At 35.4% G+C, this 138,107-nt stretch overlaps 2 protein-coding genes across 6 annotated transcripts; one reads left to right on the top strand and one right to left on the bottom strand.

The window, feature by feature from the left end:
• Nucleotides 1–71: 71 nt before the first annotated feature.
• LOC114461972 (gamma-interferon-inducible lysosomal thiol reductase-like) lies at nucleotides 72–4,464 on the top strand. The gene is made up of 7 exons (XM_028444505.1): nucleotides 72–1,577; nucleotides 2,402–2,590; nucleotides 2,698–2,745; nucleotides 2,827–2,919; nucleotides 3,569–3,721; nucleotides 4,202–4,270; nucleotides 4,423–4,464. Exons 1-7 carry the CDS (start codon nucleotides 1,368–1,370, stop codon nucleotides 4,462–4,464), a joined length of 804 nt encoding a protein of 267 aa, XP_028300306.1. The 5' UTR covers nucleotides 72–1,367.
• A 26,382-nt stretch (nucleotides 4,465–30,846) lies between these two features.
• Nucleotides 30,847–137,407, bottom strand: LOC114461593 (cAMP-specific 3',5'-cyclic phosphodiesterase 4C-like). Of its 5 annotated transcripts, XM_028443805.1 has the most exons (17): nucleotides 137,290–137,407; nucleotides 128,883–128,917; nucleotides 115,400–115,551; nucleotides 48,760–48,945; nucleotides 48,052–48,091; nucleotides 47,665–47,738; nucleotides 47,555–47,598; nucleotides 47,303–47,424; nucleotides 44,061–44,154; nucleotides 39,814–39,977; nucleotides 39,606–39,704; nucleotides 37,853–38,017; nucleotides 37,644–37,743; nucleotides 36,605–36,759; nucleotides 36,391–36,513; nucleotides 35,050–35,232; nucleotides 30,847–34,091 (listed from the first exon to the last, which is right to left on the bottom strand). In XM_028443805.1, the coding sequence occupies exons 2-17, from the start codon at nucleotides 128,886–128,888 to the stop codon at nucleotides 33,603–33,605; spliced, it is 2,196 nt and encodes a 731-aa protein (XP_028299606.1). In that variant the 5' UTR covers nucleotides 128,889–128,917; nucleotides 137,290–137,407; the 3' UTR covers nucleotides 30,847–33,602. The 5 variants fall into 5 exon arrangements, with proteins under 5 accessions (XP_028299606.1, XP_028299605.1, XP_028299609.1 ...); XM_028443804.1 differs by lacking the exons at nucleotides 115,400–115,551; nucleotides 128,883–128,917; nucleotides 137,290–137,407 and adding an exon at nucleotides 111,458–111,787; XM_028443808.1 differs by lacking the exons at nucleotides 115,400–115,551; nucleotides 128,883–128,917; nucleotides 137,290–137,407 and adding an exon at nucleotides 89,421–89,651.
• Nucleotides 137,408–138,107: the final 700 nt, after the last annotated feature.

Here is a 138,107-nt window from a genome sequence, read left to right as displayed (position 1 = left end):
TAGTTTTATCTATTGGTACTAGTAAGGTGTAGCAATGTGGAAAATGTAGGAGATCCCTGAGGCAACAACACATTCAAAATCCACTGCTTCGTTTAGAAACAAGTGCAGTAAAAACGCTATATTATATGATCTCTTTAGTTTTATGGATTAGATAAGCCTTTGTGTTAAAAAAAAAATAATGTTTGCAGTGCAATAATTTAGCCTGTTAACTTTACTTATTTGCTGTTAAACGTTTCCTGTTAAATCTGATATTTGTTCTGTCAGACATTAGTTTTACTTTGGAAGATTGAAAAAAAATACAAAAAATATATATATATATATATATATATATATATATACATATATATATATATCAGATTTCTTCAGAAAGAAATGATTCTCCAGCTTTATGTTTAAATTTTTGTGTTTGATTGCACTGTGTATTTGTTTTTAGTGATAGTCTGGCCATCCATGTTGTCCTTTAGATGGACTGGCGCCCTCTCCAGGGTGTACGCGCCTACCTAGCGGGTCAGCAGTGTTCATTTTGTTGACTAAATATTTTGGTCATAGTTTTCATCAACTGCATTTTTTTTTTTTTCGGCAACATAAAACTAAACTATGACTAATGTGAAAAATATGTGGATGAAAACTCTACCAAATTATATTTATATTTTTGTCGACTAAAAAAAACGAAACTATAATGTGACGAAGTCCTATCAAGACGTCTGTGATCTTACGCATTGATCACATGAAATCTGTCCGTGTGTACTTACAAACATTAATACCATTCAATATCAATAATAACCAGATAAAAATGCGTGTTTAAAATGATGTTTAGTCCTGCAATCTCACCATTTTCTCTTGAAATTTGAGAAACGGATGGTTTTGAAATTTCAAATGCAAGGATTTTGAGCTGCAAATAGGATAATTTCACTCTTCATGTCTTTGTGTCTCCGTATACTGTATGTTAAAATGATCTCTGTAAAACTTCCTGTGACTGCTGAGTTTCCTTTGTGACTGTTGAGAGGTTGTTTTGTTATTTGCTTTAAAGAGTTTAGCTGCACCTATAGCTGATAGCGTTCTGCTGTGAGTAAATAACTTCATGTATTAGGTATGCAATAATAACATTCAGAGTGTTGTCCTCAATTAGAGACTGTTTGTGTTTATATAGGAGTCATCTCAAACTATTTCATTGATGTAAAACCTGATTTGACTTATTTCAGAGCACGATGATTAATGTATGCACTTTCAGATCCCAAATAAACTTGAGATCATGGTTTAACAAGTTAGTGTGAGACTGGTTAAATGTGCAGTGGAAAACTAAAAATGTAATTTCTCCAAATCAGGACGAGTAAAAAGAAGGTGAAAAACAAGCATTGTCTGAGTATATGAGCTGTCCGTCATTCTATGGAGGAGCAGCTTCAGCCCTCCTCTTCCTCTCTCTGTCCTCAGTGATCATGAAGCTGTCAGGGCTGCTGGCTGTGCTTTTCCTCCTCTGTGATAACCTCACAGGTTTAGGTTCTTCTCATCCCAAACCGGCCTGTCGCTATCCTCCATCTCAGTGGTGCCGCTCGCTGGAAATAGCCGTAGAATGCAAGGTGAGTAGAATCAAGTGTTTAAGTCTGTTTACAAAGGACTCAGCACGATTGATTGCTAATGTGATCCATAGTTAATAAAAGCTAAAATAAAACCAAGACTTTTGAAATAACTGCTCAAGCTCTATTAAGCACCACAATATGCAGTTTGTTCTGGTCAGATTTATGTGTGTAATGAGTTGTCAAAGCTAAAATATGTGTCTCTCAGTGAGGATCAAAAAATATCTTTAATCTTGAAATTTAATATGTATGAATTATTAGTATAAACTCAAACCCTTAACCTGTCATTTCCTGATTATTTTCAATGTATAACTTTTTTCTACTTTAATGTAAAGCCCATTTTTTGTTTGTTTTGAGCGCAGTTAAATGAGTGACTTCAGTCTGATTTTAAATGAGAGTCATGCCTCAGAAATTAAACGCCACCATCTTCATGTGACCTGCAGGGCCGCGCTCAGGAAAATCAAAAGACCAAATATTTCCTTTTGAAGACGATCGATTCATCCCAAGAAATCATTTTTATGCCCAAAAGCCTGATGCCTTTAAATTTATAGATAATGAATTCATTTCAGCAAATTGAAAGGAAGGACTTTGCATTGAGTGTTCTGTTTTCCAACCAATCATCTGGTGATAAAAAGCATTCATTTTAAACAACATACATTAGAAAAAAAAGCTGCTCATTGCTAATAATTCTTCACCATGGGCATCCATTCATCTTATCAATAAAATGTGTTTCAATGAGGTTTTGCTGACATTACAACTGCTGATTTTGTTAGTTGTTTTTTTTTTTTTTATGAGTGAAGTAGTATAGAACATGTTCTCTTGTGCAGGTTCAGAAACAGTGCATGGAGGTTAGAGCTTTGCAGCCAAACCTGAGGGTTCCTCCAGTGTCCATCACGTTGTACTATGAGAGCCTTAGTCCGGCCTGCAGAGCATTCATCACGCAGCAGCTGTTTCCCACCTGGACCATGCTGCAGCACATCATGGCAGTCACATTAATACCTTATGGAAATGCTGAGGTGCACCCACCCTCTTTCTGTCAGTGACCCATGAACACATTTGTGATAGTTATGCTGTAATTACTTCACTAATAGTATTTAGTTTAACAACTGATTGGTTCTTGCAGGACGTTTCATCTCCAGCGTCTCCTGAGTGCAGAGGGAACGTCATCGAGGTTTGAGATGAACATTAGCAGCTTTGTAGCATTTCTCCTACTCAGAAACATGTCAGTAAATAATCCACATATTTCCCCCAGGCCTGCATCATTCACCTAACAGGACACTCACTGGCATTTCCCATCATCCACTGCATGGAGTCGTCTATAGATGTCCTCAGTGCTGCAGAGTCTGTGAGTATCAACACTATATACTATATAGGTAAGATCATGACCTCATCATCAGCTGAAATGTTAAAAATCTGAAAGGTATTTTCGGGAACGTGAAACGACAAATCGAATTAAAACTCCAGATTATCTTCTACAGCACCTTTGTCAAATTCATGGCCCGGGGGCCAAATTCGGCCTTTTGGAGCAACCAATTCGGCCCGCAGGAGAAAGTGAAAATGACAGTGAAAACATGAATCATTGAGTATATAACCAAATAATTCAGTTGTTGAAAGAACTCTATTTTTCCAAAATCCTGCATTTTTTCTTGATTTAACATTGACATTATATTTTCATGCGGAGAAAAACATCACACATTTCACAAATGTTGCTGTAAATCTGGTCAAAAGTACCATTAAAAAATTGAAATACGTTTTTTAAATGTGGTTTGTTGCTAAATGTTGCAAGAAGTTGCTGGAAATTTTAGCATTCGCAACGTTACAATCTGCACCCCATAGAAATTGTTCATTTTCCCGCCTAAAACCTGTGGCCCACTTGTGATCGAACTCGTCCGTATTTGGCCCTTGAACTAGAATGAGTTTGACACCTCTGTTCTACAGTATAAATTACAAACAGAAAGTTTAAGCACATCTGATGTTGTTGTTGTTGTGTCCAGTGTATCCAGATGTTTAGCCCCTCCCTCTCCTGGTCCACTGTGGACTCCTGTGTAAGAGGAAGCCTTGGAAAACAGCTGATGCATGACAACGCTGTCATGACCCGAGCTCTGAACCCAGCACACAGACACATTCCCTGGGTCACTTTCAATGGGGTAAAGCTCAAGAACCACCTCTAAGTATATGATCAGACAGAAACTGATTCATATTTTTCTTCTTCTAAATAATCTGTTTCCATCATTCAAAAAACATAGAAATATATTTGCAAATGTCAAGATATGAGTCTGAACGAAGAGAAAATGCACTTAATTGAAATTCATTACATGTATTTAGTTTTTGAACAGAAAATAAACCGGTGGATATTCGTTTAAAAAACTATTGCACTTTGAATTTTTTGTGAAGTTTTATGTCAAGGAAAAGATCAAAAGTCTGTGAAAAAGACTTTAGTCTGTTTGTGATTCATGATTGTAATAAATACTTATCCACTTTTCCTGCCCACGTAAACACTTACTTTTGTCTGTACAAAATATTAAATTAGTTTTTTTTTTTTTCTGAGCACAGTTTTTTACAGTTTTGCTGGTGGAGACTAAAAGCTTTGTGGGATTAACCATCAAGTACTGTAAATATTGTTGCAGGAATACACTAAGGAGAACGAGGACCAAGCATGGTCGTCCCTCGTCCAGTTGGTTTGTCAGCTCTACAGGGTGAGGACTTACTTTGTTTGTGCAATGCAAGATCTGAAAAATGCACAAGTTTACCAATATTGCTAACATAGAAGCACATCATTGTTTTCATTGTTACAATAGTCACATTTGTGATGTGCACAGATGTGATCGCGTGTATTTTATGTCCACAGGGCGTGAAACCAGCTGTCTGTACTGGAGCTCTGGAGAAATGAACAGAAACTAAGTACACACATTATCGTGCTGTATTTGTTTCCACGACTTAGTGTATTTGCGTAATGCATGAGAAATAAAGAACACTTTAGTTAGTAACATTTATGGATTTGTGCTGTTTTTTTCAGTAGTCACTTTTTTAGGCCCCCCTGACTGTTATTGGTGTTGGAGTTAAATAAACTTTAATAAACATGCTTAAATAAAGTGCACGTTTTACCATCTGACCATTAGAGGGAGACATTTTTGAAAAGAGGAAAATATGGTAATCTAGAATATTTAGAATTAGGGTTAGCAAAGTACATTTAGCTCCTTCTAATAAACATGCACCCCACAACACTGAAACACACTAAAATAATGTTTTCTTCTTCTATCAAAGACGTTGTCATAAACAAGGGCCAATTAAAAAAAAAAAAAAACAGCCAATAGCTGATAAAAGAAAAAAAATATATCACAAGATAAACACCCAAAATCCGAAGTAATGCTATTATATAGTATGGTATTAAAAATTTAAAAACTTTGAATTTCTTAGATAAGGCTAAATACTAGTGCGAATTTGACAAGCACACTTAAATGGGTTGAGACTGTATTAAGGGTCATGAATTGATGAAAATCAGACAAACAACAAAAGCAAAATATGAAATGTATCTTTAATAATAAACGTGTGAACACTGAATTATAAACATCACAAATTATTGTCATCAGAGAGTGCAGCTGAGTTTAGCTCCCCCTGTTAGAACAGCTCCTCTAACTCACAAAGCTAGGCTCAATACTCACTGTGTTGAAAAGCTGCTATTTCAGCTTATTACCTTACCACAAATGTGAAAGTCAAAAAACCCATGAGTCATGTGAAGGCAATGTGAACACATACTGTAGTTTGTGGAGGACAAGCAATAAATTCATCAGGTGGGATTGGGGTTCAATCCTAATGGCAACAAACCTTTAGACACAGGCTCTAGATTCAAGTTAAATATGCTACGAGACGTAAGAATTACGAGAGGACCTTTAGTGTAGTCTCTAGCAGAACCGGGTCAAAACCCTTTCCTTCATTAAAAACAGCATGTGTAAACATGTTAGCAACGTTTTAGACTCAAATACCAAAAGTAAAAGTCAAAATGCCAAAAAGCACTCTTCTTCATAAGTCAAGTACTAATGGTAACCAAGTGCACGAGTCACTGTCCACAGGTGATCAGGTGATCAAATCCTCCAAAGACATACTGCACAACAGAACAAGAAGTTTGGAGTGATACAACAAGAAAAAAAGGACCAACACCCAAAATCAGAGGTAAAGGCAAAAAAACTATGGGTTTATTTTTCTTGGATAAGGCTAATACAAAACCCTAAAAACTAATTCAAATATTATGTGCACAATTAAACTGGGGTGAGAATGCAGCAAAGCAAGGACAATGAGAAAAAAGTGGAAAATTAGAAAATATTGACGAACACTCAAAAATCGAGGTAAGGCTGTAGTAAGCATAAATATTGAAAAACTTAAACTTAAAATTAATTCTGAGATAAGGCTGTCACAAGACCCTAAAAACTTTCTGAGATAACAATATCACAAGACCCTAAAAACTAGTGTAAATATGACGCACATACTTTAACTGGGGTAAAAATGCAGTCAGGCATGAAAAAAAGTGACAAACACCCAGTATCAGAGGTAATGCTAAAGTAAGGCATAAAATTGAAACTTTTTTTTTTTTTTTTTTCTGAGATAAGAACAAAACAACACCTTTAAAACTAGTGTAAATATGACGCACATACTTAAGCTGGGGTATAAATGCAGTAAGACATGAAAAAATTGGAAAATGAGAAAAAAGTGACAAACACCCAAAATCAGAGGTAAGGCTGTAGTAAGGCATAAAAATCCAATTTCTCTTTTTTTTTTTTTTTTTTTTTTTCTTAGAAAAAAATTTTAAAATACCCTAAAAAACTAGTGTAAATATGATGCACATACTTAAACTGGCATAAAAATGCTGTAAGGCATGAAAAAATTGAAAAAAGTGAAAATCACCCAAATGAGAAGGAAGGCAAGGCATAAAAAAATGAATTTTTTTTTTTTTTTTTTTTTTTTTTTTTGAGATAACAATTTCAAAATACACTAAAAACTAGTGTAAATATGATGCACATACTTAAACTGGGGTAAAAATGCAGTAAGGCTTCAAAAAATTGAAAAAAGAGAAATCACCCAAAATGAGAAGTAAGGCAAGGCATAAAAAATGAATTTTTTTTTTTTTTTTTTTCTGAGATAATAATATCACAAAACCCTAAAAACTAGTGTAAATATAATGCACATACTTAAACTGGGGTAAAAATTCAGTAAGGCATGAAAAATTGAAAAAAGTGAAAATCACCCAAATGAGAGGTAAGGCTATAACAAGGCATAAAAATCCAATTTCTCTTTTATTTTTTTTCTGAGTTAAGAATATCACAAGACCCTAAAAACTAATGTAAATATGATGCACATACTTAAACTGGAATAAAAATGCAGTAAGGCATGAAAAAAATTGAAAAAGTGAAAAACACCCAAAATGAGAGGTAAGGCTATAGCAGGCATAAAAATTTAATTTTTTTTTTTTCTGAGATAAGAATTTCAAAATACCCTAAAGACTAGTGTAAATATGATGCACATACTTAAACTGGGTAAAAATTCAGTAAGGCATGAAAAAATTGAAATAAGTGAAAATCACCCAAAATGAGAGGTAAGGCTATAGCAAGGCATAAAAATTGAATTTTTTTTTTTTTTTTTTTTTTTCTGAGATAAGAATTTCAAAATACCCTAAAAACTAGTGTAAATATAATGCACATACTTAAACTGGCATAAAAATGCTGTAAGGCATGAAAAAATTGAAAAAAGTGACAAACACCCAAAATGAGAGGTAAGGCTATAGCAAGGCATAAAATGGAATTTTTTTTTTTTTTTTTTTTTTTTTTTCTGAAATAAGAATTTCAAAATACCCTAAAAACTAGTGTAAATATGATGCACATACTTAAACTGGGGTAAAAATTCAGTAAGGCATGAAAAAATTGAAATAAGTGAAAATCACCCAAAATGAGAGGGAAGGCTATAGCAAGGCATAAAAATTGAATTTTTTTTTTTTTTTTTTTCTGAGATAAGAATTTCAAAATACCCTAAAAACTAGTGTAAATATAATGCACATAAATAAACTGGCATAAAAATGCAGTAAGGCATGAAAAAATTGAAAAAAGTGAAAATCACCCAATATGAGAGGTAAGGCTATAGCAAGGCATAAAAATTGAATTTTTTTTTTTTTTTTCTGAGATAATAATATCACAAAACCCAAAAACTAGTGTAAATATAATGCACATACTTAAACTGGCATAAAATGCTGTAAGGCATGAAAAAATTGAAAAAAGTGACAAACACCCAAAATGAGAGGTAAGGCTATAACAAGGCATAAAAATCCAATTTCTCTTTTTATTTTTTTTCTGAGTTAAGAATATCACAAGACCCTAAAAACTAATGTAAATATGTTGCACATACTTAAACTGGAATAAAAATGCAGTAAGGCATGAAAAAATTGAAAAAAGTGAAAAAAACCCAAATGAGAGGTAAGGCTATATAGCAAGGCATAAAAATTGAATTTTTTTTTTTTTTTTTTTTTTTTTTTCTGAGATAAGAATTTCAAAATACCCTAAAAACTAGTGTAAATATGATGCACATACTTAAACTGGGGTAAAAATTCAGTAAGGCATGAAAAAATTGAAATAAGTGAAAATCACCCAAAATGAGAGGTAAGGCTATAGCAAGGCATAAAAATGGAATTTTTTTTTTTTTTTTTTTTTTTTTTTTCTCTGAGATAAGAATTTCAAAATACCCTAAAAACTAGTGTAAATATGATGCACATACTTAAACTGGGGTAAAAATTCAGTAAGGCATGAAAAAATTGAAATAAGTGAAAATCACCCAAAATGAGAGGTAAGGCTATAGCAAGGCATAGAAATGGAATTTTTTTTTTTTTTTTTTTTTTTTTTTCTGAGATAAGAATTTCAAAATACCCTAAAAACTAGTGTAAATATAATGCACATAAATAAACTGGCATAAAATGCAGTAAGGCATGAAAAAATTGAAAAAAGTGAAAATCACCCAATATGAGAGGTAAGGCTATAGCAAGGCATAAAAATTGAATTTTTTTTTTTTTTTTTCTGAGATAATAATATCACAAAACCCAAAAACTAGTGTAAATATAATGCACATACTTAAACTGGCATAAAAATGCAGTAAGGCATGAAAAAATTGAAAAAAGTGAAAAACACCCAAAATGAGAGGTAAGGCTATAGCAAGGCATAAAAATTGAATTTTTTTTTTTTTTTTTTTTTTTTTTTTTTCTGAGATAAGAATTTCAAAATACCCTAAAAACTAGTGTAAATATGATGCACATACTTAAACTGGGGTAAAAATTCAGTAAGGCATGAAAAAATTGAAATAAGTGAAAATCACCCAAATGAGAGGTAAGGCTATAGCAAGGCATAAAAATTGAATTTTTTTTTTTTTTTTTTTTTTCTGAGATAAGAATTTCAAAATACCCTAAAAACTAGTGTAAATATAATGCACATAAATAAACTGGCATAAAAATGCAGTAAGGCATGAAAAAATTGAAAAAGTGAAAATCACCCAATATGAGAGGTAAGGCTATAGCAAGGCATAAAAATTGAATTTTTTTTTTTTTTTTTTTTTCTAAGATAAGAATTTCAAAATACCCTAAAAACTAGTGTAAATATAATGCACATAAATAAACTGGCATAAAAATGCAGTAAGGCATGAAAAAATTGAAAAAAGTGAAAATCACCCAATATGAGAGGTAAGGCTATAGCAAGGCATAAAAATTTAATTTTTTTTCTTTTTTTTTCTGTTATAATAATATCACAAAACCCAAAAAACTAGTGTAAATATAATGCACATACTTAAACTGGCATGAAAATGCTGTAAGGCATGAAAAAATTGAAAAAAGTGACAAACACCCAAAATGAGAGGTAAGGCTATAACAAGGCATAAAAATCCAATTTCTCTTTTATTTTTTTTCTGAGTAAGAATATCACAAGACCCTAAAAACTAATGTAAATATGATGCACATACTTAAACTGGAATAAAAATGCAGTAAGGCATGAAAAAAATTGAAAAAAGTGAAAACACCCAAAATGAGAGGTAAGGCTATAGCAAGGCATAAAAATTGAATTTTTTTTTTTTTTTTTTTTTTTTTCTGAGATAAGAATTTCAAAATACCCTAAAGACTAGTGTAAATATGATGCACATACTTAAACTGGGGTAAAAATTCAGTAAGGCATGAAAAATTGAAATAAGTGAAAATCACCCAAAATGAGAGGTAAGGCTATAGCAAGGCATAAAAATGGAATTTTTTTTTTTTTTTTTTTTTTTTTTTTTCTGAGATAAGAATTTTAAAATACCCTAAAAACTAGTTTAAATTTTATGCACATACTTAAACTGGGGTAAAAATTCAGTAAGGCATGAAAAAATTGAAATAAGTGAAAAATCACCCAAAATGAGAGGGAAGGCTATAGCAAGGCATAAAAATGGAATTTTTTTTTTTTTTTTTTTTTTTTTCTGAGATAAGAATTTCAAAATACCCTAAAAACTAGTGTAAATATGATGCACATACTTAAACTGGGGTAAAAATTCAGTAAGGCATGAAAAAATTGAAATAAGTGAAAATCACCCAAAATGAGAGGGAAGGCTATAGCAAGGCATAAAAATTGAATTTTTTTTTTTTTTTTTTCTGAGATAAGAATTTCAAAATACCCTAAAAACTAGTGTAAATATAATGCACATAAATAAACTGGCATAAAAATGCAGTAAGGCATGAAAAAATTGAAAAAAGTGAAAATCACCCAATATGAGAGGTAAGGCTATAGCAAGGCATAAAAATTGAATTTTTTTTTTTTTTTTTTTCTGAGATAATAATATCACAAAACCCAAAAAACTAGTGTAAATATAATGCACATACTTAAACTGGCATAAAAATGCAGTAAGGCATGAAAAAATTGAAAAAAGTGAAAATCACCCAATATGAGAGGTAAGGCTATAGCAAGGCATAAAAATTGAATTTTTTTTTTTTTTTTTCTGAGATAATAATATCACAAAACCCAAAAAACTAGTGTAAATATAATGCACATACTTAAACTGGCATAAAAATGCAGTAAGGCATGAAAAAATTGAAAAAAGTGACAAACACCCAAAATGAGAGGTAAGGCTATAGCAAGGCATAAAAATTGAATTTTTTTTTTTTTTTTTTCTGAGATAATAATATCACAAAACCCAAAAAACTAGTGTAAATATAATGCACATACTTAAACTGGCATAAAAATGCAGTAAGGCATGAAAAAATTGAAAAAAGTGACAAACACCCAAAATGAGAGGTAAGGCTATAGCAAGGCATAAAAATTGAATTTTTTTTTTTTTTTTTCTGAGATAATAAAATCACAAAACCCAAAAAACTAGTGTAAATATAATGCACATACTTAAACTGGCATAAAAATGCTGTAAGGCATGAAAAAATTGAAAAAAGTGACAAACACCCAAAATGAGAGGTAAGGCTATAACAAGGCATAAAATCCAATTTCTCTTTTTATTTTTTTTCTGAGTTAAGAATATCACAAGACCCTAAAAACTAATGTAAATATGATGCACATACTTAAACTGGAATAAAAATGCAGTAAGGCATGAAAAAATTGAAAAAAGTGAAAATCACCCAAAATGAGAGGTAAGGCTATAGCAAGGCATAAAAATGGAATTTTTTTTTTTTTTCTTTTTTTTTTTTAGATAATAATAACACAAAACCCAAAAAACTAATGTAAATATAATGCACATACTTAAACTGGAATAAAAATGCAGTAAGGCATGAAAAAATTGAAAAAAGTGACAAACACCCAAAATGAGAGGTAAGGCTATAGCAAGGCATAAAAATGGAATTTTTTTTTTTTTTTTTTTTTTTTTTTTCTCTGAGATAAGAATTTCAAAATACCCTAAAAACTAGTGTAAATATGATGCACATACTTAAACTGGGGTAAAAATTCAGTAAGGCATGAAAAAATTGAAATAAGTGAAAATCACCCAAAATGAGAGGGAAGGCTATAGCAAGGCATAAAAATGGAATTTTTTTTTTTTTTTTTTTTTTTTTTTCTGAGATAAGAATTTCAAAATACCCTAAAAACTAGTGTAAATATGATGCACATACTTAAACTGGGGTAAAATTCAGTAAGGCATGAAAAAATTGAAATAAGTGAAAATCACCCAAAATGAGAGGGAAGGCTATAGCAAGGCATAAAAATTGAATTTTTTTTTTTTTTTTTTTTTTTTTTTTCTCTGAGATAAGAATTTCAAAATACCCTAAAAACTAGTGTAAATATGATGCACATACTTAAACTGGGGTAAAAATTCAGTAAGGCATGAAAAAATTGAAAAAAGTGAAAAACACCCAAAATGAGAGGTAAGGCTATAACAAGGCATAAAAATGGAATTTTTTTTTTTTTTTTTTTTTTTTTTCTGAGATAAGAATTTCAAAATACCCTAAAAACTAGTGTAAATATAATGCACATAAATAAACTGGCATAAAAATGCAGTAAGGCATGAAAAAATTGAAAAAAGTGAAAATCACCCAATATGAGAGGTAAGGCTATAGCAAGGCATAAAAATTGAATTTTTTTTTTTTTTTTTTTCTGAGATAATAATATCACAAAACCCAAAAAACTAGTGTAAATATAATGAACATACTTAAACTGGCATAAAAATGCAGTAAGGCATGAAAAATTGAAAAAAGTGAAAATCACCCAATATGAGAGGTAAGGCTATAGCAAGGCATAAAAATTGAATTTTTTATTTTTTTTTTTTCTGAGATAATAATATCACAAAACCCAAAAAACTAGTGTAAATATAATGCACATACTTAAACTGGCATAAAAATGCTGTAAGGCATGAAAAATTGAAAAAAGTGAAAAACACCCAAAATGAGAGGTAAGGGCTATAGCAAGGCATAAAAATTGAATTTTTTTTTTTTTTTTTCTGAGATAATAATATCACAAAACCCAAAAAACTAGTGTAAATATAATGCACATACTTAAACTGGCATAAAAATGCTGTAAGGCATGAAAAAATTGAAAAAAGTGACAAACACCCAAAATGAGAGGTAAGGCTATAACAAGGCATAAAAATCCAATTTCTCTTTTTATTTTTTTTTCTGAGTTAAGAATATCACAAGACCCTAAAAACTAATGTAAATATGATGCACATACTTAAACTGGAATAAAAATGCAGTAAGGCATGAAAAAATTGAAAAAAGTGAAAATCACCCAAAATGAGAGGTAAGGCTATAGCAAGGCATAAAAATGGAATTTTTTTTTTTTTTTTTTTTTTTTCCTGAGATAAGAATTTCAAAATACCCTAAAAACTAGTGTAAATATAATGTACATAAATAAACTGGCATAAAAATGCAGTAAGGCATGAAAAAATTGAAAAAAGTGAAAATCACCCAAAATGAGAGGTAAGGCTATAGCAAGGCATAAAAATTGAATTTTTTTTTCTTTTTTTTCTGATATAATAATATCACAAAACCCAAAAAACTAGTGTAAATATAATGCACATACTTAAACTGGGGTAAAAATTCAGTAAGGCATGAAAAAATTGAAAAAAGTGACAAACACCCAAAATGAGAGGTAAGGCTATAGCAAGGCATAAAAATGGAATTTTTTTTTTTTTTTTTTTTTTTTTTTCTGAGATAAGAATTTCAAATACCCTAAAAACTAGTGTAAATATAATGCACATACTTAAACTGGGGTAAAAATTCAGTAAGGCATGAAAAAATTGAAAAAAGTGAAAAACACCCAAAATGAGAGGTAAGGCTATAGCAAGGCATAAAAATTGAATTTTTTTTTTTTTTTTTTTTTTTTTTTTTCTGAGATAAGAATTTCAAAATACCCTAAAAACTAGTGTAAATATGATGCACATACTTAAACTGGGGTAAAAATTCAGTAAGGCATGAAAAATTGAAATAAGTGAAAATCACCCAAAATGAGAGGTAAGGCTATAGCAAGGCATAAAAATTGATTTTTTTTTTTTTTTTTTTCTGAGATAAGAATTTCAAAATACCCTAAAAACTAGTGTAAATATAATGCACATAAATAAACTGGCATAAAAATGCAGTAAGGCATGAAAAAATTGAAAAAAGTGAAAATCACCCAATATGAGAGGTAAGGCTATAGCAATGCATAAAAATTGAATTTTTTTTTCTTTTTTTTTTCTGTTATAATAATATCACAAAACCCAAAAAACTAGTGTAAATATAATGCACATACTTAAACTGGCATGAAAATGCTGTAAGGCATGAAAAAATTGAAAAAAGTGACAAACACCCAAAATGAGAGGTAAGGCTATAACAAGGCATAAAAATCCAATTTCTCTTTTTATTTTTTTTCTGAGTTAATTAAATCACAAGACCCTAAAAACTAATGTAAATATGATGCACATACTTAAACTGGAATAAAAATGCAGTAAGGCATGAAAAAATTGAAAAAAGTGAAAATCACTCAAAATGAGAGGCATAAAAATTGAATTTTTTTTTTTTTTTTTTTCTGAGATGATAATATCACAAGACCCAAAAAACTAGTGTAAATATAATGCACATACTTAAACTGGGGTAAAAATTCAGTAAGGCATGAAAAAATTGAAATAAGTGAAAATCACCCAAAATGAGACGTAAGGCTATAGCAAGGCATAAAAATTGAATTTTTTTTTTTTTTTTTTTTTTCTGAGATAAGAATTTCAAAATACCCTAAAAACTAGTGTAAATATAATGCACATAAATAAACTGGCATAAAAATGCAGTAAGGCATGAAAAAATTGAAAAAAGTGAAAATCACCCAAAATGAGAGGTAAGGCTATAGCAAGGCATTAAAATTGAATTTTTTTTCTTTTTTTTCTGAGATAATAATATCACAAAACCCAAAAAACTAGTGTAAATATAATGCACATACTTAAACTGGCATAAAAATGCAGTAAGGCATGAAAAAATTGAAAAAGTGACAAACACCCAAAATGAGAGGTAAGGCTATAGCAAAGCATAAAAATCCAATTTCTCTTTTTATTTTTTTTCTGAGTTAAGGCTATCATAAGACCCTAAAAACTAATGTAAATATGATGCACACAAATAAACTGGGATGAAAATGAAGTAAGGCATGGAAAAAGAGAAAAAAGTGACAAACACCCAAAATCAGAGGTAAGGCTATAGTAAGGCATAAAAAATGAATTTTTTTTTTTTTTTTTTTTTTTTTTTTTGGATAACAATTTTAAAATACACTAAAAACTAGTGTAAATATGATGCACATACTTAAACTGGGGTAAAAAATGCAGTAAGGCTTCAAAAATTGAAAAAAGTGAAAATCACCCAAAATGAGAAGTAAGGCAAGGCATAAAAAATAAATTTTTTTTTTTTTTTTTTTTCTGAGATAATAATATCACAAAACCCTAAAAACTAGTGTAAATATAATGCACATACTTAAACTGGGGTAAAAATTCAGTAAGGCATGAAAAAATTGAAAAAAGTGAAAATCACCCAAAATGAGAGGTAAGGCTATAACAAGGCATAAAAATCCAATTTCTCTTTTTATTTTTTTTCTGAGTTAAGGCTATCATAAGACCCTAAAAACTATTGTAAATATGATGCACACACATAAACTGGGATGAAAATGAAGTAAGGCATGGAAAAAGAGAAAAAGTGAAAAACACCCAAAATCAGAGGTAAGGCTATAGTAAGGCATAAAAATTTAATTTTTTTTTTTTTTTTTTTTTTTCTGAGATAAGAATTTCAAAATACCCTAAAGACTAGTGTAAATATGATGCACATACTTAAACTGGGGTAAAAATTCAGTAAGGCATGAAAAAATTGAAATAAGTGAAATCACCCAAAATGAGAGGTAAGGCTATAGCAAGGCATAAAAATTGAATTTTTTTTTTTTTTTTTTTTTTTCTGAGATAAGAATTTCAAAATACCCAAAAAACTAGTGTAAATATAATGCACATACTTAAACTGGCATAAAAATGCTGTAAGGCATGAAAAAATTGAAAAAGTGACAAACACCCAAAATGAGAGGTAAGGCTATAGCAAGGCATAAAAATGGAATTTTTTTTTTTTTTTTTTTTTTTTTTCTGAGATAAGAATTTAAAAATACCCTAAAAACTAGTGTAAATATGATGCACATACTTAAACTGGGGTAAAAATTCAGTAAGGCATGAAAAAATTGAAATAAGTGAAAATCACCCAAAATGAGAGGGAAGGCTATAGCAAGGCATAAAAATTGAATTTTTTTTTTTTTTTTTTTTCTGAGATAAGAATTTCAAAATACCCTAAAAACTAGTGTAAATATAATGCACATAAATAAACTGGCATAAAAATGCAGTAAGGCATGAAAAAATTGAAAAAAGTGAAAATCACCCAATATGAGAGGTAAGGCTATAGCAAGGCATAAAAATTGAATTTTTTTTTTTTTTTTCTGAGATAATAATATCACAAAACCCAAAAAACTAGTGTAAATATAATGCACATACTTAAACTGGCATAAAAATGCTGTAAGGCATGAAAAAATTGAAAAAAGTGACAAACACCCAAAATGAGAGGTAAGGCTATAACAAGGCATAAAAATCCAATTTCTCTTTTTATTTTTTTTCTGAGTTAAGAATATCACAAGACCCTAAAAACTAATGTAAATATGTTGCACATACTTAAACTGGAATAAAAATGCAGTAAGGCATGAAAAAATTGAAAAAAGTGAAAAACACCCAAAATGAGAGGTAAGGCTATATAGCAAGGCATAAAAATTGAATTTTTTTTTTTTTTTTTTCTGAGATAATAATATCACAAAACCCAAAAAACTAGGGTAAATATAATGCACATACTTAAACTGGCATAAAAATGCAGTAAGGCATGAAAAAATTGAAAAAAAGTGAAAAACACCCAAAATGAGAGGTAAGGCTATAGCAAGGCATAAAAATGGAATTTTTTTTTTTTTTTTTTTTTTTTTTCTGAGATAAGAATTTCAAAATACCCTAAAAACTAGTGTAAATATGATGCACATACTTAAACTGCGGTAAAAATTCAGTAAGGCATGAAAAAATTGAAAAAAGTGAAAAACACCCAAAATGAGAGGTAAGGCTATAGCAAGGCATAAAAATTGAATTTTTTTTTTTTTTTTTTTTTTTTTTTTCTGAGATAAGAATTTCAAAATACCCTAAAAACTAGTGTAAATATGATGCACATACTTAAACTGGGGTAAAAAATTCAGTAAGGCATGAAAAAATTGAAATAAGTGAAAATCACCCAAAATGAGAGGTAAGGCTATAGCAAGGCATAAAAATTGAATTTTTTTTTTTTTTTTTTTTTTCTGAGATAAGAATTTCAAAATACCCTAAAAACTAGTGTAAATATAATGCACATAAATAAACTGGCATAAAAATGCAGTAAGGCATGAAAAAATTGAAAAAAGTGAAAATCACCCAATATGAGAGGTAAGGCTATAGCAAGGCATAAAAATTGAATTTTTTTTTTTTTTTTTTTCTAAGATAAGAATTTCAAAATACCCTAAAAACTAGTGTAAATATAATGCACATAAATAAACTGGCATAAAAATGCAGTAAGGCATGAAAAAATTGAAAAAAGTGAAAATCACCCAATATGAGAGGTAAGGCTATAGCAAGGCATAAAAATTTAATTTTTTTTTCTTTTTTTTTTCTGTTATAATAATATCACAAAACCCAAAAAACTAGTGTAAATATAATGCACATACTTAAACTGGCATGAAAATGCTGTAAGGCATGAAAAAATTGAAAAAAGTGACAAACACCCAAAATGAGAGGTAAGGCTATAACAAGGCATAAAAATCCAATTTCTCTTTTTATTTTTTTCTGAGTTAAGAATATCACAAGACCCTAAAAACTAATGTAAATATGATGCACATACTTAAACTGGAATAAAAATGCAGTAAGGCATGAAAAAATTGAAAAAAGTGAAAAACACCCAAAATGAGAGGTAAGGCTATAGCAAGGCATAAAAATTGAATTTTTTTTTTTTTTTTTTTTTTTTTCTGAGATAAGAATTTCAAAATACCCTAAAGACTAGTGTAAATATGATGCACATACTTAAACTGGGGTAAAAATTCAGTAAGGCATGAAAAAATTGAAATAAGTGAAAATCACCCAAAATGAGAGGTAAGGCTATAGCAAGGCATAAAAATGGAATTTTTTTTTTTTTTTTTTTTTTTTTTTTTCTGAGATAAGAATTTCAAAATACCCTAAAAACTAGTGTAAATATGATGCACATACTTAAACTGGGGTAAAAATTCAGTAAGGCATGAAAAAATTGAAATAAGTGAAAATCACCCAAAATGAGAGGGAAGGCTATAGCAAGGCATAAAAATGGAATTTTTTTTTTTTTTTTTTTTTTTTTCTGAGATAAGAATTTCAAAATACCCTAAAAACTAGTGTAAATATGATGCACATACTTAAACTGGGGTAAAAATTCAGTAAGGCATGAAAAAATTGAAATAAGTGAAAATCACCCAAAATGAGAGGGAAGGCTATAGCAAGGCATAAAAATTGAATTTTTTTTTTTTTTTTTTTTCTGAGATAAGAATTTCAAAATACCCTAAAAACTAGTGTAAATATAATGCACATAAATAAACTGGCATAAAAATGCAGTAAGGCATGAAAAAATTGAAAAAAAGTGAAAATCACCCAATATGAGAGGTAAGGCTATAGCAAGGCATAAAAATTGAATTTTTTTTTTTTTTTTTTCTGAGATAATAATATCACAAAACCCAAAAAACTAGTGTAAATATAATGCACATACTTAAACTGGCATAAAAATGCAGTAAGGCATGAAAAATTGAAAAAAGTGAAAATCACCCAATATGAGAGGTAAGGCTATAGCAAGGCATAAAAATTGAATTTTTTTTTTTTTTTTTCTGAGATAATAATATCACAAAACCCAAAAAACTAGTGTAAATATAATGCACATACTTAAACTGGCATAAAAATGCAGTAAGGCATGAAAAAATTGAAAAAAGTGACAAACACCCAAAATGAGAGGTAAGGCTATAGCAAGGCATAAAAATTGAATTTTTTTTTTTTCTGAGATAATAATATCACAAAACCCAAAAAACTAGTGTAAATATAATGCACATACTTAAACTGGCATAAAAATGCAGTAAGGCATGAAAAAATTGAAAAAAGTGACAAACACCCAAAATGAGAGGTAAGGCTATAGCAAGGCATAAAAATTGAATTTTTTTTTTTTTTTTTCTGAGATAATAAAATCACAAAAACCCAAAAACTAGTGTAAATATAATGCACATACTTAAACTGGCATAAAAATGCTGTAAGGCATGAAAAAATTGAAAAAAGTGACAAACACCCAAAATGAGAGGTAAGGCTATAACAAGGCATAAAAATCCAATTTCTCTTTTTATTTTTTTTCTGAGTTAAGAATATCACAAGACCCAAAAAACTAATGTAATATGATGCACATACTTAAACTGGAATAAAAATGCAGTAAGGCATGAAAAAATTGAAAAAAGTGAAAATCACCCAAAATGAGAGGTAAGGCTATATATAGCAAGGCATAAAAATGGAATTTTTTTTTTTTTTTCTTTTTTTTTCTGAGATAATAATATCACAAAACCCAAAAAACTAGTGTAAATATAATGCACATACTTAAACTGGCATAAAAATGCAGTAAGGCATGAAAAAATTGAAAAAAGTGACAAACACCCAAAATGAGAGGTAAGGCTATAGCAAGGCATAAAAATGGAATTTTTTTTTTTTTTTTTTTTTTTTTTTTCTCTGAGATAAGAATTTCAAAATACCCTAAAAACTAGTGTAAATATGATGCACATACTTAAACTGGGGTAAAAATTCAGTAAGGCATGAAAAAATTGAAATAAGTGAAAATCACCCAAAATGAGAGGGAAGGCTATAGCAAGGCATAAAAATGGAATTTTTTTTTTTTTTTTTTTTTTTTTTCTGAGATAAGAATTTCAAAATACCCTAAAAACTAGTGTAAATATGATGCACATACTTAAACTGGGGTAAAAATTCAGTAAGGCATGAAAAAATTGAAAAAAGTGACAAACACCCAAAATGAGAGGTAAGGCTATAGCAAGGCATAAAAATTGAATTTTTTTTTTTTTTTTTCTGAGATAATAAAATCACAAAACCCAAAAAACTAGTGTAAATATAATGCACATACTTAAACTGGAATAAAAATGCAGTAAGGCATGAAAAAATTGAAAAAAAGTGAAAATCACCCAAAATGAGAGGTAAGGCTATAGCAAGGCATAAAAATGGAATTTTTTTTTTTTTTTCTTTTTTTTTCTGAGATAATAATATCACAAAACCCAAAAAACTAGTGTAAATATAATGCACATACTTAAACTGGCATAAAAATGCAGTAAGGCATGAAAAAATTGAAAAAAGTGACAAACACCCAAAATGAGAGGTAAGGCTATAGCAAGGCATAAAAATGGAATTTTTTTTTTTTTTTTTTTTTTTTTTTTTCTCTGAGATAAGAATTTCAAAATACCCTAAAAACTAGTGTAAATATGATGCACATACTTAAACTGGGGTAAAAATTCAGTAAGGCATGAAAAAATTGAAATAAGTGAAAATCACCCAAAATGAGAGGTAAGGCTATAGCAAGGCATAAAAATGGAATTTTTTTTTTTTTTTTTTTTTTTTTTTTTTTCTCTGAGATAAGAATTTCAAAATACCCTAAAAACTAGTGTAAATATGATGCACATACTTAAACTGGGGTAAAAATTCAGTAAGGCATGAAAAAATTGAAAAAAGTGAAAAACACCCAAAATGAGAGGTAAGGCTATAGCAAGGCATAAAAATGGAATTTTTTTTTTTTTTTTTTTTTTTTTTTTTCTGAGATAAGAATTTCAAAATACCCTAAAAACTAGTGTAAATATAATGCACATAAATAAACTGGCATAAAAATGCAGTAAGGCATGAAAAAATTGAAAAAAGTGAAAATCACCCAATATGAGAGGTAAGGCTATAGCAAGGCATAAAAATTGAATTTTTTTTTTTTTTTTTTTTGAGATAATAATATCACAAAACCCAAAAAACTAGTGTAAATATAATGCACATACTTAAACTGGCATAAAAATGCAGTAAGGCATGAAAAAATTGAAAAAAGTGAAAATCACCCAATATGAGAGGTAAGGCTATAGCAAGGCATAAAAATTGAATTTTTTTTTTTTTTTTTTTCTGAGATAATAATATCACAAAACCCAAAAAACTAGTGTAAATATAATGCACATACTTAAACTGTCCTAAAAATGCTGTAAGGCATGAAAAAATTGAAAAAAGTGACAAACACCCAAAATGAGAGGTAAGGCTATAACAAGGCATAAAAATCCAATTTCTCTTTTTATTTTTTTTCTGAGTTAAGAATATCACAAGACCCTAAAAACTAATGTAAATATGATGCACATACTTAAACTGGAATAAAAATGCAGTAAGGCATGAAAAAATTGAAAAAAGTGAAAATCACCCAAAATGAGAGGTAAGGCTATAGCAAGGCATAAAAATGGAATTTTTTTTTTTTTTTTTTTTTTTTTCCTGAGATAAGAATTTCAAAATACCCTAAAAACTAGTGTAAATATAATGTACATAAATAAACTGGCATAAAAATGCAGTAAGGCATGAAAAAATTGAAAAAAGTGAAAATCACCCAAAATGAGAGGTAAGGCTATAGCAAGGCATAAAAATTGAATTTTTTTTCTTTTTTTTTCTGAGATAATAATATCACAAAACCCAAAAAACTAGTGTAAATATAATGCACATACTTAAACTGGCATAAAAATGCAGTAAGGCATGAAAAAATTGAAAAAAGTGACAAACACCCAAAATGAGAGGTAAGGCTATAGCAAGGCATAAAAATGGAATTTTTTTCTTTTTTTTTTTTTTTTTTTTCTGAGATAAGAATTTCAAAATACCCTAAAAACTAGTGTAAATATGATGCACATACTTAAACTGGGGTAAAAATTCAGTAAGGCATGAAAAAATTGAAAAAAGTGACAAACACCCAAAATGAGAGGTAAGGCTATAGCAAGGCATAAAAATGGAATTTTTTTTTTTTTTTTTTTTTTTTTTTTCTGAGATAAGAATTTCAAAATACCCTAAAAACTAGTGTAAATATGATGCACATACTTAAACTGGGGTAAAAATTCAGTAAGGCATGAAAAAATTGAAATAAGTGAAAATCACCCAAAATGAGAGGGAAGGCTATAGCAAGGCATAAAAATGGAATTTTTTTTTTTTTTTTTTTTTTTTTTCTGAGATAAGAATTTCAAAATACCCTAAAAACTAGTGTAAATATGATGCACATACTTAAACTGGGGTAAAAATTCAGTAAGGCATGAAAAAATTGAAAAAAGTGACAAACACCCAAAATGAGAGGTAAGGCTATAGCAAGGCATAAAAATTGAATTTTTTTTTTTTTTTTTCTGAGATAATAAAATCACAAAACCCAAAAAACTAGTGTAAATATAATGCACATACTTAAACTGGAATAAAAATGCAGTAAGGCATGAAAAAATTGAAAAAAAGTGAAAATCACCCAAAATGAGAGGTAAGGCTATAGCAAGGCATAAAAATGGAATTTTTTTTTTTTTTTTTTTTTTTTTCTGAGATAATAATATCACAAAACCCAAAAAACTAGTGTAAATATAATGCACATACTTAAACTGGCATAAAAATGCAGTAAGGCATGAAAAAATTGAAAAAAGTGACAAACACCCAAAATGAGAGGTAAGGCTATAGCAAGGCATAAAAATGGAATTTTTTTTTTTTTTTTTTTTTTTTTTTTTTCTCTGAGATAAGAATTTCAAAATACCCTAAAAACTAGTGTAAATATGATGCACATACTTAAACTGGGGTAAAAATTCAGTAAGGCATGAAAAAATTGAAATAAGTGAAAATCACCCAAAATGAGAGGTAAGGCTATAGCAAGGCATAAAAATGGAATTTTTTTTTTTTTTTTTTTTTTTTTTTTTTCTCTGAGATAAGAATTTCAAAATACCCTAAAAACTAGTGTAAATATGATGCACATACTTAAACTGGGGTAAAAATTCAGTAAGGCATGAAAAAATTGAAAAAAGTGAAAAACACCCAAAATGAGAGGTAAGGCTATAGCAAGGCATAAAAATGGAATTTTTTTTTTTTTTTTTTTTTTTTTTTCTGAGATAAGAATTTCAAAATACCCTAAAAACTAGTGTAAATATAATGCACATAAATAAACTGGCATAAAAATGCAGTAAGGCATGAAAAAATTGAAAAAAGTGAAAATCACCCAATATGAGAGGTAAGGCTATAGCAAGGCATAAAAATTGAATTTTTTTTTTTTTTTTTTTTTGAGATAATAATATCACAAAACCCAAAAAACTAGTGTAAATATAATGCACATACTTAAACTGGCATAAAAATGCAGTAAGGCATGAAAAAATTGAAAAAAGTGAAAATCACCCAATATGAGAGGTAAGGCTATAGCAAGGCATAAAAATTGAATTTTTTTTTTTTTTTTTTCTGAGATAATAATATCACAAAACCCAAAAAACTAGTGTAAATATAATGCACATACTTAAACTGGCATAAAAATGCTGTAAGGCATGAAAAAATTGAAAAAAGTGACAAACACCCAAAATGAGAGGTAAGGCTATAGCAAGGCATAAAAATTGAATTTTTTTTTTTTTTTTTCTGAGATAATAATATCACAAAACCCAAAAAACTAGTGTAAATATAATGCACATACTTAAACTGGCATAAAAATGCTGTAAGGCATGAAAAAATTGAAAAAAGTGACAAACACCCAAAATGAGAGGTAAGGCTATAACAAGGCATAAAAATCCAATTTCTCTTTTTTTTTTTTTCCTGAGATAAGAATTTCAAAATACCCTAAAAACTAGTGTAAATATAATGTACATAAATAAACTGGCATAAAAATGCAGTAAGGCATGAAAAAATTGAAAAAAGTGAAAATCACCCAAAATGAGAGGTAAGGCTATAGCAAGGCATAAAAATTGAATTTTTTTTCTTTTTTTTTCTGAGATAATAATATCACAAAACCCAAAAAACTAGTGTAAATATAATGCACATACTTAAACTGGCATAAAAATGCAGTAAGGCATGAAAAAATTGAAAAAAGTGACAAACACCCAAAATGAGAGGTAAGGCTATAGCAAGGCATAAAAATGGAATTTTTTTCTTTTTTTTTTTTTTTTTTTTCTGAGATAAGAATTTCAAAATACCCTAAAAACTAGTGTAAATATGATGCACATACTTAAACTGGGGTAAAAATTCAGTAAGGCATGAAAAAATTGAAAAAAGTGACAAACACCCAAAATGAGAGGTAAGGCTATAGCAAGGCATAAAAATGGAATTTTTTTTTTTTTTTTTTTTTTTTTTTCTGAGATAAGAATTTCAAAATACCCTAAAAACTAGTGTAAATATGATGCACATACTTAAACTGGGGTAAAAATTCAGTAAGGCATGAAAAAATTGAAAAAAGTGAAAAACACCCAAAATGAGAGGTAAGGCTATAGCAAGGCATAAAAATTGAATTTTTTTTTTTTTTTTTTTTTTTTTTTTTTCTGAGATAAGAATTTCAAAATACCCTAAAAACTAGTGTAAATATGATGCACATACTTAAACTGGGGTAAAAATTCAGTAAGGCATGAAAAAATTGAATTAAGTGAAAATCACCCAAAATGAGAGGTAAGGCTATAGCAAGGCATAAAAATTGATTTTTTTTTTTTTTTTTTTTTCTGAGATAAGAATTTCAAAATACCCTAAAAACTAGTGTAAATATAATGCACATAAATAAACTGGCATAAAAATGCAGTAAGGCATGAAAAAATTGAAAAAAGTGAAAATCACCCAATATGAGAGGTAAGGCTATAGCAATGCATAAAAATTGAATTTTTTTTTCTTTTTTTTTTCTGTTATAATAATATCACAAAACCCAAAAAACTAGTGTAAATATAATGCACATACTTAAACTGGCATGAAAATGCTGTAAGGCATGAAAAAATTGAAAAAAGTGACAAACACCCAAAATGAGAGGTAAGGCTATAACAAGGCATAAAAATCCAATTTCTCTTTTTATTTTTTTTCTGAGTTAAGAATATCACAAGACCCTAAAAACTAATGTAAATATGATGCACATACTTAAACTGGAATAAAAATGCAGTAAGGCATGAAAAAATTGAAAAAAGTGAAAATCACTCAAAATGAGAGGCATAAAAATTGAATTTTTTTTTTTTTTTTTTTTCTGAGATGATAATATCACAAGACCCAAAAAACTAGTGTAAATATAATGCACATACTTAAACTGGGGTAAAAATTCAGTAAGGCATGAAAAAATTGAAATAAGTGAAAATCACCCAAAATGAGACGTAAGGCTATAGCAAGGCATAAAAATTGAATTTTTTTTTTTTTTTTTTTTTCTGAGATAAGAATTTCAAAATACCCTAAAAACTAGTGTAAATATAATGCACATAAATAAACTGGCATAAAAATGCAGTAAGGCATGAAAAAATTGAAAAAAGTGAAAATCACCCAAAATGAGAGGTAAGGCTATAGCAAGGCATAAAAATGGAATTTTTTTTTTTTTTTTTTTTTTTTTTCCTGAGATAAGAATTTCAAAATACCCTAAAAACTAGTGTAAATATAATGCACATAAATAAACTGGCATAAAAATGCAGTAAGGCATGAAAAAATTGAAAAAAGTGAAAATCACCCAAAATGAGAGGTAAGGCTATAGCAAGGCATTAAAATTGAATTTTTTTTCTTTTTTTTTCTGAGATAATAATATCACAAAACCCAAAAAACTAGTGTAAATATAATGCACATACTTAAACTGGCATAAAAATGCAGTAAGGCATGAAAAAATTGAAAAAAGTGACAAACACCCAAAATGAGAGGTAAGGCTATAGCAAGGCATAAAAATCCAATTTCTCTTTTTTTTTTTTTCTGAGTTAATTAAATCACAAGACCCTAAAAACTAATGTAAATATGATGCACATACTTAAACTGGAATAAAAATGCAGTAAGGCATGAAAAAATTGAAAAAAGTGAAAAACACCCAAAATGAGAGGTAAGGCTATAGCAAGGCATAAAAATTGAATTTTTTTTTTTTTTTTTTTTTTTTTTTTTGAGATAAGAATTTCAAAATACCGTAAAAACTAGTGTAAATATGATGCACATACTTAAACTGGGGTAAAAATTCAGTAAGGCATGAAAAAATTGAAATAAGTGAAAATCACCCAAAATGAGAGGTAAGGCTATAGCAAGGCATAAAAATTGAATTTTTTTTTCTTTTTTTTTTTCTGAGATAAGAATTTCAAAATACCCTAAAAACTAGTGTAAATATAATGCACATAAATAAACTGGCATAAAAATGCAGTAAAGCATGAAAAAATTGAAAAAAGTGAAAATCACCCAAAATGAGAGGTAAGGCTATATATAGCAAGGCATAAAAATTGAATTTTTTTTTTTTTTTTTTTTTTTTCTGAGATAAGAATTTCAAAATACCCTAAAAACTAGTGTAAATATGATGCACATACTTAAACTGGGGTAAAAATTCAGTAAGGCATGAAAAAATTGAAATAAGTGAAAATCACCCAAAATGAGAGGTAAGGCTATGGCAAGGCATAAAAATTGAATTTTTTTTTTTTTTTTTTTTCTGAGATAAGAATTTCAAAATACCCTAAAAACTAGTGTAAATATAATGCACATAAATAAAGGCATAAAAATGCAGTAAGGCATGAAAAAATTGAAAAAAGTGAAAATCACCCAAAATGAGAGGTAAGGCTATAGCAAGGCATAAAAATTTAATTTTTTTTTTTTTTTTTTTCTGAGATGATAATATCACAAGACCCAAAAAACTAGTGTAAATATAATGCACATACTTAAACTGGCATGAAAATGCTGTAAGGCATGAAAAAATTGAAAAAAGTGACAAACACCCAAAATGAGAGGTAAGGCTATAACAAGGCATAAAAATCCAATTTCTCTTTTTATTTTTTTTCTGAGTTAAGAATATCACAAGACCCTAAAAACTAATGTAAATATGATGCACATACTTAAACTGGAATAAAAATGCAGTAAGGCATGAAAAAATTGAAAAAAGTGAAAAACACCCAAAATGAGAGGTAAGGCTATAGCAAGGCATAAAAATTGAATTTTTTTTTTTTTTTTTTTTCTGAGATAAGAATTTCAAAATACCCTAAAAACTAGTGTAAATATAATGCACATAAATAAACTGGGGTAAAAATTCAGTAAGGCATGAAAAAATTGAAAAAAGTGAAAATCACCCAAAATGAGAGGTAAGGCATAAAAATTGAATTTTTTTTTCTTTTTTTTTCTGAAATAATAATATCACAAAACCCAAAAAACTAGTGTAAATATAATGCACATACTTAAACTGGCATAAAAATGCTGTAAGGCATGAAAAAATTGAAAAAAAGTGAAAAACACCCAAAATGAGAGGCATAAAAATTGATTTTTTTTTTTTTTCTGAGATAATATCACAAAACCCAAAAAACTAGTGTAAAAATAATGCACATACTTAAACTGGCATAAAAATGCTGTAAGACATGAAAAATTGCAAAATGAAAAAAAATTGACACCCAAAATCAGAGGTAAGGCTATAGTAAGGCATAAAAATTACATTTTTTTTTTTTTTTCTTTTTTGAGTTAAGAACATATCAACACCTTAAAAACTAGTGTAAATATGATGCACTTACTTAAACTGGGGTAAAAATGCAGCATCTCATGAAAAATTAGAAAAACACTAACTAACTAACACTCCTATAGTATGGCGGAAAAACAAAAAAAAAAATTTTTTTTCCTGAGATAAGGTTGTCACAACACCCTAAAAACTAGTGCAAATATGACGTGCACACTTCAAGTGGGGTGAAAATCCAGTAAGGTATGAAAAATAAGAAAATAGGGACACATTCAGAGGTAGACCCTTACCTTTTGGTTGTTTTTTTTTCTTTCTTGTTGTATCACTCCAATCTTCTTGTTCTGTTGTGCAGTTATGTGTTTGGAGGATTTGATCAAACACTTCATGCCACCGGTAACCATGGACTTACCCACTCCCCCCTTGGTACTTGACCTATAAAGAAGAGTGTTTTTGGCATGATTTACTTTTAGGGTATTTGAGTTGAAAAATGTTGCCAAGATGCAGTGTTCACACATGCTGTTTTTTTAATGGAGGAAAGACTACACCAAAGCTGCTCACACAACTTTGACATCTCGTAGCGTATTTAACTTTTAATTTAGAGCATGAAATTTGAAAACTGTGTCTAAAGGTTTGTTGCTGAGTGAGCCATTAGGGATTAAACCCCAACCCCACCTGATGAACTAATGAACATTGTAGCAAGTGCTTATCCTCCACACTGTGTTCACGTTGCCTTTACATGACTCATGGTTTTTTGACTTTCACATTTGTGGCAACAAGCTAAAATAGCATCTTTTCACACAGTGAGTATTGAACCCATGTTTTATGAGTTAGAGGAGCTTTAGGGTCTTGTGATAGCCTTATTTTATAATTTTTTTTTCCCCAGTTTTTATTCCTTACATAGCCTTACCGTAAGGCATAATTAAAAAACTTTGGATTTTGTTTTTTTAGATAAGGCTATCACAAGACCCTACAAACTAGTGTAAATATGATGTGCACACTTAAAGTGGGATGAAAAGGCAGTAAGGCATGAAAAATGAGAAAAAAGTGGAAAATGAGAAAAAAGTGACACTGGCAATCACAAGACCCATAAGATAATTTTTCTGGTCTCGGTTTGATATTTTTTTTTGTACTTTTTTGAATATTTTGGATCAATGATGTGTCTTCTTGCTGTTTCCCATTATTATACAAACTAAGGTGGGCTCAAAGATTTTAGAGCAACATCAATTTCTTTATAAGCTACCTGATGTTTAATTACATTATTCTTTAAACTAATGAAGTGTCACAAATGACCCTGACAGAATGCTTTAATATTAGTTTGAAATAGATTCCATAAACGTGTGTGCTATGACGGTGGTTCTCAAACTCATTTAACTCAAGTACCCCCTTTGTCTGTCTACAACATTTTGCTCAGAATACTGTTAAAAACAACTATAGAGCATAATGATGGAATGAATGAGTGATAACACACATTTTAAAGAATTGAACTTTATAAATGAATGGAATGAAACAGTATTTAGTGCTTCCTGAATGGATTTATTTTATAGTTTTTATCGATTCTGGTCATCTCCAGCCTGGTGTGGGACCAAGACTGACCTTTGTATTTTCGGTTCATCATTATTATGATTATCATTTTTAACTTAAAATAAACATTATAAACCCCAATATTTTTAATGCTTTCATTTGTTAATTTTCCCCTCTCTCTCTCTCTCTCTCTCAAGTACCCCCTGTAGTACCAGTAACCCCATTTGAGAAACAGTGACATGAAACGTAACAATGTTGTCGGCTTATTTGTGTGTAAATACAATATTAAGTTCATGACCATTCTTGTTTGCTGGTTGTGATTAGCATAGGAAAGAAACAGAGGAAGACAACAAAACTTTAATTTAATTTAATAGCATTCTTCACCTAAAACACCCTGAACTCCCGAGACTCTTTTGGCTTAAAATGCAGAACAAAAATATAGCACATTTCTCAGACAAAAAACATTGGAGTGGCAGGTATGTACATACTTGTAAAGTATATTTGATTTTCAGGCTCCAGAACGTAAAATGTAATGTTTTATTATACAGTACTTGGTTTGAACAGACACATTTGAAGCATAAATATCTTTATAGAAGTCGTACAACACAGTGGCTGAGAAAACAAGACAGCATGGACGTTAACAGAGGCAGTTATCGGCAAAACAGTTACTCGGGACGGTTCTACTAACTAGTCACAATTAACTCTGGAACTGATGTCCTCCTGTAAGACACATGCTGATTTTAAACATGCTGATGTGTAGACACATGCCAGAGTCTCACCTCTTTAAGTGTTAAAATAGATGAATCACATTGTCATTGAGGGATTCAGATTAGAAGATATTTAGCTACAAGCCTGCTGTAGATGTTCACTGTTGTCCTGCAGCAGCCACACAAAGAGATGGACAGACTTACGTTTTTACTTTTACCCATTCATTTAATGAAGTATATTGCAGAGAGTTCATTCACAATTTGAGATGTACGTTGGGAAGAGGAATATGTTTTTGGAAGAGTAACAGTAAATAAAATGATTCACGACAAAGCTGTTATCAACTCAAAGCTCAGTAAATTAAAGACTGGCTTTTAATTTAGAAAACATACAGTTAAAACATGTTAGCATATAATATTGTCTGCCAGGGATGGACATTTTCCTCGTGGAAAGTTTGACAGAAAATAAAGTACAAAATAAAAGAGAAAACTATCTTAATTTGAATGCATTAGAATTATTTTTCTAAAATGTTCAGTGGCATTGGATATTCATAAAAAAACTGTTGCCCTTTGAACTTTGAGTGAAACCTTATGTCAAAGAAAAGATCAGTGAAGTCTGTGAAAAAGACTAATTTGTGATCAAATATCTCATGATTATAGCTACTTAGTAAATATTTTAATTATTTCAATAATAATGTTTTTTAAAAATTATTCAAAAGCAACATGACATTTTACAAAGGGATTAATACACTTCTCCAACATGTTTGTGCCGGAATCATTAAACACGGGACGTAATGTTAAACTGTCCTTTGTGCCAAAAGATAGTATTCTCATGAGGTTTAATATTTAATAGTGGCGTAAGGAGCTGTGTATCATATGTGGGAAGGATGTCATTTGGGACGCATCATCATTAGTGCTCCTTTCGGCCTTTTTAACAATAGACATCCTCATCAAAGGTGGCCAGCTACAGGGTGATCAAGCATGAGCTTGCGTCCCGTAACTGTTTCCCACTCTCTCCTATGTGCACTTCATTCTCGGTCTGTGTTCCATGAACTCTTCTTTTTTGGAGTTTTTGTTGGCTAAATAGTCAAACAATATATGTAGCATATAAAGAGATACATTAATTTAGTAACTAACTAAAATAAATCCGTTCAGGGCATTAGGGCAATACATGGCATAAAGAGTGGTAGAATCAGCATGTTTAAAACAGCACAGTGGTCTTTAATAGTCAAATCTTGTGGATATCATGATAGGACACACATGGACTGCAGACAAAGCATCCTATAACAGAATGAATTAAACACTGTCAGACTGGCATTTTCACCACTGCTGGACCAGGAAGTCCATATCTTGTGTAGTGCTTGCTGGCCTCCTGGTCTTTTTTTTAAATTTTAATAATTTTTTTTTTTACCTCAGTGATGGCGACACGCACACACACAGACACACATTGCTCTAAATCAACCATGTACTTAAAGACATAAAAACACCTGAAACTACACACATTCAAGTCTCGGCTATCCGATTAGGAATCAGCTGTTACTGTGTCTACTGTTAAATACTGTTACTGTTGAATCGTTTGTAAAATCTATCTGCTATAAAGGTAATAATGACTGATAGAATAATCAGGTGTAAGCTCTAGAGTAAAAATGTACAGTATCGTAGGCTGGCAGGATTTTATTTTTCTGAACACGTATGGCACATGTTACGTCCGTCACTACCGACGGATACAATCTGTTGACTTTCAACAAAAACCCATTCATTTCATTTCGACCACCAGGCTTAAGAAACCCAAGCTCCCCGTGACGTCCACAACAGTACGCACTAGCAGAGCAGGAAAACACAATGCTGTGGTATTTGTACTTTGTATGAACGAAGCAGTGCAGAGGAAGGAATCTCATCTGTGTTGAGGCTGGTTTATGGTATACATGTAATATCGTGGGCTATGCTGGTAGCAGTTAAGGCAAAAATCAGGTGTAAAAAAAACCAATGACACAAAGCAGCAACTTTTATGTTTCGAGCATTAAGTTCAAAATGTTGAATTTTTCTGTACAGCAATTTAAAAATGAAAAAGGAAGAATAAAATGCTACAGTTTAGAATTAAAAAAATAAATAAATATTGATACAGTTATTAATGTTTTGGCTTTTGCTTTCCTGAATGAAAATGTTTCGTGAGTTCTAAAGAAATGCCAATATGCAGCTCTGCAGAGAGACAAGTAAGGAGGTGGAACAGGGAAAAGATTGCAGTTTTTTTTAGAGATCATTCCCACTAACCACAACAATATGTATGCTAAATAATAAAAATAATACAAAAAAGTACTTTCATTTTTATTATGAGGTAATGAATACTTTACAAAGCCTTTAGGCATTTATATAGAGCATGTTGGTTTCAGAGCTGTGACATTGGGTCATTTTGTCTTCTTTTTTGAAATAAGATGTTAAGGTTTCATTTAGTCAACATCTTTTTCAAGAATTTACTTTGAAATTCACTTCAATCTCCCGCCACGTTTCGACTGCCAACTGTCAGTCATCCTCAGAGGCATCTACAGTACCGATTGCTTTTACCATCGGGCGACAGGGGGCGTGAGCAGCCTGAGAGAACCATAAAGTTTGCCACGCCCAGATAAAAACCTCATGAGGCCTCCTGAAAGCGATCGGCAGATGCTTTGATGGTTTCCTTATGAAAGAAATCGTGAGCAATCAGTAGATGCCTCTGAGGAAGACTGACAGTTGGCAGTCGACACATGTCAGGAGAATAAAGTGAATTTCAAACTAAATTTCAAAGTACATTTCCTGTAAAAAAATAAAATAAAAGTTGTCTGAATAAATGAAACCTTAACACATAATATTAAGCTGAAGTTTGCAATTTTGATTAAGGCAGCAATGAATTATTCTGTCAGAAATGTTTAATTTATTGTTAGAGGATTGTTAGAAAACATTTTAAAGATGAAATGTGGATGAGTGTGAAGATGCTCTGACCATGGATGATTAAACGTGGGCTGACGTTGTGATGAGTTTCCTGCCCTGCGCTGCGCTCTGGTACTGTTGGACTGACGTGTGTCCTGGTAATGCAGGCCTACGGCGGGTAAAGCCCTTATTGTGGCTGAACTGAGGAGCTGACGGTAAAGTGCTACTGCAGACCGGAGGCACCCTGATTTAAAAAGAAAAATAAAAATTAAAAAAAAACCTTCTCAACCACATCGACACACAAATTCAGCTAAAGTAAAACAAATCATTTGAGAAACTCTAAATCTGAAAACAAGGACACCATTTAATATCTGAACAGGTAGAAAAAAAATAAAGCTCAACTATTCATACAGGTGGTGTCTTTTGTGTTCAACAGACGAGACTGGGGTTCAGTCTTCTTCAGTGTTTGATTTTTGTGATGCTACAAGCTGGTTTTTCTATTAAACGACTTAAGTTGCAGATATATATCTCATTAAAGGGTTTTTAATTGAATGTAGTGGTTAAACAAAGTGTCATTTGTCTCCGTCTTGACGTTAAATCCCACAGGAGAGACAGTTTGGGGTACCCAGTACATCTGTGCTACATTAGATTTTATACCCTGAGGTTAAGGTCCATCCATCCTCTCCTCTCGCTGCTCATCTACATTCTTTATTTGGTAAAATAACATTCCTCATCATCCTTAAATGAAAAAATCATACTCACTTATGGAAAGGTGGGTATCGTTTTGATGTTTTTAATTTAAAAACTATGGTGCAAAAGAAGTTTCCATGACCCTGTCACCCCACTATAGACCTCATCGGCTGCTCGTGTCACAGTTATTCTGGAGGAAGACGTGTCCTTTACCATTGTCACCTCTATTCCAGAGCACAGGCGTAAGCTTCCGCCTACCATCTGAGCCAAAACGCAGCCGTTATTGACTGGAAACCTGCAGCTAAACCAGCATGTGACACTGTAGCTTTGCAGGACCCAAAGAAGAGGTCAAAACATTCTAGTGGAAAAACAGGACAGAGACGAACAGTCCTCTGTTCTCTAGAGAAGGGTGTCTTCAGTGTAAAGGGACTGTGGTGATTTTACAGACATTGGTAAAGGCTTGTCCCGCCCTCGTCTCATTTATTCGTGTCTTTCAAAGCGGGGCAGGTTGTGCTGGTTTGTTTTTTCCCGGCGGACCATCGGCCGCACTCAGTTCTCTGGGTCAGTGTCCTCACGCCTCCGGGAAGCCAGCATCCGGTGGGTGAGGGGGCTCCGCACTGACATGGCAGCCAGTCGGAGTGACTGTGGCGAGAGAGTGCGACACTTGTTGCTGCTGCCGCTGTTGGGGTTTAGCGTCAGAGATGTGGAGAGCGCTTTACCGTTCCTCTCAATCTCTGACAGGTGCTCCTCGTGAGGGAGGATTTCAAGTTCAGACTCCACCTCATCCTCAATCTCCTCCTCTTCTTTCAAACTGTAAGGAAAGTGGAACTTGTCTCCTTCTCCTCCTTCAGCCACCCCGGCGGAGTTTCCCTCCACCTGGTGCTCCTCAGAGATGGGGGGCGAGGGGCTGCGGGGGATCATGCTCTGGTACCAATCCCTGTTATCCTCAAGAGTGTCCAGGATTTCCTGAGCGTCGGGATGCACCAAATCCGCCCAGGTCTCCCACAGAGGATGAACGATGTAGTCGATGAAGCCCACCTTAATAAAAGTTTTATAATAACAAAAAAAGATCAATCCCAGAATATTCTCATTTAAAGTTGCTCGAGACATTTTAATTAAATATTAGTAAATAAATAAATAGATCACTACATTATCATCATCTTCTTTTTGATGATCATTTGAACGGAAAAATTATGTAAAAGGTTGAAATTGCTGCAAGTAAGTTTGGTTTCATCTCCACTCTAAATTCAAAAGTTTTGCACATTGCATTGTGGGATGTGGAGTCCCATAGACGGATGCGTAGAAATGTTTTTCCTTCATTTTTCCTGTGATTTCTTCACCAGAAAAGGAGGACAGTGATTGGCTTGGCTTTATTTTTGTTTTTACTGCTAATTTTAAATGTTTTTATTGCTGATTTTAATGTTCTTATAATTTTTTAAGCTGTTGAATGTTTTCTGTTGCACTTTTTGATCATGTAAAGCACATTTAATTGCCTTGTGTATGAAATGCGCTATACAAATACATTTGCCTTGCCTTCTAGTTTGTTCCCGGTATAACTGTATTATTATTATTATTATAATTATTATTATTATTATTATTATTATTATTATTATTATTATTATTATTATTCACCGGAATTCTGTTTTGCCACAAGTTTTAGTCCGCAAAAACACCAGAAATGTTGGGAAGTCACTTTGGCAGTTTTTGAGGCACAAACACAAGAAATCACTGTAAGAATGAAGTAAAAACACTTCTATGCATCCATCTATGGGACTGTAATGTATGACAACTTTTCCATCAATGTCAATAAGAGAGTTTTTAGAGTGGAGAACAAAACTTTCAAGCAGCAACTTTATCCTCATACATTATACATATATTGATTCACAACGTTTGCACTATGTCTTTGTCTGAATTGTTTTTTAATGTTTTCAGCAGCTTTAAATCAAACAAAGACCAAATGCTGATTCTATCCAATCTCTATGGAAGGCATCATTACCTGGGTCTTCTCCACAGAGGCGGTGTGTTTGTCACACATGGGGCTGATCTCCATGCCTTTGTCTCGCTCTCGGTCGCCCTGTGTGAACAACTCCATCATGATGCGGTCGGTCCACTGTCGGTAGAGCTCCAGCGGTTTGGTCGGGTTGCTCAGGTCAGCACAGTGAACCATGTTCTGTAGAACCTGGAAGAGAAGACGCACACAAGACTCCGTCAGGCTTCCAGAGGCAAAGCCAGGGAACTTATACAACACCACCATACTGATGTTTGGATCAACAAAAATATTCTGTGCCAACATTCAGGTTTATGATTCTGTTCCTGATTCTGCAATATACACATTTTAAAAAAAGCATTAAACTGTTATACATATTTAAATGGTCATTATTATTTGACATTACATTCCCCCACTGCGGGCACAATAAATCACAAAAATAAAAATAAATCACAAAATTTTCACACTGCGGGATCAATAAAGCTATTTATCTATCTACAGTATCTATTTTGAGTAAAGAGCCATGTAACTGCACTGCCACATAAATCCTGTAGGTGGCAGGAGGAGTACACATGCCTCCAGCCCACAGGAAATATTTTTTGTAAAGTAAAAAATACAACAAAAACAGGACTTTTTGTAAATTATCACAAGTTGCAGATATAATAAGATGGGGGTTACAGTACTACATTATTTACAGTAATATTAAATAGCAATTATTTTCAAAAACCTGGAAACATTCTGGCAAATTATGATTTTTTTGTCTGGTCTTAGATGGACAATTAGGCATTTGTTTGTTATATTATAAAGTGGTCATTGGAAGTGAATTCTCCATGTCTGCTCATGTTGCCATGGACACAAGATACCACCAACAGCCAAAAAGCTGTATATTTTACTAAATCAAGTGTTTAGATGATCCTTTTTTGCTTGAAAACATCTTTTTGATGGACTAGCGACCTGATGGGAGTGTACATTCCTGAGTGAGCTTGGAGAGCTTTCAGTGCTGGAAATGGAGAGAGCCGTACAACTTTCTAGAAATAATATTATATTAAATAAGAACTGATGGAGAACATCTTCACTTGCCAAAATAAAAAAACGGAAAAACTCAAACCCACACAAATGTAAAATGTGGTTAATAATACACAAGACTAGTGATAAATGCATATTTTATAAGCTATGTATAACATATGTTGTAATAATAGGGCATTATAGTCTTTAATTTATTTTATTACATTTTTTTGTAAATTTTATGTTAATATTATTGCTTTTTTATTAAATAGACATTGTTTTTATGTAAATTCCCTTATATCTTTATTTATGAATGATATCAGGTAATAAAAGTGGGTATAGAACCTGAATGCGGTCCGAGTAGTTGTCCAGCAGCAGCTCTCCGTTGCTTGTCACCTTTTTAGTTTCCACCATCGTCTTCATGTCCGCCAAAAAGTTCATGTGCTTGGACATATCAGTGGCCAGCACCTACAGACGAGCAACAGACCTCAGCTCCTCATTCACAAAAAAACCTATGTGGTTCCTGCAGCACTTGCATGAGTGAAACTTTTACTCTCACCATGTCGATCACCATCTTGCGGAGGTTGTCTCTGTCTTTCTTTTCAAGGTTTTGGAAGATGTCACAGTTTTCTTCCTGCAGCAGTTTAAAGCCCACAGCGAGGTGATGGTTCTCAAGCACTGACGCGTCATTGTACATTAGTGCCAGCTCAGAGCCTGCAGAGAATTGAAAAGCATCACATATGATGTCATTTTAGAAAATAATTTTTGTTTGATTCAACTTTTATTTTATTTTATCTGGAAAACATGTTTGAGAAGCCTATCTAGTTCGTAGCAAACACAATTGTTGTGTTTGAAAATGAATGTACAGTAAATGGTCTTTTGGAAAAGTCATAATAAATGTAAATAAAATGTAGAGTAACTTTATTGATCCCACAGTGGTGAAATTTACTGTCATTACAGATCAGATAAAGTGCAAGAACAGAAGGCAACACAAAATACCCAAACGACACCAGGAAAATAGTGGAATGAAGGAGATAAAATACGACAACACAATAACAAAGACTATATATGAATATAAATATAAATAGTAAAATATAATCTAAAAATAAAGAATATAGATATATATATTCTTATCCTATAAGAATATAAATATATACTGTACATATTTACAGATGGTGCAAGGAGAAATGCCTTAGACTGTTCAATAAATTCAATTTAATTCAGCTTTATTTATATAGAGCAAATTACAACAATAGTCATCTCGAAGGGCTATCAAGCGCTAATACATCACCTACATAATATAATATAATTAAAAATTACTATTAGACAAATTTTAAAAAATTAAACCATGATAAAGATTTAAATCAAACATCACAAATAAAGGAAATTCATTTTTTCAAGTTTAAAGTTTGCACATTTGAAATATGAATCTTTTCTTAATTTTATAAATTTAACTATACAGTTTTGCAATTTTTCTATTTTTTTAATTGCATTTTCATCTATTTACTCATCAAGTCATATCTTCTGATCTTCTCTATTTTTCTTGTTAAAGCTATATAAATGAAACAATAATAGGGGAAAGATGGATAAAGTCTCACTGGTGTTTATGAGGAACTGGTTGGAAACTCCTGGATGGTCGACATCATGGATGGCACTCGCAAACAAAGCAGCCAAGATCTCCAGGTCTGTGAACACAGTCTGAAATATAAAATCAAAAATATTACATACATCATTACATTATTATATAATACAAATACATATATAAAATACGTTGTTCAGAAAGCAGATTGTGTGAAAACCAGCCCACCTCTAACGCGGGTGTGGACAGGAGCACATGGGTGGACTGCACCACATCAGCAGCATGGATGTTGTTGTGATAAGCCACCTCGGCGTGATAGTGCTCCTCTAAGGTCATCATGAAGGTGATGAAGGTGTCAACGGGGATCTTAAAAGTTTTAAGAAGTTCTCGTTCCTGTCGGTAAAAAGCAAAAATGCACATCACACAAAATCTTAGTCTTTCATTCACTTTTTGATATTTTTAAGGCATGATTTTGTTGTAATACATTCACACTACACACTACACAATAAATGTTACGCATTTGACAGATGCATTCCTTGTCTATTAGGGTTAGTAGATCAACATGTGTTTGTGCACGCTGTAAAGTTTGTGTGTTTTTTTTATACATGCAAATTAGTGCAGTGGTTCCCAACATTTTTCTTATCGTGACTTCATTTTTATCTCACAAATTTCTGGCGACCCCAGATAAATCTAATATGTGTTATATTATTGTGTACATGAATACAGAGTAGCCAGGATTAGTGCACAATAGTGACAATGTACACCAGCTCAGATATTTTTAGACTAATACTTACTTGAGAAAGTGAAAGATATAAAATAGAATACAGTTGTTTGAGATTGTGTGTAGTGTTTTAATTTGAAAAGGAATACTTCTTATTATGAAAAATCAAATTTTGCACATATGTGGTAACTTGAGTGTCCACCAACACACAAAATGTGAAATAAAACCAGCCAGTCTTTTGTTTGTGGTCTGTGTAAGTCTTATAACACAGAGAAAATTGCTCTGTTTCAAATTTTCTATACTTGTGACATCACAAGTAAAATTGGGAATCAGTGTTGCCAGATCAGATTGACGATTTCCAGCCCAATCACACCTTAGAACCCGCCCATTCCAATAAAAACAACCCAGACATGAACCACGAATCTGGCAACACTGCGTTTATGACACAATGCGACGCAGCGTATGGACAAAGCAGTGGACTATCACCTTGAATGGACTATTCCTGTAATCTCTACATGAGATGATGACAAGAAAGCAACGTAGCAGCTCCAGTAAGTGTTTGAAGCTGCTGTTGCTGCACAGCGCACACACTTCATCAAATAGTGTTTTTCTGACTCACAATCAAAATAACCGCTTAAATATGCATGTCTTTTACTGTAATGGGAAGTGTTTTAGGCTGAAAACAATAATGTTTGAATGTGTGAATAGCAAAAGAAAGTCACTAGTGATCAACTGTAGTGTGGAGTCTGCATCAATAGACACGCCCACTCAAACAGCCCGCTTTTAGAATTGGTCAGAAAGTGACTTTTCGGAGGCGAAAACTCCAGAAAACAGGCGGGTTAGGGAAAATAAACCTCAAATATTATGTTGTTGTGGTTCTTAGAACAAATGGAGATGGGTGAAAAATAGCATAATATGTCCCCTTTAAGCTGTTAAAGCTTTCTGCCTCTTCCTGCACCCTTGTGTTGCTTCTTTTTTTACTGGGCACAATAGATGAATAAAAATAAATACTATTTAAAATAATAATTTTAATCAGTATTTTTTTTTACATTTTTTATTATTATTACTAGACATTTCAGGCGACCCCATTTTATTTCAAGGGGACCCCATATGGGGTCACGACTGTAAGGTTGAAAAACCCTGCCTTAGTGGCTCAAAGTTAAAAATAAGTTAGCATTGCATATAACCACATGATTTTAGCAAAAACAGTTTGATTTATGTACTATATAAAATTTTAGTGTCTTTAAGTGAAAATGTTACCTGGAAGATGGCGTACATGATGGCGGTCAGAGGGCAGCCTCCGGAATATTCTGCTATCTTGAAGATATTCACACCCCAACGGTTGATTTCTTTGATTTCCTACAGACATTTGGGTAAATATATATTATGAATGATGTCCTGTGTGTGTGTGTGTGTGTCTGTGGTGTATAAGTGTCCGTTTACATGTTTCCTGTACACCTGAGCTCACCTGGGCCAGCAGGTTCTCGTGCGGTGTCTTGACTCCGAAGCGTGGGATGCAGACAGGAGGTAAACTCTGACTCTGTGCGACCTTTTTCAAACCACTTATCTGCGACATCGGCCTCTTCTTCTTCTCCTTTGGAGACGAGACCAACCTCGCCACGTCATCTTTCTCTGTAGGGAAGAACACAAGGATAGAGTTGAGGCCAGAATGATGCCATTGCTTTGTCACATCCCACACAAAAATTATAACAAAGTACATTTATTGTGTAGTTACATGTTTACAAGTGAGGCTTCATTTATTAGTTATTAAACACTACGTCTACTCTTTACGCTCGCATTTTATTGGATTTCCTACTTTTTAGAGCTTGGTGAATGTTTTCTAAAGCAATAAAACACAGAATCTATAGGCAAAAAACACATTTCACAAACAAATGTTAGAAAAGATCAAATGTGAGAACACTTGTGCTGAGACAAAAAGACGCACATCGTTACTCTACAGTTGAATGATGATGCACACTTAAAAGCTCTTAAGACTTGGTTTTTCAACTCAAAGTAAAAGATAAACTCATGATGTCTGACCTTTTGTATAGGTTTTACTATGTGTCATCTAATGTCCTCCCATTGTGCAAATGTACAAGTAATAAAACACAACTTCAGAACAAATATAACAATACCAGAGACTATAATGTGCTCTTTATTACCCTCACTAGACTTTGCTCTAATAAATGAAATGCAGGATAAATGTAGGAAGATTGAGGTTAAAGTGCTTTCCAAAAAAATTAAGGAGAAATCATTGTGAAATGCATAAATGAGGCAATACAGTTAAAATAAGTTAAAAACAAATATGTCATAACCTCAAAACAAAATCCCTCTCCAGCTAGGACATGCACTTGACTTTTGAAGGCCTGCTGCGGCGCGGCTTCTGGAACAAAAATGATAGCATCACAATCATCGGTGGTCTCTAAATATTATTGGATTATTGGATTTACTATTACTTTTTCAGTACAGGACTTATAATATCTAATTATTGGTGACCCTGTCTCTATGTTAGTCACTGAACATTGTGGATAGCTCTGTGTCTTCTTTTTGAAGTTGTTTACTGTTTTGTTATTTTTTTTTTATATAGGGACATGGATCCCCTTGGGTCTGAAATAAAGATGTATTATTAATATTATTATCATCATTATTAAAGAGACAGCTACCACCACTCAGTTTTTTACATTATCTGTAAAAGTAACGTCCACACATTGCTCAAAGCATGATCCAATGTAACAACCCAACATTGCAACATTGAACCTCCTTAGTTTGTTTTTCTTTTTTAAGTTAACCCTCGTTTCTTTTGGAGCTGACACAGACACAAATCAAAATGTGGTCATTACCAAGTTGCTCCAAATCCTCACACTGAAGTTAATGCAGCCACTTTGAGGCCAAAGGTTCAGAAAGGTGAAATGATCATGGGACACTGGTCATAATTACAAGGCTAATAGTTCAGATCTTAAAGGAGTATTATAGTAATAACTACTGTAATTTACAAATATTGCAAACAGCAGACAGGTCTGTAAACATCATGGAAGTGAAATGTTTATGGTTACAGAAAATCAGGCTAATTATGTAGGAAATGATAAAGACACTGCTTGAAAATGATATATTGATGACAATCTTGTGTTTTTTCCAATGACAGAAAATAGCAGAGAGAAAATGTAGAGTGAAACATTTAGTTGGATAAAGCTAGAACAGTGCCACTGTCCTCATTGAATCTGAACAGCTTTCTGTTAACAGCATAAAATGTACACAGCATCATAGCATGTGCACTTTCAATAATAAACATACACTTGAATATTAGCTTTGTCTCTTGTTGAATAAATTGCACCAGACGTGAGCACAGCATGTTGGGTTAAAAACCACCTGTTTCTCAACAAGTCCGTTCACAAAAGCGCTTTCCCCCGATTTTCCAAAGGCAGATTTGAAAAGGGGATTTATTGCGTTTCCAGGTGGAGACGGTTTTTGTAATCCTTGACGCTGCAGCGTCAACGGGATCCAGGCAGGATTTGTTGACATGAAGACGGTGCTCCAGCAGACAGCTTTGTGGAAAAATGACTCATCCGATTTTTTTTTTTTTTTTTTTTTTTAAAGCAAAAAGAGACAAGGATGTGATGACAGCTTTCTTCACCTGACATCCATCTTTCCTTCACAAGGTTCTTCTCCACCCTCTGTGGGTTCAATCTTTATTCCAACAGCATGAATTCCTCAATAATCCCTATAAACCTGAGCCTTGACACAACACACACCACTGCTACTGATGCACAATGACTTGACTGGCAGCAGCACTGGAGGTGCTGCCGGGCTTCTCTCACCTCTCTCACTGTGCCTCCTCTTCCTCACCCCTAAAGCCACGGCATTCATTTCCAAACGCGGCCAGCCTGGATGCCGAGGCGTTCATATCAGAACGGCGTGCGGCTGACAGCGCCATCCTCGCTGTGCTGTACCATCCTGCTGGAAGGCTGCTGAAGAATGAGAGCCTGCTATTGATGCAACACGCCGCTGAATAATATTGCACCCTGTTGCTACGACAACGGCATCCGACGTGCCCGGGAATGCTGTCTGCTGTCGTGCCGCCTTCTGTTTTGTGAAAGAAAAATCCTCACCTTTTTCTCCTTTCCTATAAACTCTTTGGAAACCTGCTCTAAGTCTTTTATTCAGTTTTACATTCTTTCAACATGAAGTGCTTTCTTTTCTTTCATGGCAGTAAATTAAAAATCTTTATTACTGCTTTATTACTTGGAACATTTCCATTACTTTAGACTTGTTCTGTATGTGAGCTGGAGTTCTCATGGACTAATATACAGACACACATTCATCCCTATTACCAGTTCAGACTCCACTAAAGCCTATCCCTGTTATTTGACCCTGTAAGGACAACGTAAGCTTTGAGCAGCTTTAATGCTAGAAATCCATTATTTACTAATAACTAATTGTTTTGTCTTTGTGGAGCCTTATGGACAAAACTGATGACTTGACTGCCTTGTTAGAGCCTGATATGGAACAACAATCCAAAATGCAACAAGACCCGATTTGTGGGGAAAAAAAATGTAATGAAACCCAAAATGTTACAACTGGTCGGTAATGTAACAACGTATGTATAAAAAGTTGTTGATTGAAAACTACAGACATCTGTAAATTAAACATATGTTAAACTATTGACATCTGTAACAAATTAAATCATTTCTTGTAACAAACAAATTTAATCTAAAAACGTTGTACCTTTAACAAAAAGGAGCATGTATAATAAGACTCGGTCTTCAACATGCTCCTATTCTGACATGTGAAAAGTACTGACCGTCAGTTATAATGCAGATATCATGAACAGGATTACATGGAAGAATAAATTTGATTTAATTGATGCTGAGCCCAAAATGTAAAAACTTGTTACCTTTAACTCAGATGGAAATTGGATCCCTGGAACACTTAGAAAGAATAGAAGTAATCAGTACTAAAAATGACATGTACTGTAGAGAAAAAAATGAATGTTCTTCAAATGTAAACAAATCCCGCTCCCCACAAATGGTATAGTGCACATTTTAAAGGCGAACAAATGGTGGAATACCAGCCACTCACGACTCGACATCAATTTAGTATTAAATCTCCTCAATTTCTTCTTCTTTTCAGATCGGGCAGCAGCCTTCCTATTATGCAGCTCAGCTTTTTTCAACACCCAATAAATATCTCCACGTTTGTTTGTTTGTTTTTTCCTAACTAATTTAACAACCTAATTTCAGCTCCTATTGTTTGTTTTTGCGCCGCTCTGATACCAAACCATAACAATCACGCTAACGTAAGCACATAGCCAATTGTTGTATGACACGTCAAGACATAGTGTCCATGGGAAATGTAGGATTAGTACAACCAGCAGTGTTGCCAGATATACATTAAGTTTTAAAGTCTAAACACACACAAAAACACTCAAATTTCTTGGCGGAAAACAGCCCAATCTGGCAACTGTACATACACTAAAAAAGTTTTAGAACACCACACTTATTCCATTTTTTTTCTTCTGAAAATGATTCAGTTGATTGTGTATATACATACAGTATATATAGTAATTGTAGCAAATATGATTTAAAGGTAAAGCTTGCATATCCATACATTCATCTACCATTGACTGTGAACTAAGTAAATTGTGCAGATATTTATTCTTATGGTTATTTTAACATGTCTCTGTAAACTATGTGTCCTCCAGTGTTCGACCAAACTCACCGAGGAAGGTACTGGCGATGAACTCTGACACCTGATTTCCTGAGCGACTTGCTTCCGACAGCTGCGTCAGCTCGCGGTTCAGCATCTTCTTAAACTGTGCGGAGAACAGCAGATGGAAGTGAGTTTGGGCACATGGCCCATACACAAGTAGCATGTTTTTAATGCAATGCAACAAACATGGCAGTAAACCTGGATGAAGCTACCAGATGATGAAAATAATTGAAGGGTTCATTTGCAAAAGCACAAATTTTATACATTTTCATAAGTTTAGTTTTTTCACGATTTAGCTCAAATCAGCAGTTGCTCCCTTACCCTGACCAGGGCTAGGTGATATGGCCCAAAATTTTTTCTCAAAATGACAACATACAATATCAATCTCCATAATTTTAGGCAGTGGCTATCCGTACAATTGCCGTATCAATATACCAACATTCTATCCGTACGCAGCACAGATAGAATGTCCCTCATTGGCCAGTTTAGGTCATGTGATAGGTCACACGATAAGTCAGTCATTGGAAGACTAAACCTAACCGTAAACCTAACCCTAACCCTAAAAAAATGTTGCAATATTGGGTTATAACCCAACCCTAAGATGCTACGTACGTGTACTTCGATAAACGTACCAATAGCGCCGGGGCAACCGTACGAATAGACACTTTCATAATTTTATTTCAAATAAGGTCTGACCAGAAAGACAATTCTGGGTTAAATTTGCTGATGAAAAATGCCACACAGACATTTATTAACAAACAGCTGCACATTATGTTCCAATTTTGGCTTTTTCTCCTATTAGGGACAGCAAGTGTGAGTGAGTTCTGTAGTGTGACTTGTTTAGGGGAAGGTCTGGGTTAGGACGCATTCAGAAATTTGTCAAATTGTGCTTTTGATGCTGTTCTGAGAAGTAGTAAAAGCTAAAACAAGTTTTTCAAAACAAAATAAGCTATTATATATATACATATATAATTACATTATGGCCTATATATATATATATATATACATACATATATAATTACATTATGGCCTACAGGGTATATATATATACACACACATACATATATATATATATATATATATATATATATAGGCAATAATATAATTTTCTGTATCACTAAAATAGAAAACTCGATATATCTTGAATCTCGATATATCTCCCAGCCCTACATGTGGTGTTTAATTACTGTACAAGTTATATAAACTTTTCTCCCTTTAACCTAACTGTAATCATAAATTAAATAACAGAGAATCACAGGCTGCCTGGGCAATACATTTAAAAACACACACTGATAACTTTAGTTTTCTTATTCAGTACACTTCATGTTAGTTACGTCATTTATTATCAAGAAACCACAAAAACTCACAAACAAATTGAGCTCAATCACATTGATTATCGTTACTATCCTGCTATTCTTCCACTTGCTTTTTGTAATCACCAAATGTTTAACTTCTTCTCTGCTGTGCTGACATTTGGTGTACTACCAATTGTTAAACTGAGAATTATTTGTGCAAAAAGTGTTTTTCTGAACAAGTGTTTGGTTGCTTTGCTGAGTTCTATCACAGCGGTAGTTTCCACACTGATTATGTAATAACACGGACACATGGTGACTGAGAGGGAGGGAGATCTGGCTGAGAGTGTGATGCTGCAGTGCATGCACACACAGCTACTATGTGACACACATACAAGAAAACAAACACATGTGCCATCTCTCAACATGACAACACCTAATTTTTCTCAGACACGCTCATCACTGCTCAAGCCTTCATTATAAACATATTCACATACATTGTCATCAGTTGCACATTGCAATTTCTCTCCCAATTCGCACACACATTTTTCCTATCTTTTCGTTCCCACACTCCTCCTGAGTCTGATGTGACAAGCCTGCAGCGTCCTATGCAAAGTCTGCACTGCTGATCAACACAGCTCATTGTGAACAAGTGAAGGAAGCAGCAGCACACCCCGTTGCTCACCTGTCTGAGTCTCCTGTACAGACAAACCAGGAGCCCCACCGCAGGCATGCCAGCTCCAGCTCCAGCATGTTGCCCTTACAGAAAGCTATAATCCTCCTCCGCTCGTATAAAGGTCTGCTGCAATACCCCAGCTTTTAAACATGAGAAGGTCCTTTTGGAAAATAAAGTTCCCACCGTCTCTGCTTCTCTTTCTCTCTCCTTGAGACGATAGGGTGCGTGTGTGTGTGTGTGAGTGTGAGTGGTGGGGGGGGGCATGTGGAGGTGGGTTGGGGTGGGGGTCCATCTGGAGTTGTCATCCAGCATTAAGAGAGAAGAGCTTTGGCTGCAGTTTCTCATTCATCTACTGTCACACTGTCAATGAGAGGCATAATGAGGGAAGGAGCCCCCGTCTCCCCCCATCCAGAGTGCAGTCTCCCTGTCTCCCCCTTCCTGTCCAATCACAATCCTCAGACATGAGGGGTTTGGTGGAAAACAGTGATCTGATTGGCTGGTTGGGTGAAGGGTGAGGTTTAAGCAGAGAAGCGGGGGGGGAGGGGTTCCCATTCATGAACTCACTATTCAACTGACATTATTACTATTATTATTATTATTATTATTACTATTATTATGCATACAATTTTCATATTTATTTATTTATGTTTTACCATTTTAGTTTTTTAAATTGTATTTATTCCAATTGTCATAATACCAAATGACATAGTGAGCTAATTTAAATGAAAATTAAAGGATTATTTGTAGCTGTCGTTACACCTACATTCTACATTTGCCACTAGGATGATGTAAAAATACCATCCACAAACTAAAGAGTCAACAAAATAATCATATTTAATACATAATATATTTAAAAACTTAAACTTTAAACTTAAATGAACTGAAGCGCAGCAGCTAGCCCTTTCCCACTCTGCCACTGCTTTCTGAGCAAACAATACATGCATGTTATACACACCAGTTTAAAAAGACGATATTCAGTCACATCTTACAAACTATAGTGGAAAAATACAGTTAACAATCTAGCCACTATAAGAGTTTAAAAACCTTCTCTCACATCCAACTGTTGATAACACATTAGCCTATCCAGATATATAGAAAAAAATAACAACAGAATAAATTCAAGTTAAATTTAACATCTGCTGAGAAAGGTGTTTAAACTAGAAACAGATGTGTAAACTCTAGAAAACTGTTGACACTTGAGCACAGAATGTAGAGATAACATTTCATTAATGCCGCTGATGACATGAAGTAGACACATGTTTGTGAGAAGAATATGCTCTCACCTTGTCGGATGCCATCTCACTAACTGACTGCCTCGTGTGCATCCTTTCCAACTTTCCCAGACACCAGTCCATCTCCTCCATTGTTTGCTTCACCATCAGCTGGTACGCGTCATCTGAGAGATCTAAACACACACAAACGTTAAGGGTTAAACACACTCAAGTGACATGGTATTGTCTTTTTTTTTTTAATTTCATTGTAAACAACTGTCATTTAATTTCTTAACACAGAGTTTTAAAAGTCGTTACGCTGACCTGGATGTAGGGTGGCAGATTGGCTGCTGCTGATTGATGGTCGCCTGTAAGTGGAGACGCTTTAGTTGCTGACTCAGCCAATCTGACATTATCACGCTGTTTTATCTCACCCAGATGGTACATGATCCTGTGCTCCTGTCAGATAGGCAAATTTAGCTTTCACCGTTTGAAGACTGGCAAGAATCTGAAAAATGGAAAGAGGACGAGGAGAGGAACATCATTAACTCCAAATGTGCTGCTAAAAACATAGAAAACAATACCCCATTTCTCAATGTTTTAACGATCGAAATAAAACTTTATCAGATTATGACAAGGCATCAGCTTTTCTATTATTTAATGAATCTATTTCAAATATACTAGGGCAGTGCATTTGCTGGCAGTATGTTTGTTAAAGTTTACTGCAAAAAAAAAGAAAAACCGTAACAACAGCTCCATAACGTATACTCAATCCAACACTTTAATGTACAAAAGAAAACATGAACTAAATGTGAACTGACCTGTGCAAATGGAGTTACAATCATCATGTCATCTACACGCCTGCAAAAACATCATAGGGTGTGAGTTAAATTTAAAAAAATAAATACATATATATATACTATACTACAATAAACTACTTTATACTACAATAAATAACACTTTCACTTGGAAAAAAAATATTATAGAAAGAAATTTACTGAAAGCTTCAAACTAACATGCTAGCTGCCCAGTGGCCACAATTTTGTGTGGTCCCCAAAACAAGAATACACAACATGATTGCAAAAACACACCAATGTGAACAAAACACACTAAATGAAAGGAAATACACAAAACATGAGGGAAAAAATACATAAAACGTAAGCAAAAAAAATACACAAAACAGTCATAAAAATACAGATAAATGAATAAATAAACTTGCAAAATTACAAAAAAAGTATACTGGAAAATGCCACGAAAAATACACAAAATTGCTGAAAAGAAAGAAAAAAAAAAGCACAAAACAAATAAAATAGAAAATGACTCCAAAAACACACAAAATGACAACAGAAATACATAAAAACCTTTGTTCTTTCCTGTATTAATGTTCAGATTTGTTATTCATTTAAATGCTGACACAGTGATTAAAGTTGCTCATTTTTTACCTACAATCACTTTTAAAATGTAAGTTAGTTTTGATAAACGGGCTCAATCAATTATAATATAATCAAAATTGTAGAGTCAGCACTTACACATCGCTGGCCGTAGACGAGTTCCGAGACATGGTTTTGTCGTCAAAGTCAGAGTCGGAGCGGTAAAGGAAAGACTCTCGACGCTGACTGTGGGCGGCGTTGACCCCAGGTGCCGCCCCGGGGCTCGGGCTAGTCTGAGAGTCCACTGGACTGCGACCCACCTGCAGGCCATTCTCCACGTCAAAACTACGGCAAGAGAGAGGGGGGGGGGATGTCATTTTTTCAGGTATCCCAACACAAAGCGAGTCTAAACTGAAACTTTATTTGTATGTGGGTTTGAGTTAACTCTGTCACACTTAAAAGAATACATTCGCTCCCTCTGTTCACTAATTATTTTTTTTTTTACTTTTTCAAAAAATTGATTTTACTTTGCAACATACAAGCCAAAAGACAGAAACAAACAATGAAATGATACCCCGACAGCGCACACCCAAAATGACATTTTACAAAACCTTCTTATTAAAATAAACAATGTGTTCCTCTGTTTACTCATATCTTCATTGTTTCTGAGCAGTGGATGTTTTCCCCTAATATTCTCTCTACATATGTCACTACACGGGCATAGCAGATTTAACTCATCTGTAGCATCACATTACACCAACAGCACGACCAAAATGGCTTCGCTCTCATTCGTCTTTGTCCTGTCCTCCCTAGCTCATTTCCCCTTGTATCCCCCCCCCCCCCCTCCTCAGGTGTAACATTGCCCTCTCTTTCCCACTAATAAACTTTAACTTAATCTTTTATTTACTTTGCAAGAACAAAACATGCATAGTAGTGGTGCAAAAATATTGCACCACATGTAGTGATAACCTATGATGATAAATGAAAAACCACATGCACGTTGAGCCTCTTGAGACAAACCTTCTCCTGAGGACCACAAAAGTCATAAAATATGTGTACACTTAAGGTATGTGTGCTGCAAATGCTGCTTCTCCAGTGGCAAGATGGCATTCACATAATATTATTTGACTTTGAATGGGCGACCTTGTGATTCCTGGCTTTTTATAATCATACTCTGACACTTCTTCTTATCTTTGTTCTTCTTTGTATGACGTCAAGACGGGATGATTGCGTGAGCACAGCCGCAACCCATAACTAAACACTATCATGATACCTACATTAACAACGCTCGCTGACAAAGTGGCTAATGGTTAATGTTAAAGATCAATTTTAATGATGAAATGAGATATCTTTCTAAAGCATTACAATAAATGTTAGTAAAGAGCAAACTGGGCCACTACTACAGAGCTTCACTCTGAGTCAGTGGCTTTAATCTCATCATCACAATCCCAACAAGGTCAATGCGCTGACTCCTGCACAACACTCAGGAGATTCCCTTTACCCCAATTTATTTCGAACACAGCTTTACACAAAAAACTACACAGACTGAAAAGCAGGAATTCACCCTGTGTAATTGTAATTGGTAGCTTCCACATCACCTGCTGAACACTAACGTAGAGTAAATCCAGAACACTTGGAAGTTGTATTTTAAAGTTGTTTGACATAATTTAAACTCATTATTGGCGGACTAAATCCTGTCAAAAAATTCCTGTGAATATTTTCTAAAAAAAAAAAAAAAGCTTTTATAAAATGTATTATTAATCAAATTTAAATTCAATTCACAACCAGCATGTTCCTCCTCCTTTTGCTGTCAGAACAATAAAAAGCAGAGCACGGGCTGTGGCTGTGTGTCTATTTTTGGCTGAGGCTCCCTCTAGCAATAGTCTGATTAATGAAATGGCTCTTATGCAATCGATGCTGAATGAAACAGGCAGTGCACAGGGGCAGACAGGGAGCGGGAAATGAGGACGAGGAGCCCTCTTCCATCACCGTGATGCTCTCAGCACCTTGTACCTGATATGTGGGACACTGCAGAGGGAGGCGGTGCTGCGGCAGCAGGGCTTACCTCAATGATGACAACCCCCCACCCCCAGCCAGCCCCCCCATCCCCGGCCTGGTGTGGTGGGCTGTGACGAAGCTCCATCAGAGGAGGCCAGTGACGTCAGAAGCTAAAAATAGACCAACCTGACTAAAGAAGGGGGAATTGGGAGACTTGTGACCGTGCTTACGTAGGTGGCCCCCGCCACACTGGATAAGGTGCAGATGAATTAGCTGTTTCACATTAAAATCATTCATGAGGGAGTCTATTTCAAATCTTATCCAGTGACTCCCATTGGAAAGACATATTTATTGAAACTGTTTTCATGTGAAACTAACCTTTAATTGTCTCTGAATATTGTTTTTTTTAACATACGAGAGCAAACGCAATCTAAAACTTTCTCCCCAGACCCTCCAAATAACCCTCCACACAAGTGCAGAAATCCTCAGTTAGATGAAGCTGAATTAACACATTTAAATTACATTCATACAAAATGTTAAATATAAATATTTTAAATAATAAGTTTTTTCATTGTTATTGGTAAATTGAGGAAGTTATGATCTGCCATGGTTTACCAGAGCTTTCTGCAGCAAGGTGACTATAAACAACGTCGGTAGAGAAGCAGCTCCCACTACTGAAGAAAACTCGACATTACAGAAGAATTCTGACATGTCTACAAATAATTGTACAGGACCTGACTTTAAGGACAGATTGAGTCATGTAATTGCACTAGGCACTGGAGCCGAAAAGATGTTAAAAATGTGTTGTTGGAAACAACAAATATCACCCAAAATGAATCTTTGGTTGGGAACGGAAGAGCAAACTTTAGATGATGAAAAAATAATGTAAAAAATTAGAGACAACTTGCAAAAAATTAATAAAATGTACTCTAAAAGTAGACTAAGTAGACTACACAATTACATAAATGCTTCAAAAGATGTGTATCCCCCATTTCCCATTATGTATTTCTTTTAAACTTTTTTGTTTTGTTTAGTTTTTTTATTTTTATTTTTTAAATGCATTGTACTCTCGATGGCAGTTGTCTGTTACAATGAATGTTTTGTTAACTATTGCAATAAAGTATTAAAAAAAAAAGAAATGGTGTAGAATATTTTACAAATTTGTCACAATTTGCTCTTAACAACCAGATGGACCCCAAACAAATATGTTTCTGGACTATATATTGCAGGATAAAAATGAATGAATATGCATACTCCGAGAGGCCCAAAATCAAAGTCGCAATGTTCCAGTTGAGAAAAAATTGACCTTTACTGTACATCGAAAGACAAATATCAATTATCAGTGGGTTAATGATGATTAGTGCATAAAAACAAATAAATGCATTTTTTTTATATACAGTCAAATAGGGTACTGAAAAACCCTAGAAGGCAACCACACATCCATCCCCATCCAGCATGACTTGCACAAAATACTCAGTTTTAGCACGGTTTGTCTTTAAAATACAAAGTCCTATAAAAACTTTTTTTTTTTTTTTTTGACAAAGCTATTTTGTGATTCCCACGTCATCCAAAGAACACGTTGAAAGAACAAAACACTCCCATCTCCTACCAATAGCTGAACTACATACACATTCATTTATTTATAACAACAAAATATACCACGAGCCGAGTAAGAGATATCCTTTTAAACAGAACACACACAAATGTTGACCTTGGTGGGTCGCCTGCCTGTGGCATTGTTCTTATTCTCTCTGACGTACATTACCGCTCACTTTTCTCTCTTTAACTCCCTTTTGGTAAACCTTTCTCACATAAACACACCCATCCTAACACCCACATCCTGACTCCTTGCGTCTGTTCCCAGGATGTTTTGTATGCTCATCACCGTAATCTTTTTTCTTCTCAAAACCAAGAGACGGGAGCTGTATGGCAGGCACATTATATGACAAGAAAACAAATCTTGGGCTGTTTTCCAAATTGAACCATTTTACTGTGCTTAAAGGTCACAAGCAGTTTCTTATCAAATGGTAGCAGTAGAAACCTGTCCTATTCTTACAGAGTTATTCTTTTTTCTTCACATTTTTAATTATTATTTTTTTTTTTATCAATTAAGTCTTTGTACAAAAAGTTAAAACCATAGCCTGGGAAACAAAAGACCGGCTCCATTTGTCCTCACGTCCATGTTCATGCTCATGGGAACCAAGACTGGGGGAATAAAAGAACTTTCTGTTACGTATGTAAGAGAAAAACGTCATGGCCAGATGTTTTTTTCTGATGACACAAGCTGAGAGTCAAGGGTCAAAATGCAAACACATACACACACAACACGTTCCCCCATGCTTTCTTTCTTTCTTTCTTTTCCTTGTGGCGTGGGAATAAGCTTCGGGGCCTCAAACCTCACACCAGGAAGGAGGCGAGAAAAGGAGAGGAGGAAAACAGGATGGGCCGCTCCGTAGACGGGGAGGCGGACTGCTTTGGTTTAGAATAATCACAGAGAGGGATCTTCTGCAAGGTGAGGGAATTAATGTTCTGTGACGTGTAGAAAAAAAACATGCATGTATGCGTGAGGTGAGGATTCAGGGAATAAAGAAGGTTGACGTTTTTCTTTACAGGTTCAACCTTTTGTATTTTGTTCACAGAGAAGAAAAACAACCCGGTTCCTCCTCAGGTAGCAACCTGACTTAAAGATGTTCTCTTTAACTATTAATGTGTGTGTGTGTGTGTGTGTGCATGTGTGTGCGTGCCAGCCTGTGTAGTGACAACATAATAAAGTCTGGGCAGCAGGTCACCAGAAGATCAAGTCAAAGGGTCATTGACAAACTCAAATGTTTACACGTTTACATGTTATTCTTTACCTCGTCCTTCAACGGACTGAAAAGTCAAGTGATGAAAAGAACAGTGTACAGTACCTATAGAACTTTATTTTACATCTGATAATTAGGATTTAGAATAACCACAATAGAACAGAACAACAGAAGATTTTTGGTAACACTTTACTTGAAGTTTTATACATAAGGCTGACATTACGAATCCATGCATCCTGTTTTAAAACCAAATCAAAATAACAAATAAACGGTGTGGTTATTTAGTTTCACTGAGTTAAAACCAAAACCTCTCTTTGTGGTGAGCTTAAAACATGAAGCTCTCGTCCATAGTTTCCCCGTAAATATCAAAATATCACACAAACAGAAAATCTAATTTTAAAACAGAAAAACGCTGCTCGCTTGGTTTTTGATTTTTCTGTATGTCTGTTTTGGTTTTAAGTCAGCAAAACAAAATAAGCACACTGTTATTTTGATTTGGCTTTAAAACGGAATAACCAAAGAACGAAGGGTACACAGGTTATCACGCTGTCATTATCTGTCATTAGCATGAATAAGGTGTCATTAAGTGTCGTTCGCTGAATTATGACACCTTTAGAGCTATGTTAGCATTTTTTTGGGTTAGGTGGAGGGATCTAGTGGGGTTAAGGGTTAAGGTAATGAAGGGCTAGGGTAACAAACGACACTTAATGACAGCCTTCATGACACCTTATTCATGCTAATGATAGGCGTTATGTCATAATGACAGTGTAATGTCAGCCTTATGTATAAAACTTCAATTAAAGGGGACATATCATGGTTTTAAATCCTTCCTTTTTACATATAAATCATACAGTTGTGGTCTATATAAAGCGGAACTGCAATGCTTGAGTCTGAATTCCTCATTATTGTAGCTCCACAGGCCCCTTTTCTACCCATTTTCTGAAGTGCTTCTGAGAGCAACTCGTTTTGGTGCGGTCTCTTTAAATGCAAATGAGACACTCCATACCCCGCCCCCTCTTCAGGTGACACTCGGTTCAACTCCACCCTGCTCGGCCATTTTTGTAGTTTGATAGAAGAGATACGGCTATGTAGCGTTGCATAAACTTTTTATTCAGAGGTTATTTACAAAATGTCAACAACAGAAGACTTGTCCATCCAGCCTTACATGTTTGAGCCAGAGTCGGACCCATACCATCAAGGATCTAAAACGAGCACACAGCGCTAACATATGAAGTCTGAAGACGGTGCAACTGCTAATGCTAAAAACAATGACAGGGACGTCTTATCATCACACTTTTTAGCGTTATTTACAGCTTACCGAAGTGCTCTGTTCGTCATCTCCAAAGATAGAAGGAATTGAACCCTCAATCAGACAAAGTCTTTCGGCAAATCCTTCTTTATACTGGCGGAGGTTGATGAAGCAGTCATCCTTGAAGTGCTTCGCGCACACAAAAATGACCTTACCCACAGATGTGGGTACATTTCCGTGAAAAATAAAACTCAACCAGTACTTTGAAAAGGTTCTGATGCTGGGAGACGGTGTAATGAAGCGTGTGGGTTACTACATCCAACAACCGAACATTTTGACTTATCCTCTCGTAACTTCGGCATCCTTGAGCTTGGACTACAAAATAAAAGCGAGAAATAAAACTGGCGGATTGCTCGAAGTGTTGGGCCTGGAGTTGATGTCCTAATTTGGCAGTTCCGCTGCAAATACTGTGATGTAATAGTTCAAAAAACGTAATAGAGAATAGAAAAATCGAAACAGATTGAAAAATATGAGCAAAACAGAATATAAAGATATCAACGGAGCACCTGAAGAGACTAATTTGATTTTTTTCTGTACTTCTAAGCACTCTAAATATACAACAAAATGCATTTAAGGGCTAAAAAAGTGTATTTTTTGCGTTAAGTATAATAAAGTAAATTAGGCGACTGCAGATTCAAACAGAAGGTGCTACACATCTCAAAGACATTTGAAAGAGAAGAAAGATAGAAATGTGGCTTGAGATTATTAGAGCAAATTAACTGTTTAGGTTTCTGAATACCGACGTCGGACTACAGTCAAAATTCACTAAAGACTTTTAATTTCTCTCTTGACGACACTTCCAGCTTTTGGGGCCAAGTCGGGGAATGACCTGAATTGGTTCTCATCTGAAACGTAAACCAACGCTGCAGCGCTAACTCTACACCGATAAAGTTTACCGTAACACTATAAAACTGACCAAATGTACTGAGTCAGTCCAAAAGTCTGTTAAGGATTAATGATATTTTTATTCACAGTATGGTTCAATTAATACTGCTCAGGGTCAGTAGGTGGCAGAACAAAGCTGCATAAGATTTTTTATTATTTATTCAGTTTATTTTCGACATGGTTACATTCACTGCATACTCGACTGGAAACCACTTCTTTCGAGGGTCGTTACAGCCAGTGGAGGCCAGCATTTCCTTTGAATATCTTATGGATCTCATAATAACGATTTATTGATCAATGACTGTACTCGAGACGCTTGTTTGATCTCCCGCAATGTGTGAAGACGGGCCAAAAACATGCAATAATTTTGTTAAATGAGGTTTCAAAATTGATCAAAAGAATGCTTAGCATGTGCCCTGGAGTGGGTGGAGGTTGGAGCATTTTGCAGCTGGAAGTTCAATACACTTACAGGACAAATACACACCCATTCTTTTCTTATCTGTGGAGGAAAAACTAGAGAATCAATTCTGACTCACTGCTGATTATGGCCAAAGCTGCTCATTGAGATTTTGTCACATTGTGATATTTTCTGCTTTATCGACTGCTCAGAAAAGTAGGAGGTGAAGCATTTCTCAGTTGAGCTTTGGAGAAGTTATACATAGTGTCCTTGAATGATTACATTTGGATTCATATTACAAAGAGCGCTTTAAGGAGCCATGATATAAAGGCAAAAATACTCAATTAGGATCAAATGTTTGGATCCACGTTTTCATATCACACATGCATAAATCCTCTACCAACGGGCGAGCACACATGCATGCAGGTGTGCACACACAAAAGCAATGGACTACAGGATCTCAGCACCTCAAAAACAAGCCTCTTAATTGTTGATCATTCACAATGAAGTAGTATCCAAACAGAGATTCTGTGTCCAACTTCTCGTCTCCCTGCGCGCCTCATGTCTTGCTAAATATAACCTAGGGGAGAGGGTTCCAGCGACTCAAGCCAGCTGCTGTGTTTATTATTTTTTCTGTCACCTCCGACCTACAGGCAGAGCTACACTAGCCTTTGAAATCAGCAGAAGTCTGATCAGAGTCCAGCAAGAGACAAAAAAAAAATACAATGGTGGGAGAGAAAATTTGCAAACTATCTAAAAATTTAAAACACCTACAAGTGAATAAGTTTGTATGAAAAAACTAAATAAACGTGAAAAAAATAATGCATCAACAACTCTATAAGGGAAAAAAAAAATGACACTAAAGTCTATGTTGACCTCATTAGTGGATTTTCTGTGAGGGATTTGTTCAAACAAGTTGCTGAATATCATGAAATCTACAAATTGTGAATGTATTATTGAACAGGAGCTACATAAAAATATTGCCTGAATTCTCAACCACTTAGAATCCAACACAGAGAAAATTCAAACTAACATTAGCTACAGTACGTTAGAAATTTAAACTCTAAGCCCATGCTGGAGTTGCTATCTCAGGTCACAGCCTGTTGTAAATGTATCTGGGCCTCAGTGAATAAGTGATGTGCAGAGGACAGACTGAGCCGGGAGAGGCTCGGAGGTGATTTTCTAACATTTCTTGTGGGATCAGAGAGCAGCATGCCTGCAATGATTGATCAAACTATCTGCTTGTTCAAAGAATCCAATTAGTTATTACAGTAGTGCAATACAATAGAGTGAGAGCAGTAGAAAGTGGACAGTAGTGACAATTAGGGCTGGGAACCTCTGGGTACCTCACGATACGATACGATACGATACGCAATACAAAGCTCACGATAACGATTATCTCACGATATGACAATAATGCAATTATCGATATATTGGTCAGAAATCAAACTACAATAATCTATGACATAACAAGAAAAAAAAAATTAAGTGAAAAATATCAATTTTTATTTTATATTTCTGAAAGACAATAAATTGGAAAAGTGTCCTATGAACAGTGACACTATTTTAGTACAAAATTTCTGTAAATAAGTGTCAACATACCAATGTAAATTAATAAGTATCTTCAATAGTGCTTTGTGTAAACAAAAATACAGTCTTTCTTACCAGTGACACCATTATAGTGCAATATTCTAGTAAACAATATATTGGTTCCTTCAACAATGTGCGTACCTGCACATTTTAGTGAAAAAGCAGAAAAGGTTTTGAAAAAAAATATAATAAAAAAAAATAAAACAAAATCGATACTTAGCGGGAGCATATAGATAATCGATCGTGCGGGAAAATATCGCGATATATCGCCGCATCGAGATATCGTCACACTCCTAGTGACAATCCATCTCACCAAAAAATTAGTAAGGGCACTCATCCAAATACAAGAAAAAAAAATATTGTACTCTTGCAACTCCAAGCAGACGCCTACAAACCTTATGAAAGCCAAAGTAAACACAAAAACTGTGTAAGTTTTCATCATCTTCCATTTCGGGGTGATTATTAACTATGTTATGTTTGTCACTTACATAACCTTGTAAAATAATAGACGAAAGCTCCGGTAACGTTTTAAACATCTTTTACTGCACAGGTGCCTTATCACAACTCAAACATTAGTGCGCTGACACTGTACACATAACGTATGCGCCTGTACACATGCGCAACATAAAGTAGTGCCTCTTACACAGTACTAACCATAGCTGCTTATGTCAATACATAACAAACTACAAAATATAACTACTAGGATTATTTCTGTCAAACTGACCCCTTCAAAGCTATAGACTGAGATTTTATCTTTGAGCCTTGTGTTTCCCACAGTTTATGAAAACATTTCATCAGATAGGCAGCCTGTGACTTTGAGTACAGGAAATAGCTGGGCTTTAGGTATTTGCTTTGTTGTTTTTTCTCAGAAGTGGAATTAAAAAAAAATCTGATATTTGTAGCTGAGCATTTTCCTTCTGCTTTTACTGTAACAGACTAGCTCAGTTGTTTTATTCGTTGTTCACAAAAAAAATCACATAAATTCATATTTGGAAAAACTGAGGCAGAATAATGGTGGTTTTATCAATAGTTTAACAAACTGGGCACTATATGAGAGTGAAGCTGCTGAGGAGGTGAACTAGTTAATTTTTGTGAGAACATGGGGCCTTAAAGGTTGATTTACTCCTCGGGACAGTATCGATTGCAGGCTTTATGTGCAGTGATTAGCTCTATCCATCCAGCCAGGCAAAAATCCATACAGGGGCCGATCAGCATTAATGTCATTAGAAATTGGTTAGGAGGGTAACACATGGGGCCAGAACCAACCCAACACACACACACTGCAAGGGCAGCAGCGTGCGATTATAGCCTCACTGCAGTGGAGATCCAAATTTGGCTCCAGCATCGACCTCAAAAATCGAAGGGACTTGCATCACACTGGTTTGCAAGCGGACAAACTGGTAAGAGGCACGGACATACACACGGACACACACACACACGGACACAAAACGAAGAGACACAGACACACACTCCACCTTTGCCCAGCAACAGGCCATGCAGCACGCTTCTCTAATCATGTTCAAACAACACTAATTGGCGCCTTTTGGGATACAGTGATTGAGTCTGTCCGTGAGGGAAGAACATGGCACTTCCTCTTCCAATTAGCCAAGGACGACCCAGCAACAGCCAATCAGGTCACTGATCAGCTGGACACGACGAGATGCAGACAATGATACTCACGATGGCTCTCTTAAAATAAAGAGCTCAGAATCGCACACACTTAAAATTACTAGCAGGAATAAATAATGATTTCAACTAGAAATAGAATAAAATGACTTTTTACCTGTCATAACAAACAAACGTATCAGAAATACTTTCATAAAAGGCTTATCCACATCATTTTAGATAAATATTCAAAAGTTCTGTCCTTGATTAACATTGAATTAGCTCAGTAGTTTGAATATGAAAGAAAAGATTTAACTGGCACATGGTATAAAACATTTATTTCATTATTCTCAGATCTGCAAGTATATTGTATACGTAAGGAAATAAAATAATACACAATAAAATAAATAAAAATTATAAAACTGGGAACTGCATTATAAAATATACAATTGCTAATGAAATTATTTCATTTTCATAGCTTGAAATAAAATAGACATCCATCTCTTCATTTTTACAGATGCCTTAACCCCATGTGGGGTTGCCTGGAATTACAATGGGTTCACCTGAAACATCTAGTAATATTGAAATGTAATTGTATTTTTGAATTTTTTTAAAACTGCATTTATTTGTCATTTTTATCTATCTAATGTGCACAGTTAAAAAAAACAATACATAATATCACAGAAACAGATATGCAGTGCAGGAAAAAGCATAAAACTCAAAGAGCATAAATAATAATTCTTCTTTTTCAAATTAGAACCCCATACATAATCTCAAACAACTGTATTCTATACTTTCACATTCTCAACAATAAATGTACGATAGTTCAAATAAAATACAGTATAAAAATATATGAGTTGGCACATATTGTCACTTTGTGCTCTAATACTGGCAACTCTGTATTTGTAACACAGTATGGCAAACATGATCAAAAAACTAATTTGAGAGAAAAAAAAAAATATCTTTGGGATCAACAGCAGTTTGTAATAAAAAAAAAAATGGGGTCACAACAAAAAAAAGGTTGGGAACCACTGCCTTAGGCCAAGTTAGTTAGTTTACATTTTAAGATAAATTGTTCCTCACAATTTATATCTGTGGAGTTTACTCACATGTAGCTCAATAAATCTCTTTTTAAATTGTTAGTGGAATAATTTGGTGGTTTCCTAACGGAGCCAAAAGTAATGACAGGACAATTTCTCCAACATCAGTTTGTTTAGACTACATATTAGTCTAAACATCACACAGCATCTTTTCACCAACTGCCATGCGGGTTTTTCCAAAACAAAAAAAGTCATTAAAAGTCTCCTCGGCCCAGTTTCCTACCTGGCCTCCGACTGCGTAGGCGGAGCCCTGAGGTCTATGCAGGTAAGTAAGAACACCTTTGACCCCTAATGCAGGAGCATGATGCATATGGTCCCTCATTGGAAGTCCATGAAATGCAACTCTTGTCTAATCCTGTGAGAATGAAGTGTAATACAGCAGCTTTTTAAGATGTCTATCCGTGGGTTGATCTCCAGTCCAGAAGTCCTACAGATGTCATGACGACATTCAGTTTGTTTTTTAGTTGTGATAGTCCTCAATAAACACATAAGCGCACACACACACACGTAGTGACAGAAAGTCCCACTTGTCTGCTGACGTCAGTTGAGGTTTCATGAATACGATGCCCATCGACCGGTGAGCAGGCCTGCAATTATCCCCAGACCAGCGCTTCGCTCGCTGCAGTTTGGTTTTTCCCCCAAAATGTGATACAAGAACACAAAGGAAGCAATGAAACCTGCTAAACTAAAGCAGCTGACTGAGCACTTGGACGCTGGGGGGAATTCGCTGTCGAGAATAAAGTAGAAAAACTTGGCCCTGAGGAAAACTGCGGTTCGTTTGGTTTGAGGTGTTACATGAGAATGGAAAATGATTTGGGATCAAGTCCAAAGAACAGCCATTGAAACGTCAATGTTCCACGTCAGTCGTCACCTCAGGTCAAAATTTGTCACAGAAAACTTCCAACTATAGTGACAGTAGTTAGGCCACTACACTAAATCTATCTGTGATGTATTTTAATCATGCAATGCATTGATAAAATAAGTATAATTTTACCAACACCTGGCCTGTATCGTTTAATCTTTAGGTTTTCATCAAAATATCAACAAGGGTGTTTAAAAGTTGATTTGATCCTATAGTGAACGTACTGAATAGCTATCAAATAATTAAAAATAAAGCCATTATGGTGGTCACATACTTACATATCAAAATTATAATTATTTATTATTTTCCAACCTTTTTCCCAAAACTGACAGGCAGGAAGATGCAAAGGGAGAGATGGTTTGCCCAGTTTGTTCAGTGAAGGAGTTGACCTTATGTCCATCCATTAAATTCATCCATTTTCTAACCCGCTTGTTCCTTTTTTCAGGCTTGCTGGCTTATGTTCAAAACTTAAAAAAAAAAAGATTCTAATATGGTTATAAATGACACATGAGGGGCAGGAAAGAGGGACAAAGACCCAACAGAGCTGCTCTTATGGGCGAGTAAGTGTCATGACGGCGCTGACCTCAAAACTGACTCACACTCACACAGAAGAGCTACAGAGACAAGCCTGAACTAACTTCACTCCGTCTTTACGTTGTGTTGCAACATTAAACGACCTGTGACCTCATCCTGAACAAGCTGTGCGTCACGTCTCCACATGTTGACACGGGCTGAGGCCCCCGAGGGTTGGGCCACGATCTGTAACTGTTTTGTGAATTGTGGGGGTGGGGGGTGTTGACGGGGGTGGTGGGTGAGTTCCTGATATGTCAGTCAACCGAAACCAAAAAATGTAGAAAGTATTGATGCTGCTAAGAGGTCCAGTATTTATACAACACGTATCAAGCACATCATAACAAGTCATAAATCACAGTGTCAAAAAAAGCTTTGAATTCAAATAACAAAAACACAGAAGCAATTAAATAAACAACAAGGTGAACAAAAAAATAACACTTTTAAGTATACTAAGAGTGTCCGGATTAATCACAATTATTATAAGAGCGATGATAGTTCAGCCCTCTCTACGATGGATCTTGTAGATATCAGCTGACTATAAGTGACTTCAATCATCACAGTGTATTGACGCCTACTGATAAACTGGATAGTTTACACACTGCTTCTCAAGTCTCAAGTCATGTCACTAAAGTCAAGAGTCAAGTCAAAAGTCTTCAACTTTAATTTACAAGTCTTAACAAGTTGTGAGTATGTAATACATTAAAATAAATAAAATGTGTACATAGTGTACCACAACTAGTGCCATTTTACAAATCAAGTTTATTCAACTGATACAAACAATGAACTACTTGAACAGAGTACATATTTGTCAAATAATAGTGAGATAATCTGATATAATGCTTTTATAAACAAATCAATCCAGCATCTTCTTAATTTTTTTAAATTTTCACAATTCCTCTGATAACCAAATAAACAATATTCATACAGGGAAGTAGAACAAGGTTCCATTTTTCTGAAACAATTATTAATTACGGTATAATCTTTAAATCCAAAGGATATCACTTTTGGATTGATTTTTTTTCTACTAGTTCCTGATTGGCTGTCAGGTTGTTTAAAGGTGAACTTGTCAATCAAAGTCCTGTTTGCCTTTGAATGGCAGAGTGGCTTACTGCAGATGTTTGAGCAAACGTGTTGATCATTAATAACAATTGTATTTTATAAAATATTTAGTCATTGGAGAGTAGGAAGTGAAGTCTTCCTGAGTCAACAGGCTCAAGTCTGAGTTAAGTCATGAGTTATTTGTTTTCAAGTCTTAGTCGAGTTGCAAGTCCAAGTTATTTTGTCAAGTCAAGTCCAAGTCATGTAACTTGTCCACACGTCTGAGTTTATGCATCCTTATACTACTTTAAAAGCCTGAGGGAATTTCACCAACATCTTCTCTGTGACATAAAGGCCATCAGTGCCATTAATAAACAAATAAATACCTTTATTAACAAGAGTGAGAGCCTTTATGACACAATGTTAAACAGGTAAAAAGAAAAGAAGTACATCCAACACAAAAATTTGTCACTCTAAGGCTGTACAAAAAACCCCAACAATCTTAATCGGCAGAACAAGAAGTTGTATAGTATAGACGAGGACTGTCCAGATGATGCAAGTTAGGTTTGAGACCAGTTAAAGGTTCATAGGCTGCTAATAACAATCCTGGTACAACAGCCCAAACTTAGATAAAAATGTGATACATTCTGAATCAGTTCAAAACAGGTTGTGTTTTTAAATGAATGCAAAAATGTACCAAATAGCGCCAATATCCTCAGGAAGTCCTGGGGATAAAAGTTGGGACTCTTCAAAAACCGAAAAAAAAAAGCTGTAAAAACAAAACCACTGAGCTCAAGTGCAAAGTTCTCAAGATGCAATAATCTTCATAGAGACCACAAGGAGGTCCTGAGGGACATGGAACACCTGAAAGAGTGAAATTAGTCGAGCTGGACCAAAAATAATGATGCTTCTTTAAAGAGCTCAGAGAAGTTAAGTGTGCCTTTGAGGCTGTGTGAGGATTCACAGCAGTTTGTTTTCAGATTTAAGACCATGGTAAGACACTTTTGATCCTAAATGCTTCCTCTTGACCTCCGACCTGCCCTACCCACACTCTGACAGCAGGATCTTTACCAGAACTGAACAGATTTCCAGTGTTTGGTTAGAACTTTTATTTGTGCTTTTTTTTGTTCCAGTTTATTTTGTCATTAGAAGGTAGAGGAATGAACCTTTAGCCTTCCACGGTCTAGTTGTGCATCTGTGTTTTCTCTGGCATAAAAATCCTGCGCAAAAATTTAAGTTTTAACAATTTTGTTAAAATTCGGTGGCGATGGGGGAGAAATTGTTTCATTTTTCAAAGGGGGGCACAACAGAAAAGGTTTGGATTAGGATGCACTGTGGGTCACTAAAGCCTTAAAAACACTAGAATTAACAATAATATTGCACCTGATGGCCATCACTGTGTCTGCTTAGTCTGCTAACTAAATCATGGTGGAAAAACAATGTTTAGGGGGGAAAAAAATAGGATTTGTGTGTAGTCAAGCAGCTGCAAAAACTCAGCGACTGAAGAAAAGTTAACATCAATCAAGTCTCTTTTTACGCACACAGCCAATTCCCCTCTGAGATGGGAATCAAATCTTTGCACCCTAGAAGGATAATTACATGCACAGGCCCCAAATGTAGGTCTGTCTGCCAAATGCTGATGTAAATCTTTAGAATGATGGAGCTGTCCACCTGTTCAACAGATTTAGGAGGAATAAACCATTATACATAGTTGTGCTTTTTTACTTAACACACATGTGGCTGAATCATTATAGGCCTATAAATATATCCAGCACATTCGTTAACAATCTCCCTTGGCAGGCTTTTTTTTTTTCAAACAATGAGTAACATTATGTGGGTAACTTTGATTGACCTCGCTGTCCTACTGAATCAATTCAGTCATACGACTTTCCAGAAGGTTCGTATGACAAACGTATGAAGATGGGTTAGCTATAATGTTTTACTAGCTGTCTAAAAATGGTAAAGGTTTCCTTATCCTCATCAGCTTAACCACTCGGTTCAGAATATTCTGTTTAGTTTGTGTCGGTTCCTCTCCTAAAACATGACAACGCGACTTCACAGAACTTTGAAAAATACTAATTGACAATGTTGGCTTCCATTGTCAAAGACTTAATAATAGGGCCACAAACTTCCTGCACATTTGTTCACCCTACATGTATAATGAGAATGTGTCATTGATATACAAACAATAACTACTTTGGATGTATTGTTGTTGTTATGTTCAAGAAACCAGTTACAGACTGTTCTTCTGGAAGTATCACTTACTGTGGTGGTCAATAAATAAACAAAGTCAGCAACAACGTGCTTACAAAATATATCAAGTTTTAACGGTTGGTGAGCTGTTCACCAACAATAGAGAATTCATGACTCAGATGTTTGGGGGAAAGAAAAGGAATCATCAAGAATTAGAACGATAGCACCTCAGACGCAGGACATAAAAACAGTACGTCATGAAAGAGCAGACAGAACGATAAGACAATCATGTGTGTGCAATATTCAAGCTGTCCTTGCTCTTCAATTCTGAGATGACGGGGACATTTCGCCTCAGGATTCATGTCGGTAATATAGACCAAAAACAATAACTGTGAAAAATAAAAAATACAGAAAAGTCTTGAATTGGATAAATCGTCAATCCAGGATTATATATTTTTTCCGTTACAAACTGTGGAAATGTAAGTAACTATATATATTACGGTTGGTGATGCATTGGAACATCGTTACATATCCTCTAGCATGTCTGAACGTACTTGTTTTACTCGTAAAACCAGATATAAGGTGTACCATTTTTCAGGAATTCATCCACACAAACTAAATTCCTAAAGTTACAGTAATTATCATTTTTTTGAAAAGGCTAAAGTTGATCTGAAGTTTACTTCGAAACACGATGTGATTTTACGACAACATCTGGAATGAAACCACATCTGGCCTACCGCCTTCGTCTCTGAACGATGTCGATGGGCCTGTTGACGGCGCAGGGTGAGCCGCAGATGTTTCCGTTCCACATCTTAAAGTGGCGCTCCTGGAAAGAGGGATTCAGGTACACGCCGTTTGTGGGCAAACTCATGTTTGCAGACGTGCGTCTTCTTCGTCTTGTTTTGCAGCTTCTTTCCTCCACAAATCCTCCTCTTCCTCCTCCAGGTGTCCTCTTGCTCCTCAGCTTCTGTTGGCGCTCTCCTCTCCCTTCGCGCTGCTCCAGATTTCCCCTGATGCTCGGACAGACGGGGGAAAGTCCACCGTGTGTGTTCGCAGCATGACTCCAGGTCAGTGTGAAAAAAAAGGGACCCTCACAGAGGGATCTTCACTGATTCATTTCCTCCACAGCGTGCTCCAGCTTCTTGCTGTAAACCACATGGTGAACACAGCATGAAGGAGCTGCTCTCAAACCCACATGTAGGAGTTCAGAGCTAAACTCTCCCTCTATCTGGAGACACTCCTCCCTCACTCCCTCCCTCTGCCTCTGTATGGTTCTGTGTGTCTCCTCCTTCCAGGCACACACACCACTGAGGCTTTAAAAAGTCATGAACCATATGCATGTGTGCTGACTCTTTGATTGCAGGGGTTGCATCATACTTACAGGATAATTGCTCGATCTTTCGGTAACATGACTTTTATGCACTCGGTGTAACGTCACAGTGACAAAAATCAATAAGAGATTAGTAATGTATGTAATGCTTTTTACACGTTGTGGAGACAAATGTGCCATAACTTTATGACAAATGAGAAGGGGAAGCAGAAACAGTGATTATCTATACTATTTAGCAAAAAACCTGTTAAAAGATTGAGTGAAAAATTTGTCCCGTGTCACATTTTTAATTGTTAGATCAGTATTTTTCAACCTTGGGGTCGTGACCCCATATGGAGTTGCCCTAGTATTCAAATGAGGTCACCTGAAATGTCTACTAAATGATTAAAAATATAAAAATTTTGATTAAAATTATATTTTTGTAATATTTTAGATTATTATTCTTTTTTTTTAAAAAAAAAGAACACCACACACAATCTAAAAAAATTATTCTATACTTTCACTTCCTCACATATAAATATAGTTAAATACAATGAAATAATTAAATAGTCATTAAATAATTGAATAATAATATAATATATATATATAAAATTCTTTTGAATGTTTTTTAATTAACATTCTTTTTCAAATTAAAAACACTACACACAATCTAAATTAACTGTATTGTATACACTTTCACTTCCTCAAATATAAATCTAGTAAAAAAAACAACATCAATAAAACAGTATAAAAATATCTGAGCTGGCGCATCTCTATAGTAGTGCTACTCGTAACACAATATCACAAACACAATAAAAAAGTAATGTTTTTTTGTTTTTTTTCAAGTCTCTGAGGTCGCCAGAACTTTGTGATATGAAAATGGGGTCACGATCCAAAAAAGGTTGGGAACCACTGAGTTAGACACTATTTATGCACACATTTGAAGTCATGAAATCATTATGGGTTCAAATACAGCAAAACTATTAGAGGATCTTCCGACTATAAGAATAAAATAAGGAAAGCGTCCTCTTCCATTAATCAATCATGTACCTGTGGGTAAGGGCAGGGTAACACTGAGTAATCCCACTGTCTGTGGAACGGCCCAGCAGCACCAGTTGTGACTCACCACCCACCACCACACTGAGTGATGAACTTGGATCTGATGAGCTCACCAGTTCCTGGGCTCACAGCTGTCGAAATCACATACAAATATTTGTCTTTTCAGAGACTCGGTCAGAGGCTGAGTCGGACGTGTTGGCAGACACACTGGTGATGAAGCGAGTAAAGAACCAGATGTGGTGATGTAGAGGTTTGTTTTCAAAGTGTACTGATGCTTGAACTCAAGTTACCATCAAATACTATCCAGGAGGCCAGGGTTGGGGTCAATTATAATTGCAATTGATAATAAATTACAATTATGACATAATTATAATTGTAATTGTAATTGAAAAGGATCTGTTGCTGTTGTAACCTTAATTGGATCGTAACTGAGTTCAGATAATTGACTTTGTAATTGGAATTTGAATAGTCATTTACAATTTAGTTAAGCGCAAAACTGGGGAACCATGTTACAGTTCTATGGCTTACACACATGTAGTTAATTATTAAGATATATTTCATATCAAGTTTTCCCACAATCATTTTACAATTTTTTTTTTTTTTTTTTTTACAAAATATTTAATTCTAGAGGTATACTGACACAAAAAGCTCAGACACCCACACCAAAAATATAAATATTTTCATGATAAGGAAGCTTTACAAGGTAACCAAGAGATGAGAAACAAATTGAATGATAGATAATATTTTTTAGTGTATTTTACAGCTGATTTAAGAGATGGATCAAAACCAATCCGTTATCATTAGAGGTGCTAACAGAAAGCTAACACAAGAGGAAGGATAAGTTTCATGGGGTTGTTTATGAAAGGCTCAATTAATGTAATTGAACTTTAGTAATTGAGGATGTAATTGTAATTGACTTTCAGACGTGTTTGTAATTGAAAAATGTACGGTAATTGACCCCAACACTGCAGGAGACTTAAAAAAAAAAAAAAAAAAAAAGGTCTCCCTCTCGTCTCCATTTGCAGCGATTGAGGCTAATTACACCCATTACATTTTTACCAGATCAAAAATTGCGTAAAATCTTGCACAGATTGCAGATAACAGCCTAAATCTTTAGTGTCAGCTGAAGGTGCTGATCTGGGAGCACACCAGTGTTTAGTTCTGGAAATATTCAGTAACATCAGGAAACACGTGCACGTAAAAAGCTCATCGTCCAGCTTTCTAAACAATTGTCATGAATGGCTCCTCCATCACTTTACATGCAATGCTGCACATTTAACCTAAATGTTTATTCAAAATGGTTCCTCACAAGTTACATTTATATCAGCCATAACATTACAACCACCAGACATTTGTTGTTTATATTACGAGCAAAACAAAAATGCTCTTACTCATGAAATCAAAGGTTAGAGCTATCTTTTTAAAATATATACAGTATATTTATTATTGTAAACTACTTTTGTTTGCACTCACTCTAGTTTAAGTCATGTAAAAAAAAGTGATAAGGAGAAAAAAAAAAACTGGAGTACTAGTTTCAAAATGGACTAGAGTTACTAAAAGGACACAATGTTCACTCTGAGCCAACACAAACATCCTCATTCATAAACATGATCCAGGGGCGTGGTGAATGTAGTCACAAGATGGCTGTTCATAATAAAGGAACTAATCCCATTTGCGTCACACTTTATAGATACTGCATATACTAAAAGCCTTCAAAGACCTTTTTTACAAATGCAAATACAAGCCATAAAACTTACAGAGGAACCCTCAACATCTGCAGCCTGAATCCACATGACGACAAGCATCACTATTTAAACACAATTACGCAGGATTTCCTCTACCATGAGGTCTTTTTCTATAATTAATGGACACATTTCTCATAAATCTGTACATTGAACAATAATTAAACAAATAAAACTATTTAAAATGTTGAGTCTATACCTTTTCTATACGGTGTGATGCCACCGGAAGAGCGTTTAAGGGAAAACTGGTATTATTAAAGGTTTAACTAAATCAGAATGACGTTTGCACATCTCAAGCAGAATGGCCCTCGTGCGTTCCTTTAACATGCAGTGATGTTGGAATTAACAGCAGAAGTCAGGGTGGAGATTTGCTGTGAATGAGGTGTTTGTAAAGCCGCTTTGTAACTGAAACCAACGACCAAATGACTTCCACGGAGCAGCTGGCAGCCAGCTCTGATGCCAACGTCACCCCTGCTAATGGGAGTAAGCTGTGAGTGGGGAATGCCATAGTGTGTGTGTGTCTGTGTGGGCACTGATACAGCAAAGTCATGAAGTATCAGTCTAATTATGATGCAATGAAAGACCACAGCAGCAGCAGCAGCAGCAGCAGAGAACACTAAACATCATTATTTAAAACAGACCTTTCACGTCACTGTGGCTCTAGTTTCCACTGCTCAATAAGCATCACACAAAGACAAAAAACACGTTTTCACACTTTTTTCAGATGTGTGCTTATATGTACTTTGTGTAAAGTGATGGAAAAGGATTTACAACACTAAGCAACGATAATGGAATAAAGATTTCCACAGCCTACTGCTGTTAGTAATGATGAGTTTAGGTCAATGATTTTGTTTTTGTTTTTTTACAATCCTTCTATTCCTTTTATGTTTAATGTGTTTGTGTGGTGGTTCTTCTTTTCTTTCTTTCCCTTGACTCTAGGAATAACAACCTGTTGTTGTAGCCAATCATGTTTTCTCCATCAGTGACCATTTTATCTTCTTAAATAATTCATCATTATTTCACTTTAGATGGATTAAGTGAGCATTTACCACATTGATCCTAATTTCAAAGAGATATCAAAATGTTTGGAGTTACACATGGTAGCGATGTTGCCTCTCAGTGATAAGGTCTGATGTTTGAATGCAGCCTCCCAGTGAGGAGTTTCCACAAGCGTGAGTGGGTTTTCCCAAAGTATTTTGTTTTCTACTCACAGCCAAAAACATTTGTTTGAGATGTGTCTAAAGTAAGTGTAAGAAATGCAATAGTGTAAGTCTGGTGTTGGACTGGCAACCTCTGGTGTGTAACGCTGCGTCGTGGGTTATTTAGAGCAATGTTTTACAACCTTGGGGTGGTGGAATTAAAATGGGGTCACCTGAAATGTCTAGTAATTGATTACAAAAATTACTGATTAAAATTATATTTCTAACTGTATTCTATACTTTCACTTTCTCAATATAAATGTAGTTTTAAAAAAAAAACATCTGAGCTTGTGCATTTTGTCACTTCGTGCTCTAATTCTGGCTGATCTGTATTTGTAAAACAGCATAACAAACATGATCAAAAACTAATGAACTAATAACAAAAAGTTTCTGGGGGTCACCAGAAATGTGTGATATAATAATGGGGTCATTATCTGAAAAAGGTTGGGAACCACAGCTTTAGAGCATATGTCAAACTCAAGGTCCGGGTGCCAAATTTGGGCCCTTTAGAGCATCTAATTCGGCCCCTAAGAGAAAGCAAAAAGGTCAGAGATCTCATGAATCCTTGTGTAAATTACCAACTATTTCAGTTGTAGATATCTCCAAATTAACACACAAATGCAATGAAACTCCAAAGCATTTGCAGGGCTCACAATTCCACCCTATACTTATATCACATGCTGAAAGTCATTTTTAATCTTAAATTGTTAAAATGACTCTCCTTAATTTTTCACAAATCCTGTGATTTTCTTCAAAACATTCCACAAAATGGTTGAAAAATCAAATAAATTGAAAGTGAAGATCCCACAGGGACTGATAGCTGCCACTTATTGCTTTGATATATCCATACATATTTTAACATTTATTAAAACACTACCAGTCAAAAGTTTTAGAACACCCAAATTTTTCCAGTTATTTATTGCAATTCAAGTCGTGCAAGTTCAATGAATAGCTTGAAATAATACAAAGGTAAGTACTGAACAGCCAGAGGTTAAAAAAAAAGGTTTGGTTACCCAAAACTGAAAAAAAATGTACATTTCAGAATTGTATAAATAGGCATTTTTCAGGGAACACGAAGTGGGTTAACAATTTAAAGCTGTTCTGCAGCAATGAAGGTTGAATCAGCCTTGAAAGCTGGTGCTACTAATCCCTACAGGTGTTCCAACTGTTCTTGGGTACTTCCAACCCCCTCTGTCTGTATAAAAGCAGTGTTGGAACACACTGTGGTACCAGACCCTCATGAGCATCAGGTGAACAGTATTGTTTGTGGATTCCATCATTTCTTTTTTAACTGAAATTGCTTATTTGTTCTATGCTTTCATTTCAGAGTACAATGACGCAATAAACTGAATAATTTTCAGTAAAAAACTGGAAAAAGTGTGATGTTCTAAAACTTTTAACCGGTAGTGTATGTGGAAGTGCAAACGAGAGCACAATAATGATTACATTTAGATAAACTGCTTTGTATTTAGCCCCTGGACTAAAATGAGTTTGACACCCCTGCTTTAGAGCCTGGGCTGGCTGCAGAACAACATGTAGAACAGAGGATGGCAGCAGACAGAATACACATCAGTAACTTAAAGCTGTTCTCCAGCAGAGGTCCCTGTTTGCTAAAAAACTAGACAAAGCACATACTAGAAAAAGGCAGAGAGGAAGAGAAGTTGTCACTAAAGCTGACAAAAGAAAAAAAAAGCTGTTTAAGTGTCATTAGGACAGCTTATGATTACCTGCAAAGGGCATATAGTCCACAGGTTGGTGGTTTAGAAAAACACTGCATTACGTTTTAAATCATTGGCACCTCTAAAGTTAAACAAAGGAAACAGACATGAGCCTGAACCTCCAATGCTGCTTTTTTCACCGGCTGGTAAATCACTGAAGTTTTGCAGCACAACCTCAAACTAACTCCACCAGCTTTCTGGTGGAACAATCAATATGGATCTGAGGCTGGGTGACGCTGCTAGGTTTGCAGGGTGTGTGAGTGTTTGTGTGCACAAATGAGAAACACATGTCACATTCACATGCTGTGTGCAGCCAGGCTGGCGGGGCTGGGCAACTATTCTAGGCTCAAGGGTATTATTTGGGGGGGTCTGTTGTGTTATTGTTGATCCAGCCCACTGCATTGGGTCAGAGCTGTCGAGGGTCCACTGGGTGATACCTCCTAACCTGCACGGGGAGGAGGCCTCATTGTGTTTCACACAGTTTAGTCTGGAAACAATCTGAGGGAATTCAATTTGAAGAATCCTCAAAATATTAACTGTCACGAAAAATGATTTACATTGATTTATTGTGACCAAGCTAAGCACTTTAGTGAATTCATAGTTCATCCATTACATTTCTAATACCGGTAGGGGTATAAAACATTATTAAATATGATTACTCACCCGTTTATGCATAGAATTTTATTACGTAGTAGTTTCTGTGACAAATACAAAGATAAAAATGTTGCCACTAATCAAGAGCCCTGAGTGAATGTCACCTAACAGCAAGGTATCACTGGTCCACCTCCTTTCCTTCTTTAAAATCAGTCCACGACAAAGCTTTTTTCAAAATCATCAAAAACGCTGTTTTTTCACCAAAAATTGCCAGACTGGAAAATTTTCTTCATTACTTAGAATCTCCATAATAGTACCAATGCTTTGATGCATGAATTGTTGCTGGGTTATGAATTCAGATTTACACGTACATAAAATATCAGAGTCAAAATAAACTTGTAAAAAAAAAAAAAAAATGCAATTTTTTCAACAAGAATTATCAGATCAGATTTTAGCACTAATCTAAAGCCCTGAGTGAATGTGACCTTACAGCAAGGTATCAATGATCCTTTCCTTCTTTAAAATCAGTCCACAACAAAAAAAATAATTCAAAATCATCAAAAAGGCTGTTTTTTTCACCAAAAATCAACCGACCAGAATTTTTTTTCTTTACCTGGAATCCCCCCATTAGTACCAATGTTTTGGTGTGAGAATGGTTTGTGGGTATTGCATTAAAAGACCTACATCATTCTATACACATAAACAGACAGACGGACGACGAACTGATGACAACACCCTTCGGCCGAGGCTAATAAAAAGAGAGCGTGTGTGTGGAAGGGATGGGGTCATCTACATTTTTCAATCACAATTACATCTTCAATTATCCATGTTCAATTACGACTCAATTATGATTACAGTGACCAGCATTGCTTCCGATTATAACTAAAATTACAATTATTATTTTCCCCCTGAAAGTCAATTACAATTATGTTCTCAATTACTAAAGTTCAATTACAATGAATCACAATTACAGAGCCTTTAATAAATAAGCGCATACTATGTAACCTTCCTCTTCTGTTAGCTTTCTGTTAGCATCTCTTATGATAACAGGTCAGGTTTGACCCATGTCTTAAATCAGCTGTAAAATACACTAAAGAATATTATCTATCATACAATTTGTTTTTCATCTCTTGGTTACATTCTTGGACTTCTTTATACATGAACATTTTTTTAATGGTAAAATGATCCTGAAGAGAACTGACAGGTAGTGGGAAAAGTTCATATGAAACACATTCTAATAATTATTTACTAAGTATGTGTACGCCATAGAACTGTAAGATGGTTCCCCAGTTTTGCATTTAATTCAATTGTAATGAACAGTTTCTGTAAAATTTGCACGAAATTCCATAGAAATGTCCATAGAATTACAATTACAACGTCAATTATCTAAACTAAATTATATTTTAATTATGATAACAACAGAAACAGATTGTTTCAATTACAGTTACAATTATCATTACACCATAATTGTAAATAATTATCAATTACACAATTACAATTATAACTGACCCCAACCCTGGTGTGTGAGGTGTGTGTGCACACTTATGCATGCATGTATGTATGTATGTATGCATGCATAAGTGTAATTGTATCACAGTGTATTGTGCAAAGACAACTCTGCAAAAAGAAATACAAATTAATAAACCAAAATCTAAATAACAAATGATGAAAAAATATTTTTTAAAGAAATTATTATTTTTTTTAGAATCAGTTGGAAACAAGTCCCAGTCCCAACAGTAGACGCAACAGGACAGGAACAGGTAAAAGGGGTCAAAACATTGAAAAAGAAATCGATTGTGCCAACGCAAGTTAATAAACTAAAGAACCTGTTTTTAAAATTCAATGTAAAAGTTCTAGACAACATTCTAAAATGAGCAAGAACACACAGACCGGTATAGCCAGTTTGAAATCGGTCAAAAACCAGTGAGATCAGTTTAAGAGTTTCAAAAAATAACAACAAAACAACCAGATTGCACCATGTGTGATGAGACAGCAGCTTCAGTGTGAACTAAAACCTACTGTCAAATCAAATTAATTTATGTCAAACAGATTTTCTCGGTTCATTGTCCAAAAATATGAACCTAAAATGAATTAAAGTAGAGATATAGATGAATTAGGGTTACTGAAGCTGAATATTGAAGCATATTTTTGTGCATTTAAGTGAGAAATATTCTCTCATAAACCCACATACATGTAAAACCTGGTTGAAACACATTATTCCAAGCACTACATATGAAGCCATGCATTAAGATTTCCCCTGTGATCACAGATAGACGGACAGACAGACAGACAGACAATTTCTGTTAGTTTATCCAAATCAGTCTGATGAGCTTTGTTGTGACAGAGCAACTTTAACTAATTTCAATGAAGTGTGCTGCGACTCCTAATGGCCACCATCAGTACTGCAGAAGAGACGTACAAATAATCCTTTAGTGTCAAATATTTCAATTATGTTTGTAATGATTCAAAATTAATTTTTCAATCAAAAGAAAAATCACTTCAATCAAAAATAAATATTTTCAATCAAAGAAAATGCATTTGACCACTTTTTTTCTTTGATTTTTAATTGAATAATAAAAACACAAATCTACCCCCATATAAATTATTTTGGCCAAAACAAACAGAACTAAAGAAACAATTCACTTCATGTTCAAATGTGTCTTTTATAGTGTTTTCTGCCTCTTGATAAACAGTTGTTTGTGTAAAAACAGGATGCTACTGTAGCTGTGACGTGTGTCGACCAATGACTGGTGAGCAGGGCAACACCCCAGCACTGAGTACAGGCATGAACATGAACATACAGGAGACATAAATCACTGGAATATACAGAAAGGAGTTGTGTGCGCGTGCATGTGTGTAATTATTATTTTAAACATTCCCTGTCAAAGGAAAATGTTGAAAGAAGGACACAGTTAAAGCAATACAGTCAATACTGCATATTCTCTGTAATTCAATGTTTCTTCGTATACCATAATTTCTCCTACATTGTTCCGTTTTGTTTTCTTTTTTCATTTTTTGTATTTTGTTCTACATTGTATTGCACTGTTTTTTTATTTTTCTGTTTCTATTGTAAAGTGTCATTGGGTGGCCTGAAAGGCACTTTTAAATAAAATATATTATTATTATCATTATCATTATTAATAACAATAATAATAATAATAATAATAAAGTGAGATAACTTTGCTGCGTGAGCATCTGTTTAAAGGCTGCTTTGATAAAAATGCATGCAGGTGGTGTCCCCTTTATTTCGCAGCACTGTTCAGTCAAATACTTGTCTCACTTCCAAGGTCAACTTAGTGAAATGTCTAGCACTGCAGTAAAAAAATTATTTAAAAAAATCTGGAAGGATTTTTTTTCAGGAAAAGTTCTTACTTTGAAGCTTCTGGGAATTTTTTGTGAAGATAAAAGGAAAGATGCCAAAATGCTTCATCTTTAGTGTCTGTCATCTTGTAGTCTTAGCAGTATTTCACATGGTAATTTGGGACAGTTAATAAAATTTCATTATTTGATTTAATGTCATAAAACGACAACATAAAATTCTGACATTGCCAGAATGTATTGCATTAAAAACAATGCAGCAAAACAGACTAATAACTGTGAGCGGTTAAGCGTGCAGCTTCATGAAGTCTCCCCCGCACCAATAAAAACACCAACATGTGCAGCATGCACGACTTCACCAACATACCCCAAACAGGAGTGTCTGCGGCCGTGTCCAAAAGCAGCCTGTGCTCCTTTTCTTGCCAAAAGAAGATCCTTGTTCATTGTCTTGTGAGACACTTTGATGTGCAAGAAGAAAAACTAACTCAACGTCCGACTCAGAGCTAGAACTTTACATGTGATAGTATTCCATCAGGTGCTCCACTGTGACGAACAAACATCTTAGACTAACCGCAAAAAAAAGAAAGAAAAGAAAACGATGATATGCTGTAAATCGATCAATTAAACCTTCAGTGTCTCATTATGCAGAGTGAAAAAAGATTGAGGAATGCTGTAGACTTCCCCCACTGGAACTCCAGACAAGCCTCAACAAAGTTAGAACAAGTGATTTTCAATTAGTCTCCAGTAAACCAGTCTTTGCAGAGTAAAAGAGGATTTCCCACAGTTGTCCGACCTCTCTTTTAGTTGTGAACACCAAGACCAAAATTTTCAGATTTTTACACCAAGCTCCTGAAACACTTTCATGTAAACACAGCTCCAAAGACTTATTTAGTAGAGCAAGTATCTGTAGTGCAGTCCAGATTGACCTCTTTCTGTAGCAGCATACACACTCACGGAGTCCCCTGAGGTCACACTACGAGCTGAACACAGCCTAAAACCCAGCGCAGCATGAGCTCAGAAACTGTCCAAAAAAAAAAAGGTCCAGTCGGTGCTTGACGTCCAACACCAGGGCCTGAGCACTAGTATACGTTTCAGGTTACCAGCTGGCTGCCCAGGCGGAGTTGGATCTAAATATGCTTGAACTGCTGACTCCCATCTGAAAACACTGCTATACTTAGATCCAGGGGGGATGTTGGTGTGTTCCAACTTGTTAACAGGAGTGCTAAATCCTCTGTGAGGCTAAAGGGCGTATTTGGGATGAGCGAGCTTGACGCAGTCTTTGTTGACAAGTAAGACACGGTACCGGGTTTCTACTGCCCTGGAGCTGCACGACCACAAATCCCTTTGAAAATGGAGGCGGCCCACGAGGCATTGTGGGAATGACAGAGCACATGATTGGATGATTATCATCTCCAGCTAAACAGTTTCCTTCTTACTGTATGAAACAAAGTCACTCATTTAGTAAGACCTGTGCATTTAAGTTTAACATACACATTTACAGGAAGTTTACATCCTTCAAATCATGGGGTTTGAGCTGATTCAAAGACTTTTTGAGATTTTAATGATGTTCATAATAAATATGAAAATAGAAATAGAAATATTTGATTAGGTCTGGGCAATATATGGTAGATTTAAGATATATCCAGTTTTGTATAAAAATACTTGTTTTAGGAGTCACTGCTTTCACTACTTCGCAGATTAGCATGAAAAGCACAGTTAAATTAATGCATCCTAACCAAGAACTCACTCACACATGCTGTCCCTTATAGGAGAAAAAGCCAAAAGTGGTACATATTGTGCAACTATTTGTTAATAAATGTGCCTGGTAAGATTTTATTTAAAATAAAATTATCGAGATTTATATTGTATATCGCCAATTTAAAAAAAAAAAAAAAAATTCAGATATGAGTTATGGTCCATATTGCCCAGCCCTATATTTGATACAAAAATATTGCTACTTTAACAGGTACTCCGAACAATATTTGGTCTATTTACAAAGTACTTTGTGCACATTCTTTAAAACTTCAATAAATAAATAAAAAGGTTTACTGAAGAGTCCTAAACAGGAATACATTTAAATTGCTAAATGCAATGTTTACTCATTTTAATTATAAACACTGGTGTTTAATTTAATTCTGATTTAATTTTAATACAAACGACCAAATAAAAAGGGTTTAAAAGTTTAATGTTCAACCTTGCACCCAGAAATTCAGCATTTCTTTGAACAAGTTTTGTGATTTATTGTGATCTTGTCTTTAAGTATTTTTTTAAACTAGTAATTTTTGGATATTTCATTAAATCCATAGTGATTATACATCTGACAAGACATTACCTAATCAAAATATGATTACATTGGCATTACCGCTGTTCATTTTCATTGATTTTGCATTGATAAGAAGAACGCACAGAGGAGATTATACAACAGCAGGATGTCTTTGGATTTCTTTGACTTATAATGTCAAATAAAAGGGGTATATGGAGGTATCGGCTAAAATATTTCTGCAATATATGATACAAACAAAACTATGATGCACAAAAGGTCGTAATGCAGCAGTGGGATTTTACACCATCATTATAAAAAAAATGTGATTTGCTCCAAAAAAACGGGAACTATTTCATATGAATAATTTATTAACTTGTCTTTGGTAATTAACTTTTCACACTTCATACAATAAATGAAGAGAAAACGCAGGTGTCTGAGACAATTGGCTCTAAGGTGAGATTACACCCAGGCTATTCACACTGATTTCCAGCCTGACTGCCCAAACTGGTAGGAAACAGACGTGAGATCTCACCAATAGAGAGCTGTGAAATGAATGTGCTGAGAAGTATTTAATATACAGTATAGACTGGAGTTAGAGGGGATGGGACTGCATATTACTGATCACATCTACATTGATTTTAGTAGATCTACTGATAACAAGTGGAGAGGCCTGGCCATAGCAGCAGTGAGGACAAAGCTATATACTGTACGCAAGTGTTCCCCTGGGGTTTGAACCCAGGACCTTCTACCTATGAGGCAAATATGCTAAAAATCAAAACTATTTTAAACCAATAATCAAAGCTGTTTACTTTTTTTTCATTAACTCCAATGAAAACACTGCCCAATAAAGTAAAACTCATCATGTTCACTAATAGGGGTGTGCATTGCCATGAATATGACGATACGATTCTCGATTGGCGTCTCACGACACGATATATCCCGATTATTGATGTAGCACAAAATCAATAATTATAAATTAAACCTTTACAGTTACAAAATGGTATGAAATACAATTGATTAAAAAAAATTAACTTGTGGGAACAAGTTAACTAACTGTAATTGAAGTACCAATATCAATAGCTGCATCATTGAGTCCAGAGGACGGAGGTACAGAAGTGTAAAATGCAGGACCACCAGACCGAGGAACTCCTTCTTTCCCTCTGCCATCAGACTCTTCAACAGCTCATAGAACTGTATATAATTCACTATGAACAATGCACACTTTATATTTGACTTTTCTATCTTTTCTACCATGTACATATTTATATTTATCTTTATTACTTTTTAAATTATTATAATTAGTTACTATACTTTTCTCTTTATTTGTTTTTTTTTTTCTGTTGTTCTTTTTCAAATTTGTTTTTGTTCTTTCTTTCTTTCTTTTTTTGTGACATCCCAGTGTGGTGAGCAAAAAAGAAATGTAATTGTGCAGGGAAACATGTTTCTTTACTGTGCACACGATAATAAACACTTTGAATCATGAATCTTGAAAAACAAGTGGTATGTTAACCAAACTGTCAAATGACATTTTTCCAAAGAGTTTAACTTTTGCTTCTACAACAGATTCTGATTCTGTTAAGTAAAAAGTAACCACATACATCCATAAAAGTGCCCAGTATATTTTTTTTTTTAAAATAAAGTGCAATCAACTTCCCAGCTAAAATGCATTTAGGAGTGAGGTCATTGTTTCATATGGTTTGTTGACACCTAGTGACAGGGCGTTTACGTGCAATGCAAATGTTAAAATTGTTTTGGGAAATTATTTGGATCAATACAATAATAGTGCTGTAAAATATTGCGATATATCGCCAAATCAATTTTTTCTTTCAGCCTTACTGAGTTTTCTTAAATTATTTTAACAAAAGTGACCACATACATCTATAAAAGTTAGAGTGAGGTAGTTTAACAAGGTTTAATGTGGTTCACTGACACCTAGTGACCGGGCATTTACGTGCTATGCAAATGTTAGCGCAATTAAATAGTTTTTTCATTAAAAAACATGATTATAAAAATCGATTCGGACACTTTTTTTTGGAATGATAGAATAATCATGTGGTGAAATATCGCGATATATCGCAGAATCAATTTTTTTTTTTTTTACATCCTTATTCACTAACACGCTGCCTTTCCCTGGAGTGGACTGACTGCAATGCATTTCTGACACAAACACTAAGCCGAAGCACAAACAAACTGATCCAAATAAATAAAGATTGTTATCAGGTATGCTGCAGCAAGGAGCCAATAAAGCAAATTCACATGACTAAGAAGATGGGATTTTGTTTGAGATTACGTTATCTCTCAGATTGGCTGACACTATTAATGACTACGGCACCTGAAAAGTTTGATGGCGGATGCGGACTGAGTTCATTTATTAATTAATTAAGTGATCACATTCATTAGATTATTAATGTGAGCACTGGCAGCTTATGTGCAATTTAAATTTCAGCACTTATTGTAGTGTTATTTCAGTGTGTTACATTTAGAGAAGAAGTCTATCTGATAAATTCTGTTTGACTTTTACATAATTTTGTGGGGGGTTACGTAAAGACATGCAACCACATGGCAACGAGTTGCAATGTAGGAAACAAAATAGCTAACAGTGGCTGTGTGATGCTTTGACAATAGCATTCTGAATGAACAATGCTTATTGGCAAAAATGCTTTTTTGTTTTTTGTCCAGGCAATCTATTATAAAATGTGCTGCAGAAAAAAAAGAAAGTCAAATCAACTCAGAACAAACCTCCACAACATTAGACATGTGGCCATAAAATCATGCCTTAATAACTTTATCGTCAATTACTTATTAATGACTTGCTAATTGGTTGTAATGTATTCATGCATATAGTAGAAAACTCCAAACAGTATTGAACTGGCTTCAGTAAACTTTAGTTAATGAGGTACGACCTTGAGCTCAAATTTGCAAAAAAGATTCCCAGGAAGCCAATATTGGCTTGGTGCTTTTCCTACAGCAGACCATGTTAACCTGGTTAAGTTTAATTGCTTTTCAGGGGTCACACAGTCCAGCACACCAACTTTTTTCATTAGAAATGTCTCGCCTGAGTGTACCACTCATTGAATGGATTAATGAGGAGTTAATACCGGTGGGTGGAAACAATGGCACACCTGTGCATATGATCACAATAACTTTGAATAAGGAAAGCGTAATAAGATAATTGCTTTTTAAGTTTCTTCTGTGGGTGTGTATACCAAACAAACAACACCTTGGGATGAAATATAAAACAGAATTGAGTGACCTTCTGCACTTTAGACCTTTGCTGACAACAGATTTCCACCAATGACAACACTGTGGGAGAGCAATGGGAAATTCTGCTACCGATGATGCCTGTGGGTGACAAGGCTATAAAAGCAGAGGAGAAAACTCCGTAAGGGTGTAAGAAAAAAATCTATTTGGTGATATATCACAATATTTCACAGCGTGATTATCATATCAACCCAAAAAATATCCAAAATCAATAATTTAAAAAAACAATTTAATTGCGCTAACATATGCATGTAATGAAGTAAATGCCTGGTCACTAGGTGTCAGTGAACTACATCAGACCTTGTTAAACTACCTCACTCCTCAATGCATTTTATCTTGGAAGATGATTGCACTTTATTTTTCTAAAACATACTGAGCACTTTGATAGATGTATGTGGATAAAAAAAAAAATTTTAAAAAAAAGGAATTTAAGAACTTAACAGAATCAGAATCTGTTGTAGGAGCAAAATGTAATTTGACAGTTTGATAAACATGCCACTTATTCTTGATATTGGTACTTTAATTACAGTTAGTTACCATTTACTTGTTCTCTCAAGTTTAAAATAATGATATCAATTGTATTTCATACCAATTTGTAATTGTAAAGGTGAAATTTGTAATTAATAATATTGCAATATATCACAATGTATATCGTATTGTTTAGTATCGGGATATAATGTATCTTGACATGCAAATCGTGAATTGTATCATATCCTCAGATTCATGGCAATACACACCCCTAAAACTCAGTCCAAAGTTTGAGATTACATTCAATTAAGAAAGGTTTAGAGTTCTATGAACAGTCTTAATGTTTGCTGTTAAATAAATGGATGTCACCCGAGTAACAAAGTATTTCTATTCTATTACAAAACAAAATTGCTCTGACTTTTATTTCAAATTTCAGACTTGACCTAAACCTTCATCTCCCATCACGATTAGATTTTTGAACCTTTGTCTACCAGGTTTCCAGAAATCATGGCTGAATCATGAGACCGTCCCAGGATTTGTCCTTCTCTGTATCGTTTTACAAAGTTGGGCCACTCTGTCGCTGTTGATTGGTGAATGCAAGTTTGAAAGTTCATTCATTCCTGTTATCATTGTGGAAATATGGACTATTTCAGTCAAGATTATTGGTTTTCTTTTAGAGGGGAACACAAACGGATCTCCATACAATGGCATCAGAACAATCTGATTAGACCTCAAATGGGCCCATGTAAACTACCTTGATTGTGATTTTAATATTTGATGTTATTGTTCTCTATAAGGTTCACACCCAGTTTAATTTCGAGTCAATTCTTGCAGAAAAAGCTCTAATTTGTAATGTATATTGCTAGTCATGAGATATGAGCAGCATTGTACGTCAGCTTTGTGCTGTGGAAAACCTTCTCTTATCACTTAGAGCGTCTCTGCTGATCAGAAGCCTCCAGCAATATTGGACCAGTCCATTTCACGCCAAAAACCTTGGTCTTCACTTTTTTGGCCAGCTGAGTATCTTTGGCTCAACACCACCCTGCCTTTGGCTGAAACAACAATGAAATCCTTTGAGTGGAAACCAGTTCTGACGTCAGCAGAGTCCCACGTAGCTTCTTATCAGACAATGATACATTTTTATACAATATCTTATGACACACATGACGAAGTCAAAGAGAAAAGACTGTAAAACATGCACAAATACAATCAGCATCAGGATGATAGTGAAACAGGTCATCTTTAAAGGTCCAGAGAATATAAAGCAGAAGGTTGATATTGGAAAATAACTGCTAACTAGTAGTGGATTTGGGCATGGAACAGATAATCCTGACCCAATGGTTTTAACACACCTGGAATTTAAATGGTATAGTTACAAAAATAGTTATACAAAAATAGTATAGTTTAATAATATGATTAATAATATGATAATTTAAACAAAAAAATTGAGTAATGCAAGTTCATGCTAAATCCAGGGTTTAACACACTACAAAAAGCCTTTTTTAGTACTATTAATCCTAATGTGAATATAAAGCCCCAATAATTTAATCACATAGACAATGAAATGGCAAAAACAAAAAACATATAATAATAATAACAATAATAGAAAGGGGATGGGAAAGAGTGTCACCCAAAAAATTATTAAATGAGTCAGAACTTAATTTTTTGTTGTTTTTTTGTCCACTCAAAAAAATAAAAATGATCATGTAAGAAGCCACTACCTACAACTGTCTACGGGTCATTGACTTGGTTAGGGCTAGTACTGCATCAACTGCACAACATCTTTAGCAACCCTTACACAGATTTAAGTTTAATGTTCCTAGGGAAGGGTTCAGTCTGCAAAGAGCTTATAAGAGAGCTTCCTTCACATTTCACTGGAGCAGCTGATCAAAAAAGCATCATATGATGTTAGCAGCATTCCCTCTTCTGACTGTTAGCCAAGCTAATCCCTTAGCCAAAACGTTAAGTTACCCAAACTTATCTGTTAGACTTCATACTCATGGACACCAATGATAGTCTCTAAATTTTTAAAACTATCATGATATGTCATCACAGAATATCTCGTGGTCAGACTGCCCTAAGCCGGTCAGATATCATCGTACACTGATTGCATTTACCAAGGTCTCTTCTCTAAGGCTTTGTCATTGTTATGTCAGCCACTATCAGCAACATACAAAACCCTGAGAGCACATAACAACAGATTTTTTCCTATAAAAAAGGGGGAGTTTTTTCTTCCCACTGTCGCTAAATGCTTTTCATGTGAATCTTTTTGGGTTCTTTCTTTCTTACTATGAATATATTGTTAAGCGCTTTGAGATGACTTTGTTGTAATTAGTGCTATTTAAATAAAGTTTAATTGAATTGAATTGCACAAGTAGAACAAAATTGCACATGCCCCTCCCAACAACATTCAACTACACTTCAAATATTCAAGCCACACAGACACAATCATCACAAAAACCACACCAAATATGGTAAAAGCCTGTCAGAATAAAAAGCTAATCAGTATAAAAGTGCATGGTATAAATTATTAGAAAAACAGAGGGAGATAGACATGACAGTAGGGGTAAGACCTTCCCCTCTGACTAAGCTTTGTTTGCCCATCACTGTTCAATACCAAAATGAGACTAATAATTGTATCACTGTTAAAATGTAGTGCCATGACTTCACCAGCTGAATCAAGTACTTCCTTTGGGTAGAAGTTTGTAGACACTTGTTGACATCCACTCCCTTCCTTTACTACTCAGCATGGTGTGTTCTGCTAACCTACCATGTTTGCATCGTGAAGCAGCAGCTGGAAGAGATTTTCATTAAGATGTTTACTGGGGCTGTCACCTTATCTAAAAATGCAATGCCTCAAATCAAAGACTGCCCCTTTCCACTTTTACTGGTATCTCGAGTGGACAGTAGATTCCCAGTGGTGTCAATGCTGATGGAAAAAAACACTTAAAGATCTCTGATCTCTGCAAACAGCAACTGACCTAAACCTGGGCAGCCATACAAATTAAACTGTGTACCTTCTATTAACTCCTACCACTTTGTAAAATCAGGAAACCTGAATCCTGCATCTGTAATCCAAGAACTGTTTTTTATTTTATTATTTTTTTTTTTACTTTAACGAACAGATGACTAAACTCTGTCGTTTCATTTGCAAGGAGAAGAAGCCGAGTGAAATTCTGCTAAACATGGCCAGCAGATGGCGGTCTCACACCCACACATTGATCTGAGGGACTTAGACTAACTTTAAGTGCTTCATCACATCAACAATTTAAATCCAGAAACCACTTCAATTGATCCTTAAACATAAAAATATAAATACTTCAGGCACCCAGATTTAAAGATATTGTAATACATACAAATGCCACATAAAGCTAAACAACTACAACATTTTGTTTCTTTCTCCTAGGGCAGGAGTGTCAACTCATCTTAGTTCGGATGATCCCACTTGAGATTAACTGGAGCAGTTTGATCTCAAGTGGGTCACAGATTTTATGCTGGAAAACTAGTCATTTCCACATTATTGTGCCCTAGTTTGCACTTCTACCTATACATAAAATACAAAATATCTCAACAGGATCTTCACTTTGAAGAAGAAGATTTTGTGATCAATTTCTATTTAATTAAGGAAAATATTCTATCATAATTCCAGGATTTTGTAAGAATTTTGAGTTTTTTCAACTGTTTAACATTAAAAATGACTGAAAATAATGCAATATAAGCACCGGGAAAACTCTGAGCCCCTGCAAATATTGTGTGTCGTGTTTTCTCTGTCATTTTAACGTTCTTCTGCGACTCGAATTGGACGCTCCAAGGGTCCGGAATTGACCCCTGAGCCGTGAGTTTGACACATGTCTTAGGGCATCTTAGACACATCTCATGTCTGCTGCAAGCTTACTATACTTATTATCCAGATGATCAAAATCTTAAAGATTAAAAATCCAATAAACCAAATAATTCTTCTATTTGTTATGCATATTTATTATTCAGTAAGACATCTGTAGAAATATGCATTCTGCCTGTGACTGAACGAGTTTAATAAGAGGAAGTTCAAGCATAGAAGATCTGCAGAATGCGTGAGTCCACTCATTGTAAGTAGTGCTCACTACTATGAGTCAATGGTGCGAAAAGACAAGGAGCCGTGTATGGTTTCCTTTGGGTGAATAATGCAGGAGACGCACATCTGAGTCACAAGCTCTTTTTCACTCACACCAAAAATACAAGGTTAAACACACAACCAGGAGGAAAGACCTTACGGTCCTCATCCAACCTGCAACCCTAGCCTCGGAATAACTTGGGATCACACAAAAAAACTAAATGGATGAATGAATAGACAGATGGAATCACCTTCTCTTAATAAAATTGGAAATACCCCGTGTAGTTATATTCAAAAGTCCAAACTTGCATGGGGAAGCTGCAGGTTGTCTGCACATTCCTGCTCTGATGAGAACCCATTAACACCTGTCAGAGATCCTCTCACTGTGATCATGATACCTCTTTGATATCAACATGTTGTGGATCACAAACAACAAGGGATATGGTCTTTGATTGTCTGTGGAATCGAAAATAATATCCAAGTCAGATTTCACCAAAGAGTGTACACAGAGTTGGTTAGTCATAGGCTGCTATTTGTTTAAAAACTCATTTTGCACCATTTCACTTCTATTTTTAGATGTTTTCATAATTGAGGATGCTGTTTGAATGATGTAATCTCATAGGTCCTCCAACAAGTGGACCTTTGATTTTTAAACTGCAACTTTCAACCACAAGCTTGTTGGCTATTCTGATTAAATCTACGGTGAGTGAATTTTGGGTTCATGTTAAGTTCTCACATTAATAAGTTTGGGGTTCAGGAAGCTCAGAAGCTAATCCTACTTTAGGAGACATGGTTGATAAACCTAAAACTGAAGGACAATGACAGCAGGCACACCTATAATAGCAACATTCAACATTTCACTGTAATTAATGAGCTGGTAATCCTCTGGAGAAGGGATACAGAAACTCACAAATAAAATCTCAGTGTTTTAGCACAAATGAAATTCATCCATGAGCAAACACATTAATGGCTCCCTTGACAGTAGCAAGGTTGAGTTTGTTCCTACTTTTATTGGGAGCTAAACTAGTTCACATTAACCAGTTCACATTATCTTCATATGTGACACAGGGTTGATACTTACCGAGTACTTAAGGGTTGATTGTGCAAAATATTACATTACGGTCATGAAACAAACTGTGAGGCCATATTTGAGAAACACAGACATTTTGTTCGTTCAGAAGTTTTTTTGTTTTTTGCTAACATTAACACCATAATGTATAAAATGGCAACAAAGACAGACACAATAACCGCTTAAACAAACAAAATGACTACAAAAACACAAAAAGGAAATTATAGAAAAGCTCCAAAGACACAAAAACTGTCAACAAATGTGCACAAAATGACAGGAAAATACAAAAAAACAACAACAGAAATACAGAACGTGACGCCAAAAATGCACAAGTCGACAACAAAAATGCAAAAAATTACAAAAAATACACATAATTACAACAAGAACACAAAAAACAAAAACACACATAATGCCTCCAATAACACACAAAATTATTAAAAACTGTCAAAACAACAAATCCACAGACAAAGACAAAAAAAAGACAAAACCCTTTCCCCCCTTTATTAATGCTCAGATCTGATTGGTTATTATTCTAAATGCTGACATGAATGTTGATCATGTGGCCCTCGGAACAGATACAATCACATTTTTGCGGCCCCTGCTGTGATAGAGTTGTCCGTCGCTGGTGTAGAAAAATGCCTGATTACAAGTAACACCTGCGTTCAGGGGATTTTCTTGCCTGCCATGATAAAAAAAAAAAAAAAAAAAACTAATTCAAAGTGAAGTATTTAGTCTATATCAAGATCATTTAAATCATTAAGCTTCTCTGGCAACAGCCCGTTTAGTGGTTGTCATCTTGAAAAAAAATTAATCATCCCTGCCCCTGCATCCTTGATCACACATCTTGTCTAACCATCTGTCAGGCTTTGAAGCATTTCCCAGGACACTGAGATATTTCCCCAAGCCAGACAATGATGAATTTCTGTTCAGGTTTTTAATTTTTTCCACATTTCGTTTTATGTCTAACAGTTTAGCACTAGAAGCCCCATTGATGGGTCATTTTAAATTTATACCTATGGAGCCCACAGAATGGTCACTTGAGCTGAAGGCTTTTACCTAACACCTTCTCCTAAGCTGCAAACAGACGCTTTTGTTATGTAAACAAGGCACCACAGGAGGGGGAGACACGTTTTTTCAGTTCTTGCTGAGATTTATGGATGAGGAGTGTGTGACATGAGAAATATACAAAAGAACAACTGAGATTTGTTTTTTGGTTGCTTTTATCATAGTTTAAGAAAACAGGAAATATATATAGCTAGAGCTCCTCTGCCTCCTACTCCTGTATTTTCTGTATTTACCTGTATTGTTGATAGTTTTTTATTTTATTTTAGTTTTTAGTTTTAACAACTGTAAAGTGTTTTTGAGATTTTGAAATGTGCTTATAAATAAAATGTATTATTATTGATAGTAAAGGGAGATTCCCGAGTGTGAAAAGCACAGTATGAGTTCTCATTTTGAAAAGGTAAATTTACGAGGTACACCCTTCTCTAACCAGGTCCATGATTATTTTTATTAAGATATTATTTAACAAATTTGAAGGAAGTGCCCAAGATGCACAAGCCGATAAGTGAAACAGCACTGATCAGCTGATTGATCAAACCAGAAAAAAGCTGATTTTTTCTCTTGTGTGCAACATTAGCTTTAGCAGCTAAGTCAGCATTTGTATCTTGGAACCAATACCACGTTTCCGTAATTTTGTCACTGTTTACAGTCAGCTATGGTGACTTTATCCCTCTTGACCTTTGACCTAATGCGGAAGTACTGAACCATAGCGAGAGAGTGAAAAGGCTTGTACGGTGTGAAAAATTCCTTTCGACCTCCATGTTTGGAACTCTCTGTGTGAGTAACCCCCAATTTCCACTGGCTATGCTGCGTTACGTCACCGCCGCGTCACCGGAGCTGATAGGTTTCCACTTTAGTCTATGTGTTAATTTCCACCGGGTCAGCTGCGGTGCGTGTCTGCTCCTTCTCAGCTGCGGTAGTCCGGTGCCCTCCGCCAGATATATGCAAGGCTTCTATTTCTGGCGGACACCGGAGCACGACACATCAATCAGCACAGAGCAAATTAAGCTAAACAGGAAATTAGGCACGTACTCCGCAACAAAATATCAGGTTACTTTTCAAAATAAAACATCAATGTATGTGTAAAAACAAAATCACATTCACTATACTGTTTCCTCTCATACTGTAACTACACTGTAAACTGCAGCAACTTTGATTTAGTTCATGTATTACTGGTTCAGTTTTATCTCTTCTCTGTTGGCTGTTGCTAAAAAATGTGGCTATGACAAATCCAGACTCCAACCTTCTTGTTCTCCTTCGTTAGGAACACTGACCTGTTTATCTGTTTATTGTTGCGTTTATAATACATACCTTTAACTGCGTGAGAACTCCTCAGTCTCGTGACATCACAGTTGTCGTGCACATTCAAAAAGCAACAGGTGGGGATTCCCGGACGGCGGACAGCGGGGGAAAAACCGGATCGGTGCCGTGGCGCGGCGGAGACGTAACCAGTGGAAACCCTCGGTCAGTCTCTCATCTCTCCCTCCCCTGCTGATTCCTTCAGCAATGGTCACATTTACAAATGAAAGGATGCTGATTGTCGGTTTCAGTTTGGGTTGAGGGTCTTTTGAGCCACTGCCAGGACCTGAGAGGGTGTCTGGAAAATCCTGGGACTTCTATTGTTAGTTGGAATTTCTTATCATCAAGAAGATCACTATGGTGCAAGATATCCATAAAATCACATTCAGGAGCGGTTATGGTTTTCTATTCACTTATCCAAACAAATGTTGATCATGAAGCAGAAGTGTGGACGCTTGCGTTGAGAAGTTATTGGGAAAAAAGAACATTTTGGTATTAGGATGGAGGAATGCTATAGATGTATTACATACATTTGACATAATCAAGGGCGGACTGGCTTACGAGGACACCAGGGATTTCCTCGGTGGGTCGGTGGGTCGCTGGGTTGGGCCATAAGAAAGAGAAAAAGAAAGCGGGAATAAACATCTTTCCCGCCATTGTCCCGTATTAGTATTTTCCAGAAAATATCCTGTATTTTAATGTAATAATAATTAAAAGATAAATAAATGAAAACATGCCTCTGCCTTCCGAAACTGAACGCTGTCATTTGTCTCTCAAAAACTGCCACCTGAAGTGCCCTGGGTGGCAGTTCTTGCATGATTAGTGCCGACAGCAAGAACAAACCAGGAAACAACTCAGAAGAGAGATGGATGAATGTAAGAAGACGCTCCTCCGAAGAAAACTAAGAACTCGTGTAAATACCTTGGAAAATGGGACAGAGAATTTACCTTCCTAAAGAGCAGCACTTTGAGATTTGGAATCAAATAAAAAGTGCATTACAAATAAAATGTATTATTATTTATTATTATAGCAGCAGGATGGGACACAGTTACACGTTCTGTAAAATTTTAGTGTCTACCACGGGGAAGGAATGACATACAGTAAGTCAACATGAAAAATCAGCCAATTACAAGCGCCACAAATATACACTCCTTTCAAAAAGTGTGAAAGGATGTAAAGTCTGCAACAAATGTGTCTAATAAGTCATTAGTGAATGCTAAAGAACCACATGAGTGAGCATAAGAAATTAAAAGAAAATATGTGATGAAAATAAAATGTTAATGTCTAACTTAAAGACAAGCAACGTGAAATAAACAAATAAATATGCAATGTGTTGACTTGTATATGAACTGTAAGTACATTAAATAAACAAATGTGCTTCATATACCCATTTATGTTTTAACTTAGGCTGTATTATAATTTAGGAATCAGAGCTGGGCAATATGTGGAGATTCAAGATGTATTGAGTTTTCTATTTTGACAATATAGTAAGGGACACGTGCTGTCCCTTGCAGGTGAAAAAGCCAAAAGTGGCACATATTGGGCAGCTGAAGGTCAATGAATGTGCCTGTGTAGCATTTTGCATCAGCAAATTTAACTCAGAATTGTCTTTCTGGTCAGACTTTATTTGAAACAAAATTATCAAGATTTATATCGTATATCGCCATTTTAAGAAAATATATTGAGATATGAGTTTTGGTCCATATCGCCCAGCCCTAGTAGGAATGGTTACAGTATTTCAATGTGGCCTACCAGATTCTAATCATCTAATTATATTTAGTAAGTGGTTGACAAGTGGCTATTTTAGATTTCCTGTACACCTGTCTTAAAATATAAGGGATACTGAAGCTTGGTTGGGGTGGTGGGTCAGCCAAATTTTTTTGTATTATGGACCTGTTTGCATTAAAATCACGACATGCTGTAAAATCACTTTACTGCGGTAATTATTTCGCTGTAGGCTACTTAATGGTTCAAGTTAATGATTACTATATGATTATGGTCCAAATCAATATCAAATGCAGTTTTTTTCATCAAGGGAAATGAAACTTGTGTTGCCGGCCAGCTAACTGGTCCCCCACACCACGCATTAAGTGGAGCGGTACCCCGCCCCCAGTCCGCCCCTGGACATAATTATAACATTTTAATGGTTCCAAGGCAACAAAACACTTCATAAGTGATTGGAGAACATGAAAAGACACATGATGATAATGGCAGCTCTTTAACTGGGTCTTATCCTACATCATCACTCACCACATCCATCAATCCATACCCAATTATTCCTTCCGCTATATATATCCAGTTTTGCAGAAAAAAAAAGAAACAAAAAAACTTGATGTCAATCAGGGAATTTCTCTGCATGACTGATTCAGTTATAATTAAAATCAACCTTTCTCTCTCCTGTGCAAGGCAACATATTCTGTATTACATCTGCAGATATTAAACACACACATGCGTTTTTAAAAATGAAACTGACTACCACAACAACACTGGATGAAACTGTGATGATTGTCACAGTGAGAATTTGCACTCAATTTAACACCCTTCCATCCATTATCCTCAAGCCTCCCAACAGCTCTTCTCAACAGAGGCTGTAGTTTGTGTTAAATGTGTTTCAGCTTGGGAATGGCGAAATCTGGTTAAAAAGTTAACAAATGTGCTCACTTGTACATCAGTACATCTTTTTCTCCTGGTCTAACCAACTTATCTTGTCATTTTTTTTGTCATTCATTAAAAAAAACCAAAAGTAGAGCAGCATGTGGTTTATGGGATAGATTTATATGCAAAACTTCAATTTAGGGCAATTAAGGCTTCTTGGACAGAACATTGGAAGGGAAGTCACACCAGAATGTGTTACTAAAGCCGTCACTTGTCCAATCTGCTCCTGTTGTGGTTCCACTGCTTTATATGGATATAGTGTTTCTTAAAAGCAGTGCTTCAACAGGAAATAAGGTTTAAGTAAAATGAAAGGATTTATAACTGTGTAGTTGAAAATAAAAAAAATAACAATACACTGAGGGGCGGATTCACTAATATTTGAAATAAAGGGTGGTAAACCAGTTGCTTCCCTAAATCCTTTGGTGATGCAGTTTCCTCACCTGCTGCGAGGAATTCACTAAGATTGCAGCAATGATTAGTGCACGTGCAGAAGTGGTGCAGACCGCCCTATTTAAATGAGCGTTTTGTATGTGTTGTGTTGAAAATGGAACGTGAAAGAGAGCTGAGTGTAGGAGCGAAACATAAATTTGAAGCAGCAGAATTGGAGGTGTTAGAGGAAGCTAATAAAAAAAATTATGAATTACAGCAAAGACATAGACAGATAGATATAGACAGATAGACAGACAGACAGATTTTTTATTCATTCCGCAGTGAGGAAATGGGCGAGAATGCGAGTGACAAGGGTGCATGCACATGGCTGATGCGCGTGCGTGTGTGAAAGAGTGAGCCACGGTGGAGAGATGTGTGTGCGTACCTATGGGTAAAGTCCGACAGGTAGCGAGCTAATGTTTGTAGTGTAGCCAGACAAAGTGCAGCTCTACAACAACAAAACGGCCTGTTCTACCTACGCGGCACCATTTTAACAAGCGTATGGGAGTGGTTCCCGGAGGAGAAGCAGCCTCTGGTCATGGAGAGTGCGGATCTCTACTGTGACCCCCCAGCCATGGTGGGGAGACATAATAGGAAAGGTTTTAAGACGTTCTTAAAATTGTGAATTCATTAATCCCAAATATATTAACTCGAGGTCTGAAAATGCCATCCCTCGGTTATCTTTCCTCTACCTCGGTCGTCTCCTCACAAATATCACTGCACAAAAAGCTTGCATTGCATCCCTGCATTAATTTATTTGATTGTCCTCCTCCCATTTTTTGGCTCGCCTTGTGAGCTCCACCTACTATATATATTCATTTGAGGGAAACACGCCAAATGGATTGAGGTCGCATTCCAACGTGCAGCCGCCGCGCACTCCTGATTCCCTAGGGTTTGTACGACTTATTTGCACGTGGAGTGACGTTTTAATACCCCTAAACATATAAAACTATCACTGGAAAACAAAAAAAAAGCAGCGGTAGAAAGATACATTTTGCAAGTAGATCAAAAACTCAATATCACAGTAATGATATTTTTGTAAAAAAGTAGTGCTATCGATTTGATAAATTAGTCTCATTGTATGGAATACTTGTGGGTCCCAACCCACCGGTTGAGAATCGCTGATATAAGGAATACACATTGGGGTCAACGAGAGGTTTGATCTCAAAACTAATTATTTGCTCAAGTAATAGCCTTCCCATGTTCTTTTTTTTTTTTTTTTTGAGGATGGTCCTCGATGACTAATAAAATGATTTCTTCACATCACTGATTGCAGCTATAGATGCAGCAGATTGTCTTTGTCTTCCTTTCATCACATCTTTTAGGTCGATTTCAGTTTCTCTGCCATACACCCGCACACCTTTCCATCAAACGTCAAAGGTTTTCTATTTTCTGACACTTTTAACTGAGCTCTATAGGATTATATGGTATAAGATTAACAGCAAGATTTACAAAAAGAGTCAAGGTTGATCATTTCTTTACGTTAATCTAAAGGGAGGAAAAACTAAAGGGTGAAATATAGATGTGAAAAGATTTTGTCAGTTCATTGACAATGTTTCAAGCAGAAGGTCACGCGTCTCTGAAATAAGACCCAGGATAATACAGAAGCTGACTGTCACTGAAAGGTTAGCCCATTAGAGAGCTTTCAGCCTTCAGGGACACAACATGTTTTGATGCCTTTGGCCTATTTTAACAGAAAAGTTTAGGTTTTTTAAAATGTCATTATGCCATGACATTAGAAGCTTAATGGGCTTTTCTTCTGCCTAGACCTGTATCATTAAGCAGAGAAGGCTTTTCTCTGTGTGCATTTGTTTGATACTCATTTAACAACAAGCACATTGAAAACTGTTCCTATAGAAGTGCCACTCCTTCAAAATATTAAAATGTAAACCTCTGTAACATGTGGGTGGTCCCTGGGGCTGGGAGCCAGCATGTTTTTCTGACCTCTCGGGGCGTGCTCTCCTACTGTCTGCTCGGGAACTGACCACAGTTTGGTGTGGCGCGTTCGGTGGGGCTGGTGGCCTGGGGCTCGCTGTCCTCCAGGCTGTGCTGGTGTCGAGGTGGTGTCTTGTGTCGGCGCATGGGGGATCGGGGAGGGTGACGCGGGCATCGCCCTTGCATGCATTTGGGTGCGGCGTGGGGTGGCCCCTGCTTGGGCAGTGCCCTGCAGGGCCGGGGTCTACGGCTCTGCCGCCTCGGGGCTGTGCGTGTCGCATACCGGTATGACGGTCTGGCTGGGGTCCTTTGGGGGGGCTGGACTTTGACAATAACTAAGGCTCATTGCGCGGACGTCATTGATGATCTGGGGCACTCTGGAGGGCAAGGTCAGTGAGCCTGGAAGCCGGTGGGGCGACTTGCAGCGTCCCCTTAGTGCCCTAGGCATCTGGGGATGTGGCCGTCGTCCTTGGGCGGGCTGCTGGCAGTGCTGCTTCTGTTCTGGTTCCTTCTGGCCTGGGGTCCGGTCTCTGCTGGTTCTGAGCCAGCCCTCAGGCACCTGCTGGCTGCCTGGTCAGCGCGACTCTGGCCGTCTACTGGGTGTGGGCCTTTCCTCCGCTGGGATCTCAGGCAGGGGGCTCTCCCCTCAAGGGGTTGGGTGCTGGGGTGTGGGTGAAGATGGTGGGGTGGGTGTTGGTGGGGGGCCTTGTGACTGGGGGTTAGGGTTGATGGCAGGGTGCGCTGGGTCCTTGACTCCTTGGGGCTTTCTAGGGTGTGTATGTGGGGGGAGGTGGCTGCTTCTCAGCTTGGGATCTCGGGGGCATCTGGGGGGCTGCTCGGTCATGGGGGGGTGGTCTGGGATTCTTTGACACCCGCTCTTTCTGCTGGTCTTGCTGCATCTTTGGGCCCGGGGCAGCGCTTTGGTTCGTACAAACATTAGTCATGGATGCATTGGCATGCCTTGGGCTGTGGAATAAACTCGTACTGGGCTTAACCTTAGACCCTTGATCCCAAATACAGTTTTAGGTATGACCACTCAGTCCTTCCCCCTGTTCAGGGCCACCATAATGGATTACACAACACAATAAGCACAATATACAACTATATCATCACATCTCACTCTCACTTGAAATCAGTCAACTCCCACCCCTTTCATTTCCAACCCTGACTCCCTGTTTCCTTCCCCCTCACCTAGGTGTAACACTGCCCTCTGTTTTTATATCCTCCCTATAATAAAGCGTTTCTTACCCTTCCTTAGGGAGGGCTGGTAATGGTCACAATTATGACAAAACATGCATTGCTGTCTTTAAAATATTGTACTTCTTGTAGTGTTGACCTTTAACAGCATGTGCAAACATAGTAAAAAAATAAATTAAAAAAATGTAAACCTTGAGTCAAAAAAAGCAGATGCAGAGACGCAGATACACATCGTAAATTCCGAGTGTCACTGGAATTGGCACACAGACACACACTTGGTTGAAGAAAACTGCTCATCAGATACAAGACAAGAACAACTGACTTGTCATGCTCAAACAAACAATCTATGTCAACACTTAGTTCAATCCAGAAAATCAAATTAAATGGAATATCGATGCCAAATCAAAGTTTGTTTGGATCACATGCGTGCTGCAAAATTTCCAATAATAGATGATTTTTTACGAATGTTTATCAGATGGGGTGGAGGTTAGTGAGAAAGTCGATTATCTACAGGGGTTTGAATCCACACTGCTCTGTCGGCTTCTCAGTAATGGCTATGCTCTTCTTAAGTGTGCAGTGGTTTTCTTTTTTGGAAAAAAAATGTTGAATATGACAGAACGTGGATAGGTATGAACTTTATTAATGGCTTGGGACAATTGTTGACATATCAACCCATGATTTAACAGATTATAAATGTAGTTAATAATCTTTGTCAACACCTAAATTTAGCTGAACACTTTTGGAATCAGCAGTTATTTGTATGATAAACAGGGGAAAAGGGTGTCCTCCCCACTGGATGAGTGTGAACTACATTCAACTTGAAGCTGTGATGTATTTATGAAAGAAGAAAGTGAGATGTACACAACTGACATAACGTGCCTGCATGTGAGACATGGATGGCCACCACAGAAAGGACCCAACCATGCAATTCCCAACCCAAGGTCCAACATTCACACATTTGACTGAAAGCCAAACACGACAACGCAGCTACTACTGGATTTAAGCAGCTTGGTTGGTTTTGTTATACTCTTAAAGCTGAGGGTTGTGTTGGGGTTAAAAGACATATTATGAGAGCAGAATAAATTTAAAAAGGCAGAGCTGAGACACCTTTGTCTTCCTCCTGCTGGCCTCAAAAACACTGGCTGATGTGATGACTGACTAATAATCTTGTTATCTGAAGCCCAGATCCAAATGATTTACTTTATTCATTGTAATTTAAAGATGGACAGCGAGCTGTCAATAAACATGTGTCAGCAGATAACCTTAAACTAATCTCATCTATCAGCAACACTAAGTACTGCGCCCTGTAGGACGGAGCCTTCGCTTCTCCAACTCTCTTGAACTCCTTGCCCCTTGACATATTGAAGTCTGACAAACATCACCTCATTTAAAAGTTACTCAAATCCAATCTCTATAACCAAAAACATCTGACTATCCTCCCTTTTTTCTGTATCTGTGACTACTTGTTTATTGTTTACATTTTTTAAAAGCACTATTATAAAAGTTGTACAAGTTCCTGCAAATTGGGATGTTTGGTTTGAGGTGATAAAAGATTGAGGTTAAAGTCTAATGTGGAAGCTCAGAAACCAATGAAATTACCTATTTACACTAAAGCAGAAACCTGAAACAGTGATGTTGATAGGTTTTCAATGTAGTGAGTCCCAGGACACATAGGTGGTGATTTGAATGGGTTCATGGGAAATTCAATGGGTCCCCAATAAAAAAATTATTTCTTTCTATTTCTTATATTCTTCTATTTCTTAAATTGTAGTGTCAAACTCTCTTAATGGTGGTATTATATGGCAATAATTAGCAGATATATTCATGTATGTTCAAAATGTATCTGAAATTAAACAAATACAATTTCAAATCTGTAAAGTTTATTGCACAACAACTGTCACAGTGGCATTTTATATTGCACTTTTGTAGCAACATAAAAGAGCACCAAAATAAATGACTAAAATTCAAATGAAAACAAAATGGTGTTTGTTGTACAAAAATAAATTGTCAATAAAAGTGCTGATTTTAACACAAACAAAACATTCTCATCATCATGGCAGTCAAAAAATAAATTGTCACCAAAATTAGACCAGAATCTTCTTGTCTGAACATCAACTAAATCAAATGAAGTCAATCATTATGAAACTTATCGCACAAAAATTTTACTTAACTAACAGTGCAAAGTCTGTTGAGAAAAATAAAATGATGCAGATATGTTTGTGGTGTATTGTAAGCAGCTAGTTAACCTGCTAGTTGTTGTTGTAGCGGCTAAACTAGCATGTACACAAGGGGATCATGTGTGCGCTAAATTCATGCGTAAAGGGGTCCGCTGACGGCTAGGTTTCTTGTGCTAGTTACTGTGATTTTAAGCATAAGTTGTTGTTCACAATGTGTCGTTTTTCATGGGAAAAATGAAGTGCATCCCTGGGACGCATGGATAGTGGATTTACTGCGTCCTTTCAGATTGTTATGCGTCAGGGAAGCAGGACGCATACCTAGCAACATCACTGCTGAAATTAATCAAACACCAATTCAACTCCAAAGATGTGACTGGTGACGTTACTAAAGCCCACAATTGAGGAAGACACCAGTAGATTTATCTTTGGTGACAATGCTACAGCGTTAAGATACAGGAGGACTTGCCCTGCTGTTCTATGCCTCTCCTTTTATTCTCCCCGTTTAAACTACATATATTTGCATGCAAGTAATGGTAGCCAACTTTCTCATAGACAACTTCTTCAGCCACAGCTTCTTCATGATGATCTTGGGATATTAGGAGTGAGTGCAACATAAAAAACTTCTGGACGTTATGAGCCAACTTCTTTGTCTAGTCTGGTCCCAATTGGCTGCGACGAGTATTGAAGTAGTAGTGGTAGGGAGAGCTATGACATGCAACTAAGCTCTCTCTTTAGCCCAACAATCTCTGCATTAACTGCAGCTGTCTGTCAAAGCCTGTTGGCTATCACAGTCCCTTCCTCATCTACTCAGTCATTCTTGAGCAAGATCTAATAATACTCCAACACCTGCTGCAGGGTCTGTCCTAACTGTAGTGGGAAAATCATCCATCAGTGCATCTCAGACTAAGGGGTGCTTGTTCGCACACGCAGCTACTTTACACTCAGTGGGGAACCATTGGAGTGTGCAGAGTGAAACAATGTTGATGACAGAAACAATGACAGCAAAGCACTCAGAGCGCAAACTTCCGCCAAGTTTAGAGGTGCAAAGTCACCAACAGGTGGTAATGTAGAACCAGCCAAAGATCCACATTATGCTCCAAAGCTTGTTCTGGATACTGTATCCACAATACCTGCCAGATAATCTCCGTTCATCCTTTTGACTGTGGTTATCGACTCACCAAATTTCATTTAAATCTTTCAAAACTTTTTGAGATATCCACAAACATCCACATTAACAGATGAAACTAAACTAAAATAATACTGCCTTGGCTGAGGTTATTACATTAACCTCTACAATTACCCTCCTCAACTTGAGCTATTTTTTCACCTTGTTTTATTAAAGTCTGATTCAGTGTTTTGGTTTTGTGTTGCACATCCTCTTTGTATTTCTCTACACGCTCTTATTACATCAAGCCAGAGATGAATCATAGCTAGTCAGCATCCTCTTAAAAAGCCTCTCCTTCACAGCACTAGGACATGATTAAAACATTTTATCATAGCAAACAATTTAACCTAATGGCATTTTAATTCTGTTTAGAATAAATTAAATCACTAATTATGTTTTAATCATATCAAAACAACAACTAATGACAATAATTCTATTGCAGGCTTAGCAAAGCAAACTTCTTGGACTAAAGTGAGAACAACAATGCTTTTGATCTGTGAGCCAGTCTCATGTTGCATGACAGACAAGTGAAAACTAACTAAATCAATCCTGATCCTGGCATCAAATAATAATAGTCTACTAATACTTATTTTTCTCTTTTTAACTCTTACACTGACACAGGTACTGATCATTATACAATATACTTAAATGGACTAAAACTCCAACAAATAAATCGGGAAAAAATTAGTTGTTCGTGCGTGTAAGAAGCGAGAAAAGTGCCAACACATTGGCATAGACATCAGTGTAAAACAGGTAGAGCCTCTACGATTGGCAACCATTCTCTCCACGCCAGCCAAGCCTTCCTATGGAAGCTCAAAGATGGATGCCTTCCAGGTTTGTTTCAACCTGACTAATCAACAACGTGAATCCCTTCCACACAACTGATCTGCAAAGAAGAGATGAGTCAATGACAATGTGCCGGCTGTTTGCTCTTAAAACGGAGCTCTAAGCTTTTCTACATCACTGGTCAAACCTAATTACAAATATTAGAGATTTGTTTCTGTGTGAAAAGATACAGAGGTGACCATGGGGAAAGGATGAAGAGGTCTGGTGCGAGCAAGCAATCAACAAGTGAAGTGCTTTGTCAAAAATAGCTGCATTTTAATAAATAGCTGCTGCCAGTGCTAGTTTTCCTTTGGGTTTCAGTATGAAATTAATGTCTCAGGATAATCAGATTTTCAACTTTTTAGCCTATAATTTACGCATCCTAAAAAGTTTATTCAAGCAAATATTACCTTTGTGTCCCCCTTTGTGTTGACAAAGCCAGTCAGTAACACCTTTATTGTTTTTGTTTTTTTTTTTGATTTTCAAAAAAAAAGTAAAAAGGCACTAAATCTTTGTTAAAGTTTACATTATTCTACGTAGTCAAAAAATGTACCTTTTAATCTTTAGGATAACCAAAAAGTGGAAAAATAACAATCAAAAATGTTCATTAACTGAGCATAATGAAGGCTTTTCAGTCCTTAATTTACCTGACCGGGTTTGAATGCACCACAGTATTTTGGAAAACAGCTGTACAAACATCAGTAATACCCTTTTTTTCTTTGTTTTTTTTGTCTCATTTACCCTGTAGCTTTTTTGAAAAAACAAACATACAAATGATCAGGGAATCCTGGTTTACCCTCTGAAAGGTGAACTCGGATCAATGGCAGAATCACAAACTCACGGAGGATCGTTTGGTTCTAATTTCACTGATCAGTTGTAGTGCGGCTGAATCTGTGGTAACTGTACTACAAGCAGTGCTTTACTCATCTCAAGTGTTCAATCACCGAGCGATTTGCTGTGCTGCAGCCAGATAGATTGGATAGAAACCTTATTTTCTGCTGTGATTGTCAGCTTCTTAGATATACATGGTCACCTCACAGCCCACTCAACAGCCCAGAGGGGGGAAAAAACAGACGAAGAAGAAAAAATAGATAGGAAAGCAAAGTAATCTGGGATACAATTAGATTCCGTGTGGTTGACACTTCTGTGATTCTCAGGGATGAGGTTTTGATTCAAACTGAGATATGATGAAAAATAATGTATTGTTCCAGAAGGGGGACATATTGTAAGATAGCTGCGTTGTGTGGTACAACTACATACAGGCTAGAGGAAACCCACACACTGGGAGAACATGCAAATCAAACCCATCACCCAGGGCTTCTAGCTGTGACATTGTGCATTACACTGAATTATAATAAAACAAAAGGCTATAAAGCAGTTAATGAATAGTCATGCAACGGTTAAAAGAGATAAAAGGCATTAGTGCTACTAAAGTTCAAGAGGAATAATTACAGCAGTGACAGCAGTAACATTATTCTGCAGGAAGCCTGATTGTAGCTGTGCATTACAGCATGAAAAGAAGTATTAGGAGTGATCTAAGCGCAATCAACAGGATTTCATGAGGAGTCATTTCTCTCTCTTATGTGGTTGGAAAAACGCTGTTGTCTGCAAAACAGAGAGCATCTGTTTAGTCATTTATATCACATCATATCCTCTTTATCCAACAATCACATTAGGTTCTAACTGATCAACTTAAAATTGCTTCATGCCAGTTTGTTCCCATTCTGGCAGCATTATGATCCAACACAGTGTTTCCAAGGATGGTTTACTACATTGAATAAATCAAAAAGTGCGAATAAGATTATGCTCATTTTCTCAGTATCTACCAAATCAAATATTCACCCCAATCTTACACTCCTGTGGATTTGAGTTAAAACGACAGCTGTTAGAGCCTCTTCTGAGTGTATGTGGCAATTTTAGGGATGATTTCAAAATCTTCATTTGTCTGTTACTGGAGAATTTGCCTTTAAAGAAAGAAAGAACACTGAGTGAAAATGTCTTTGATGCATTTTAAAAATGATATCAAACAAGCTTTGTAATTTCTCGCAATCAGTAGAAATCATGGTGCAGTGGGCCAAATGTCAGGAAACAAAACCTCAAAAGTTGTGAGGTACCTCTTTGAATGTTATTGTATTTTCACCTCACAAACAGGCTCTTCCTTTTTAAATGAACAGAAGGAAATAATTACCCTCTTCACAGTGACGTACCGTGAGCACTAGGGTTGAGTAGACAGGGTGTTACAAATCGAAACCACCAATGTCAACACCAATGACAATTTCATATGTTTCTGCTGGCAAGTGTTATTTCAATTCAACTTTATTTGTATAGCGCAATTTACAACAAAGTCATCTCAATGCGCTTATCAAATTATAAAATTCATAATTAGAAAGAAAAAACTCAACAAGATCCACATGAACAAGCATTTAGCCATCTAACAAAATCAACATCGTAAACACCATTAAAGAAACATAATCAATTATTTAATATAGCCTCCATACTCTCCCAACAAGATTTATCCCGTGACATGACAGCGCATCCGTTGTTTGTGTTGGACAACAACAACAACAACAACAACTCGGAACAGCCTCAGTGAGGCTCATCCACAAAGCCAATCCTACCATTCACTGTGGAAAATACTGACAATTTTCTGATCTTACCTTTGTTGAAGGTCAGGTAGCTCAGGTGTTGGGCTGCCATCTTTTAAAAGCTGTCGTTTTTCGGATGGTTCACCGGTCTTAGCCAACAATATTGTGACAAATAGATACTTCTATATTTATTCAGGACCAGGCTTTAAGGAAAACTTATTTCACACCTCTTATTTGATGATTTATCCCAAAGCTTTGCTCACAGAGCCTTTGTTATGATTGTTCTTTGGAAAGGAGAAACGCAGTCATTAATCTAAGCATCAGTGACCCGTTAAACATCACATCCTGAGTAGAAGTCAACAAACAAGCTGATCAGGCAGGCTGTCTCCAGGATACACCTGGGCCTGTTGTTTCACAGGAGGTGGGAAACCACTCATCTTTAGCTGTGAGGACGGCCACAGAAAGCAGCATGACAACACGTCTGACTTCACACAAACAGTTTTACTTTAGTGTATTCACTATATATGGGCTTCCTCTAACACAGCACTGTTTATCTGTGAGGTAATGAGACATTCACATCATGCATGTGTATCAAACAAATCATTTTTGAAGGCAAGAGAAGGTCAAACTCACATCAACAAGCTGTCCTACATAATAAAATGGTATCTGAGTATATCACCAAGATATTTTGTTGCTCTGTTTACTAAGGGTGGGTATATTATGCAATTCAGTTTATGATACGTGATCAATATTGGCCACCTCTCAATACATCGAAAGTAAAACTTTTTAGCTGCTCAACAAAGATTTAAAAGTAAAATGCCACTAACTCTAAAAACCACATGAGTCTTTTTAATGCTGTGATTCAATGCCACATGTTCTGCCTTAAATCACTGAGACAACCTGTAAAATGCTGCCAGGCCACAGAATGAAGAATATTATGTGATATAAAAGTACTTTTCCATTGATTGAGTAGCCTTCTGTTGCAGTTTAAATGACTGTTTTCAAACCCTGAATGCCTTTGGATAGAAAGTGAACTGGACAGCTGTGCTACATAATATTTAGATGGATGTAAAATGGAAAGTTAATAAATTCTGCGATGCACTGTGGTCTGGCTATGGGCAATTCTGCATCAAAGCATAGATTTAAATTATTGAAAACCAATAAAAAAAAAAAAAAACATCGTGCCTGGTGCATGTCTCATTTTGTGTTGTGAATAACTGTTTACACAGACTCTAACCACATGCAAACTCTGAGAAATACAAGCTCTGAATCACACACCACGCCTTACACAGATAAAACACACAAATCAAAATACCACTTTTTAAACAAGTAATAATAACAAACTAATTTAAAGTTACCAACTGAGCCATAAAAATAGGCTGTTGACTAAATTAAGCTGTTTTGGTGCAGAATTTAATCCTTCAGATGTACAGATTTAATCTTTGTAAAATGTTTGGTTTTGTTTTCATTTTTCAAGAACATTTATAAACACACCAACAATAACAAAGGTCAAAAGAGCTAAAGCAATCCTGATAATGAAACTAATAAAAACAAAAAACATTCTAGTATCCTTGTTGCAACATCCATACAAGCAAATAACAAACCCAATCTGATATTGTCATTTTTAAGTAACTTCAATGGTATAATTAAACACCTTCCCCTTTTTCCATTGCTCATTGTATTTTTGACCTTTCAGCCTAAGATTATATGTCATTTTTTCCATGATTGAAATGTTTTCCACAATCCGGATCCAGTTTTGTTGTGTAAGTGGATCTGGCTGCAGCCAAACTTTGGTAAATGCCTCTCTAGTTGCAGCAAGAACGTTTTTTATTAAATATATATCCTCTTTCCTTACCACCCCGTGTATATTTCCCAGGTATAACACAAGACGACTGTTTGTTTGGTTTTCAGCATCTGTTCATGATATCAAATGAAGGAACTATACTTCATCAGGCCTCTGCCCAGGAACCTTGAGACTGTGATGTACACAGGAGTGACTGAAAACCTGGATTTCAAAATAAAGTCCTCAAACAAAGTATTAAATGAAGTATTTTTAAGTCATTATATTTAGGTCCTTTATTTTTAAATTCTGTTAAATATTTTCTGTTCCATGTTTTAATCATGTATTGCCTTGTGAATGAAATGCACTATACAAATAAGTTTGTCTTGCCCTAAAATAAATCTGATCATCTGAGCCATGGGACTAATGTTCAAATGAATGTAGATTACAATAAATGTATTAATAATTTTTCATTCCTTAATTGCAACAAATAATTTTCTAGTGACGTTGGGAAAAAATACAGTGTATTGGTTTTCGGCAACTTTTATGGATGGACAGTAAGTTGGGAATACAGGAACAAAACGACCCATAGTGGGATCTAAGCTAATCAAAGCTGCAGGGTTTAGCTACATAATGTCACAATTATGAGATAACAATGTGATAAATCAGGGAGAGCACCGAAACCTGCAGGAAAAATATGCCACCAGGAACAGGTCAATATTCCTCCAGGAACTAAGTGCGATACATAAAGTGCAGCAGAGAACACCCTGGACAGAATGCCAGTTAATCGCAGAGTTAGACAAATGTCAATTTACTTTCTTTTGAATTCAGAGTACAAACTGAAGTCTCAAAGTAAACCAATGTATGCTTAGAGAGAATGCTCATTACTTAAACCACACAATGAGGCAGTAATGGCAAGCATTACACCAGCGAGTGGCCCACAGACTGCAATGATTTAGATTTCATTTGGTTTTAAAACATTAAACATTGTTAACCACATATTATTTTTTAAATGTGAAGATGAGCTTTTTTTGATGTGAAACAAAGTCGAGAGAATCTTTTCATTCTGTAGGAGTCTTGAGATTCCTAATTAAGTGTTGTAAAATTACAGATTCATGACAAAATCTCAATGTGGACCTGAAGGCAATGGTTCGCTGTTTGGACTAACTAGAAAAGCACCAGAGAACATGAAAGAAAGAAAGAATTAAAACTATAAACACCACTACATAGCAAGAGCTGTATATTTTTCCCTCTCCTGAATGATAGGTTTTCAGGTTATTCGTGTTTCAAGCCTGTTTTCTCCTTACTATGAACCGTCGGTTGAACCTTTCCTCCTGTAATGCATGAACTGCATTGTAACCCCAAGAACACAGGAGTCAAAAAGCTATCAGCTCAAGATCTGACTCACCTGTACCAACACTAAACTGTTCTTCAAGAGCCCCTTGACCAACATCCATTTATTAGGCAATGGCTCTATATATATATATATATTGTTTGAGGGTCATTAAGGCAGACGTGAAGAAGCAGGAACAATTGTGAAATCATCTTGAGCTAATCATTCAGCTATGAATGTTTTTTTCTCCTGGTGGTGTATTTTCATTAACAGTGAGACAGGTATTCCAGAAAAAAAGGGAATCATTAGAGTCCTTTTAGGACTTGCATCGCTCATTGAATTGACTTTTCTGTCGTGCCCATACTGCAGAGTGTATCATTTTATAAAACCATTACCTGTCAGTGTGTGTTTTCACACACTAAAGAAAGAGACACAGAGGCAGATGGGACTGTGAAGTCCGAAAGAATAATGCGCACATTAATGAAGGCATGATGAGAAATAACTCTTGTTTTTATTTTTATTTTTATTTAATGCTTTTTGAACAGATTGGTCCCAGTCTTAGAGAACTGGCCTTATTCCACTAATTCACTTCTGTGCACCCATGGCTCTTTGTATGTCAATCTTGAACACAGTCATCTAATTGTTGGGGCTTCGATAGCTGCTTCAGAATTGGCATTGAGGGAAATTAAAACATTTATTTATTGCACAGGGAGCAACCTACCACAGTAACGTAACATATTCTACTACAAAAGTTTGTAGAAGCAGACTGTGTGAAGTGCCTGGAAAACCTGAGTCCAGTGTTTGGAGTTTCTATTTTGGCAAACTAGTGTTTGTTTACTTGAGTGTAAGCTATACAAAATTCAGAGGATATAATTCTGATTATCCATTCAGATTCAGACTAATGCTCATGATCATATCCCAAACTTTCATCATATTCCTTCACAACTTTCAACTAACCGGATCCTAAAAATAAATAAAAATGTTTACTTAAACCTGCAACATTAAATTAAGTATATTACACAACAGACATGGTCAGAATCAATTGTGTATCATCCCCACTGTGATGCTTTCAACCCACTCATGCAGATAATGATTTCTATTTCAAATCTAGTCATTGGGAGTATGAATCAGGACGAAAACATTAGAACACATTCAGAGGGGAATACAAAGCGGTGCTTGCTGTATGTGCTCTCATTGATGACTGCGAGGCTGTTGACTCACGGCTCTTACTTACTACACCTACATTACCATCGTCATCATTCAGTATCAGAAGGCCAACCCAGATAGGATTCAGACTCATACAGACAAAACCAAAAATAAATGACAGCAAAGGGGGCTGATTGAAATATTTTTTTTACCTTTGCAATCAATCCACAGTGAATCACACTCAGCTATTCGCATTCCTAATTTTACCTCATTGTCACACCTGCTGTATCATCGCACAAACAGGTTCACACCTGCTGAACACATTGCTTATTTAATGCATTTTTTTTTATATTTCTGAGCTCTGGTTATTCAGATTTAAAAAATCTACTCAAAAGATTATTAATCAGCTTTAAGAAAAGAGAGGATTCCCACAATATAAGGAGGTCAGATTGTCACCTTAACACTACACATTCCAGTTTCAGTCAAAGAGCATCTCAGTAAATTGGCTGATTGGAGTCTCTTTTAGCCATAAGGGTGAAATAGAGCTCCTGTCTGGAACAGTTTTAACATTGCGGATCACAGCTACAATTTGGAGTAAAAAGGTATTTAGATTGCTTTAGAAATTTTGGTAACCCTTTACTTTAAGTTTTATACATAAGGCTGACATTACGCTGTCATTATCTGTCATTAGCATGAATAATGTGTCATAAAGGCTGTCATTAAGTGTCGTTTGCTAATTTATGACACTTTTCGCAAAATTAGGACACCTTTGGATCTAGGTTGGCATACCCCCAGGGGTACACAAATTGCCATCATGGTATGTGAATAAATATTAAAAACACTGATTGGAAAACATTGGAAACTAGAATATACGTACATAGAGCAGTTAATGTTAATGCTAGGTTAATGCCCTAATGGTAGGCTAATGCTATTGCTAGGTTAATGCTAATATTAGGTTAAAGCTAATACTAGGCTAATGCAAGGTTATTGCTATTACGAGACTAATGCTAATGTCAGGCTACTGCTATTGCTGGGTTAATGCTAATGCTAGGGTAAAGCTCATGCTGGGCTAATGCTAGGTTACTGTTATTGCTAGGATAATGCTAGGTTAGTGCTCTTGCTATGTTAATGTTAGGCTAATGCTATAGGTAGGGTAATGCTAGGTTAATGCTAATGCTAGGTCAATGTTAATGCTAGGATAATGCTATTCATATGTTAATGTTAGGTTAATGCTCAGTTAATGCTAATGCTAGGTTAATGTTATTGCTAATCTAATAATAATGCTAGGTTAAAGCTATTACTAGGTCAATATTAATGCTAGGATAATGCTATTTCTATGTTAATGTTAGGTTAATGCTAATGCCATGGTCAAAATTAACGCTAGAATAATGATATCGCTATGCTAATGTTAATGTTGATGCTAGGTCAATGATATTGCTAGGTTATTGCTGGGCTAATGCTAATGTCAATGCTAAGCTGCGGCAGTGCGACGCGGGCCAGCACCTGCATCCGCACTTGCATTTTCTTCAGGAAATGCAAATATTCTAGTTATTATTATATATTATTCATCAACAGGATAGATAAAATTAACTGAAGGGTTACATTGTATATGACAATACATTATCATGTTTTTAAGTGCAGGACTGAGGGGTACATGGCTTCAGGTTAAATGGCTGATGGGGTACGGAACTGTGAAAAGTTTGGGGTTTGGATTAGGGTAACAAAAGGTTCGGGTTAGGGTAACAAACAAGACCTTTTTCATGCTAATGACAGGTGTCGTGTCATACTAATGACAGTGTAATGTCAGCTTTATGTATAAAACTTCAAGTGTTGCCGTAATAAAAACAATGCAAATTCGTTGTACGAACAAACCATGGCGATAAAAAAAACATTTTAATTCTGAAAGATGTCCAAAGCCTGGCTCCCGTTAAAACTCAACAATTACTTGGAGCATGACAAATCCCATGTATAGCGTGTTTGGGTGGCAATATCTGCAAAGATACAATTAGTTGGTAGAATCATTGTTTGACAAATAAGAAAACAGAACAAATCTTTGGAAGTAACGAGAAAGGTAAAAACAAAAAAAAACAGGAAAATCAGTAGCATCATTCTATGTTTAACAGAAAACTATTGCAGCACAAATACAAGTCTGTATGAATCCATGGCAAAAAAAAATCGTATTGTTCTCTCAAATGAATGAAGCAAATGCCTCACAAGTCCTATGACAGGTTACAACAACAAAAACATGTTTGCATTTCATTAAACAATTTTTTTTTGTTATCTTGATCTTCCAGGCACCGTCTCAGAGGGGGAAAATAACTAAGAATCTCTGCTTGTGCGTGAAAATGCTGTGTGGTGAAACGAGTCGTGCTATTGCTTGTTGACAGTGAGTGGCATCGAGGGAGCAGAACTTAGCCGAGCTGACTACAGATGCCGCCTCTCTTCAGCTCTGCCACAGCCAAACCCTCGAGATGTTTTTTTTGGACAGCACATTCACTTCTTGTTGTTACAAAAAATGTCAGCGCAGCCTCTATGCAATGTGGGAGTTCCGTCGTGGAATCCTTGGATTGTGTTACTGTAAAAGACTGAAATGCCCTGGTTCTAAATCAATGAGATAGTGAGATAATCTACCATGAGTTTCACCATATTTGTGACTCATGTTGCAGAGATACAAGCTAAAGGTCACAGACATTTCCTGTTTGAATCTCCACTGGGTAATCAACTTATGACAATGCTTTAATAACAAAAAACGTTGAAGGGTGAAAACACCCGTTATCAATTTTTTCTGTGACAGTGAGTCTACGTACGAACAAGGTAAGGAAGTCAAAGGCTTTTGTTCCCCTGACTGATTAGAACTACAACAGTTCATTTTAAACCAAACCTTTTCTCACATCTTCATCACTAAGTAACAAACAAAACACTAATCACGGTCTGAAAAGCTGCTACTTTTCCACCACAGGGGACACACACTTATTCACACACCTATCAGCATTTTAAATCCAAATCATCAGCCTCTTCCATTAGAACGAAAAATAGCTCTTAGTTAAATTTTAAAAGGTTCAAATCAGATTATTTTTAAAAGATATTTACCTAGAAATCAAATAACCTTTTTATGAAGAAAAAAATGTGAAATATTATTTTTCCATAATAAATAACTTAATGATACCCAACAAATGGAGATTTTTATAAAGGTTTAAGGGATCAAAGGTGTATTTACTGTAAACATCACCTAAACTGCAGACGCGAAATAATACGGACTACTGGCAAACAAAAAGTCATATTCAGTATCAAAGATTGCCGACATCTCTTCAGGCAGGTAAACACTGGCTAGACTCTGATGAGTATCGAGGTTTAGCAAATTTCCCAAAGAGCACCAAAAAAATGATTAAAAAATAAATGCTTTGCACTCAAGTGCTCAAAATAACCTTTTCATGTTGTTTGTAAAGCATGTCGGTTTTAAAGTGTAAAAGGACCAAAACTGAACATTTTCTGAATCTACATACTGTGAATACCCAAAATGTTGCCAAATATTTGTGCCACTGTAGCATGGAGTGTCCCTAATAACAATCAAAAACAAATTAAAGCAATACCAATGAACTAAAGTGTGCTATTCCTAGTGTACTAACATGCTTATTTTTTGTATTTTAAACACACGTAATCACACCATCATGTTTTCAAGAAAGCTTTCTTGAAAAAATGTATGTAACATTTTTAATCCATTTAATTTTGAATGAAAAACAGGGAGCCCTGAAGAGTCTATATTTGATCAAAAATGGTAATAGAATAGACGATTTACTATATACTATAAAATTTATCACAGATTCCTATTGTAATTAGCCTTAGGGACTCTGACATGACGCAATTGCTTTAATCATATACCAACATAATACATTCAGTGCTTCATCGGGTCTTGACATTCCATTAATATCAGCAGAGCAATTTTCCTCTCTTGGCAGTGGCCAAAGGTGGACAACCTCTCACATCTTGCAACAATACATTGATGAATTATTAAATACAAAAACAGAAAGGAACTGATCTTTGGTAGCATCGGTAGATTCACAAAGGTCTATAAAGACTTTAGTTTTAAAAACTAAATTCAGCTGTCTCTTTCAGAATAAAATGGCTCATTTAAAGGTTTTACATTGTTTTAATGGGGACCTTTTTAGACAGATTTTTTCATCAGTTTTTGAAGAGTAAAGATTAAAACAGCCGCATTAGAAGCCAATAATGAGATGCATCTTTCTTTTTTAAATGTAATGTAATTTGCATATCTTTTCATGATTATTATCAGGTTCCAATACTTCCAATAGCACAGAATGGAGCAAAGAGCTCTTAAATCATATTAAAAAAATGAAGAAGAAGAAGGGGAAAAAAGAATGTGTTTAGAAATAGACAATTTCATATGAAATAAATATAATAGCAATTGTGACAGTGCTCTTCTGCCAAGCTGCAGCTCACAAGTTTTAAAAAGAGCATCACAATAAATGATGGCTAATGGAAGGAGGGTGACAATCTTCTTCAGTTAACTCCGAAATCTAGCATATATTTGTGCGGCTCACTTCATCAAAGCTTTGATGTGGGCTACTTGTATTTTTCTTAACTCAGTATTTATGGTGAGTGAAAATTGAGCTCATATCTATTTTGTTAGATCAACAAGCACTAACAACAAAGCTGATGCTGGTATTTTATAGAACCAAACATGACATAAAACAACATTTTCCTACTCAAGTCTTAAGTTTTGCACAATTTTGGTCTTGATCCTGTTTGATGAGACCTTTAACCCTTCGCCGTGAACACAACACCACATCTGAGAGACTGTTACCGTTTCTGTGAGGATGGCCAGGACATCCGGGGCTTCCTCAGCCCGGGTCGCAGCTTTTCCAGAGTGCGGTTACGGCACAAGTAGCGCTCATTGTCCGAGTTGAAGCGCTGTTTGATCCGTATGTGAGTCCGAGGCTGCCTCCACAGATGTTTGGGAGGCTTGGGGAGAGCCGGTCTCTCCCTGTTCAGCGTGGCACAGTCCATCCTGCTCTTGTTTATGTTTACAAATGGGAATGAGGTTTTGATAACGTGGAAAGGCTACGGAGAGGTGCGTAAGGATGGCCGGAGCTTAACGCGCATCAACACAGCAGGAGCAGAGCGCATGGCATGACGGTGCGCTGCTCTCCACAGAGTGAAGTGCTGAAAAGCACAGTGTGGCTCTCTGAAAGCACACAGACATACACCCCTCCCACTTCTCTGCCTCCCTCTATCCTCAGTCTGCTCCTTCTGCCACCTCCGCCTGTTTCTGACAGGACAACCTGCCACTCAGCATTATGCAACACTGAACCGAAGAACAAACAACCCTGACGAGGTGATGCTTGAATGCTCCGGATTTAAAACCCAGCACTCCAAATGAAAAAAAGATTCTTAATTTCAACGAGATTATCCTTGTGAAATAAAGGTAAAAAAAAAAAAAAGCCCTCACTCTAATCAAGGAGAAATGTATCTGTATCTGTACCGGGGGTCAAATCCGGCCCTTTGGGGCATATAATTCGGCCGGTAAGGAAAAGTAAAAATGATGGCGAAAACATGAATCACTCTATAAATTACCAACCACTTCAAAATCTCAGCTCCTCCAAATACACTAATTCAAAAAACTCTATTTGCTGGGCAGTTTCCCCATGCTTATATATAACATGATGGAAGTCATTTTGAGTCAGAAACTGTCAGAAAATATAAACTTTAATAATTTCCAAAATACTTTCATTTTAAGTTGGTACACAAAATTCCTCCAAATTAAATAAAAATGTGTCAAGCCACTAATATTTGTCACCTATTGCTTGGATATTGTCGGTTCCTTTACGTACTTTACATAGCTACACAATTTTCTATCATTTATCCATGGAAGTGCAAACTAGGACACATTAATGTTAACATTCCTCCCTTTCCTGCTTATAGTCTGCAGCCCATTTGAGATCAGGTTTGGTTTTGGCCCCTGCATTAAGATGAATTTGACAACACTGCTTTGGTTCATTCAGTTAAAGGGGACATATAATGAAAAATCTACTTTTGCAGTTTTTTTGATCACATGAGGTAATTTCAGTGTCCATCAACACACAAAATGTGAAATAAAACCATCCAGTTGTTTGTTTGTAGTCTGTGTAAGTCATATAACACAGAGAAAATTGCTCCGTTTCAAAATTTCTACATTTGTGACGTCACAAGTAAAATTGGGAATCAGTGTTGCCAGATCAGATTGACAATTTCCAGCCCAATCACATCTTAGAACCTGCCCATTGTTTTACTGTAATGTGAAGTTTTTTGGGCTGAAAACAATAACAAGAGTGTGTGAATAGCAAAAGAAAGTTGCTAGTGATCAACTGTAGTGTGGATTCCGCTTCAATAGACACGCTCACTCAAACAGCCCGATTTGAGAATTGGTCAGAAAGTGACTTTTCAGAAGGCTAAAACTCCAGAAAACCGGCGGGTTAGGGAAAATAACCTCAAATACTAACAATTTGGGGGTGTTTTTGATAAGGAATTAACAGTGTAACAAGGTTAAAAGCTCAAAAAAGTTGATTTGGCATTATATAGGACCTTTAAGACAATGCTCATTTAGAGCGGGGATAGAAGAAAACACAAGTCCCCCCTACCAGGTTTTATAGGAGGGGCGGGGCCAACAGTGACGGTTAGTGATGACAACAAAAACTAAAAGTGTCACCGAACCCCATCTCAGCCAATTGCAAAGTTAAACTGTAACAGCCGACGTTCAATCCATAGAGGGCAGTAACTCTGACATTTTAGACTAAAATATTTAGAATGGACCTAGGATCAATAAACTGTACCTTACTTCATAGCTAATCATACTGTATATGTATTCAGCAGGGTGTAAGCAGCAGTTTTTATTCATCGCAGCCAAACTGTAGCTACTGCCTGTTGTTAGAACACTGAAAAAACAACACTTCACAAGATCCTTTTTGAAATTGAAATTAGAAAATTGTACGGGTACTTCTTTTGTGTAAATATAATGTACTGTATGTGAGCTTGTGACTATCCCAACCCAACCAAGTTGAGTAGCTTTGACATATAATACAGTTTTTGTGAAATCATGTATAACTCTTCATATTTCTTGTAAACTATTTGTGTGTCAGCAGTATCCACTCAACTCTATTGTGTGTCCAGGCCGGTAAAAGTATAGGAATTGAATCTATTTATTAATGTTCTCCTGACATTTTTGGCTATTGTAGCATCTTGACATTTAATGTGTCAGAGTAGTAGGCTACCAAAATTTAACTATAGGCTGGGAGGATGTATCTGATTTAAAAAAGGACTTAATATATAAGAAAGTTATGTTATCTATTAAAAGGGGATTGATAAATGTTTCCATGCACCCTCTGCGAATATGATCACACACCCCTAGGGGTACATGCACCTCTGCTTGGGACATCAGTTTAAAATGTTCTACCATTTTTGATTAATTTTTATTAGTATTTGTTTAAACGACATAATACCGCAGAATAAAATTGTTTGTATAACTTCTGCCCATTTGCAATTACGACGACAATGAGTCATTGCTTCAGAGCTGTTAGCTACTCTGAGTGTTGACCAGTTTACAAATTAGGCAGTCATTAATCTATGGCTGGAAGACACGTCTGTGAATTGAAAACAAACCAAAAACATGAAGGTTTATTAACCAGGGAGGCAAGTCGTGTCTTGTTTACTGTATGCCAATAAACTCACCGACGCTTGTCCATGTGAAATGAAATGTAACGACAAACAAGCCGTTAGCTGATTAGTAGTAAAACCCTTCATTTATGGTTAGACACGAACAAAACGTTTGAGAAAACAATACATGACCCATTACAAGAATCTCCCCACCTGACACACTAAACACAGAAACACATTTAAACGTGTTTAAATTAAGACCTGATACCTTCAAACTAAAACAATAAAAAAAAGCAAGTTTGTAAAGTTTTTCAAAACATTTGTCTCTTTTATTGTCACTTATAGATAAACTAAAGCCTAAAACCACTTTTTTTCTGCTAAAAAGAAATGTATTTTGGTTTGAAGTAGTGTTGTTAGTGAAATATTGTCCAACTCTTAACATTTTAGTCAAAGTGTTTTAATTTGGCACATTTTGTTGTAAAAATGTAAAATTGACCACCCTCTATGGGTTGAAACCCAGCTATTACAATTTAATTTTGCTGATGGCTGAGAATGGTGGTTTGCAATGTTTTGGTGGCTACTCACGTCACTGTTAGCCCCGCCCCTCCTAAAAAAACTTGCACCTGTGGACTGCAATCTGTGGCGAGTATTGTAGGATTACTACTGCAACAACACATCATCAGTAGGATAGAGCTAACCTGTCTCATGACGGTCTAAACCCAGCTCACGTTCCCTATAATTGTTAATAGATAGGTATAGTGAGTATTGAGTAGGTAGTTAGCATAGAATAGATTGTTCTTTGGAGATTTTGTAATATAAACTGGGCATGTCTTAACTGCTCCAGGAGCCACGGCCATAATTAATGCATTTTTTAAATTTCCCCGAGGAGAAACAAAACGTAACCAAACAGATCCATTACCTTTATGAAACAGCACTGAATATTGAATATATATATATATATATATAATATAATAAATATTTTGGAAGACTGACACAACCTGGAAAACTGCTGAAAAAAATACAAAATTACAAAGAAAACCCGTAAGCGTTACAACAACATTACAGTCACAACTTCTAAGTGGCTAAAAAGTTTAGAAGGAAATTATGTGTCGCTGACCTGGCAACCTTTCGGTTATTAGCAAAGGCTGATCGGCGACTTTCAGGAGAGTCTCCCTGAATGGAATGCCTTCTTTTCTGCAAAGGCATCACCCAAGGGTTGGAGAAACGCCGCAGCTGCACCACTGGCGACGAGTCTCGACGGCGTGGACACTAAAGAGAAGGAACAAGACAAGAAATGACAAATATGAATGGCAACATGAGGGCAAACTAGAGTTTATCTTAAGGTCAGGTTATGGAGTACAAAAGAGCAAAAATTAAACAATGAATAGGATAAAAACTGCTGGGGCAACTGCATGAATAAGGCCTGAAATACCCAAGAATAAAAGAGCAAGAGCCTGAGAAAGGTTTATCAAAAGCAATCAACATCAGTGAGTTCCACAACGAATGCAGAGATCGTATCAGAAAATGAACTGACAAGAAAGCTTTGTGCTGTGTTCATTTGTTTGGGATACTAAGAGAGACTATTGAGAACTTGTGTTTTTTAATGAAATGTTTTTACAATAACATCCGCTTTAACCTCATTCTGTTCATCCCTCGGGGTGAAACTTTTTATGTTTTGACCCAGACATAGGTCAACAATAAGAAATTGCTCCTCACGCCTTCACCAAGATTTACAGTTCTCATAATTTTCTATGAATTGATGACAAACAAACTCAATAAATAGTATTCAGCACAGAGTTGCATTTAAGAAAGTGCTTCAGAAATCTCAGGCTTTACTGAATCTTTTATTTTATTATTTAAATTTTATTGATAAATATGTACAAGAATAAACAAATATGGCCTTTTACAAACTACAACAAATACCCAAATTAAGAACATCAACTTAAAATTTGTTCATTTCGCTCAAGATTAAACGGTATTATTTTGCATTTTTTGTATACTTTATTATCTCACAATGGAGAAATTCACTAACCACTTGGGGAACAGTGGGCAGCCATTTTGCGGCCCCTGGGGAGCTGTTCGGGGTTAAGGGACTTGCTCAACATCCCACAGTGACAGCCCAGGTGAGGCTTGAACCGGGAACCCTCTGATTACAAGGCCAGCGTCCTTAACCACTAGGCCCTCCCTTGAACAGTTTAGCCTGCAGCACCACTTTTACCGAGATAAAAATAAAAACTAAAAACAATAAGGTCCTTGTCCCCAGGTAACAATTAACAGACAATTAAAATTTGAGTGAGCAGGCTGCCTGAATTTCATCACAGCAGAATGAAGGTGGTGGTATACCTGCCAAGAACAAAACTGACTGAAATTACTCTAAAGGATCATTAATAACACTTTCAAGATCACACTTTTGTGATTCAGGGGAAAAAAGTTTAAAAAAAAAGAAGCAAAAATCATCTTTATTAGCATGATACAGTCATTTGTAAACACGACCCATTAATCTACTGATTATCTGTATTTATAAAAGAGAACTCACAGAGACAATCACAAAGGCAGACAAACATTCACTCCAACTGTTAATCTAACAACACTCATTAATCTAACATGCATGTGGGATGAAAAAAAAAAAAAAATATGGAAAACCGAGGGTTTATCCACGATTAAGAATACAAATTTTCTACTGAAAAACCTCTCAGCATTGGTGGTGTTAAATGTATATGGACACTTTATTTTATCATTTTAATTTGAAATATTTTAGGTTTTTAAGTATAGCCTCAATCTAACTAACCCACAAAACATGCAAACTCCCTTTAGAGAAGCAGTAAACAATTCTGTACAAATACAGTGAATAAGGAATTAGCAAAAAATAAGAAAAAACTAAAAATTAAAACAAAAAAAAATTACCATAAGAAATCATTTAATAAGCAATGATAATAAATAGCACAAAGCTCACACAATTTCTTAATGATTTCATTTGACATAATGCATCTCTCCAGTACTCCCAGTAGGGACATGAGGCAGAGCACCAACACTTTTCACATGTGACACCAAGTAATTGTTTTGTTTATCTTCTACACCGAGTGGTAAATCAGGTCCTTCTTTGTACGCGTTTGCCCAGCAAAGTTATTTAAAATCCTCTGATCCACTACAAAGTGGTGCATCAGACAAGCGGCATGTGTGTGCACGTGTGTACATGTGTGCAATGCATGCAGGTTTCTGTCGGGGAGACTTCTTGTCATTTCAATGATTTAATTATCTTTAAGGTAATACAACAAACTCAACAAGACAATCAATGTCCTTCCATGTAACTCTGGCTTCATCTGAGTCCCTGGACTAAAGTTGGGGGAGAGCTGATGGATATCGATCTGCCAGCCCCAGCACGTCTCCTTTCCCCCTGATTAGGGCTGTCAAGCACCAGAGCCCAAAAACAAATGTGTTTAGTGTTGCCCGCCGCAGGCTGAAAAACACAGCCTTTGTCTCAGACAACATTCAGCCATTCTGATTTGTTTTCTTCACTTGTTTTATTATTTGCTCCTTTGCCCCTTTAGGTAAAGCAAACATTTTCAACTTTTCCGTGGAACAAAAGCACACATTAGCTCAGGCTTTCAGGTTAGATGAAACACATTTTTCAACATGGGGTTTATATATTATTAATGGGTTTAAATTGAGAGTTTTGTGAAGCTTAAAAGGCAGTGCTGTGGTGCCATGTATAATTAAATTAATCTCCAAGATTACTTACAACTCTAAAATCTGAGCATTGGGCATTTCTGGGCATAGGTGGTATAGGCAGTTGCCTAGGGTGCCATCTGGTTGGGGCGTTACGCTGGTCACTCACCAAAACAAAAAAAAAAACAAAATTAATCAAGTAGGTGCCCGAAACACATGGTTGGGATGGTGGCGCCCCTCTGTGTCCTACTTTTAGGACTGGCACTACTTCACAAAAGCAAGGGTCTACTCTTGCAGTAGTGTTGCGAATCTTTTTTTTTTTTTTGTTGTATACAAGTACTAAAGAATACTGTTGCTGTTTCAGACAAATTTCTTTTGCCTACCAAAGCAAAACATCTAGTTCTACACCATTATGTTCAGATCATTGTTTTCCCCTTTTTATCTACATTGTCTAACGTCTCCTCTGTGCTGTTTTTCACTCCGTCAGTGTTGACTTGCTACTAAAGCTAAAATTATTGGAAGAATATTTCATAAATGACACAGAAAGTTAATTTCAGGAGCAAAAAAACCCCAACCTTATTTCTTCCTTCCATTCAAATATGTTGGAGCTTAATGAGATCAGACACAGAGTAGAGTGTGTCCCAGCTCCTAAAGTTTGCCAGGCAGGAACAGTGACTTGGACCAGTGAGCTGCAGATAAACAACTACTGGCATCCACACTGTGAATCTTATTTTCATTTTTCAATTTCCATTTGTCCAAACATTTTGGTTTTTTTGGACATGGGAGAGACTAGACACAGTTTCCTTCCAACTTCTGAGTTGAGGTAGAGGCCAGTCACGACTCACAAGTGGTTTAAGTAAAACTAGAAGCTTCACACAAACAAAGCTTTATTGAACAAAATGGATCAAATCTGACCCCAATGTCTTCAACATTGAAAACATCTGCATCCAAGGCTACCTTATTAGAAAACCTTTAAGAGGGATTTAAATGTTAAAAAGTAGAAACCAGCTCATTTTGATTAACGGTGGAGTTTGTAATTCTGCTCAGAAACACTCTTTGTTATACTGGATGAAATGGTCCTTCCATTCTCAAACTAGTCAATAGATTATATATTTAGAAAGCTGCAATCCTGTAAACACTGACAAATCCATGCCATTCAGTCCTAATAGAAAGAACCAATCAGATGCCCCCTCTATCCCTTCCTTCTCCAGCATAACTCGTCAAGTGACACCATACCCAGAAATATCGAACGCAAACGAGGATCTGAAGGTTGCGGTCTTTCTTTTGTACTGCTCATTATTTGTTTTGCTTTAAGGAGATTTGTTATTATAATATCAGATGTGCGTTAAAGCATGTGGGGGCGTGGCTTTAAATGAAGCCCCGACAGGAGCATACAGGAGGGGGTGGAGCTTAGAGTAGGACTTGCAAGCTTAAATCCTGCTAGCTTTCCAACATCGCGACTACACCTTTAAGTTTGGTTTGTAAATTTCAGGTGAACTGATTTCCAATTTCCATCTATGCTAAGTTTGAATGTTGGTTACTGTCAATTAGGGGTGTGCATTGCCATGAATCTGACAATACGATATATCCTGATACTACCACGCATCGCTATATATCGTAATATCAATGATTGCAAATTTTACATTTTTACAATTTTTGTCAGTTTTTTTTTTTTTTTGATAACATTTAAATGGTAACTAACTATAATTCAAGTACCAATATCAAAAAGAAGTGGTATGTTTATCAAACTGCCAAATTAAATTCTTCAAAAAAGTTTGAATTTTGCTAAGTTCGTAACTTCCTTTTTTTTTTTTTTTTTTTTAAAGTAACCACATACATCTATAAAAGTGCTCAGTATGTTTTATGAAAATAAATCAATCAACTTCCAAACTAAAATGCATTGAGGACTGAGGTAGTTGTTTTGTGGTTCACTAACATCTAGTGAACAGGTGTTTACGTTCTATGTATGATGATTAATTAATTAAATGTTTAAAACATCATTTACAAAATAGATTTTCGGAAATTGAATCAATACTAAAATTGCCTGGTCAAATATCACGATATATCACCAAATCGATTTTTTCTTACTCCCCTACTGCCAATGAACAGAAGTGAAAGAACCTTACTTGTCTAAGTTTACAGAACATATTAATTGATATTGGCGGAAATCAAGCATACAAACCACACAGAGAGACCCACAGATCAACATAAACAATCAAACCCAGGGCCTTGTTGGGAGGCAGACACGCTAACCACCACAGCACAGTGGGTGGTAACATGAACAGCTGCTGAGCGTTAGCTTAAGCTGCACACCAGTGTTAGCTGTCAGCACACATTCTGAAAAATAATTCAATAATTCTGTGGCAACAGTGCTTCTGTGTGACAAACTGAATGACATGTTGGTATGAAAAGTCAAACAGCCAGTATTTTTACAGTGGGCTTCACTACACTATGGTGGTAGTTTATAGAAACTAGTTACATAGAGCTGCAACGGGTTCATAATTGCATTTCACTCCCGAGTATTCGCACTGTTCATGCATTTTAGAACACTTCAACCCTGCAGGCCTGTTTCCCCTCAGAATATCAAGTAACTGCTCAGCTTCACAGTGTCACCTATTTTTCATCTAAAATCTGTGCACGTGTATGATAAATATATCTCTGTAACTGGGGAAGTGTTGAGATTGATTTCTTTAATCCGGTCACTTTATTACAGAGCCTGTGCTTCCTTTTTGTGTAGAAAAGTTCAACCTCATACAGAAATCTGCTTTAAGAACGTGAACTTTCCGGATTATAACATTTTCAAGAAATAGTCATCCATGGCCACAGAATAGCAATTAAAAACTAATAACATTCCTCTGCAACCTATATATGCTATGCAGAGGTTTTGTATATTGTGTACCTTGAGTGCACTATATAAGGCCGATGTTATGCAAGTGACACACAGAGCTCTACACACACTCACATAATAACATGTTTAATGTTTGTACAACCTAAATAAAAGCAACATGGCATGCCGTTGCTACAGCAACAAGGCAAGCTAGCCACTAGGAATGACTAATTTTATTAATTTGTGTTTTATAGCTAATTCGTGGCAACAATTATTTTTTCATACGGTGTCATGGCTGGGGCTCCGTAGATCTTTGAGTCAACCTGTTTAAACATTGAAAACTGGATATGTTTGTTCATTGTTTAATCCAGAGGTCTATGAATCGCGACCCACTTTTTTTAGAATTCAACCAACCAAATTCAGTTTTTCAAAAATAGCTGTTGAATACACACATATGTTTTTTTTTTTAAACATAAATCAATATATTTTCTTGTGCAACATGCATTTCACAACATACTTGTCAAAAAAAAACGTTTCTTTCAAAATAAAAGAAAAGTCCAACATGAGAAATATTAAGTGTTCCTTTATATTTGACCAGCTGTCCAAGACGCACTTTTGGGTTTCCAAACCAGCAGTTAAGAATTGCTGGTTTAGTCAATTATTTGTATGAAATGTATCATTGATTTTCTTCAAAAATGAGTGAACAAACTTAATTTGTTGGTAATTATTTTCAATATAAATCAGTAAATTTACATTACATTGTGCAACATGTACATGTCATCATCTCCCTGTAAATTCCTTTCTTCTAAATACTTTATTATTATTATTATTTTGCTACTGGTATTTACACTTTTATCCTTGTACTTGCTCTTGCTTTCTGGTCTTTTTTCCTCTACATTTATTGTTGCACCAATACCACCAAAAGAAATGTATTGTATTGTGTAACTGTGTTACAAATTTTATTATATACAGTAAGTTATTAAATCCCTGAAAGTAGCTGCTGTGAAACCTCTGTTTAAAAAAAAAAAAAAAAAACACTGAATGCGTCTATACTGGCTAACTATAGACCAATCAGCAACCTTCCATTCTTGCCAAGATCATTGAGAAGGTGGTCTTCAACCAACTGAGTCAATTCTTAACATTCAACAAAATATTTGATAAATTCCAGTCAGGCTTTCGTTCTCATCACAGCAAAGAAACTCCTCTTATCAAAGTGATCATATGGTTGAACACTGATACAGGAAAAGTATCTGTTCTCATTCTATTGGATCTCAGTGCTGCATTTGACACCGTGAACCATACAATTTTGTTGCACAGATTTCAAACGTGGGTTGGACTAAATGAAAAAGTAATGCAATGGTTTAAATCCTACTTGGAAGAGCGAAGTTATTTTGTAAGCATTGGAAACTTTGAATCTGACAGATTACCAATGTCCTGTGGGGTTCCTCAGGGCTCTGTTCTTGGACCCCTTCTGTTTATATGCTTCCTTTAGGACAAATTTTACAGAACTTCAAGGTTGATTATCAGAGCTGAGAACAACTATATCTATCACTGAACCCAGATGACTATGGTCCCATTGAGGTGTTGTGTGACTGCTTAGAAAAAGTAAACTGCTGGATGAGGGAAAACTTCCTTCAACAAAATCATGACAAGTTGGAGGTGATTGTCTTTGGTAACAAGGAAAAGAGGACTGCTGTCAGTGAGGACCTTAAGTCTCGATCTTTAAAAGCTAACGACCAAGTCAAAAAACTTGGTGTTCTGATTGACTCAGATCTGACATTCAGCAGTCAGATCAAATCTATCACAAAAACAGCCTTCTACCACCTAAAGAACATCTCAAGAGTGAAAGGTTTATCGACTCAGAAAGATCAGGAGAAACTGGTCCATGCTTTTATCTCCAGCAGACTGGACTATTGTAATAGTCTTCTGACAGGAATCCCCCCAAAAGAGCATCAAACATCTACAGCTGGTTCAGAACAACGAGATCAGAACGATTACTCCAGTTTTTAAGTTTTTACACTGGCTCCCAATCAGCCAGCAGAGCTGAAGTCAGCATCTAATGTGAACATTTTTAAATCAAAGTTAAAGGCACTAATTTTCTCTACTGCATATGATTGAGAGGGAGATTGTTGGTCATGATATTGTTGATGTAATGCGTATGTTGATGATTTTAAATGTTTTTGCTGCCAGTATTAATGTTCTTATTGATTTTAAGCTGATGAGTGTTATCTGTTGTACTTTTTGATCATGTAAAGCACATTGAGTTGCCTTGTTTATGAAATGCGCTATACAAATAAATTTGCCTTGCCTTACAACAAACATGCACCTGCTTCAATCAAACTGTTTAAAAAAGGTTAGGGTACTAATGCACAGAGAAATACATTCAGTTTCTATCAAGTCTGATTCCGCTGGAGGTCTTTTCTTGTTAAAAAGGAAGTTTTTTCCTCTCATCGTTGCCTATGCTTGCTCATGTGGGAATTCAAAATTGCTATAAAAAACTAAACTTTAAAAGTTCTTTCTTCATGATTGGGTTCCAGTGACATTATTACTATTTTTTTTTTTCAAACTCAGCTTCTCTATTTGGTTAATCAGCAGAAGTCTTTGCAACCAGTGAGATCCAGCAAAAACCAGCTGGCGGTGTTCTCAGCTATCTCCACCCATCTCCTGCTTTGCTACATATAAGACGTGAAAATGAGAAAGCAGCAGCAAAAGTGCTGGGGTGTGATCATATGAAATGGTTCTCAGCAGGCCTCGGCCTCTAAAAAAGGAAACTGACACGCCACCGCCACTTATACTCTGTGCCGTATCTGCACTCATGACTTAAACGCCCTCCTATAGTGCTGGTCGTATGCTTAGCTACAGTGACGTGCCGTGAGCACTAGGGTTGGGTAGGCAGGGCGTTCCAAATCGAGACCACCAATGTCAACACCAATGATAATTTCAAATGTTTCTGCTGGCAAGTGTTAATCCAATTAAACTTTATTTGTATAGCGCAATTTACAACAAAGTCATCTCAATGCGCTTATCAAAATATAAAATTCATAATAAGAAAGAAAAAACCCAACCAGATCCACATGAACAAGCCATCTAACAAAATCAACGTCGTAAAACACCATTAAAGAAACATAAACAATTATTTGCCTTTGGACCTAAATGGTTGTCATCTTGGGGAACTGACTGCGCATGCGTAAACACATAGAAACACGCAATGGAAACAGAGGCAGAGCAGTAACGTGCCTTTGAGAAGGGGTGTGGCCTCTTCCTGCCTTAGAGCGGTTAGGAAATAGCGATGTTTAGCGATTTGGGCTACGAAAAGCACAAATTGCTGACACTTTCAAACTTATAGGTACTGTAGGCTATCGGAAATTGAAAAAGAAATAATTTATAATTATATTATAATTAAAACAAATAATCAAAATATCAATTCATCCTTGGGTTGGCACTGCCTACCTTGCCGACCCTGACTGCACGTCACTGCTTAGCTCAGAGTGTGGGGCGCAGTTGGAATCAAACACGGAACCTCAACTTTGTTGGTGAATAATGCTCTTCCACAGGAATAAATGTGTGGTGCAGAGAAGCAACAATTTAGCCATTCCAGTCGTTTCTCTAAACTGTGAACATAATACCCAGCTTTCAAGCTGCATTAACTCTTTTTCACTCTCAATTCCTCTTCTTCAAAACCACATGGTTTCAAAATTGTTTTAAGTGCTAAAAAAATTAAGCACTGAAGCAATGAAAAATACACCAACAATTTCACAAAATGTAGACGAAAGGAAAACAACAAACAAGCACCAGAAAAGAAAAACCAAAAAGATAACGATTTGCATCTTTTGTGTGTTTAATGAACTGTAATTGAGACAAGCACAATCTCCTGCTGCTTTAATCACAAGAGAGCACATTCAAAATAAAAAGGACTGGAATCATAAAATCCAGTGGACTTAAGACTAAAGGTCTGCCTATGCACAGATTACCGTAAACGTACAGTAAATATGAAACACACAAGAAGATTAGGTGTTTGTAAAGCTAATGGAAGAGTTTTATTTATTTCCTCCACACAAGTTTATCCATTTAAAAACACAATTAAAGCAGATGCTATGATAGTGATCCTAACTGAAAAACATCTAAGGTGGTGAGAGAACTGGAGCTGGTATATAGACATCATAAGTCTGTGCGTATGCATATGTATGCCAGTAGCCACCAAGCTGTGTCTTTGTGTTCCTTGGCTGTGGGCATACACACATAATAACAGCAGGAGATGACAAAGAGCACGATTGGAAATCCTTACATAAATAGACATGCACCAATTAACTGCTCTCAAATGGTGAAAGGTAAGAGTGCTGAGAGTGAGCCTGCAGACTCAAAGCAGTCACCTTCACGACAACCTAAGCTTCCACAGGTTTCAAAGAGATGTGCGTTAACATGAAGCTGTCAATCTTCTCTCTCAGTCATAAAACTAAAGATTGATGGAGTAAATAAAGCCAAAAAACGATGATAATGACTATAATATTTAGGTTGCTTCTTTATACCAGTGGTTCTCAACCTCTTCAGCCTGCGACCCCCAAAATAAAGGTGCCAGAGACCGGGGACACAAACTGTATCTGAAGGTGGTTGAACACAGACATGAAAATTCAAAAACTGTTATGTGGGTCATCTATAAGGGGGGGTAGAGGGGAGAGCTTTTTGGGGTCCATCTATAAAATCAGAAAATGATGGTCCATTAATCTATAAATCTGTAATAACCACATTTATTTATTGATCTGAATAATATCCACTGTTATTATTTGCTCCATAGTATATTGTCATCTTAAATATATAAATCCTTGTTTTAATCTGAAATAAAATGAGATTTTAAATGTTGCAAATTAGAGTGGCCAAAAACGAGCAGAAAAAGTGATAAAAAGGGTTTTAAGTGTCAATATTGGAACAATTAGTTTAAATTGGCAAATAATGGGCATGACAAATGGTGAATGTGGTTAAATTGGCAAAAATAAGCATGAAATATGGTGAAAAAAGGTTAAAAGTGATAATAATGGGTCAAAATATGTGACGTTAGGTGGGAAAAGTAGTGTAAAGGGTTTATAAGTTCCGAAAATGTGTTGAAAGTGGAAAAAATTTGCAGAAAAGGCATTGAAATTTGATGGAGACATAGCAGAAATGGGAGTAATGTAGCAAAAATGCATTAAAAGGAGCAAAAATATAGCAAGAAAAAGTAATAAAAACAGGTTAAAATATGGGAAGTTTGGTATATTTGCAAAAGGTAAAAATGGGCTCAAGTTGTTCAAAAAATATTCTGTTTCTTAAAGGCATCTGGCAACCCCCCTCCCAGTGTCTTGCGAGCCCAAGGTTGAGAACCCCTGTTTTATACTACCAGCTCAGAAATCACAGTTGCAGGAATTGACCTGTTTTGCCACAGACGACTGACAAGTGGCCCACCAAACTATGGTACGCCCAGCCCAAGAAGATAAAATGTCTACTCCCAATTCTATGCACACTCTCTTGCTTCTGATACTGACACAGGAACAGCAGGCCTGCTGCTAAATTTTACTTGTGACACATGTAGAATAAACTACGCTGAGAAATAGTATTGCTCTTCTCATCTGTCCTCGAAACAGTTCAATTAAAAGATCGAGGAAAAACCTTACAATCATAATAATCATAATAGCTTGGATTTACATAGCGCCTTTTTCCATGAGACTCAAAACACGTTACAGAAACTGCTATTCATTCACATCAGTCATATCCAAATGCACAGGCTGATAATTCCTAGATTTGAACAGAGATTTAAGTTTGTATATTCTATCTGACCTGAAATATCATTTTCTTATGATGGTTTCATTTCAGCTGTGCAGAGGTCTAGTTACTCATTTGTTATTCAGCTCAGAGTGAGGCATTGGAGTCATTTTCAGGAAGAAAATGGGATGTTTTTTTCTCACATAGAAAGAGGTCAGAATAACAGATAGACAGACAGAGAGGAAAGACTTGGTAACTTTCTTTATTTTCTTATCACATGGGTCGATTATTCATCTATTCAGCTATTCATTTATTTTTCATTTGTTCATTAATTCATCTTGGTATCAGCCTGAGGGGGTATGCTCGTGCCCATCCCTGGAGGCGTGTGTCACACAGCCATAATCCTGTTTATGCTTTATATGCCAGCAATCACAAATACCGTAACGCTATTTCATAAAAAATAAAGACATAAAACATTGAATAGAACTGAGCAAACAATTGTGACTCAGGCATTTTTTTTTACTGCTGAAATCTCTCACCAGGCGGTACTTTAAGACACTGGGTCAATAAAACATTTGCCACGTGATAATAACACATTTCACACTGCTTTGGTGCTTACAATAATAAACCCAGGCCACAGACCTCAGTAAATTCGATCTTGCTTAGTATTCTGTTCAGCCATGTCAGCTGATATTAGGTGGAAGCTTCTGAGAAGTTATGAATCCTCAGAGAAACAAGACGCAATCAATATTTTACAGTAACTTGTGAAGCGGTGAACTGATCATACGCCGTGTTTTGGATGGAGGTAGATGTGTGTCTTTATTATGCAATTTAAAAAAAAAACATTTAAAAAAAAAAAAAAAAAAAGGTTTATTTCAATCAAAAATTTAAAGAAAACATGTTTAAATGTAAAAGAAATATTTGAGACCCAAATAATTGCATTTGAACACTTTTCTTTCTTTGATTGTAAATGTTTTGCAAATGGTGACTTGCTTGTTATGGATAGAGAATCCTATGTCAAATGTCATTGATGTACAGACTTTTCACTCAAACATGTCTAACCAATGGAGAAGCCTGATTCAATCAAAAGAAAGGGCTTCAAAACTTTTCTCACTTCAAATCAAAGAAGAAAAAAGTCTTCTTTGATTGAATAATAAAGACACAAATTTACTACCCATAATATGGCCCAAATACAAATAAGATTACTTCAATAAAAAAAAAAAAAAACCTTTCAATCAAAGTTTGCTTCAATCAATGTGTGTGTGAATGCGGTCTATGTTTTAATACATAGAGACATCCTACACTTCATGTCTTTCTAAGCACTACACCACCGTTTCTTCCTTATATTATTCTATATAATATACATTGACTACATCATAGCACATAGTCTTTATTGGCATCAGACACATTTTTAAAGATCCAAATTTAAAAAGTGGGAAACAAGCCAAGATCCAAGAGTGTAGGATTTTTCAAAAGTTGCACTGAATGTTCATTGCTACAAACAACTCGTCAGTATATAGGGCCCTATAAAATCTGCATTAACGGAATCGCGGACGGAATCGACCAATGAAAACGGTTAAACATGGAAATGGACAAAATCGGCATGAAACGCTGTCACTGTGGGGCAAATAACATTTTTTTGGGGGAAATGTTTCCTGGGACCGCTTATTAGGTGCACCACCCTCCCTCCTCCTGTCTTGGCTGCATTAAACTCATCTTAAATCACCATAACTTAGTCCGTGTTGTCCTTTAGTTCTTTTTATTTCAGCCTTTTGGCCGTGTCTCGTAGGTTCACATTCACAGTGAGCAAGCTACCTCAAGTACAACCGTTTCAGTAGGAACTTCTGGTTTACAAATAAAAGTCCATTGGAGCAACGTTATTAAAATGCTACAATCGAAGAACATCTCATCAGCGCTACAGAAGATAGGATAATTTAAATTAGGTTAATTTAAACTCAGTTCATTCAAACTTGGTCATCAATCTTAGTCAGTAATCAATGCTGTTCTCATACATCTTTAAATGACATATAAATAATCAAAAAGGAGTAGTCAGAATAATCCATGTCACTACAACTTATATCTACCTTTTAAATGTATCTTAATTTATTTTTTTTACATACATTTTTGTTTAATTATGAGTTTTTTTTATTTATTAGTATTTATTTTGTTTCCTCACAGGAGTTAAAAACTAATATTTTCTTTAAAAAAAAAAAAGATAAATATTTCTAAAAAAAAAAAAAAAAAACAATTTAAAAAATTAAAGTGGAAAAAACGGAATTTGGAAAAAAAAATAAAACAAATTTCATAGGGCCTTAAGTATGTTAGTAACAGACCTGGAAACCTGGGTAGAAAAGGGTGTGAGTGTCACTGTATTTACCTCCATTGATGGTCGTTGAAGCAGCAGATCAGGAGCTGAAAACATTAAGAACAAATATTAAAACATGTTTAATGTGGCATTAGCTGTAAATGTTAAAAAGTTGATTATTTCTTAAGAGTATTGTGATCAAAAGCCTTTTTTTCCCCACAGAGCTCACTCTGGCATTTCTCTCTTCACTCATAGATATGTTATCATATTTTCTACTATGATAATTTGCCATATTTTAAATATAAATAAGTTGTTTGTGTAAACTTTGAGTATCCTTTTTTTCCCCCCATTGCATTTCAAGAAACACTGAGGGAACATTGGTCCGCATATTTATTGTGTTGCTAAAAAGGATTAACTGTGTGGATTACGTTTATTTGTTTAGGCCATCTTGCATTTTTTTGGATGGTGAAAACAAACTGGATAATAGTGAAAACACTTTGCTCTACAATGTTGCAAATTAAAGCCACTCTCTCTGTGTGTGAAAATACATCAGTGTTACAACAACTAAATGAATTTGGATGAGTTTAACTGATGCTGTTTGTGTTTCCTGTGAACAGCTTCTACAAAATAAAAACCAATAATCAGACCTTTATCTGCCTGATGAAGAACTTTTCTTTTGTAAATACAGTGACTTAATATCAAACAGCAAGTTGACCAAATCAAAGATATAGAAAAAAAGATTGTGTAAGCATCACCACCACATGTAGACATTGATAAAAGGAGCGTAGAGCAATGACAAAGACAGAAAAGCCTTTGCACATTTGATTTACTGTGTCAATACATTCATCTTTACCTCTACTTACTACGGAGACAAAGTACAAAAATAAACTTTACTAAATATAGAGAGCTGTTAACTAACATATCTAAGGTTGAGCTGGGCCCACACTAAGAATAAACAGGAGTTAGAATGTATTACTGAATATTTTAACACAAACTTCAGTAAAGTTGAAGGACCTTCACTTTTTAAAAGATAAAATCCCATCATCTATCTATCTATCTATATACAATTGTGATATATATATATCATAATTGTGCAGTCCTGTTTTAACATTTGGCTTTTTATTGTTAAGCTGCAGCAGATCAAGACACCAAAGGTTTGTCATCGACAGCTGGTTTGGTCTGATGTAATTCCAGTTGTTTGTCAGCAGTGGTGCTCATTGATTATTAAACTTCCCTATAGGCCATTCATGGCTATTGAACCACTTTGTACAACAGAGAAAGTGTCACAACAGAATTCTCACTCATGTTTGGTTTGACAATCTCTTTTCAGCAAAAGCTTGTTTGTTTTGTCTGAGTGCAAAAAGAAAAATAAACACCAATATGATCAATACTGCTCAAGGAGAACCTTTTTATTATCATCCTCCTTCAGGAAGTAAACACTGAATCATTTTTCACTTTATTTCCTTGATCACTTGCAGAGTCCAAACTGTATTGACTCAAGAATTAGCACAAATATTGGATGAGTAGTTACAAATATTTGACTTTCCAGCTGTGACACAGCATTGATATACAGTCATATGTAGAACAGGCCTGTACATTGTTCTGCAAAATCATTTGGAAAACTAGGGGGAACATTTGTAAATAGAAAAAGGACATGGTCAGTAACAAAGGTAGTCTGTGGTGCTAAAACCACACTCAACTAATACTAAGAGAGTGGGTGAAGTAAATACCAAGGCAATACAAGCGATGCAAATGTGAACCGGCCCACACAATCAGTCCTGGGAATTCAATGGAAAATTCAACAATTTCATCTGAATCTCATGAAGACAGATCCGTATTTACTGGTATCAAGAACAATGTTACACTTACAACCCCTTACTTTATGTTTTGTTGCTCTTTTTGAACTTTAACAGATTAAGCAGAATGCAGAACTTGTTTTGTCTTTTGTGTCCAATTCATCTTTTAGATCCTCTTAGTTTGGAATGTAAATTGACGATAAGGAGTCCCGGATAGCAAAATTATTCTGGTCCATATCTGGTCCAGTGGGCACACACCTGGCATGTTCATCCAGCCCACATACCACATAGAAAGATGGCACTTGGGCACACTGCTCTTGTTTGCCAAAACCTGCCACAACCAAGCGTTCATAACACCAGATGTCGGCCAAGGACAGATCAAATAGATATGGTAACTCATAGATGGGCCACGTTTGGCTCACGTCCAGATTAGTCGACGCTAACTTGCCATAATTCACCCAAAACTGGCCCAAATAGGTTTCAAAATAACTGGCCCACAGTTGCAGCATCATACTGTATGTGGGCCAATTTTGGCTCAAATCTATTTTGTACGGGCCAGAAGAATGCCAAAGTTAAATATGTGGCCCACATCCGTACGCTATCTGGGAAGCTCCGCCCAGATGACTTAGGGTACAAAGCATTTCTAAGAACATTTACAGATACTCTCTTATAGTTAATTATGAAAACAGTGAATACAATTTAGTCAAAGTTCTTTCCATATCAAGGACATTAATGTTCCATATTCATTCATCCTCTGTACCTGAGTACAGGTACCTCAAACTTCTGCCCGTGTCTTTGATCTTTCATCCAGTAAATACATATATATGTATATAATTTGGCTACTAATGAGCTGAATTTGACACACCATCTTTAAAAGAAAAAAATAATCAGACTAACTTTGAGAGCCACAGGGGATCTAAAAAGCTCTTTCTACTTCACAGCTCCACAAGAAGAGAACTGCTGTGAAAATTAGTTAATTATAAATTTCTGACTAAAGATTACACAGCTTCATCAACTCAAAACTATTTGTTTTCGTCCTCTAAGGATCGTTTTCTCATAGTTAAGTAACATGGGCCAAACTGTAATACTGCATTCTAACGGCTGCAGAAAAGTCTTCCTTTGTTTCTCTGAAAGAAAAACAACCAGGAAGAAATATTCCATCAATAAGATTTATTTGTGGTTACTTGTAATATTTTCTAAAGAAAAAAAAACAAAAAACAATAAACTGGCTATTTTTGCACTTGCAGAAAGCTTATGAATGTGTTGCAGTACCATGAGTGGCCATAAGGGCAGTGTGGCTCTTACTATCTGGTTAATACTTCCATGAGCAACGAAGAAAAAAACATTAGAAGAACTTTCTGACATTGTTGGAGTTGGTTTGGAATTTTAATTTTAATCATGATGTTTTTTTAATTAAGTAGATTGTTAGTTAATTACATTCTTCACATTCTTTGCATTAATGCAAACATTGACATCTTGAACACATTCCCTCTAACTGATGAGCTTTCTCATATCGTTCATGATCAACAAACATACTTGCTTATTCCTGCTCCAATTAACTTCCAATAAAGTGAACCTTAATGACGTGTAGGATGATGTCTCCTATCAGGTGACGCATGTAAGATTGCAATAAAGCCAGTTAAAGTCTGAGTGTGCAGATAAGGCCACCAAACATTCTGAACATTTCATCAGGAGGGAAAAAACACACCTTCGTGAATCATTGCCCTTTTTATAGACAGGCTACCACTCACCTCTGCAGTATTAGAAAAACCGAGAAATTATTCAATTCTTTGCAGAAATGTATGTGAAATGTTGACATAACTGTCTGGTTTCCCACCCAGTAATTGTTAGAGATTGAATTTGTCATATCAACACACCATGGATTTTTCACCTTGAGAGTCCAATATAATTTGATATACAGACATTTATACAATATAAAGTCAGTCATACGTCTTATTTTTAAAACTCTAAGCTTAACTCAGCTTCATCCTTCATCAAATGTTGTACTAGTATCTGAACATTGGATGGTTTCACATAATCCAGGTGTTTTCTTGATCAGGAGGGAATTCTGAGGTAAAGATGGTGACCGTTACAGAACTGTACCTTTACCTTAAATGGAAGAATGCAATCTCTAATACATGACCAATATTTCCAGCCCAGTATCACGGAGCTTGTGAAACTGTCACAAAAATGACGACGTAATTTTTTGTGTGCAGCAACACAAATTCCTCGTATTTTTGTGCTGCAGGTAACAGCTTTTTTTCATCCTGCGGGGCATGAAATGATTTTGTCCTGCTTGGCATGACATGTTTTGGATGTGTTGTGTTGAAATAGCTGAGAACAAATTGCAAACTGATGTATACCAATGGTATTTATCGCCTTAACTACCGGTACAACCCTAACCCTGAACGAAATGTTCTAATTAGATGCAATTGCACGAAATAAGTTCAAACCGAAACACGACTTTAAAATTTGTCTCCATTTGCACAAAATAAATGAGGAAATAGTGTTGGCACGCACACAAATAGAAATAATCCTTTCCATGATAGTGTCATGTTTTCCCGTGAGATCGTGTTGATACTATGAAGGGAAAGGTTTTACATAAAGTTGCTCACCTCCTTCCATGTGCAGTTGTTACATTATTGTAATTTTTTTTTACTTAAACAGATTTAGTTTTCTTCATTATTTCAACTTACATCATACACAACACAAAATGTCATTGTATTGCCTCAATAGTCCTAGAGAGGTAGAGCAGCATTAAAATACAATTACTGCTATCTTAAAAAAAAATTATAATAAAATAAATGGGAAATCCTATTTAAACTACTTTAGTTTTAACCATTTGTGCATGGAAGGCCAACTGGTCTTTGATGTTCAATGCAGACAAGTTCTGATCTGTGATTAAAACACATCCACTCATTATGGAAATAGAAACCCCTCAAGCAATTTTAGGAAATATTTGGTTTAACAGGGCTTATCTGACTCCTCTCAGCATAGATGGCTCAGCCTATATGCAGACTAAACGGCTGCTTAGGGCCCCCTGGCCACTAGAGGGCCCCCAACCTGGCAACCCCACTTGCATGTTACTGGTACTGCTGTGCAGTGCATGCATCAAAACTACAGGGCACATTTCCAGTAATCTATTCAGCCATGCATTTGTTTTTAATTACACCGCCTCGGTTGATAACCAGGGTTTCCCCCAGTGCTTAATAAGCCTGGCAAGCCCCCAGGCTTTTCTTGCCCCTCCGCCAGGCTAAGCGTCACTCGTTTATTTATTTTAGTTTTTTTTATTCACCAGAACAGTGATACAGGGATGTGCACTTAAACATGTTCATAAATGATTCCTTACCCCTTTAGCACCGAAAGAATATCTGTAATATTACGTGAATATCTGTAAAAGTCACGTTTTTCTATAAGCTCTGTCTGCTAGCATAGCATCAATTCTTCACTGCTAGAATAGCTGCATGCCAACCGACCACTGGGTTTCCAGCGCCCTCTGCTGGTCAAAACAATAATCTGATGCAAATACAGTACACTGACTAAAATGGAATATCAATTATGAAATAACTAATAGCTTCCACGTTTTTCATGTTGTAGGCTTTAAGTGTAAGCAATTGATATTATTTATTTTAATTGTATTTTTTTGTGTAGTGTATGTTAAAACCGTATTTCAAGATTGCGGCTTTTTTGTTCTCCGTTTGCTTTACTTGAATTTAAAAGCACTTTACTATTTTACTTGACTTTTGACATGTAATGATTGCATGTTACAAAAAATTAAAGCAGGAATTGCAGAATTTCTTTGTCATTTCAATTTAAATTGAGGTTTGGAACCAATTGTTTCAATCAACAGGAATGACAAATAAAATATAGATGTATACGCACCAAAATGTTTTTGTTTTACCAAAACATTTAGCGTCCCCAAATGACCTGGGCCGGCCCTGCCTCTCAGCATGGAACCATCTCCTGTGTATAAACTCTTCAAAAAAGACATATAGATATGTAATTCAACAATAAAAACTTCCATCCTCTACACATTTTTTTTTCATCATCCGTTTGTTTAAACAGTACAATGCATTCTGATAAACATCAAAATGCAACATATAAAAATGATTGAATCTAGGTTAACCACAACTAACATTGCTATATTGATTGATGACCATAACTTCACTTCTGTCTTCATTAACACTAATGAATGTCTGTACCATATGGAAGCAAAGGAATTTTCTTTTTTTTTTTTTTAAGGTTTGGCATTCAAAGAGTGTCAGAGAGCAGTGAGAAAGCAACTGATGTCTGCAGCACAGCACCATCTATTGGACACAGAGGAGGCTCAGCTAAGTAGTCTACACCAACTTGATGACTGAATAATCTTGTTTTATTTTCTCACAGCATGGACAGTGGTGGATTTCACCAGAGAGAGGTTATTGGATACAGGGAAAAGTTGAATTACGTGTGTGGAAAAAAAAAACCAAACAGCATGCTGTATCAGGTATCTCACAATGGAAACAGGTGGCTCAACGTGAACTCATATCTGCTTGGTAAATCACGCAAGACCAAACAAGACTGTACAAGAAAGAAGCATTTGACAAAGACAAAAAAAGTAAGTTTGAATTTGGAACTCCTGAGGAATAGAACGCTCCATACTGAAAGAGCAGCAGAGACAATGCATAGCAGTATCTAGCTGGATATATGTGCAATGCAATAAAAACACTTAAAAACTATCTATCTAAATGTTTTTAAATTTTGTGCTGCTTGATTTGATCAATTCTATCTAAATGTTGCACTTTTAATAATAAAGCCTTCTCCTCTTATCCAGATATTGGCTGTTATCTGGATCAGTGTTTCTGATCATGGTACTATGATCATTCACACTTTTAAGGCTGGTAAGAAATCTCTACCTCCATTAATAACTATACAGTAGGTCCAAATAGGCACCCCCCATTGTTTGGAAAAATCGCGATGAAATGCTTAATCTGGAGCTGATCCAGATGAAACTGAGTGGGGTAATGGAAGAACCCACCCTACATAATTGAGTACATTTTGAAAAGGTTGCTCATGTACAAACCAAGATGTGATTTTTAGTCATTGACAAGAGATATGGATTTTTTTTAGGCAGTGGCTATCCGTATGGTTGACGTATCAATATACCAACATTCAATCCATACGCAGCGCCGCAATTTGGCCAGTTTAGGTTACGTGATAGGTCAGTCATTGGCTAGTTTAGGTCGCATGACTAAGACTAAACCCTACCCTAACCCTAAACCTACGTACTTGTACTTCGATAACCGTACCAATAGCAACGGGGGTTGTCCGTACGGCAACCGTACGAATAGACACTTTCTTTTTTTTTTATTCGATCAGAATCAGAGTATATTGATCTGTATCCTCTTAAGAATGTAATGGAATCTTACATGGTTTAAGGTCTATCTTTGGATAATATTTTGGCAAAATCTGTTAAGTACTCTTGACGTATTCCTGCTAACAGACAAAAATAAATAAATTCACTAAAAAAGTACCTCCTTGACGATAGTAATGAATTTACCTTACCTTGCAAAACTGGATCAGCAAACACTGTTTATTTTCCAATAAAAGCTTTTCAATAACCACATGCTGATAGTAAGTTACATATTGTAATAAAAATCATTATTACAATTGTTCTTTCCCATACGATTACTGCCCTCCCTATAATTAATGTGAATATAATGATACAAGTGTTTATTTACTGGTCATTTCTAAGTGTCCTTTGGTCACTCTAAACCCCATAAGTTATTTTTAATTGGCAACTATAGTTTCTTCATAGCTTTGTTACCTGGAAGTAAGTAAGTAAGTGGATGGAAATGATTAACAGTAAAGAGCACTTACTAAGCAGTATAAGAGTGAAGAAAGAGAGATATTACATCAGCAAAAAAGAAAAACATAAAACAAATACTTTTATTTATTGATTTATTTTTGTGTGCACTTTATAAGATCTGAACTGCATGTAATAGCCATCTGTAAAAAACCTCTATATCACAAGACAGCAACATATGGTGACACTAATTTACAAAGGAATGTCATGTGTTTGTCACACATGGCCAAAAAGAGCTCTTCTTTTACAAAAATAAGTCATTTATTATGAATGGTGTTTCAATAATAAGACAATAATATAGTGCAGGCTGGGAATAAAAGAGGGGAAAAAACTTGTTTTTGTGTTTGTGTGGGCGTTGAAGAGACAGAAGGAAGCAGACATGTAGAAGGAAGGAAGGAGATAAAAACAGGATAAATATTTTGGGGAAATACATTCCATGTTGGTTTGCTCACAAAACCCACTTTTCTCCCACAGAAACACACACACACACACATACACACACTGTGTTTACATGGTGTAACAATGCACTGACAGGCTGCTTGCACTGCACATACTACACTGATCCTCTGATAAACACTCCTATAGTACAAACATTATAACAGGGCGAGTCCACGAGACACACATACAATGAACAGTTTGTTGGAATTATTAACAGGGAGAAAAATAACACTGTTTTAAATGTAGCAGACACTAAACTAACTCTGGGTTTAGGTTAGTTTTTCCCTTAAACAAAAGTGTAAATTTTTTCTTTGGAAATCTATGCATCTAAGTCTGGACAGAAGTGCACGTGCAGAGTAAAACATGGTAAAACAGGGTAAAAACAGAGTATAAAACTCACCTCAGGGGTCAGAGGCCTCTTCCTCAGCTTCAGGTGCTCCAGGTGTTTCCTTCAGGTGAAACTCTGTCAGGTTACACTGCCGAACTTACCGCTGCTCTTCATATTTATCACCGCTTTCACCAAGTCACTAAAAAAAAACTCCACTAGGCGCACCGCTGTGCCCCGCAGTGACGTCACCGACTGGGTCACATGACAAGAAGTAGTTCCAAGACGTAAACAATGTTTACTACACTCCCTGTATGAAGACAATGCGCTCTTATTAGGATTAACCTATCATTTATTTAGCATTGTGCAGAAGATGAATAAGCAAATATATGCAGCAGCTTTATGTCATTGTTCTTTTTTCTTTTTCTTATTATTCTGTTTTTTGATGTATTGCACTTTTTTAATACAGTGGTTTTGAAAGCCCATTCCAGCCAGTATACAAAAAAACTAACTAGGAAAAGTTCAATAATAATTGTTATAATAATAATAAAATCTAAGTCATTTTTTTCCTATTATTATTATTATTATTATTTTACTTTTCCTATTTTTTTTTTTACTGATTCAAAAAAATTATATTTGAGAAAGTGAAAGTATAGAATACTTTTGTTTGAGATTGTGTGTGTGGGGGGGGAAGAAATAATAATAATAATAATAATAATAATAATAATAATAATAATAATAATAATAATAATAATAATAATAATAAATACATAAATGTAAAATTTTAATCAGTATATTTCCATCAATTACTAGACATTTCACATGGGGTCACGACCCCAAGGTTGAAAAACACTGCATTAAAATATAGCCTACTCCAGTGGTTCCCAACCAGA

The sequence above is a fragment of the Gouania willdenowi genome, chromosome 4 (assembly GCF_900634775.1).
Source record: "Gouania willdenowi chromosome 4, fGouWil2.1, whole genome shotgun sequence".
Classification (NCBI taxonomy): domain Eukaryota; kingdom Metazoa; phylum Chordata; class Actinopteri; order Blenniiformes; family Gobiesocidae; genus Gouania; species Gouania willdenowi.
The sequence above is the reverse complement of the archived record's forward strand: the minus strand, read 5'-3'. Positions and strand labels throughout refer to the sequence as shown.

Coding starts and splice junctions, on each gene's coding strand:
- LOC114461972 (XM_028444505.1), top strand. CDS start 1,368: ATGAGCTGTCCGTCATTCTATGGAGGAGCAGCTTCAGCCCTCCTCTTC. Junction 2,591..2,697: donor TACCTTATGGAAATGCTGAG/GTGCACCCACCC, acceptor TGGTTCTTGCAG/GACGTTTCATCTCCAGCGTC. Junction 3,722..4,201: donor CCTGGGTCACTTTCAATGGG/GTAAAGCTCAAG, acceptor ATATTGTTGCAG/GAATACACTAAGGAGAACGA.
- LOC114461593 (XM_028443804.1), bottom strand. CDS start 111,660: ATGGACTGTGCCACGCTGAACAGGGAGAGACCGGCTCTCCCCAAGCCT. Junction 38,018..39,605: donor TCATGTACGCCATCTTCCAG/GTAACATTTTCA, acceptor TTTTACCGACAG/GAACGAGAACTTCTTAAAAC. Junction 34,092..35,049: donor CCTCTGTGGAGAAGACCCAG/GTAATGATGCCT, acceptor ACTTTTATTAAG/GTGGGCTTCATCGACTACAT.